The sequence below is a fragment of the Narcine bancroftii genome, chromosome 1 (genome assembly GCF_036971445.1).
Source record: "Narcine bancroftii isolate sNarBan1 chromosome 1, sNarBan1.hap1, whole genome shotgun sequence".
Taxonomy (NCBI): Eukaryota; Metazoa; Chordata; class Chondrichthyes; order Torpediniformes; family Narcinidae; genus Narcine; species Narcine bancroftii.
This window is the reverse complement of record NC_091469.1, coordinates 319,876,123-320,020,301: the sequence shown is the minus strand read 5'-3', so window position 1 is coordinate 320,020,301 and position 144,179 is coordinate 319,876,123. Positions and strand designations below refer to the sequence as shown.

Genomic DNA, 144,179 nt, shown 5'->3' with positions numbered 1-144,179 from the left:
CGCTAATAGTTTAGCTATTATCTTATAATCTGTGTTTAGCAAAGATATTGGTCTATATGACGCTGGTGAGAGTGGATCTTTCCCTTGTTTTAGTATCACTGTAATTATTGCTGTTTTACATGAATCTGGTAAGTTTTGTGTCTCATCAATCTGGTTGATTACATCCAGGAGGGGCGGTATTATTAGGTCTTTAAATGTTTTGTAGAATTCTATTGGGAGTCCATCCTCTCCTGGTGTCTTGTTATTTGGTAAATTTTTTATTATCTCTTGTATTTCTACTGTTCCAAATGGTTCTGTTAATTTATTTTGTTCCTCTATTTGTAGTTTTGGTAGTTCAATTTTAGTCAAAAATTCATCTATTTTCCCTTCTTTCCCTTCGTTTTCGGTTCGGTATAATTGTTCATAGAATTCTCTGAAGTTTTCCTTAATTTCTTTTGGATTATATGTGATTTGTTTGTCTTTTTTCCTTGTTGCCAATACCGTTTTCTTAGTTTGCTCTGTCTTAAGCTGCCATGCTAGGATTTTGTGTGTTTTTTCCCCTAGTTCATAATATTTCTGTTTTGTCTTCATTATATTCTTCTCTACCTTATATGTTTGTAATGTTTCATATTTTATTTTTTTATCCGCCAATTCTCTTCTTTTGGTTGTATCTTCCTTTATTGCTAATTTTTTTTCTATGTTTATTATTTCCCTTTCCAACTGCTCTGTTTCCTGATTATAGTCCTTCTTCATCTTGGTTGCATAACTTATTATTTGCCCTCTAATGAATGCTTTCATTGCGTCCCATAGTATAAACTTATCTTCCACTGATTCCGTATTTACTTCAAAGTACATTTTTAATTGTTTTTCAATAAATTCTCTAAAATCCTGTCTTTTAAGTAGCATGGGGTTTAATCTCCATCTATACATTCTTGGAGGGATGTCTTCTAGCTCTATTGCCAATAACAGGGGTGAGTGGTCCGATAATAGTCTAGCTTTATATTCCGTTTTCCTAACTCTCCCTTGTATGTGGGCTGATAACAGGAATAGGTCTATCCTTGAGTATGTTTTATGTCTAGTCGAGTAGTATGAGTATTCCTTTTCTTTTGGGTTTTGTTTCCTCCATATGTCCACAAGTTTCATTTCTTGCATTGATTTAATTATAAATTTGGTTACTTTGTTCTTCCTGTTAATTTTTTTCCCCGTTTTATCCATATTTGGATCCAAATTCAGATTGAAATCCCCTCCTATTAGTATGTTCCCTTGCGTATTAGCTACCTTCAAAAAGATATCTTGCATAAACTTTTGATCTTCTTCGTTAGGTGAATATATATTAAGTAGATTCCAAAGCTCTGAATATATCTGACATTTTATCATAACATATCTCCCTGCTGGATCTATTATTTCCTCTTCTATTTTAAATGGCACATTTTTGCTAATTAATATAGCCACTCCTCTTGCTTTTGAATTATACGATGCTGCTGTTACATGTCCTACCCAATCTCTCTTTAATTTCTTGTGCTCCAATTCAGTTAAATGTGTTTCTTGGACAAATGCTATATCTATTTTTTCCTTTTTCAGTAAATTTAGTAGTTTCTTCCTTTTAATTTGGTTATGTATTCCATTAATATTTAGAGTCATATAGTTCAGCGTAGCCATTTTATATTTTGTTTATCTTCTCTTTCCGTTTTTCCATCATTACCTTTCCTCCTTTTCCATTTCTGTTTTCTTATTTTCAACTCTTTACCAGACAACATTCCTACAACATCCAACATTTTCCTTATTCTCCTATTTCTATCTTCTTTATCCCCAATCTCCCCTTCCCCTCCTGAGTTGCCCTTTATCCCTTGTCGGACAACCACATCTCCCCTCTCCATTTGGATTTGCGAATCCACTCGCAAGCGTCAACTGATTTTGCAGTGACCGCTCTTTTCCCCCCACCCAGCCCCCCCCAGAAAAGATTTCGTTTTTTATATGTCACAAAGGTCACTCTTTTAGTTCCCTCCTTATTCTCTCTATTCCATTACCTTCCCTTATTAATTCTTGTCTATACTTTCTATGTTTTCCTCTAATTACAGATACTTTCACATATGCCCGTTGTCTCTATTCACTCTTATACCTCTTTACCCGCATACATATCAATCGTGGTCATTTTTACCCTCCTTACCCGTCTTCATCCCTCAGTCTATTTTTGTCTTTACCCACATACATATCAATCGTGATAATTTTTGCTCTCATTACCCGTCTTCATCCCTCAGTCTATTTTTGTAATTGTTCTGCAAATTTTCGTGCTTCTTCTGGGTCCGAGAATAGTCTGTTTTGTTGTCCTGGAATAAATATTTTCAATACCGCAGGATGCTTCAGTGTAAATTTATATCCTTTCTTCCATAGAATCGCTTTTGCTGCATTGAACTCTTTTCTCTTCTTTAGGAGTTCAAAGCTTATATCTGGATAAATGAAGATTTTTTGCCCTTTATACTCCAGTGGTTTGTTGCCCTCTCTTACTTTTTCCATTGTCTTCTCCAGCACCTTTTCTCTTGTAGTATATCTTAGGAATTTTACTACAATAGATCTTGGTTTTTGTTGTGGTTGTGGTTTAGGGGCCAATGCTCTATGTGCCCTTTCTATTTCCATTTCTTGCTGTAGTTCTGGACATCCTAGGGCCTTAGGGATCCACTCTTTTATAAACTCCCTCATATTCTTGCCTTCTACATCTTCCTTAAGGCCCACTATCTTTATGTTATTTCTTCTGTTATAATTTTCCATTATATCTATTTTTTGGGCTAGTAATTCTTGTGTCTCTTTAGTTTTTTTATTAGATTCCTCCAATTTCTTTTTTAAGTCTTCTACCTCCATTTCTGCTGCTATTGCCCGTTCTTCCATCTTGTCCATTTTTTTCCCCATTTCTGTTAAGGTCATATCCATTTTATTTCTTTTCTTTTCTGTGTTGTTTATTCTTCTTCTTAAATCATTGAATTCCTGTGTTTGCCATTCTTTAAATGACTCCATGTATCCTCTAACAAGAGCAAGTACCTCCTTTACCTTGCCTATCTTTTCTTCTTCTATTTCCCTGTACTCTTCCTCTTCCTCTTCTTCTTCCTCTAGGTTGACCATCTGTTGTTTCTTTGCTGCCCTTTCCTCCTCTTCTTTCTTGTTTCCATTGTCTTCTGTGGTGTCTTCTTGCTGCAGGTGTTCTGCAGCTGTCGTTGCCGGCTGTGGAGATCGACTCCCCAGCTGGTCCCCCCTCCCGTCGGTGTGTTTTTTTGTATGCGCATCGCGCATGCGCGAGGAGTCGCGCATGCGCGGTTGCGCACTTTTACTCGGCTCTGTGAGCCATTGTTGTAGTTCTCTTTCTACCGACCTGAGGTAGTGGGGTCTTCTCTCCACAGCGGGCCTCTTCGGACAGGTAAGGCCTTCACCTTTTTCCTCCGTTGTCTTCTCTTCCTCTCTTCTTTCCGTTGATTTTGATTTTTCTCCTTTTGTCTCCATCTTCTTTCCACCTTTATACTCACTTTTCTTTAACTTGTATTTCTGTGCCTTTGTATTTTCTCTCGTTTTTCCCGACTTTTCTGGAGAGGGCTGGAGTTCACCGTCCGGCCACTACTCCATCACGTGACTCCTCCTTCTCTACACTCTTTCAATCTTATTGCTATCCTTTTAGTTAGGTGACCAGAACTGCACACAATATTCCAAATTTGGCCTCTCTAATGTCTGAAATAACTTCAACATAACATCCCAACTCCTATGCTCAGTACTTTGATTTATAAATGATAATATGCCAAAAGCTTTCTTTACAACCCTATCCACCTGCGATGCCACCTTCAGGGAATAATGTACCTGTATTCCCAGATCTCTTTGTTCCTCTGCACTCCTCAGTGCCCTACCATTTACTGTGCATGTCCTATCTTGGTTTGCCTTTCCTCACATTCATTAAACTCCATCTGCCATGTTTTTGCCCCATTTTCCCAGTTGGTCCAAATCTTTCTGCAAGCTTTGAAAAATCTTAATGCAATGTAGAAATTTTAATGATTGCTAATAGGTGGTTCCCACATGAAAATATTTGATTAATCAATTTTTGTCTTCTAACTTTAATGCAACAATGTGCATATATTTTACCATTATGCTTTAAATCGTTAATGATATCAAACATTTCTATCTGGTGTGGAATAAAACAATTTAAAATCTTTTGCCTTCATTGAGACAAAGGGATGCTCTTTTAAATAACTTAAATATTATTTTAAGCAACTAGATTCATTTTACAATTTCTAGGCAGTTTCACTAAGATCATCAATGCATCCATCTCTAAATAACTGACCTTGAAAACCAAGTGAGAGTAAAAATGAGGAAACAATATTTTCCTTGTAATAACTCCAACACTATAATTTTGATGATCAGTTAATCATGTACAATATAAATATTTGCAGAGATACTGAGACCATACTCTTTGATTAGATTTTGTGTACAGATATGATGTTATTATTGATCACATAAAAATAATTTCATATTATAAACAATACATTAACTTGGGTTTGCCACTGATTTTTTTGCTTTGTTACATGCTGCCCATTATATTTAGATAGATGACTCCTAAATCAATGTACAAAGTAAGATCAAAACTGAGATGAGTCAACTGCATTTTTTCTGCCCGTGATAAAGCTTCCATTCACATGTCGAGCGTGCTTATTAATGATGATTAAGTAATATGCCAAGGCTTAAACTTTTTTTGAGTAAATAACATATAAATAAGGCGTCCAGTTGAACTGATCAATGTTTATCAATCCTTCTTTACCTCATCTCATTACCAACTATTCACTTCTCCATATGTGATTAAAGAGCACATTGCAGATTTTATTCAAGGTTATTTGTATACAGTTTGATTTGACCACATTAAAAAATGACAGCAATTTTTATACATAGTTCTGCTATTTCAGGGCACAATAATGTTTGGGACAGAGCAGTGGTATATATATATTAAAGTGGTCATGGTCAGTACTTTGTTGCATATCCCTTGCATGAATTGGCTACTTGAAGCCTGTGATCACAGACATCACCAGATGGTGAATATCTTCTCTGCTGATGCTCTGTTAGGCCTCTGCTGCAGCCATCTTCAGCTCCTGCTTGTTTCGGAAGCTTGTTCCCTTAAGTTTTCTCTTCAGCATATGGAAGGCATGCTCAATTGGGTTTAGATCGGGTGACGTACTTGGCCATTCAAGAATTTTCCAGTTTGAACTCCTCCTTTGTTGTTTTAACAGAATGCTTGGGATCATTCTCTTGCTGTAAGATGAAGCACCGTCCAATGAGTTTGGAGGCATTTGCTCAAACTTGAGCAGATAAGATGTTTCTATAGACCTGAGAATTCATTTTGCTACTGCCATCAGCAGTTACATCATCAGTGAAGATAAGTGTATCCTTTGGCAGCCATTCTTGCCCAGCCCATAACACTTCCACCACCATGTCTCACACATGAGGTGGTATGCTCTGGTTCTTGGACAATTCCTTTACGCCTCAACATTTTGCTCTTGCCATCACTCTGATACGGGTTGATCTTGGTCTCATCTGTCCACAAGACCTTTTTCTAGAGTTCTGCAGGCTCTTTTAACTACTTCTTGGCAAACCATAATCTGGCGATCCTGTTTCTGTGGCTAACTAGTGGTTTGCATCTTGCAGTGTATCCTCTCTATTTCTGTTCATGAAGTCTTCTGTTCATGATGTCATTGATACATCCACACCTACATCTGATCTGTCGGACAGGCATTTGGGGATCAGTATTGATGATAATTCTTCTGTCATGAGCAGTCCCTTTGCCATTACAGGCAGACCCAGGGTTGAAAACGCCCAATTTACGAACAACTCATACTTGCGTACTGAGAAGCTGACTGGAAGTCGAATGCTGTGAACTTCCAGTTTAAGTGTGGTTGTGTTGTAGGATGATGCCGTCACCCAGCAGGGAGAGGGGGAGCAAGAGAGTGGGGGGGAGGGTAGCTAGCGAGCGAGCGAGAGCAGGGGAGGAAGGGGAGAGTGAGTGAAGGAGCCGGGCACAGATTGGAAGGAGTGAAGATGCGGGAGGACTGTAGGGTCGGGGACGCTGCCATCACCCAGGATCACGAAAGAGTAGCCATCTCTCCCATAAGGTAAAATATATAATATATATATTATATACCAAGATAAACATATGACTAACAGACACTAAATAAGAACGGTACGTACCTGTTCCAACTTGCATACAAATCCAAATTAAAGACAGACCTAGGTATCGGAATTCATTTTTTAAAGATGTTTTGATTGAAGCAAGGTAGCCATATCTTTATAAACACATACACATTAAAAAAAATGAAGAAATGAAATGCTTCCCCCCCCCCCCCATGTTCACAATTGAAAAACAGCAAAAATAAAATTTGATCAAGTAAGGTATGAGGTCATAATGTATATTAATAAGATAGATATTATTACATTTAGCAGATAGTAGGAGCACGGGAGGGCAGGTATCTGTACTGATTCAGTAGCCATGGAGGTGTAATGATGGTTAAGGCCAAAAAAGAGCCCCATATTTTTTCATATGTTGCTCGTTTCCTCTTCACATTTTACAAGATCTTTTCAGGTATATTATAGAATATGAACTCATTTTGCCATTGCCCCCATTTGAAGGAGGAAATTCAGATTTCCAGTTTTATAGGTCATTTCTAACCCGGGTCTGCCTGTACTGAGCTCACCAGTATGCTCTTTCTTCTTAGTAATGTTCCAAATAGTTGCTTTTGGGAAACGTCTCTTCCTGTTTTAGTCTTGTTTTTCCGCCTCATAATGGCTTCTTTGACTTTCATTAGAACAACTCTGGTCCTCGTTGAAAAAATGGCAACTACAGACTTGAAAGGTGATAAAAAGTTTAGAAGCAAGCCTAGCTCTCTTACACCTGCACCAATGAAGCAATTAAACATACCTGAATACTCACAAACGTCTGTGAAGCCGTGTCCCAAACATTATGGTGCCCTGAAATGGGGAAGCTATGTATAAAAAGTATTGTAATTTCTATATAGTCAAACTAAAATGCATACAAATAACCTTGAATAAAATCTGGAATGTGCACTTTAATTAAATGTGAATTATTATAAATTTAAAAGTGTGGAGAACAGGGGAAAACAAAGGAAAAACCGTGTCTTTGTCCCAAACATTCTGGAAGGCACTGAATATAAATATTCCTGAGAGAAAAGAATTTTTTAGGGGTTTTCAGTGGAAAGATTATTTACAGAATGATTGATATTGAAAACTTGCTGTCAGAGAGGTGGTGAAATCAGATACAATAATGATGTTTCAGAGAAACTTTGATAAGCATGAATAGCGAAGGTATTAGAAGGATACATATCTTGTGTGGGCAGCAGGGATTATTGTGGATAGGCAAAAAAGTCATCATGGCTGTGGTGGGCTGAGGCCTGTTTTTGTGCGCAACAATAAAACATAGATGAAGAAATAGTTGCAACTGGTACGTGGGATCAAATGTGTAAGACTTGGATTTTCTCAGTGATTTATTTTTCTGCCTGGAATCTGAAAGTACAGCTGCAGCAGTTTTGGTAACCATCTGGGTGTTGTATGGGGATTGATAGTGTTGATCACTCTGCATTTCCATTTAGGAAGAGTTGTTATTGAACTTGCCATGAATGAAAGTTAGAGATTTTGGTCTTAATTGTCAACAAAATTAAGGCGCTGAATGTGGACTTCAGGAAGGGAAAACCAGATGTTCACGATCCACTGATCATTGGGGGATCGGAGGTGGAGAAGGTGAGCAAATTTAAGTTCTTTGGAGGCACTACCCAGAGAATCTTTAATGGACCAACTCACTAATAGCATTGTGGAGAAAGCATCTCATTACCTCAAGCTCAGAAATTTCAGTTTGTTACATTTCTTTCTTTGTGTACACTATGTACAGTGTTTTTGCACTAGCAATAAGTAGTAATTCTGCCTCGCCAGCAGGAAAACGAATCTCAGGATTGTTGGTGATGCCAAATTTATACTGACAATAAATTTGAACTTTGAATTTGTTTGGTAAATACAATTGAGTTTAATTGGATCCTAATTGATAGAGATTATCTTTAAGTTATACAGTAACTCACTATGAAAAGCATGTTGATGATTTCCTCTGTCTTGCAGTTAACCTGGCAAAAATGGGAGTTTAGTCTTAACTTCCCTGTCCAGGTATTGATGTAGTTGTGTTATTAAAACAAATTAATATCACTCAGACTTGTTTAATTTGAAGAGTTTGCTATCCTTGCAGTACAACTCAGTTCTGTTCTCAAAAAGAGAAATTAAAACCATCTAATCTCACTCCCACAGATAACAAATTGTTTCTTGTGTTTATTTTCCTCTTTTTGTGCATGATTTAACTCTAATTCGCCGTATTTTTTTTTCCCATTCCACTCCTCCTTAATTATTATTATTTGATTGGATTTGGTCCTTATCTTTAAGCAAGGTTCCATTACCCTCGTCCTGCCACTGTCACATCTCAGAAATAGGAATTATTATTTGATCCTACCAGTGAGGAAAAAAATTCTAACAAGACACACTGCAAGATGCTGTCTAACCAGCACATTATACTCTCATGTTTGTTGTCATGCTTTGAATTTGTTAGGATAATCAACTCTGTGCTTTTTGAAGTCCTTAGACTAAAGCCAATTTCTTGAAACCAGTTTTAAAATAGCCTATACAAATGCAACAAATAATAAAATATGCAGAACATAGAACAACACAGAAACAGCCCCCTCAATCCACGATATCTATGCTGAATGATGTGACAAATTAAACTAAATCTCTTCTGTCTGTGCACGGTCCATGTCCCATCGAACATGGAACAATGTGTCACAGGAACAGACCCTTTGGCCAATGAAGTGTGCCCCAAATGCAACAGGCTGAAATAATTGACAGTAAAAACAATAGCCCCTTTTACACTTGCATCCCACTAAACCGGCTGGTAATGTCCAGGGATAGGAATAGCATGTTTCCAGTTCACACTTGCAAGGATCCATCCCCAGGGTTAGGACTGCTTTCTACCGGTGACATCATGACATATCGAGCAAAGGTAAACTTGCCCTAAATCCTGATCAATGTATTATGATCCTCTATTTGAACAAAATTAATCATGCTAAATTATAACATAATGAACATTATGTACAGCACAGTATTATAAACAGCATGGGAAAGTGGGTAGCGCTATCGCATACAATTTATAAAGACTGTGGGGGGGGGGGAAGCAATGGCAGACCTTCCCTTCCAGAATTCCGTGCAGCAGAGAAAGGGCTGTATGCAGAGCACTCGGGGAGGGGTTTTTCTTCCGCACGGCATTCTGGGAAGTCGGGTCCGCCATCACTTTTTCCTACGGTCTTTATAAATTGTGCGCAGTGGCACTACCAACTTTCCCACACTGTTTATAAATTATCCTCTATTGTTATTCATTACTAGCACTTTCTCTCTCTCCCCCTCTGTGGCTTTCCCACGGCAAAGTTTATACCTTAATTTTAATCTTATCTCCACATTCCTGCCCTCATGCAAAAATCTGGGTCATTTCTGTCCTAGTATGCAATTGCCCATTCTACACTTGCCTGTTTGCAACACCAGTGTCTGCAGACGCTGGGGGATTGAACTGGGGCTGAGGCAGTATATCCCCCGTTTGAGATTACGTAATTTCGTGCTGGCGTCGAGACGATTTTCATTCCACACTTGACCCTTTTTAGGCTGATTGGCCATTAATTTCTGGGACCACTTGCAATTGTATCTTCCTGGACATTTTTTATCAAGTGTCATTTGATGCCAAATCTTATAAGCTATGAACATGTAACTAAATAATTGGACTGAGAAGTAGGATTTAATGGGTGTTTCGAAAGGGAAATAGTGGCATCACTGTAATGCAATAGTTGAGTTTTTTTTAATGTTGGGAACATGGCTGGTGTTTTATCCCTCATCAGATTCGGACTTTCTGGAATCCCTTAGTTTAAGCTGCAATTTTGTTGGGATGTCTTTTGTTATAAACTGAAATATTAATAGTCCTTCCTACCATTGATACAGAAACATTTCAGTCTCTAAATATTGAAAACTGAAATGGCTGCGTTGCAGCATTTCTGATACAGTACATCAAGCACTGGACATCCAGAGAATTCCTCTGACTGATAATCATCTCCACATGTTGTCCTCCAGGAAAAATAAATTCCAGTTCCATCCATTTGCTTTGCTTGTTTCCAATTTTTCATTTGTTCCTGACTTGTACCTACTGGTTTCTTGCATCTCTGCTGCACAGTCGTTTCTTTATAACATTCTTTGTTTTTATCCATTTACACTGCTCCCCATCCCCTTCCCAATTCTCTCTTATTCCCCAGTAACAAAAATGTTGACAGTGCACAATAGGCAGGATGAACAGCTTAGATGGTTTCTCTTACATAGCTATTAAAAAAAAAATTCCTTTTGATTCCAACATATCCATAATTAGCACCGTAAATGGTTTGGAATCCTTGACTACTTTTCAATGCACAATTCAAGTCCAAGTTAATGTCAACCAACCTTAACTCCATGGGTAATTACAGGGAAATGCATAAAGAGTGGATTAGTCCATATAGGGTATTGAATGTGGGTTGTACTTGGCTCTCAAAACTAATTTAGATTGTTCCAGTTAACAGTTTTGTATTTAATGCAAACGGATTTGCATGTCAAAATATGGAAAAACTTAAAATAAAAATCCCAGCAAAAGAAATGGTAATTAGCCTCTATTTCATTTGCGATCAGCATGCAAAGGCAGACTGAAGTAGACCAGCTATCTTTGCTGAGTCCCTTCAGAGTGTTACTTTCCCAACTTTGTGAATGAAATTTAGATTTCTACTCCCAGTTCTTGCACAGGTGACCTTAATATTGCACAATGAGAACATGATCCACTCTTCATCAAGGGCTCAGTAGTGGAGAGAGTCAAGAACTTCAAATTCCTGCGTGTCAACATTTCCAAGGATCTGTCCTGGAGCCTCCATGTCGATGGAATCACAAAGAAGGCTCGCCAGTGCCTAAACTTTGTGAGGTGTTTGAGGAGATTCAGTATGTCACCGAAGATTCTCAAAAACTTCCACAGGTATACCGTGGAGAGCATTCTGGCTGGTTGCACCACTGTCTGGTACAGAGGAGCCAATGCTCAGGACAAGAATAAACTCCAGAGGGTTGTTAACTCGGCCTGCTGCATCACCGGCATCAGACTTCATTCCTTAGAGGACATCTACAAGAAAGCAGCCTCTATCCTCAAGAACCCCAAACACTCAGGCCATGTCCTCTTCACTCTGCTACCAACAGAAAAAAGGTACAGGAGCACAAGGACAGCTTCTTCCCCGCTGCCATCAGATTCCTGAATGATCAATGAACTAAAGACACTGCCTGGCTTTGACTTTTCATGCACTGTTTTTTTATAATTTTGTCAGGAATGCTTTGCACTGTGATGCTGCTGCCAAACAACACATTTCGTGACTTGTTTGTGATAAATTCTGATGTTACCAGAGTGTTGTGTTTTCAGAAAATAAGCTAAGTTGGGATTTCCCGCACCACAAAGGCGTGTCAACTACTTCAAGATGTGCGAGTGGAGAAAAAAGTACATTTGGTTCTGAATTTTTTTCTTTCACACACATTCCTTGAGAGTGAATTTTTTTCCACGTCTCAATCTTTCAGGTAGTGTTTTGTGAATTCAATTAGGGTGAATTTCCTTAACCCGAATGGCCATCGCCTTTACCAGGAGACGGTTACATTATTGTGGTAATTACCTTTTGGAAGGAACATTAATCTAAGTCCTTGTCATTCTGGTGGCTGGATGATGTGTTCTACTAGTGTTGGTCTCTGGGTAAATAGAAACCATGGAGCACTGGGCATAATTCTCCTGCATTTCTTCAAAATAGCATGACTTGAGAAAACAAACAGATCCTTGGTTTAACATCTGAAAGATGACACCATGTAGTACTTGTGCAGTGTGAACTTGAGTGCCTGTCTAGATTTTGGTGAATTAAATAATCTTGTAAGGAAAATAGCAGCAAATATATTAAAAAATGGTAATTTTATCATCGAGACCCTTTGATCAAAGGGTTGTTGAGAAAACGTAGATATTTAAATGTTTTAATAATGATCTTCATGTGGAGGATGGGTGTTCAAGGGAGATAATTCCAAGAATCAGGATTCACCTGGTTAAAGGCCCGGCTGATGGTTGGCAGTCAGAAGAAGAGATACAGTCAAATATTCTTCCTGGTTACCTTGTCGCATCTGAATCTTACCCAAATTATTCCATTGCACAGTAACTATCTTATCAATGTGGTCTATATTTAACCCTCATTTGTCAGGAGAGTGGTGTGAGGATAGTTCTTAGTAAATAATACCTGGGTATAAAATAAATTATGAAGACACTAAAGGGTAAGTCCTTTATTTTTTCCAGTTTTCAAATAACAATCTTCCTCTTTCATGCTTTACACATTGTCCAGTACTCACTTAATTCTGTTACAAAATTGCTCGGTATCAGCTATTTGTGGAACAAAAGTTAATGGAGTTGTACTCCATGGAGTGTGAAATGCCCAAGCTGTTCTGTTAATAGTTAAAACTAATATTTGGGAATGTAACCATCTGCTATCTACAACCCTAGAGCCAACATTAAATGTTACATTTTTAATTTAGCCTTGAAACTGCACTTTTAAAAATATATAATTCGACGCCACTATATTTTAAATGGTGTTTCACTTCATTACTGTACCAAAAGATAATTAACTGGAGTACTCTGAGATGTTTTCATGTGAGGGGATGTTAGGGTTTTGTGATATTAAAACACAGTTTGCTGTCGATAAGTTACGAAGACTCTGAAATGGTAATTATTTTAAGGCATTTCTGCACGTTAAATTGTATGTACCTGGTTGAGCCTGGTGTCATCAATGCACATGAGTTTTATGTGGTTCTCATTCATATTTTACTCATGTGACTGGTTAATACTTGTGGTTAAGTCCCAGTGTTTTTGATAACTTCTTTGTAGTAACAATTTCATTTATGTAAATTACATTTTAGGCAATATAAAGTCGCATAAACTTTGGAGAAGCAGATGAAATTGATCATGTACAGCTAGAAACTCCATCAAATATCTTTTTTTAAAAATGTTCTATGTGATGGAATTTTACATGCACGTAGATTTGTTTTTCACAATTAGCAATCAATGTGCACACTGCAGTATCAGCTAAATTAAATTGCAGCCACAGAGATCACAGCACGGAAACAGGCTTTCAGTCGACCAAGTTAACTTTAACCATCAATTACCCATTTATCCTAGACCTACATTCATCTTTCAACTCCCCCAGATTTTACCATTCTCCTAAACAAGGGGCAATTTAGCCCCACTTAGCCTACCAGCCCGCATGTCTTTGGGATGAGGTAGGAAACTGAAGCGCTAGCAGGGAACCCCACACAAACTCTGCACCTACAGTACCCAAGGTCAGGAATGAAATAGATTCAGTTTTACATTTTAGTGGCTTGCATTAATACTTTGTGTTTCTACTAAGTGTGTCATTCTGCCATCTGTCACATGCATTTTCAGTACGTGTTATACATTTGTGTACAGAGGCCATTGAATATGCAGGAATACTGTCATTGGGCATCTATCTAACACACAATTGACATTTGTTGCCTATATGTATTTTGAAAGCATCAGTAGAAATGGGCCTTCACTTGAGGGTGAGGGACCTCTAACATTAACTGAAGTTTTTTTGCCATTTTGCTTTTCCTTTATTGTCCCGATGTCATCCTCTATAATGTTTTTCTTCTTTTAAGATCCCTTTATAAGTCCCATTCTATTAACTCAAGAGCTCAGACCATGGACGGTGTTTGCCTTTGTGCTTTGCAATGAAGAGACTTGAAGCCAGTAGTTTAAAAACAACCAAGAACTTTATTAAAGAAATATAAATGCCATATACCGCAGGAGAGTCTGGAAGAACTCTTGCTCCTGGCCAGCATTAGATTCAATTGACACGCATCACTGCTGGTCCCATGCCTGTGCAATGTGCCGGCCCAAGTATAGTGGCCCCAATGCAATTCTAATGTGCACTGTAGGCTTGGGATTAGTGGAGCATCAAACAAGGCATATCAGAGTCATGCATGTTTGAATATCACTGTCTCTGAACACACATCTGGTGTGGCATGCATATTTACAGAATGAAGTATATATGTCTCTGAACTTTTCCTTGGTTCATGACTTGGATTGTTACAGACTTATCACAACTAAGGACTACAATACGCTACCTTGTCTAATGTGGGCATGGCTCAGATGCAGCCGACAACAACAACATTATACAGCAGTCCCGATGCCTATGTTGTGCTCCCCTTACTAGCAACTCCTCCAGTGTTGTCCACAGCAGGGTTTGTCTCAGGGCTGAAGAGCAAAAGAGGAAGAGCTATTGTACATGGTGGACTTTATAGTACAGTAAACTGGAGGGTCTGGCCCAGGTAATCACTAGGTGATTAAAGGGGCCAGTGGTCAGGTGTACATTAATGTGTGGGCAGAATCCAACCTTGCTTGGCAGGTGATACAACTTTTGACCAGGTTCCAGATAGAGAGGTCATGTGGCCTTCCACAATCCACATTCCCACCTGGTTCCAGATTACACAAGGATTATGTGGAGAATGCAAAAAGGAGGACCAGGAATATTAGATCAACCGTGATCCTATTGGGTTGTGTGTACTTGAAGGTTGAATGGCCTACTCCTGTTCCAATCTCTTATGGTCTTATGTGTACCATTAAGAACTATGTGTACAATGTGGCACGACTTCTCATACTTGGGTTCATCAGCCACTGCTGATAGGTGAATATTATTCATCATCAATGAAGGAAGTTTAGTTTGAATCTCCTATTTGCCTTATTAAACAGCAGCAGAGAAGAACCGACAGATACTGTGCAATGTTTGTTCAGATGAACAAACTTCTGAATTTACAAAAAAGCAGTTTAACCTGTTTGACAGTCAGGAAAAAGCGATTTGTATTTATCATGGCATTTATGACAGTAATTATGCCACTGGGTGTGTCTCAATAATGCAAGCCTGCTGGAGATATTCTTAGTGCACCTTCTTGATGGCTGACGTGTCTAAGAATAGAACTGCTAAGGATAGACAATTGTATTAAATCCTCATTATCCATTGCTTTACCAACACAGATCCAGACCCAGCTCAAATATTTTTTCAAACAAATATATCTAAATATATATGTACCTGCAGGAGTAGCAATAAATACGCTAATTGGTTCCTTGACCACTTGCGTCAAGTGTTTCTCTTTTGTGTGCTGTTCTAAGAGAGAGGAGGCTTTGTTTTCATAACCATACTTTGTATTTGAAAATCCATCACTGCTCAAGAGTTTCAGTAGAAGTATGTTATCTAATATCAATTCCTTCTTTCGTGCATTTTAATGTGTTTATTCGATTTGGAATGTTAAGGTCCTTCCATGCAGTGAAAAAGTCTGACTGTAAAGGCGGAGATTCTCTGACCTTGCATTGGGAGACTTACCTCTATGAATGCACTGTGCCCGACGCTCTGCCACCTCATGTGAATGCACAGCCGCTGCAAGTGGCTGGCTAGGGGCAGGCTGATGATGTTGTGATGATGCTGTCAGCCAGCGACCATCTCCCTTCTCCCTCCATGACCCTCAGGGCAGGGGCGACTGGCAAAAGCTGTCAGGTTAGCGGCAGCGGGCGAGAGCCGTCAAGGCAGTGATGGCCAGAGGGGAGGGGAGGAATGGAAGGGCAGGGGGGCAGTGGGTTAGGTGATCAGGTCAGGTGTTTCATCTTGTATTCGTATGTGTGAGTTCTTAGACATCACATGGATGAAAGAAAAGGTTCTTTAAAGTTGTTGTAAACAGCACCATGAGGCTGCAAGTCTTCATTACATATTTTGCATGGTGGTAGCCAAGTCTAATCAAACAGGAACTATAATCAAGGCCTTGCTTGTGACCATGCAAACATGATCACTATCATTACATCAGGGGCAGCGGGAGCTGTCAGGGCAGGGGTGGCCAGCAGGTACCATCGGGGGGGGGGCAGTGGGAATTGTCAGGGGGGGGGGCTGTCAGGGCGTGGCTGCTGCAGGCTGTGACAGATGCTCTGGCCTTCGGGGCCGCTCGTCAGAGGATCAAAACGCGGCAGCAAAATGGCCGTCTTCCCTACCCATAATCCAACACGCAACTGGAACCTTTCTGGGAAACACAGAGGAGTTCCAACTGTGTGGGGGGGATTATGGGTAGGGAAGATGGCCATTGCTATGCTGCATATTTATGAAAGGCGGTGCCACAGCACTTGTTGCCCCAACTCCATCAGCTCCAGAGGATGCTCTGAGGCGCCACTCAACATGAATGCGACGCAAGAGCAGCCTTTTAGGGATGCTCCATGAAGGATAAGTTTATATTTTTCTCTCCACGCTTATAGCGACCTCCGTGCAGAGGCTTGGCATGAAAGGGCCTATAATGATATCTCTGTTTATTTGGTGGTGTATTCAGTATAAATGAAAGTCCTTAGTAGAAATTTTTGAGGGAAGTCTGTGTTCGTTTTCCTGTCCCTGTAGGTAACAAAGACTCAATATATAAAGCTTCTCTAGACAAATGATGAAATATAAAAATACCACTGTCTACATACCTGGAACTGGGAAGTTTGTGGTTAAACAACAGCTGCAGATGCTTGGGTAAAGTGCAAGGCACAAGTGTGCTGGATAAGCTCAGCAGGTCACTCAGCATACATTGAAGCAAAGGGTAACAACCAATGTTTTGGGCCTGGGCCCTTCGTCAGATAAAAACCAAAGCAGCTAGGCGCCTGAATAAAAAAAAGAAGGGGGGGGTGGGGGGGAAGAGAGAAGAAAGGAGAGGAGACAGGAAAGGGCCATTGGGGATGGGGAAGCACAGGCCATCAGGTAAGAGAGTGTGAAGTATGTTTTTTTGGACTTTGATCGAGAGATCTTGCAAGGTAAATGATTAAAGGCCCTCTGAGTTACAGGAAGACTCAGGGTAATGTGTGGAGCTTTCTTCATCTGTAGACCACGAGACTGAGCAAAGAGGAGCATGTAAATGCTGCAGTTACAGTGAGGGGACCATTTCAAGGAGGATGGCACAGACTATTGGAACAGTCCTAAGTCTGCATGATGACAGGTGCTTTTATAAACTGTGGAGGCAGGCTGCCCCCAGGTGGTTATAATTGGCCAATCATCATTTAAATGTTGCATTCAATATAAATAAACTGCATTATCTGAATGTGTGAACAGTTAAAGCATCAGCTCATTTTTATTTTTGTGATCATGAGAGGGAAGATGACCGAAGAAAAAATAAAAATAATCTTCAATCTGATACTGACTTTTTGTTGAAGATCTATGTTGTACAATTCTGAATTTCTCAATAGCCATTTTCTCACTTAATGATTTATAATGTTGTCCATTCCATTTTTGTTTGGTTTGTGTACCATTTCCTCTTGTTTGATCAACATTTGTGCGCTTCACGAAGCATTGTAACGAAAATGCAAATGTGTAGCATAGTTTAACTTGCAATGTGATAGATTTGAAGTGCTAAATTGATCTTGAAATGTTCAAAGATTCCTTTTACTGTCACAGAATAATTCATTAAAATGTAATTATTCAACTTTTATCTGCTGTAAGGCAAACAAAGAGCTGCTATAAGCATTGCCCTGCGCTCCTAACAATAGGAGAAAGAGAAGCAAAAGAATCCCTCAGAGACACTGAGCGTCTGTGTATTTGCCTTCAGTGCTCCTGCAGCCTCTGTGGCTGGGCTGGGCTGTGAGGGAATCTTCCGTGTGCATTATGCACTAACGTTCGGAGGCCACAGTGATGCAGTTAGCGCACAGTACATTTTTGTTATCACTGTTACAATATATAAACAGGCATTTTGTCTGAAGTACTCATTCAGGGAGAAAGCAGCCTTTTAACAGGGGAAGACCTGCCTAAGCATTAATTTATAGGCAAATAACTTTGAGCCACATAATGGAATGCCCAACATTGGTTAAAGAGTATTTAAGGACCATCTAAAAAGGACTAATGAAAAGGGAGATTTAGGAAAATAATTCTGGAGTTTAGGATTTTGCCAGTTAAACGCATGACTGTAATGATAAAAAGGTGAAAATCAAGGGTCTACAAAAGATTAGAGATTGAGGGTGTGACTATTCTAAGGTTAATAGGTGTGTCTGGCTGGGGGAAGGGTGTAGTTAAAAAGGAGTCTGGTAAATTATTTTCTGATGAGCTCTAGAGGGTGTATGTTCTCCAAAAGATAAAGAATCACTTTCTGGCGATGTACATAAATCTGGCCCTGCAGAAATTAAAGTTGTGCTCCTGGCCCTCTAATTAATTAAAATGTAGTTGTAGTGCGATCAATGACCACTCACACACAAAATAAGGCCGAAAGGCTCTATTGATCTAAAGATCCAAGCATGCCTCAGTGTGTTTGTTGCTGGCTCAAGTCCAAGGGAAGATATGAAGGAGGAGACTTGGGCTCTCGGCCTTTATTGGGGGAGGGGATACCGGTTCAGCAGGGAGGCCAGCCTGCCCAGCTCAGTGGGGAACGTGCCCACAATACCATGTTCCATCACATTCACCCCTCCTTTTTAGATAGAGTCCGGCAGGGCGATGTGGGGCATTGTCTTTCTAGTCCATGAGTTGTACAGCAATGTTCACAAGTTTAGTCTCTCCGGTGGTTTTACCTGTTGTTGGGACCTCTGCAGTCCCACTGGCTGTGTTTCTTGCTCCGGCTGCTCGATGGCTTGGTTACTGGGCTGGCTGTTGGAGGGCTGAACCATGTCCGTGTCTCCCATGTCTGTGGGAGTGGGTAACTGAGTCAGTGGGGGGAAACATTCGGGGGGGGGGGGGTTCTGCTGGGGGTAGAATCTCTAAATCCTCAACCTGGGTGGTCCCCGGGGTCGGCTGGTCACTGCCCAAGGGTATCAGATGCACCTCCTGTGCTGGGATTCCTGCTTGCGCCAGGTCCTGGAAGAATACTGTGTCGTCCCATCCGTCTGGGTACCTTACCAATGCATTCTGGGGGTTCATATGCTGGAGGTGCACTTCCTCAACCAGTGGGTCCGCATTGTGGGTTCTAATGTGCTTCGAGAGGAGCACCAGCCCAGGAGCCGTCAGCCAGACTGGCAGCATGGTTCCTGACACAGACCTCTAGGGAAGGAGAACAATCTTTCGTGGGGCATTGCATTCATAGCAGTACAGAATAGAGACCTGGTGGCATGCAGTGCTTCTGGGAGTACCTCTTGCCACTGGGACACAGTCATCCCTTTTGCCTTTAGGACCAAGAGGACTGCCCTCCAAATGTTGTTGTTTTCCCTCTCTACCTGGCCATTCCCTCAGGGGTTGTAGCTGGTGGTTCTACTCAACTCTATGCCCTTGGAGAGGAAGTAACGTGGCAGCTCCTTACTCATGAACACTGAACCCCGATCACTATGCATGTATGCGGGGTACCCGAACAGAGTGAATATAGTGCAGAGTGCTTTAATGGCTGTGGTCATATCTAGGCAGGGAATGGCAAATGGGAAGCATGAGTATATATTCGTCCACAATGTTCAGGAAATAGCTGTTCTGATTCGTAGATGGGAGGACCACCTTGAAGTCTGCTCAAAGGGGCAAGTGGCTAATGAGGAGGGCTCTTTCTGGCCTGTAAAACTGCGGCTTGCATTCTGCACAGAACAGGCAATTGCATGTCAGGTCCCTGATCTCCTCCACCAAGTAGGGAAGGTTACGGGCCTTCATGAAGTGATAGAGTCTTTTGTCCCGGGGTGGCAGAGGCTGTCGTGGAAGGCATGGAGGCGATCTACTTGCACTCTGGTGCAGGTTCCCCTGGACAGAGCGTCGGGCAGCTCATTGAGCTTACCAGGCCAGTATAAGATCTCATAATTATATGTGGACAGCTCAATTCTGCATTGCATGATCTTATAATTCTTAATTTTGCCCCGCTGTTTGTTATTAGACATAAAGGCGACAGCTCTCTGGATTGTCAGCAGGGTGTATGGCCTGCCAGCCAAGTAGTGCCTCCAGTGGCCCACTGCCTCCACTATAGCCTGTGGCTCCTTCTCCATGGCCGAGTGCCTACATTCGGGGCCCTGCAGGGTGTGTGAAAAAATGCCACTGGCCTGCCTGCCTGCCTGTCTGCCTGGTTCAGGGCGAAGTTAGAAGCATCACTCTCCACTTGGAATGGGACTGACTCGTCAATGGCATGCATTCCTGCCTTGGCATCATCCCTGATGCTCTCGAAAGCCTTATTGGCCTCCGCTGACAGGGGAAAGGTCATGGTTTTCACCAGGCGTTGGGCCTTGTCGGCACAGTTGGGGACCCATTGTGTGTAATACAAAAAGAGCCCCAGGCACCTATTAAAGTCTTGGGGGTTCTGTGGCAGAGGTAATTCCCGGAGGGGGCGCATGCGCTCAGGGTCAGAGGCAATCATACAATGCTCCACCACATACCCTAGGATCGCCAGCTGCTCTGTGCTGAACACGCACTTCCTCTGGTTGTATGTTAGGTAGAGGGCTTTTGCAGTGGCCAGGATCCTTCACAGGTTGTCGTCATGTTCTTTCTGGTCATGGCCACATATGGTGATAAGTGGCTTTTAATCCACTGTCGTCCACCTTGCGGTCCATTTCCCTTTGGAACACTAACACCCCATTTGTGAGGCCAAAAGGGACCTGTAAAAAAATTGATACAGTTAACTGTTAGCCTTTGGTCGGACAAGGATCTGATGGTATGTTGACTTGAGATCTCTGGTCGAGAAGACCCTGTATTTTGCAATCTCATTCACCATGTCATCAATTCAGGGCAGGGGTTAGGCGTTCAATAGGATGAAGCAGTTGATGGTTTGACTGTAGTCAATCACCATCCGGTTCTTCTCTGACCCCTTTACCACCAGTACCTGAGCCCTCCACGGACTACTGGGCTCTATTATGCCCTCCCTCAGCAACCATTCCACCTCAGACTTAATTAATCCCCTGTCCTCTGGGCTGTACCATCTACTCTTAATGGCCACCAGTCTACAGTCTGAGGTGAAGTTTTGGAACAGGAGTAAGGGTGGCCAGGCTGCAGTTTGGTAGCACTGCCCTGCCTTCAGGTGCGTGATTGGGCCACTCCAGAGGGCGGGACCTCCCGGAACTGGTCATTCCTGATTGTGAGCAGGGGATGGGGGCCGTCAAATTGCATCAGCACCCCTTTTAACTGGCACTGGAAATCCAGTCCCAAAATGACAGGAGGGCAGAGATGGGGGATCACCAGCAGTCTGAAATTTTTGTATTTCGTTTCCCCCCCTCCCCACACACACACACACACACACACACACACACACACACACACACACACACACACACACACACACACACAGTTAGGTTCATAGAGCACTTCCCGTGGATTTCTGTCGAGAGGGATTTGTAGGCTAGTGCTACTTGACACAATCAGGGAGTAACGTTCGGCGGTGCTCGGGTGTATGAAACTCTTGATGCTCCCCATGACGAAACAGACAACGCGTGGTGTGACCGTTGACCTCTATGTCCATCATGGAATGTCCCAACTGGTGTGGTTGACTCTGGTCCAAGATGATCGAGGCTAATGTCGGTTTGCTGTCTGAGACCATGTCATTGAGTTGGCGGCCGCCAAGATGACTTCCCAGTATCGCAAAGATGGCCACCCCCATGGATCCCACCCAGTGGAGCCCGGAAGTGAAGCTGGCAGTGACGTCCCTCCTTGTCTTGACGTGGGCCAGGATGTTCAGTTCTCCGCCACCGGAAGTGATGACTGGAGCTGCTCGGTCCAAAATGGCGACGCAGATCACGATCCGCACGCAGCGCTGCTTAAGGGGGGGGTTTAAATCAGCATATCTTAGCATAATGCCCTTTTGCCAGCAGTTTGAGCAGGTCACACTACGTGCAGGGCAGCACTCGGGGATGCTTGCTCTAGCCACAGTAGTTGCACCTCGTGTGCTTGGCAGTTGCGGTGGCAGTCAGGGGCAGAGGCCCCAAATCCCAAAAAGGCACTGCCCATTCTGCGTACCTGGGGGCCATATGGCCCATGGCGTTGGCCTCCACAATTTTTTGGGCCGTCTCCATGGCCCAAGCCATCTGTACGACCTCTTGTAGGGACCGATAGCCCTTCTCCAGGAGTTGCTCACGGATGTGTTGTGAGCGGAATCTAGCGACCAACCCATTGTGGATGAGTTCCTCCTGGTATTCTGCTGCCATCATGTCCCAACACCCGCAGTCTCGTCCCAGCTCCTGCATGGCCCACACGAACTCGTCGACTGACTCACCCAGGCCTTAGCGTCAGGGGCCAAGCTGGAAGTATTCCTCAGTGCTCCATACTGTTGCTGGAGCAAGGCCATCGCCTATTCATACCCCATGCAATGGCGTAATGGCCTACCGCTGCGAATAGTAGATCATATTTATCACTGTCTGCTGTGATTTTGTGATGCCTCATGTTGGCCTCCAAGCAGCGTAGCCACATGCTGAATTTCACAGGTCTTTCAGGTTGATCTCCAGCTTCTCCAACTGAATCGTCTTGTCCATGGCGCTTAAAACTTTAGATCAATAAATTGTAGCGCAATCAATGACCACTCACAGACACAAAGAAAGGGCCAAAGGCTTTAGTTATCTAAAGATCCAAGCATGCCTCATGATGCTGCTGGCTCAACTCCAAGGGTAGGTATGAGGGAGCAGACTAGGGCTTTCGGCCTTTACTAGAGGTCTTAACGGCGGGCCAGCCTGCCCAGCTTGGTGGGGAACATGTCCACAATGCCATATTGCACCACAGTAGTTTATTGCCTTTTCTATCTGATTAACCTCACTTCAGTCTTCCTTATATGAACAAACTGGGATATATTTTATTGTGGTCGGTGCGCTGTGCAGCAAACTTAAGAAAAACAACACGAAAGCTGTGAATGAGCTGAACCAACTAACTGAAATTACTGGAACTCTCTGAGAGCTTATCAGCATGACCCCATGATCCTTTGCGGACCCCCAACCGGGATCATTATGACATCAGCCCAGTCGAGCCTGCATCTCTGTGACTCGGTTTGCTTGCAGATCAGTGCAACCTGCTACAGTATCACAAAATGCCATATGGAAGTATTTGACTTTTAATTCAACCCAAATCTAGCTTCAAGATGTTGTTTCAGTGCACGAGAAGTATGCACGAGAATACTCCTTTATTTGTGCTTTTAGCTAAAAGTATGGTTGTAAGTAGGTAAAGACCCTTTGCCAGTCATTAAGATCTTGCAACACATTAAGATTTGTAAGAAGCCTTTAAACTTCATCTGTGGTGCCAATACTTGCATGCATCTTACTGTAATCTGAAAACTGACAAATCATCCCCTCCAAACTTTAGCTCCAGAACACTGATAAACAGTGGTCAATAAAATGGGAAGGGTGTTAGTAGGTTGAAAACCACAAATGGATGGGTAGTATGGTTAACGCAATGCCATTACAGCACCTGTGGCCCAGCTTCGCTGGCTGTAAGGAGTTTGCATGTTCTCCCTATCACCTGCGTAGGTTTTCCTCTGGGTGCACCGGTTTCCTCCCACCCTCCGAAAGCATATGAGATTGATTAATTGGGTGTAATTGGACAGCAGGAATTTTGTGGGCCAGAATGGGTTTGTACCTCGCTGTATTGTTAAAAAAGAAAATGATTCCCACGTTCATAAAAGATAGCAGAGTATCTGCATAAAGTGTGAATGAGCTAATTATTGGTAAATTTGAGGAGCATTATTTTTAGTTCATTCCTTAATTACACTGGGCAATGTTCCTCCCTGAACAGTTGTGGGTGTATTTTAGGGATTTTGGGCTGCTTATCATGAAAATCTCCTTAAAATTTTTGTACCTTGTATCTTTTTTTTTAGATACAACCTATTTTTGTGATTTCCTGTCATATTTTAAGTCCACTAATACATTGCCCACTAAGCAAGCTGTTTTGGTCAGTCCAAGCATGGCCTGGGCATGCACTTAGTGCAGGTGTTATGCAAATATTGTCTTAGGCCTGGGCATGCTTAGTCAGGATAGATCCAGACAGGCTATAAAAGCTGCTCACATATGCAGATGCTGTGCATTACATTGATATAGATTGAATGCATGTTGATGCTCATGTTCTTCAGGGAATATCAAAATGAGTGTACTTAACAATAGCATTTATTGTCTTCATGAAGATTCAATACAGCAGAAATGACTCATCAATCTCATATCAGTTGAGATACACTCTGTTACATTTATGGAGAGTATACACTTAAGGCTCAAAAACACAACATGACTGCACTTATTAAGGAAACCTATGATCTCTACTTTGGTTGTAAAATTGGTGACCAAGACAAACCCTGGGCTCCTCACATTTTTTTGTGCAAAATGTGCAGTCAACCTTAGAGCTTGGCTCAGAAGTACTCAGAAGTTGATTCCATTTGCAGTCCCAATGATATGGTGAGAACAGAAGGATCACGTGACAGACTGTTATTTCTGTCTAACCAATGTATCTGGTGTCTCTGTTAAAAATAAGAAATCTATTGAATACCCAATCTGCCTTCAACCATGAGACCAGTGAAGCATGATGACAGTTTGCCAGTTCCAAAGCCACTAGATACATGGAACCAATATGAGACAAATGAAGATGTCTCAATGCACGAACCAGATGTGAAAAATGACACTGATCCAGATATTGAACTCTTTATGCCTGGTTATCCTTCTCTGATAACAGCCAGAATTAAACGACCTGGTCAGGGGTTGTCAAAAGCAAAAGCAGAACTACTTGGTAGAAGGGCGGCATGGTTGGCATAACGGTTAACACAACACTTTTACAGCACCAGCGATTTGGACCGGGTTTCAAATACCATGCTCTCTGTAAGGAACTTGTACGTTCTCCCCATGTCTGCATGAGCTTCCTTGGAGGCTCCATTTTCCTTCCACCATTCAAAATGTACCGGGGGTGTAGGTTAATTGGGCAGCATGGATTCTTGGGCTAAAATGGGCTATTACCACGCTAATTACCACGCTAGTTAAAAGACAGCAAAGATGGGGTTTGTTGTCACCAGGAACAAAAATTTCTGCCTTTTAGAGCTGTCAAGAACATTTGACAAACTTCTTTGCACAGGTTGTCAACCTCTGTTTCTGCAGACATGGCTTTGAGTTGTGTTCATGACTCATAACAATGGCTTATTTTTATAGATTCATCAAAGTTAAGCCTAAAACCTGTCCTGTTACACAATGGCAATGTTTACCCTTCAGTACCCATTGGTATGCAGTATATATGAAATAAACCTCTGATAACATGGAACTGTTGTTGAAACACATACAGTACAACTGGAACATCTGTGGTGATCTAAAAGTATTGGCACTACTACTAAGAATGCAGCTCAGATATACCAAGTATTGTTGTTTCATTGGTGAATGGGATAGCCGTGCTAAAGAGCCACATTACATTAAAAAGAACTGGCTACTTGATAAGCATTTGGTTCCAGGTCAGAAAAGTGAGGTACATAAATCACTTGTTGACCCAACAAAGATATTTCTGCCTCCTCTTTGTATAAAACCAGGATTAATAAAAATTTTGTGAAAGCAATGACCGAGGAAGGTCCTGGATTATGTTATCTCAGAGAGATGTTTTCAATAACTGATGCCAAGATTAAGGAAGGCATTTTTCTTGGTCCACAAGTCAGACAAATCAATGACAGGTGATTTGAAGATCTGCTGGTGAGGCCAGAGAAAATGGCATGGAAGGCTTTTAAAGATGTTGTTGAGAATTTTCTTTGCAACGACAGAGCACCAAACTACATCCAGCTGAGTGACAACATGCTTCAAGCACACTACAAGGGTCGTACCACCAGGCTCAGGAACAGCTGCTACCCCTCCACCATCAGACTCCTCAATTACAAACTCAATCAGAGACTCATTTAAGGACTTTTTACTTTTGCATTTTAATGATTGTTTTTCTATATATTGCAATTAGTTTGTTTTATATTTCTTTAATTGTTTAGATATGTAAGTTGTTATGGATCGGGTTAAAAAAATTATGATAAAATATGTCTTTAAAAGATATAGATTGTGTGAATTTAGTTTAGGTATTAGTTTAGGGACATTTTATAAATAAACATCTCAGTAACACTTCACAGAGTATAACTCAGATTATCTGAAATGGACGGGACCAGGCCCATTTCAGATAAATGTTTTTTTTTGGAGAACCAGTCATTTTTTAAATCAGCTCAGTAGCAACAGCAAATCACCTGGAACAGTGTTTAAAAATCAACAAACAACAAAGTAAGGCTTTTTAAACATTAAAATAATGTTTAATTCTCGCCAAAAAAAATGCTGGCCACCACCGATCACTGACACTTCCCTGCCGAGGCCCCGCTCCTGCCCGAGAGCTTGAGGTCTGCCGCTGCCAGCACCGAGGGTCGGAGGTCCACTGCTGCCACTGCCGGGAGCTATGGCTAAGGTGGAGCCTACAAGTCTGTAGTGACTGCAGAGACAATGGAACTGCTTTGGGAAAGTACTTCAAAATAGGTGTTAATTGGTATGACGTAATAGAGTAAATGGACTATTGTTTTAAAGGAACAGATGTCCAGACTCTGGAAATGATTCTGGTGCCAGCGATCCAATACTGGTTGAAGTTTGCTGTTCTAAGAGAGGTCATGTGGTTTTCCAAACAGAGAGAGGGAATATATGTGTTTCTTGTGTGTGAAAGAGAGAGAGAAGGCCCTTCCATGCCAGGCCTCCAACTGGAGGTCGGCTATAAGCGCGGAGGGAAAACATAAACTTGCCTTTCATGAAGCAGCCCTGTGTTTCCCAGAACAGTTCCAGCTGCATGGGGGGTTATGGGTAAGGAAGACAGCCATTGCTCTGCTGCATTTTGAGCTGCAGCGAGCGGCCCCAAAGACTGAAGTGACCCAGTGAGGTGCCAGAGCAGCCGACGGGGCTGTCACAGCCCGCACTGGCCACCCACCGCCGGCCGCCCCTGACGTGACGGTCCCCGCCGGCCGCCCCTAACCTGAGGGAGTCATGGAGGGAGAGGAGTGAGTGGGTAGGAGGGAGAGGGGAGAAGGGTCACTGGCTGAAAGTGTCAGCATGACATCATTAACCTGCCCCTAACCAGCTGCTTGCAGAGGCTGTACATTTACATGAGGTGATGGAGCGCAGCACTCCACTCGTGATCCTTCCCCTAGAGGGATTGCAGTCGGCGCCTTGGATCCGGCCGCGGCGCATTCATAGAGGTAAGTCTCCCGACGTAAGGGCGGAGAATCTCCGCTTTTACAGTCAGGCTTTTTCACTGCATGAAAGGGCCTAGAGAGAGACAGACTGTCAGATTTGCAGCAGGAGTTGGTGCTGGAGCAGTGGTTCTCAACCTTTTTTGCCTGAGGCCCCACTTTAATTTTTCAAAAAAATGCACGCCCACCATTAGCAGAAAAGAGTTATATATTCAAATGAGTTTTAATTAAATCATTTACTGTAAGTGTATTTCAATCCAATTAAGGTCAGGAATCCACTGGAACACATTTCATATTCAACTACTACTTCAATATGTCAACCATCCCAAACACACATTTAAAATTGTCACTTCATTGGGTCCTTGCCCTTGACATTGGCTGCAGAATTTTTTTAATTTGAGGGACTAATTTTGTTAGTTTCAACCTTAAATCTCTACATTTTGTAATTTCCAGTCAGTTTCTCCTAGCTTGTATCAAATCACTAACAGCACTGAAGCCACAGTCTTCTAAATAAGACCATGGAAAATGTATCAATAGTTCCCTTGCTAAAGTAGTTGAGTTTGGGTATTTTTTTTATCTCGTTAGACAACCACATCATGGTTCCTTTCACTTTGAACAGAGTTTTCACAGATTCATCATGTTGCAACTCAGATAACTCCCCTTGGTATTGCACTGGAACTTCAGATAAGTCCACCAGCAACGACTGAGTTAACCAAGAGGGAAAATCCATTGCCTTTAAATTACAAAATCTATCATTGAAGTTGGTAACCAACATTTTGAAATGGTCAACAATGATGTTTTTTTAGTAGCATTAGTTACCTCACACTTATTAAACCAATAGAATTCACTGAAATTTATTGCAGAAATACTCCTTTGGCATAATTCTAGAAGTGTCACGAGTCCAAATATCTTTGTTTTTGCATTAACCAGCATCATATTTGCTACTTGGAGTTGAGTGTTCAATGTATTTAGTTTCTCAAAAATGTCCATCAAGTAACTCACATAAGCTTTGCCATCTGTTGTTAGCAAGAGCTTCATTTCAAGTTTGTCCTTCAAAAACTCACTGAGGAGCTCCATAAACCTTATGAAGCAGTTTCCCTTTGACAGCCACCTTACTTCAGTGTGAAGCAATAATTTCACGTTCTGCATTTTTATTGATACAAAACTTTTTAAACAGACATTCACATTTGGCATTAGCTTTGATGGCATTGATATACTTGATCACAGAATGCAGTATCTCGTTTAGAACAGGAAACTTTCTTGGCAACTAAGTTTTCTCAGTGGATAACACAATGCACAAGCAACATGTTTGGATTTTCATCCTTCATCAATTTTAAACATTCTGTTTTTAACCTATCATAGCAGGTGCACCATCTGCAGGACAAGATATTTGGTATTTCATTTTCATCCATTTTTTGAGCTTGCTGTAGTTATCAACTGCAGTACTGGTTGTTTCCATTGATTTACAAAAGAACATCTCTTCTACAAACTCTTCCTGATCAATATATCTCACATATGCCAATAACAGAGCCTCACTGTCCCATACGGTAGATTCATCCATTTGTATTGAGAACTTTCGTGATTTCAACTTCTCAATAAGCTGTTTTTCAACATTTTGATCAATGTCATCTATTCTTTTGCAGACAGTACTATTGCAATTCAGTGGCATTGCTCAGATATCTTTGTCATCCTTTTGCAGAACTGTTTTGAGAAACAGTGATATTGCAGGTTTAACCAGTTCCTCCTCAATCGTATGATTCTTCCCATGCAGAGAAATTTCATAGCTGGCTTCAGGGCTGTAGTTTGCACAGCTAATAATGAAGTGATTTTTGATCTATTTTCAAACTTCTCTTTCAGTGACATGGTTAGGATGTTTTACCCTCAAATGAGCTTCAAGATGGCCTACTTTCATTGATTCATTTGTCAAAGCCTGTTGGCATAAGAGGCAAAAAGATTCACGTTCATCGTGTACAGCAGGTATAAACCTAAACTTCAAAAACTCCACTGAATATTTTCTTGCTTGGTCTGCTCATTTTTAATGTACAACCACGCGAGCTCCCTGAAATAGATTAACACAACAGCACGAGCTCCTTGAAATAGATTAATCAATATTTTATTATGTCTTAGAATTCAAAATGTAATAAAAGTAATGATCGAAGGAAAGGAAGAATACTGACTCTAAAAAACATGAAAAAAAAACACGGGTACTGTTTCTGACCCTTTTTTTTATCTCACAGAGTGCATCAAAACTGCACCAGCCTCTTGCTTTACTTTCTGGGGTCCCTATTTTTTTCTGATTTTTTGTCATCCCCTCAGACTGGCGTTTGGGGCTGACACCCCCCCTCCCCCCACCAAACCTTCCCCATCCATGTATCCAATTTGTTCTTAAACTCAAGATCGAGTCCGCATTCACCACATCAGAAGGCAGCTCATTCCACAGTCCTTTCACTCTCTAAGTGAAGAACTTTCCCCTAATGTTCCCCCTAAACCAGTGGTTTTCAAACTGCCCCCCCAAACTCACATTCCACCTTAAGCAATCCCTATGCCATAGGTACCCTGTAATTGTAAGGGATTGCTTCAGATGGTATTTGAGTGGGGGAGAAAAGGTTGAGAACCAATCCTCTAGACCCAATTGTTACTGAAATATTTTGCTTGAGAAAAATTGTCATTTGACCATTTCCTTTGGAGTTATGAAACTGTGCACATAACGAGTTAATTAGGTACGATGAAAACTGGTTTTCAAACTTTTTCTTTCCACTCACATACCACCTTAAGCAATCCCTTACTAATCACAGAGCACTTACAGCCATAGGGATTGCTTAAGGAGGAACGTGAGTTTAGGGGGGCAGATGAAAACCCCTGCCCTAAACCTTTCCCCTTTCAGCTTAAAACTATGACCTCCTATTTCTCTCCCCCAATCTATGTGGGAAAAAGCCTACTCACATCCATTCTGTCTCTATCCCTCATAATCTTATAAACCTCTATCAAATCTCCCCTCATTCTTCTTCGCTCCAAGGAATAAAGTCCTATCCTGTTTAATCTTTCCCTGTAACTCAACTCCTGAAGATCTGGCAACATCCTAGTAAATCTCTGCACTCTTTCAATCTTATTGATATCCTTCCTGTAGTTAGGTGACCAGAACTGCACACAATATTCCAAATTTGGCCTCATCAATATCTTAAACAACTTCAACATAACATTCCAAACTCCTATATTCAATACTTAGATTAAAAAAGCTAAGATGCCAGCAGCTTTATTTACAACTCTGTCCACCTGCGACGCCACCTTCAAGGAACAATGTATATATATTCCCTATTCTCTCTGCTCCTCTGCACTCCTCAGTGCCCTACCATTTACTGTGTATGACCTACCTTGGTTTGCCCTTCCAAACTGCATTACCTCACACTTGAGGCAATAAACTTTCATCTGCCAATTTTTGGCCCATTGCCCCAGTTGGTCCAGATCCCACTGCAAGCTTTGAAAATCTTCCTTGCTGTCGAGAACGCCTCCTTTCTTTGGGTTAGCAGCAAACTTACTGATCCAATTTACCACATTATCATTCAGATCACTGATATATATACAACAAAGAATGGTCCCAATACAGATCCTTAGGCACACTACTAGTCACAGGTCTCAAGTCTGAGAAACAACCACTCTCTGTTTTCTCCCACACAGCCAATTACAAATCCAGTTTACAGCCTCTCCTTGGTTAACTAGTGTCATAACCTTCTGAACTAACCTCCCATGTGAGACAGTTTACAGCCTCTCCTTGGTTAACTAGTGTCATAACCTTCTGAACTAACCTCCCATGTGAGACCTTGTCAAAGAACCATGTAGATAACATTCACAGCCTTTCCTTCATCTGCCTTCTAGAAGGTAGATAAGCCATTAGTTGATTGTGATCTTTGGCAACTTTTAAAAAAATTAATATTTTGTAAAAATACAGGGAAAGTCCCAGCCCTGTGCTTCTATTATCAAGAATGAATTCAGCTCATATTCATGTGCTTTTAGTTTGATCAATAGTAAAGGCAGCATTTTAACCTCCAAGTAGAGATTGCCCCAATATAAATGCCAGTCAGTCTCCAATCTGCCTATTTCTGTCACCTAACTACTTTTTTCACATTAAATTATGAATTCTTGGCCCTTGAGAAGATCTGCAGGTAAAATGGGAAGATAACTGCATGATTTTTGGTGTAAAGCTTCTGTTGTGATATTAATGGGCCAAGATTAACAGGAATATTCCACTCAAGACCCACTAAGTTGATCAATGATCAATCTCTCGTACATGTACTTTGATTGTCCTCACAGCCAAGCAGTCTGACTGGCAAGTAGGGTCCTAATGAAAAATTCTGAACCTGTTCATTTAGGGAAACCTGAACTTTCAAGGTTCCTGTCCAAATTCCCATTCTCAAGTAAATATCAAGAACTAAGTTAAAGATATCAATGTTTCTACCAGTGTTTTAGTTCTACCAGAATTTTTTTTTGCTGTAATGAGTGGAAAAGCAAATTGTGTAATTTGGCAAAGGGCCACAGAGAGATATCAATAGGTTAGGTAATTGACTGGGCAAGGGTCTGGCAGATGGAGTACAACGGTGGTAAATGTGAGGTCATCCACTTTGGAAGAAAAATAGTAAATTCAACTGTTATTTAAATGGTGAATAATTGCAGCATTCTGTTGTGCATGGAGTGCTTGTAACATGAATCTCAGTTTGAAGGTCCAAGAAATCAAATGGGATGTTGGTTTTCATTGATTGAGGGATTGAATTTATTAAAAATTAAAATAAAATATTTTAAATTTCAGACCAGGGAGATTCTGCTCCAACTGTATGGGGTAGTGGTGAGGCAGCACCTGGAGTATCATGTACAGTTTTGTATTTCCTTATTTGAGAAAGGATATACTGCCTTTGGAGGCAGTGCAGAGGAGGTTCACCAGGTTGATGTTGGGAACAAGAAGGTTGGCTTTTGAGGGGAGATTGAGTTGCCTGGGACTGTACTCAGTGGGGTTTGGAAAGATGGGGGGGGGGGGGGGAATCTTGTAGAGATATGCAATTATGAAAGAATGGATTGTTTCCACTGGCAGGTAAAAGTAAAGGTTCCATCATTGTCACATATAATACGACATTTAGAAATTCTTTGTCTATCATAAGGAGGACAGAGAGTCAACACTTTGTCAAGCTCCCCTCACAGAAATGAGGCCCCAGCGAGGAACAAACTTGCAATACCTGGTTTACGAAACCAGAACTATCAGAGCCTCTATGTGAAACAAGAACAAGGGGATATAGCCTCAAGATTCATGGAAGTAGATTTAAGAGTGAGATGAAAAACTGCTCCTCCCAGACAGAAACTAATCTGTGAAATTCTCTGCCCACTGAAGAAGTAAAGGCTGGAGTTACACCCCTTCTGAATAGAAGAAAGATAAAAATCCATACTAATAGTGGAACGATTGAGATAATTTGAAGTGGGTCATGGCGCAGATGACGTGCTCGTTTCATATCTTTTTCATTTTACTTTGTTACTTTGGGTTTATATTTGGTTCCTTTAAAGGTCTGTGATTGTAGATTTTTGGTTCTTTACGTTTGTTTAGTTTACATAATCTTTTCCTTGTAGTATGAGAGGGAATGGAGAGAGGCGAGTGGTATGAAAAATGGACACTGAATATAATATAATCATTGTTGAGAAAGATTGTATTTTTGTTTTGGATTTGTGTGAATCTTGGAAAATCAAAAATAAAATACTAAAAAAAGTAAAGGCTGCCGTATACATATATTTAAGATGCAAACCGAGGAATAGGGGAATTAAATGTTATGGGGAACAGGCGGAGCTGAGTCAACAACCAAATCAGCTATGATTTTATTTAATGCAGAGCAGGCTCAATTGGGCAGATGGCTACTCCTTCTCCTATTTCTTAGGTTTTTATGCAATCACAGTGATTTATAGGAAGCACGAAAGACAAAGTCCTGATACAAGAAATACTAGTTTGAATGTATTGTATCATTCTTATTGAAAAGGCAACTGGTGCGACGGTGTTATAAGATTTTCAGATTCAGATTTCAGATGGATTGTCAGTGTACTACATGTGTGTCATCACATACAACCCTGAGAATCCTTTTTACTGTGGGAACAGCAAAATTACCATTAATTAATGGTGCAAAAAATAAACTGTACAAAGTGTAAACATGTAAACAAAGAACTTTAAACCGATTATGAATATAAACAAACTAACTGTGCAATATAGAGAGAACAAAAAGAAAATAAAGTGCACAAGTAAGAGCCCTTAAATGAGTCTCTGATTCAGTCTGTTGTTAAGGAGTCTGAGGGTGAACGGGTAGCAGCTGTTCCTAAAGTTGGTGGTGCGAGGCTTGTGGCTCCGATACCTCCGATACCTCTTTCCTGATGGAAAGTGTGTGCTGGGTTGTGAGGGACTTTGATGATTGCTGCTACCCTCCAATGGCAGCGTTCCCTGTAGATATACTCAATAGTGGGGAGGGTTTTTGCATGTGATGTCCTGGGCTGTGTCCACTTCGTTTTGGAGAGCTTTACACACAGGGGATTAATGTCCCCACACCAGACTGTGGTGCAGCCAGTCAGCACACTCCACCACACCTCTGTAGAAATTTGCCAGAGTTTCTGGTGTCAACAAAACTCCGCAAATTCCTGAGGAAGTAGAGGCACCGACGTGCTTTCTTCACAATGTCATTGGTGTGTTGGGTCCAGGAAAGATCTTCCAAGATAGTAACACCCAACAACTTAAATTTGCGTTACATTCTAGAGAAGGTCATTTGTATGGTTGTCACTTAGAGACAATATAATCTATCTGGGGTCTTTCAAGTAACGTCAATTTCATGTTATTTTCAAGAAAGGTATTTGATAGAGTGAACTGATAATTAATTTTATCCTGCTTGTTTCATTTTGTGAGGACATGAGAAATGGGCCATGAGAAAGTTATCAAGCAAGGCTTCAGCAAAAGGATGATTGAACTAAAGGGGATAAAAACAAATTGAAGCAAATCTGGTCATGAATCACAAAGAATGGTTAATGGAAGATATGACAACTAAAGATGCAGTTGCCATGGCTGTCAGTAATGCTTATTATGTTAAACCATGCTTTCCATAAATGTTGATGTTCTTGTGTATTTTAAATATCATTTGGTGTTGAATTTAATGAGTTGGCTTTGTTCATCACCTGAAATAGATGCAGAATAACTGCTGATTAGTGCATTGAAATGTTATTTTTTTCTTTTACAGCCCAAAACCAACTGTCCCGATAATTATCTCTGGTGCTATAGCAAGGGTAAGATGCAATTTACTTCTCTTCATTTTATTCTGTTCTTAAGCAGTTATTTGAAGAGACAGAGTTTGCTAGAATTCCATTCCATCTGTCAGTATAAAGAAAGTGAAAAGGGACAGTAACATTTCAGATGTTGACCTCTTTTTCTACATTACCTGCACCAGCGAAATTCCTTGAGTAAGGGCTCAGGCCCAAAATGTCGGTTAGATATCTTTACCTCCTATGGATGCTGTGAAACCTGCTGAGTTCTCCAGCACCAGAGAAATGGCCGAGGTCAGATGGGCCAATGTTTATACTCCACACAAACCTCCTCTTACTTCATCTTGTGAAGAATATGCTATGATTAATCTTTAGTTTAATGTTAAAACTATATTTTATGTTAGTTTGGGTGGACAAGGCTCATTTGCATTCTACAGACACATGGTTCTTTGCAGCTGTTAGCTGGCTTCAGCACAGTGAAACAGATTAGCATTTTAAACACACCTGGTTAACCATATAACCATTTACAGCACAGAAACAGGCTATTAGTCCATGCCTACTAGTCCATGCCAAAATCTTCTCCCACCTCATCCCACTCACCCCCATTTGGCCCATAACCCTCCACGCCTCTCCCATTCATATACTTATCCAACCTTTTCTTGAATATTAACATTGATCTCGCTGCAACCACAACTGCCAGAAGTTCATTCTATACCCCCACCACCCTTCGTGAAGAAATTCCCCCTTATGTTTCCCTTAAACTTTTCCCCTTTTACTCTCAATCCATGCCCCCTTGTTTGAATCTCCCCCATTCTCAGTGGAAAAGCCTATCCACATTGACTCCGTCTTTCCTCCTTATAATTTTGAATAGCTCTATCAAATCACCCCTCAACCTTCTACGCTCCAGGGAATAAAGTCGCAACCTGTTTAACCTTTCCCAGTAACTCAAACCCTGAAACCCCGGGAACATTCTTGTAAACCTCCTCTGCGCTCTCTCTATACCATTTATATCCTTCCTGTAATTCAGCCACCAAAACTCCGCACAATACTCCAAATTTGGCCTCACCAGTGCCTTATACAATTTCAACATAACATCCCAACTCCTGTATTCTATACTCTGATTTATGAAAGCCAACATACTAAATCCCTTCTTCACCAGCCTATCCATATGTGATTCAACTTTCAGGGAATTATGTACCATGATTCCTAAATCCCTTTGTTCCACTGCACTCCTCACTTGTCTATCATTTAATGTGCATGTCCTATTTTGATTAGTCCTACAAAAATGTAGCATCTCACATTTATCGGCATTAAACTCCATCTGCCATCTTTCAACCCACTCTTCTAACTGTTCTATATCACCCTGTAAGCTTTGATAATCTTCCTCGCTGTCCACAACACCACCAACCTTTGTATCATCTGCAAATTCACTAATCCAATTTACCACCCTATCATCTAGATCAGGGGTGTCAAACTCAAATTCACGGAGGGCCAAAATTAAAAATTTGGACTAAGTCGAGGGCCGAACTAAATATTTATTGAAAATTTTCAACAACATCTGCATGTTTTCTCTTCTTTCAACATATGTAATGTTAAACTTTTTCTTATTAAAATAAATGTTTAATAATAGTTTTGGATAAACTCTTTCCAGAAGCATTAACAAATGAGAAATAAAATATTCAATAAATAATATTTCTCTATAGAGGATTTGTCAAATGTTGCTAGTGTGCTGTCGAATAGTAAAATCTGAGGGCTATTGAGAATGTGGGAGAATAACATGATTCCTGAAACAATCAAATGGGTGACTGATTATGGGCATGAACTCTAGCAGGGTTATTTGCCATGCCCATTTTCCATTGGTACAGATACCCTTTGATTTACACACTTTTCAAGTTTTATGCCTAATGAGCTTGTATCCAGGTGCAGGACCATTTTTAACCAGGAATATATTTATCACTGTGAAATGAAACTATTGGAAGATCGTTTTATCCTGAGATTAAAGTTCATAATACTTACTCAGGCCTGTGTGCGGGAGGGCGGGGTTTGCGGGCGATCGGGTTGGACAACGACAGTGCGGGGGCATCGGCTCTCGCTGCAGGGCGGCATCTCGGCGGATCAGCGGCCCCGTCACCGTGAGTCGCGGATCGGCCTGCGGCAGGGAGGGGGAGTGGGCAACGGTCCTGGCGAGGTCAGGCCCGAGGCCTCCGGTTCTGGGCGCTGGGAAGCGGCCTTGGCTTCCCCTGACACCGGCCAGGCCCCAAAACCAGAGTCCAAGGTGAGACCCTGCAACGTAAACAGAGGAGGTGGGGGCGATTAGCAGGCTGACGCCAATGCATTCTGAGATTTGTTGTATTACTGTGCATGCGCTATACTGGCACGGCGGCCAGCGGGCTACCTCTAATACATTTTTTAAATGATCTTGCGGGCCAAATATAATTCCACATCTGATTAGGTTAATTATTAGGCAAGTGGTCAGAGAAGGACCCCCCCCCAACCCCAAGAAAGGCTTAAATCACAGGAACAAAATAAGCTTCCATCTCACTGCTCCCAATCTTACACACAGTCCTGATGTGGAATGTGGGGTCACAGCTCCACGTTCACCCGAGTTCAGGTGCTGTCTGTGTGGAGTTTGTACGCTCTTCCCTTGTCTTGGACCAACAGGTTGGTCGCCTGACGAAGGCACCCGAACCCCCCGTTGAAACGCCGGCGTCCGGGGCAGTGGAGGAATTGGCTGAGAAGAGCGCGTTGCTCCCACCCCCCTCCCATGGTTGGAGAGGGATTACTGCAAAGCAGTGAGACGGAAGCTTATTTTGTTCCTGTGATTTAAACCTTTCTTGGGGTGGGGGGGGGGGGGTCCTTCTCTGACCACTTGCCTAACAATTAACCTAATCAGATGTGGAGTTACCACAATACAACAGTTCTCAACCTTTTTCTTTCCACTCGCGTCCCTGTGCCATTGGTGCTCTATGATTAGTAAGAGATTGCTTAAGGTGGTCTGTGGGTGGGAAGAAAAAGTTTGAAGACCACTGCTTTAATCATCCCTCATTGACTCGTCATGTGCACGGTTTCAGAACGCTAAAGGAAATGGGCCAATGACAATTTTTCTCAAGCAAAATATTTCAGTAACAATTGGGTCTAGAGCAGTGATTCTCACCCTTTCCTTCCCACTCACATCCCACCTTAAGCAATCCCTTACTAATTACAGAGTTCCGATGGCATAGGGCACACATGTCAAACTCTGGCCCGCGGGCCAAAGGGAGCTAGAGGGATGGGTGCCGGTGGTGAAGCAATTTGGGGTTCATAAGGATGCATGATTGGAAGATTGAAGATTACAGCAGGAGGAGGGTGCAAGACAGAGGAAGAATTTGAAAATAAAGATGAGAAATTTAATATTGAATTGACTCCTAACAGGGAGGCAATGCACACTGGGAATGATGAACAAAACTTGGTGTAAGCCACTTTTTTGAATACAACACACTACAGTGGTATGGTTGGCAAATTTGTAGATGGTGTTACTGTTGCACTGGGCCACACAATTGTAGGCATAAAGCGAACTGAGTGGGGGCTAAGAACACAGCCCTGTGGTGCTCAGGTACTGATGGAGATTGTGGAGGATAAGTTCTTAGTAATCCTCACTGATTGTGGTCTGGAGGTGAGGGAATCCAGGATTCAATTACACAGTCTCTTGATTTCACACAAGAGACTGCAGATGCTGAAATCTGGAGCAAAACACACACGTCTGGAGGTATCAAGTAGGTAGAGCAGCAACAGCTGGTGCTGGGAGGTGTGGACCCTTGATGACTGCTGCTGCTCTCCGATGGCAGCGTTCCCTGTAGATGTTCTCGATGGTGGGGAAGGTTTTGTCAATGATGTCCTGGGCTATGTCCACTGCCCTTTGCAGGGCTTTATGCTCAGGGGTATTGGCGTCCCCATACCAGACCTTAATACAGCTGGTCAGCACACTTTTCACTACACCTCTGTAGAAATTTGCCAGGGTTTTCGATGTCATACCAAACCTCTGTAAACTCCTGAGGAAGTAGGGCTGCTGACATGCTTTCTTTACGATGGAATTAGTGTGTTGGGTCCAGGAAAGATCCTCCGAGATCGTGACAACAGTGAACTTAAATTTGCTCGCCCTCTCCACCTCTGATCCCCCAGTGATCAATTGTACACCTCTGGTTTTCCCTTCCCAGAGTAAACTATCAGCTCCTTGGTTTTGGTGACATTGAGTGAGAGATTGTTGTTGGTGCACCATTCAGCCATTTTCAATCTCCTTCTGAATGCTGGCTCATTGCCTTTTTTGAATACAACACACTACAGTGGTACGGTTGGCAAATTTGTAGATGGTGTTACTGTTGCACTTGGCCACACAATTGTAGACATAAAGTGAACTGAGTGGGGGCTAAGAACACAGCCCTGTGGTGCTCAGGTACTGATGGAGATTGTGGAGGATAAATTCTAAGTAATCCTCACTGATTGTGAAGTGAGGGAATCCAGGATTCAATTACACAGTGGGGTGTTGGATGTCTGGGAGTTTGCTGATCAGTATTGAGGGAATGATGGTGTTAAATGCCAAACTGTAGTCGATAAAGAGTAAAAGTTAATAGTTATCAATTGACATAGGTCGAGGAAAATTGGCCTATATTGAACAATATAACAAGATCAGGAATGAGGGAACAGATGGGTGGATTTAATAAAACAGTAAGATGGAGAGACTGGTTTGAGAAAAGTATGAATTCAGGGCTGGGCCGGTGCCAACCTTGGGAAATGATAAGACCATCGGCCTCCACTGATATACAGTCTTCTGGTTATAGGTTTGAACTTGCTTCATATGAAAAACTCAGCACTAGAGGCAGACACGCAGAAAGGTGGCAGTGCTAGCTTGTCGTTGGTTTAAAATTGTGAGGAATCTAATGTAATCCACTTAAGCTGCTGCGCTTGGTTCTCACCAGTAGATGGGGTCCACAAAATAAAGGCCAATGCTCAACCCCTGATGACATTGTACAAATATCATATGAATTTCCAAATTCAACATAGCTCCAAAAAACATACAATAACCCTTGAACTACTTTCCAGTCTTTCCCCATAAGGATTTTTATGATATCCAGAAGACTGTCAACAGGAAGATTGGAGAAAACCCAAGGAAAACTAAATAAAACACGAATCACTTGTTGGGAATGTTAAACCCTGTTTACTTTTGGAAATTAATTTCTTCATCTTTTCCAATCTTTCTGAGTCTGCAACTTGTGCAGTACTGACTCGCCCAATTTAAAAAGGGGCCATGCTAGTGAAACAGATAAGGCCAGAATTCATTCCGTTTGGAGGCTGAGGACGGTGGTTAGCGTAGCGATTAGTGCAACACTATCACAGAGCCAGCGACCGGGATTCAGATCCAGTGCTGACTGTAAGGAGTTTGTATGTTCTCCCTGTCTGTGGGGAGCTCCGGTTTCTTCCCACCCTTCGAAACGCACAGGGATTGTAGGTTAATTTGGGTATTTGGTCATAGGCTCGTGGGCCAGAAGGGCCTGTTACCATGTTGTACGTCTCAAGGAAAACCACATTGATTAAAGGTGAATTTCAGGGCAATGGTACTCATATTGAACAGGAGCAGAACAATAATGCCTTTCCTTCGAAGGAGGAACACAGTGTCATTCTTACTTATAGAGACTGAAAGCTCAAGCCCTGCTAAAACTTTCAATCCAAAATCCAGACTGATATTCCCAGTGAAGTGCTGGACACACATCTTTTAATAGATTTAGAAATGTTTCTTTCCTCTGGTCGGATACTCCAGAAAATGGATGACCTTAAAATTAGCTGAAACACAAGAATGCTGGAGAAACACAGCAGGTCTCGCAGTGTCCAGAGGAGGTAAAGATATCTTTACCCCTTATGGACACTATAAGACCTGCTGAGATTTTTATTAAAATTAGAGCCAAACTGTTCATGTCAGAAAGAAGTGAATTAGACAGTGAGTAGTGAAAACCTAAAAAATTTGTATCTCCTTGCAAAATAAAAGGCTGCCGAGGATTCTTCAGTTGAGTCTGGGATGATAGCTTTTTATTGAACCATACAATATTGAGTTATTAACCAGCGTAAGTAAATAGAATGAAGGTACAAATAAGTTATAATGTAATTGAGTGGTGGTGGATAGGCTCTGAGCAGAACAGCCAGCTTCTGTTCCTGTAACTGTGGATGAAATCTTAAATGGAGGTTCAGTCTACACCTTAGTTAAAAACTTTTATAAAAAGATGGGTCGGCTTAATTGCCTATCTTACACTAAACAAAGATTAACTGTGGTTTGGTTATTCCTTCCACAGGGTGATAAAGACTTTCCTCCAGCTGCCGCACAAGTTGCCCACCAGAAGCCTTATCCGTCAGTGGAAAAACTGCCTGTTCCACATCACATCAATCATTCCATCCACCAGCCTCGCAAGTGAAGGGCCCAACTTCTTGAAATGAATGTACAGATATTGGTGCAGTTCAGTAATCCTACAGGAGATATCAAACCATTAACCATAATGTGTCTCAGATATTTGGAGTAAATTTCCTTTCTCTTTAGAAACAGATTAACGGTTTTAAATTTTGTAAACCTTGTCAAAAAATGTTTGGAAATTAATTAGCCATTTTTTAAATTAAATTGCTACCTGGATATTGATTGTTTTTGTTTCTTATTGTATACAGCTTGTCTTCGGGAATGGTCAAGAAAAACTGGGCAGAATGTTGGACATTGGTGCATGTGTGAGCGGATATGTGTGTCCTGTCTGAACGTTATATTAGGATAGAACTAATGATTCTCACTTTCACTTGTTTCCATGTTGTGATTCCTGTAAGAATTTAATGTATGTGTGTGCCAGAAGTAAACACAAAGGTAATTTGAAACAGGTTCTGCAAATGGGGAGTATTCTTTTCAGGAATTGGAGTTCCAATTTTGTGTACTTGGCCATTTAATCTCCCTACCCACCAACATTGCTTTACCTCTGTATAATCTTAGGATGTCCCCATGTGCTGGAGAAACTCAGCAGGTCATGCAGCAGCCATAGGAAGTAAAGGGTAGCCAACGTTTTTGGCCCACCTTACAAAGGGCTCAGGCCTGAAACGTTGTTACGGGGTGGGGATCACATGATACAGTGGAGAGGCTAGTCGGCTTCGTCGGAGCTCCAGCACGAACATGGGTAAAAATGTTTAAAAAAACCGGTAAAATAGCACAAAGGTGGGGTAAAAAAATGCTTGGTTGAAGAATGGGCAAGAAGGAAAAAAAAGCGATTTTGAAACAAATAACAACCCAAACGTCTAACAGCTGCCAAGAGAACCGGCCTCATGGTGAAGGAAATGGCAGAGCCGAAAGATGGAAACTAATGACCTACCTGGAGGATCTAAAGGGTTAAAAGGCAGTGGGACCCACTCCACATGTGGATATCCTGAGGATGGAGTCAGTGCCGATGCGACAGATTGAATGCCGGGGTTTGCAACAAGTATGGTTGGAGAGTGGTGGCAAGAAGGAGGCCACACTTGCAACTCCTGCAGTGCGAGGGAGCCGGCGAAGCAGCGATGACAGCAGAGAGGGGAGCTGCGTCAGCAGCGATAGTCCCGATGACAGAAGGGTGGCCAGCGACGAAGAGGGAAGCAGTGCCGAGGATTACTCTCTGCAACGGCCCCGTGGTGGCAAGAGTTCTGCAACCTGCCCGAAGTATCCAGGAGAGGAGAGGAAGACTGTGGGGTTGCGACCTGCTCCGCAGGGGACGGGCCACTAAAACCACCCCCAGGGATCCCCGAGGAAGCAAGTATGAGCAAACAGGCAGGCCGGGAAGAAAGCATGAGTGCTGCGGCAAAAGTCAAGGCACCCGCACCACCAGTTGGATCCTACACAAGGAGGGGAAAGAGAGCCGAGGGCACTACCAACACGGAGGGGGCGAAGGAAAGTTCAGCCCCAAAAGAGCAGCACATAAGAAAAGGTGCAAATGGCACCATAGACCTACCTTCAACTGCAGAGAGGGGAAAACCCTGGGCCCAGTGGCAATCTTCCAGCGATAGCAGAGGTGATTCCAATCCAGCGGTGATGGAGTAGGGCAGCAGCAGTGTGGGAAACAGCGACAATGAAATGAACAACCCAACCATGCAGATAGACAGGAGGAAAAAAATGGAATAGGGAGAAAAAGGACGAGCCTTTTCTGAAAAACATGAAAGAAATGATGGAAGTTGTAATAGAGGCTTCAGAAAAAAAAAGAATTAAAAAATCTTAAGAGACCTGTCATTGGAGCTGGGAGAAGTTAGGAAAGCTATGGGAGAATGATCAGGAAGGGTGACTATTGTAGTGGAAAGGATGGAAGGTAACATGGAGAAATCAGAAAAAGTCTGGGTTAGGGAGAGAGAAAAAATATGGGACAGACTAGACGCCCTTGAGAATTGTGGGGGTGAAAGAAGAGATAGAAGGCAGGGGTCCAATAACATTCTTTAGGGAATGGATCCCAAAAATACTGGGAAGGGAGAGAGTGGGGGGAGGACCTTCAAATCGAAAAGGTTTATCTCTCTCCTCTTCCAAAGCCAGGTCCGGGGCAGAAACCCTGATCTGTCCTGATCATACTGACCACTTTCCAGGAGAGGGAAAAAAATATGGGCAGCAGCCCAGGGGGAAAAATCCTCTTCTATCTGGACATCACCACGAGGCAAGTAGAACTGTTGAGTGAAGCTAACTGTGCCTCCACTGCCAATAAATTTTTGTTATGGTTTACATTAAAAGCTTACCTGAGAGGAAAGATAATTGGGTGTACTAAAAGTATTAAAAGAGAACATACCAGGGAGGTCAATGAATTGGAGCAAGAGATAATTCCATTGGAAAAGGACTATCTGAGGGAATTTATAGAACATTAATAAATAAAGAGCTCAAGTATAACACTTTGCAAACATATAAAATGGAAAAGGCACTATGATCTAGGGGAAAGAGCCCATCAGTTATCGTCCTGGGAGTTGAGGGCAGAGGAATCCACAAGGACAATCAACGCAATTCAAACAGGGCCAGGCAAGATTTCTTATAAGCCGAAAGAATTATATAAATCTGAATTGAAGTGAGATTTGGACAAAATGTAAGAATTCTTGTCCAACCTGAAATTGTCTAACCTAGAATCTATGGAGCGAGAGACAATAGACAATAGGAGCTGGAGTAGGCCATTTGGCCCGTCGGGCCAGCACCGCCATTTTAGATCATGGCTGAAAAGTACCCCTTTCCAGCCTTATCCCCATAACCCTTAACTCCGTTACCCACAAGAGTCTTATCTAACTCTCTTTTGAACATAGTCAGCGAATCCGCCTCTACCACCCTCTGTGACAGAGCATTCCACAGATTCACACTTCTCTGGGTAAAAAAATGCTTTCTCATCTCCGTCCTAAAGGGCCTACCCTGTATTCTTAAACTATGCCCTCTAGTCCTCGTCTCCCCCATCATTGGGAACAAGTAATCCCCCTGATGATTTTGTATACCTCAATCATGTCCCCCCTCATCCTTCTAAACTCCAATGGATACAAGTCCAGTTTTTCTAGCCTTGCTGCATATGACAACCCTGCCATCCCTGGAACTAACCTTGTAAATCTGCGCTGCGCACCCTCTATAGCTAGTATGTCCTTCCTCAAGTTTGGAGACCAGAACTGGACGCAATACTCCAGGTGGGGTCTCACCAGGGCCCTGTATAACTGCAGAAGGGCGTCTCTGTTCCTATACTCCAATCCCCTCTTTATGAAAGCCAACATTCCATTTGCCTTCTTCACAGCTTTCTGAACCTGCATGCTAGCCTTCAGTGACCGGTGAACAAGTACACCCAGATCCATTTGCACTTCCCCACTCCCTAGCTTGTCTCCATTTAAATAATACTCAGCTTTCCTATTACTTCCCCCAAAATGAATAACCTCACATTTGTTCACATTGAAATTCATCTTCCATTTAGCCGCCCACTCCTCCAGCCTGTCCAAGTCCCTCTGCATTTTCCTTACATCCTCCTCACACCCCACACCGCCACCCACTTTAGTGTCATCTGCAAATTTACTCATGTTATTTATAATCCCCTCATCCAAATCATTAACATAAATTACAAACAACTGAGGACCCAACACCGATCCCTGAGGCACTCCACTCATCACATCCTGCCATTCTGAAAAAGACCCATTTACTCCAACCCTTTGTTTCCTATCTCTTAACCAATTTCCTATCCATGTCAGCACCTTACCTCCAATACCATGCTCCCTGATCTTGCCCACTAGACTCCCGTGCGGTACCTTATCAAAGGCCTTCTGGAATTCCAAATACACCACGTCCACTGGCTCTCCCGAGTCCACCCTCTTTGTCACATCCTCAAAAAATTCCAGAAGGTTAGTCAAGCATGACTTACCCTTAAGGAATCCATGCTGACTAGCCCTTATACTATTATTACTGACTAAGTGTTCTGCTATTTCTCCTTTTATGATGGACTCCAATATCTTCCCCACCACTGATGTCAGGCTAACAGGTCTATAATTTCCCGTTTTCTCCCTCCCTCCTTTCTTAAAAAGCGGCACCACATCAGCCACTCTCCAATCCTCAGGGACCTCCCCGGAATCTATGGAACTTTAGAAAATGTCGACCAGTGCCTCCACAATTTCCATAGCCACCTCTTTAAGCACCCTAGGATGCAGCCCATCAGGCCCTGGGGATTTATCAGCCCTCAGTCCCAACAATTTACTCATAACCTCCTGTTTCTGGATCCGGATATCCATTAGATCCCCTACCTCCCCAGTAAAGTTCCCCAAGTCTCTTGATACCGCATGACCACTACCCCCTAACTGACTATAACCTATATCCTCCTTGGTGAAGACAATTGCAAAGTATTTGTTAAATTCCTCAGCCATCTCCTTGTTTCCGGTAATAATTTCACCCTTGCCCATTTACAACGGGCCAATTTTAGACCGGACCAATTTCTTCCTCTTCACATACTTAAAAAAGCTTTTGCTATCCTCCGCAATATTATCTGCTAATTTCCTCTCATACTTCATTTTCCCGTCTCTTATGGCTTTCTTAGTTACCCTCTGATGTTCTTTGAAGGTTTCCCAATCCTCTAATTTCCCACTCTGCTTCGCTATCTTATAATTACTCCCTTTGGACTTGATAATGCACTTGATTTCCTTAGTTAGCCAGGGCTGCCATTTGCATCTCTTAGAGCCTTTCCTCCACTTTGGAATAAATTTGTCCTGAATCCCTTCTCGGAGGGAAAAATACTAAAAGCATTGAGCTCGCTGCAGACCAATGGGAGGATGGGTTCCCTCCTGAGTTTTATTTAGAATTTAAGGACCTGTTAACGCCATTATTTATGGATGTTGTGGAACAAGCGGCTGAGTCCCGTACTCTTCCTGGAGCCTTTTCGATGGCAATAATTACGGTAATTCCTAAAATGGATAGAGACCCATTGAAGCCATCCTCCTATAAACCAATCTCACTTTTGAACACAGACTACAAGATAATAGCTAAAGCTTTGGCAAATAGATTGGCTCAGTATTTACCAAAACTAGTAAATCCAGATCAGGTGGGGTTCGTGCAGGAAAGGTAGGTTACTTAATACACTTGGCACAGTCAAGGGTGGATCCAAGTATAGCCATGTCACTTGACTTTGAGAAAGCCTTTGATAGACTGGAGTGGGATTTTTTTGGTGAAAGTGCTAGAGAAATTTGGATGTGGACATTCATTTATAAATTGGGTTAAAGCATTGTGTAGCAAACCGGGGAGGAGTCACGTGATGGAGTAGTGGCCGGACGGTGAACTCCAGCCCTCTCCAGAAAAGTCGGGAAAAACAAAAGAAAACACAAAGGCACAGAAATAAAAGTTACAGAAAAGTGAGTATAAAGGTGGAAAGAAGATGGCGACAAAAAAAGAAAAATCGAAAGCAACGGTAAGAAGAGAGGAAGAGAAGACAAAGGAGGAAAAAGGTGAAGGCCTTACCTGTCCGAAGAGGCCCGCTGCGGAGAGAGAAACCCGCTCCCTCAGGTCGGTAAATAATGGACTACAAAAATGGCTCGCAGAGCCGAGTAAAAGTGCGCAAACGCGCATGCGCGATAAAAACACACCGACGGGAGGGGGGACCAGCTGTGGAGTCGATCTCCACAGCCGGCAACGACAGCTGCAGAACACCTGCAGCAAGAAGAGACCACAGAAGACAATAGAAACAAGAAAGAAGAGGAGGAAAGGGCACCAAAGAAACAACAGATGGTCAACCCAGAGGAAGAGTACAGGGAAATAGAAGAAGAAAAGAAAGGCAAGGTAAAGGATATACTTGCTCTTATTAAAGGATACATGGAGTCATTTAAAGAATGGCAAACACAGGAATTTAAGGATTTAAGAAAAAGAATAAACAACACAGAAGAGAAAATAAATAAAATGGAGATGACCTTAACAGAAATGGGAAAGAAAATGGACAAGATGGAAGAGCGGGCAGTAGCAGCAGAAATGGAGGTAGAAGACTTAAAAAAGAAATTGGAGAAATCTAATAAAAAAACTAAAGAGACACAAGAACTACTAGCTCAAAAAATAGATACAATGGAAAACCATAACAGAAGAAATAACATAAAGATAGTGGGCCTTAAGGAAGATGAAGAAGGCAAGAATATGAGGGAGTTTATAAAAGAGTGGATCCCTAAGACCCTAGGATGTCCAGAACTACAGCAAGAAATGGAAATAGAAAGGGCACATAGAGTATTGGCCTCTAAACCACAACCACAACAAAAACCAAGATCTATTGTAGTAAAATTCCTAAGATATACTACAAGAAAAAAGGTACTGGAGAAGACAATGGAAAAAGTAAGAGAGGGCAACAAACCACTGGAGTATAAAGGGCAAAAAATCTTCATTTATCCAGATATAAGTTTTGAACTCCTAAAGAAGAGAAAAGAGTTCAATACAGCAAAGGCGATTTTATGGAAGAAAGGGTATAAATTTATACTAAAGCATCCAGCGGTATTGAAAATATTTATTCCAGGACAACAAAACAGACTATTCTCGGATCCAGAAGAAGCACGAAAATTTGCAGAACAATTACAAAAATAGACTGAGGGAGGAAGACGGGTAATGAGAGTTAAAATGATCACGATTGATATGTATGTGGGTAAAGACAAAAATAGACTGAGGGGTGAAGACGGGTAATGAGAGTAAAAATGATCACGATTGATATGTATGCGGGTAAAGAGGTATAAGAGTGAATAGAGACAATGAGCATACATGAATGTATCTGTACTTAGAGGAAAATATAGATAGTATAGACAAGAATTAATAAGGGAAGGTAATGGAATAGAGAGAATAAGGAGGGAATTAAAAGAGTGACCTTTGTGACATATGAAAAGTGAAATCTTTTCTGGGGGAGGCGGGGAGGGGGGAAATAGTGGTCACTGCAAAATCAGTTGACGCTTGCGAGTGGATTCGCAAATCCAAATGGAGAGGGGAGATGTGGTTGTCCGACAAGGGATAAAGGACAACTCAGGAGGTGAAGGGGAGATTGGGGATAAATAAGATAGAAATAGGAGAATAAGGAAAATGTTGGATGTTGTAAGAATGTTGTCTTATAAAGAGTTGAAAATAAGAAAACAGAAATGGAAAAGGAGGAAAGGTAATGATGGAAAAACGGAAAGAGAAGATAAACAAAATATAAAAGGGCTACGCTGAACTATATGTCTTTAAATATTAATGGAATACATAACCAAATTAAAAGGAAGAAACTACTAAATTTAAATGAATAAATGTATTCCATTAGAAAAAATAACATATAGGTTAAAAAATAATATTGAAATATTCGAACAAGTATAGGAGCCTTACATTAAATACAATAGCGAAAACCTACTGGGGACAAATATTACCTAAGTTGATGGAAGGAGAAGGAAAGAAAAGAATGGACTCAGTAGAATTTCTGGTGTAATTTTGTTGAATGACAACATTGTCTGACTGGCTTAATGCAACCTAGATTGTATACCTAAAATGGATGAGAGGGGGGGGTGGGGGGGTGGTTTGGGAGGAAAGGGGGGGGGGGAGAAAAAGTCACTGTATATGTGTGAAAAAGAAATAGTGTATATCATGGCTAATGTGATTTATGGTGTGAAAAATAAAAAATAAAAAAAAAAGCATTGTGTAGCAAACCCAAGGCCAAAGTTATCACTAATGGGCAGACATCTTCAGCTTTCCCACTGACTAGATCCAGTAGACAGGGTTGTCCGCTATCCTTGCTCTAATCGCTTTGGCGATTGAACCCCTGGCAGAAGCCATTCACCGGGATCCAGGCATTAAAGGGTTTAGAGTTGGCCAGGAAGAACACAAAATTAATTTGTTCGCAGATGAAGTTTTGATATATTTGACAGAGCCAGCAGGGTCATTGGCCAGGTTGCGGACTATACAAAATTTCGGGACACAAAATTAATTATGATAAGAGTGAAATAGTGCCACTAATGAATGGGGAGTACGAGAAATACCAACGCGAGATCAAGTGGCTACAAAAGGGGTTGAAATATTTAGAAATATGAATGGATAAGAATTTACAAAATTTATATAAATTGAACTATCTACCCCTGCTTGGAAACATTGAGGAGGACTTACGCAGGTGGATGCATCTGCCTAGCACGTTGATGGGTAGGGTCAACTTCATTAAAATGAATGTAATGCCAAGACTACAATATCTCTTCCAATCTTTGCCCCAGGGTTTTTTTCAAACACTTAATGGATGTATTAGACGATTCCTGTGGAGGAACCAAGTAGCTCGAGTCTCCATGGACAAATTGATCTGGGACTATAGACTGGGCGGAATGAAACTCTCGGATTTTAAAAACTATTATTGGGTGGCCCAGGCAAGGTTTATCACCTCGTTCTTTGAGGGGGACGGTTTACCCTCCTGGGCACAAACTGGTCTACACACGGTTGGGGAGGAGATAGCAGGAGACATTATTTACAAATAGGATATTAAATTAATAATACAATAAACCAGATTATAGAAACATAGAAAATAGGTGCAAGAGTAGGCCATTTGGCTCTTCATGCCTACACCGTCATTCAATATGATCATGGCTGATCAGTCAGTACCCGGTTCCTGCCTAAAAGTAGGGTTGTCCCCTAAAATGCCTCTAACGCAGAATAAATTAATCCCTATGACTTTGGATAACAAGTTCCTGGACACCTGGTGTAAGAAGGGGATCAGGTGTATCGAGGACTGTTATGAGAAGGAGCAGCTCATGTCATTTGAGCAATTAAAAAACAAATTCGACCTATCAAACATGATCTTCTGCTATCTGCAATTAAGAATTTTTGAGGGACAATTGGCCCTGTCGCTGTGTGGAGGCTCTAATTCGAAGGGAGAATCACACATAAATTTACTTATCTCCTGTTCTAAAATAAGAGCCCAAAATTGGGTCTCCATAAAGCGAGACAGAGATGGAAGTCGGATTTGGGAACAATTCCTGAACATGCTGGTCTGACCTCTGTCTGGACAGCATGAAGGCAGTTACTAACGCCAGATATAGACTGATGTAATACAGCTTTTTGCACCAGTTATATCTCACGTGGCAAAAATTACATAGGGTCATGACTTGTGTTTTAGATGCGGCGTTGAGACAGGAACTTTTGTGCATTTGATGTGGTTATGCGCCAAGGTGAGACCCTTTTAGGTAGAATTAAGGGGCATTTTGAAAAAAACTCACAGGGGTGGAATATCTGCAGGGCCCGGCCCTGTTCCTGCTGGGTGACATTTCGGACTTATGTCTAAAATTGTACAAACACCAAATTTAATTTGTGAGGGTTCCCTTGGCGGTGGCCAGGAGGTGCATAATGATTACCTGGAAATCTGACTCTCAGCTAAGCATAGCAAAATGGAGCATAGAGAAGCAGAACTGCGTTCCCCTGGAGAAAATTACATAACTTAAGGGGGAGATATGGAACATTCGTAGAGGTATGGCAGCCATAGCTGCAGCACGTTGAAACACAGGTATGATTGGCATCTCCAGATCGTTTATCAACAGGAATAACAGGACTTCACAAGCCCTGAAACACTGAGAATGAGGAGACAACTTGGAAATCCTGTTGGTGTAGCGGCAGCTACTAACTCTGAAACACACCACAGGAAGCTGAGGGGTTTCAGATGAACTGATTTATTCAAACTTCACCCGCGCCCTTTAAGGGCAATGTGAGCTCTGTCCCACGCTGGTGGTGATGTCATCACATTTGCCTAAGGCACGCGCTGTGGCGTAAGCCATGAGGCACTGAGATACCCCCAGCACCGCCATCTTCCCACGGCTGCCCTGCCGGTGCGGCGATACAAGCAGGGGCCAGTTCACCACAAGAGATGTGCGCCACCACACTGGCTCCCTTTCCTTTATTTCTATCGTCCCTTATATACTTGCATTATTATTTATAATGATTCCGCTCCATCCTCAACATCCATTGGAGCGCTCACACCCCTAACGTCGAGGTACTCGAGATGGCAGAGGTCGACAGCATCGAGTCCACGCTGCTGAAGATCCAGCTGCGCTGGATGGGTCACGTCTCCAGAATGGAGGACCATCGCCTTCCCAAGATCGTATTATATGGCGAGCTCTCCACTGGCCACCGTGACAGAGGTGCACCAAAGAAAAGGTACAAGGACTGCCTAAAGAAATCTCTTGGTGCCTGCCACATTGACCACCGCCAGTGGGCTGATAACGCCTCAAACCGTGCATCTTGGCGCCTCACAGTTTGGCGGGCAGCAGCCTCCTTTGAAGAAGACCGCAGAGTCCACCTCACTGACAAAAGGCAAAGGAGGAAAAACCCAACACCCAACCCCAACCAACCAATTTTCCCTTGCAACCGCTGCAATCGTGTCTGCCTGTCCCGCATCGGACTGGTCAGCCACAAACGAGCCTGCAGCTGACGTGGACTTTTTTACCCCCTCCATAAATCTTCGTCCGCGAAGCCAAGCCAAAGAAAAGAAAGATTATTTATAATAAGTGATATTAAACGGGATGGGGAGGGGGAGAAAATAAGGACTCGGTAAACAATGATCTGTAAAAGGGGAAGATTGTTTTACCACTTTGTTAATACGAGTGTAAAATTAGAAATAAATTTTCATAAAAACATTAGTTACCTTTGCTTCCGATAGATGCTGCATCATCTGCTGTGTTTCTCCAGTAGATTTGTGCATTGCACAGGGCCCCAGCATCTGCAGACTTTCTTGTTTAACTCCATATCGCAAAGCACTTTATGTTCAACTATATATATTTTTTGACATGAGGTCGCAGTTGTAATTTAGGAAATTTGGCAATTATTTAGTCCTCTGTACGAGAAATGTGAACATTCAAACCCTAACTATAGATATCCTTGATGGGCCATTTCAGAAAAAAATTTTAAAATGGTAATGCATTTTTGCCGGCCTGAAGTCACATGTAGATCAGACAGAAAAAATGGTAATTTTCTTTCCTAAAAGGACAAGTGAAGTTGATGAATTTATAATAATGATCCAATAATTCTGGCTTTTTCATTCTCGGGTTTTTTTTTAAACTGAACAGATGTATTCCTGATTATCTCCAGATCATTAAAGGTGAACATAATGGTATTGTACCCCTTTCATGTACACCAAGCTTCCATGAAGCACATTGAGATAATGCCCTGATGATTTGCTTGTCAGTGATGTTGTTTGAGGGATGATTATTGTGTAAGACACAGAGAGAAGATCCCTGTTTCTCTTTGGTATCTTGCCAAATCTTTCTTTCTTTGGCTTGGCTTCGCGGACGAAGATTTATGGAGGGGGTAAAAAGTCCACGTCAGCTGCAGGCTCGTTTGTGGCTGACAAGTCCGATGCGGGACAGGCAGACACGGTTGCAGCGGCTGCAGGGGAAAATTGGTTGGTTGGGGTTGGGTATTGGGTTTTTCCTCCTTTGCCTTTTGTCAGTGAGGTGGACTCTGCGGTCTTCTTCAAAGGAGGCTGCTGCCCGCCAAACTGTGAGGCGCCAAGATGCACGGTTTGAGGCGTTATCAGCCCACTGGCGGTGGTCAATGTGGCAGGCACCAAGAGATTTCTTTAGGCAGTCCTTGTACCTTTTCTTTGGTGCACCTCTGTCTCAGTGCCCAGTGGAGAGCTCGCCATATAACACGATCTTGGGAAGGCGATGGTCCTCCATTCTGGAGACGTGACCCACCCAGCGCAGCTCGATCTTCAGCAGCGTGGACTCGATGCTGTCGACCTCTGCCATCTCGAGTACTTCGACGTTAGGGATGAAAGCGCTCCAATGGATGTTGAGGATGGAGCGGAGACAACGCTTGTGGATCTTTAATGTCCACTGAAATGATAAATGCTCTGTTTAATGTCATGAAACACAAAAGTCTGCAGATGCTGTAATTGTAGTCAAACCACAAAAATCCTGGAGGAACTCAGCCGGTCTCACAGAGGTAAAGATAGAGAACCAACATTTCGAGCCTGTCCCCTCTAAGAGTGAAAAAATATCAAGTGTTTGAATTAAAGGCTTGGGAGAGAATGGAGGAGGGGAAGAATGAGCAGGGATGGAGTACAGACCAGCAGAAAGAAAGGAGTTAATTGGATATGTTAAGAGGAAAGGTGAAAATTGATTTTGGCTCTGTGAAAGGAGACAGAGGGAAAAGGGAAGAGAAAGACCCAGAAGAAAGGAGACATGGATGAAGAAGAGGGGGGGAGGGGTTTAACCGGAGAGGTCGATGTTAATGCCATCTGGTTAGATGGTTCCCAAATGAAATATGATATTGGTCCTCCAATTTGAGGGTGATCTCAGTCTGGGAGTGCATGAGACCACGGACAGACAAGTTAGCAAGGGAATGGGATGTGGAATTGAAATGAGTGGCCATTGGGAGATCCACAACGTTGCAATGGACAGAACTGAGTTGATCAATGAAATGATCTCCCAGTCTGTGTCCAGTCTCTCCAATGTAGAGGAGATCACAATAGGAGCACCCAATGTAGTCATTGATCCCTGCAGATTCACAAGTGTTGCTTCACTTGGGCTGACTGTTTGGGGCCCCGACTGGTGGTGAGGGAGGAGGTGTGGGCGCGTGGAGCCTTCGGTCTCAGGGGTAGGTGCCAAGGAAACAATTGATGGGGAGGGAGGATTGGACAAGGGAGTCACAGGGGGGAGCGGTCCCTGTTGGAAGGCAGAGAGGGGAGGAGCAGGGAATATGTCTCGTGGTGGGATCACGTAGAAGGTGGCGGAAAAGGAGGAGGAGGATACGTTGGATGCGGAGCCTGGTGGGGTGGTTGGTGAGGACAAGGGGAACCCTGACAGAAAGGTGGTGAGAGGGGAAAGAGAGAGGTATAAAACAAAAGAATATTCCCGAAGACCTGTTTAAAAGAAAATACAGTAGAATCAACACCATCCACTAACTTCTTGAGATAATGGAACTATTGTTGAAGGAGAAGCAGTTTGTTCATCTTGTGCTTAAGTTAAGTATCAGTGTAGGAGGATTAGATTAGAAATTGAATTATATCTGTGAAGGTGAGAACTGAACTCAATTAATTGTCATTTGTCTAAGTACAGTAGAATCACAGTGAAACATAACAAAATGAAAAGGATTTTGAACATAATCCACTCAACAGTTTATGGTCCCACAGGGACCAATGTATGGATGTCATAGCAGTTAAGCAGCTGTATATTTACTAGTTTTCAGTTTACATTTTGCAGTCGTATGTACTCTCTATATTTAGCTACGGCTAGCATTCAATGATGGGCATTTTTCCAAATACAAAATATTTTTCCATCTGTACTCTCAACCACCTCCCTCTGCAATTGGATTCTTGACTTCCTGTCGGGGAGATCTCAAGCAATCCGGATTGGTGACTGGACTTCCAAGACTATCATACTGAACACGGCCCCCCCCCTCCCCACCGAAGGCTGGGTGCTTCGTCCACTGCTGTTCACTCTGCTGACCCATGACTGTGCAGCTAAACATAGCTCGAACCACATCATCAAGTTCACTGACGATACGACCGTGGTGGGCCTGATCAGTAAGAATGAAGAGTCACCATACAGAGACGAAGTGCAGTTACTAATGGACTGGTGCAGGGCCAGCAACCTATATCTGAACGTTAAAACAAAAGAGATGGTTGTCAACTTCAGGAGAGCCCAGGACGTGGACAGCCCCCTTCCTAAAATTTTTGTTCTCAAAGCTAAGCCATGATGGAGAGTGGCCTACTGAGAGGATAGATAACAGATTCGCGGATCTTTCTTGGGACCCCTGTGATTTTTATAAATGACTTGGATGAAATAGTGGGGGGGAGGGGAAGGGCCAATATGTTTCCAGGTGACACGAGGTTTGTGGACAGTTTAGAAAATTGTGGATTACAATAGGATATAGGGTGGATACAGACTTGGGTGGAGAAGTGACAGATGGAGTTCAATCTCGATAAGTGAGAAGTGATGCACTTTAGAAGCCAGAGTATGTGGTTAGTGGCTGAATTAATAACAGTAGGTGATACCGGCATCACCTACGGCTCCTAGAACGCTTCCACCAGCGTTGTCTCCGCTCCATCCTCAACATCCATTGGAGCGCTTTCATCCCTAACGTCGAAGTACTCGAGATGGCAGAGGTCGACAGCATCGAGTCCACGCTGCTGAAGATCCAGCTGCGCTGGGTGGGTCACGTCAGCCTGAAGAAAACTGAGGTCCTCCATCAGCCAGCTCCCCACCATGACTACCAGTCCCCCCACATCTCCATCGGGCACACAAAACTCAAAATGGTCAACCAGTTTACCTATCTCGGCTGCACCATTTCATCGGATGCAAGGATCGACAACGAGATAGACAACAGACTCGCCAAGGCAAATAGCGCCTTTGGAAGACTACACAAAAAAGTCTGGAAAAACAACCAACTGAAAAACCTCACAAAGATTAGCGTATACAGAGCCGTTGTCATACCCACACTCCTGTTCGGCTCCGAAACATGGGTCCTCTACCGGCATCACCTACGGCTCCTAGAACGCTTCCACCAGCATTGTCTCCGCTCCATCCTCAACATTCATTGGAGCGACTTCATCCCTAACATCGAAGTACTCGAGATGGCAGAGGCCGACAGCATCAAGTCCACGCTGCTGAAGATCCAACTGCGCTGGGTAGGTCACGTCTCCAGAATGGAGGACCATCGCCTTCCCAAGATCGTGTTATATGGCGAGCTCTCCACTGGCCACCGTGACAGAAGTGCACCAAAGAAGAGGTACAAGGACTGCCTAAAGAAATCTTTTGGTGCATGCCACATTGACCACCGCTAGTGGGCTGATATCGCCTCCAACCGTGCATCTTGGCGCCTCACAGTTCGGCGGGCAGCAACCTCCTTTGAAGAAGACCGCAGAGCCCACCTCACTTACAAAAGACAAAGGAGGAAAAATCCAACATCCAACCCCAACCAACCAATTTTTCCCTGCAACCGCTGCAACCGTGTCTGCCTGTCCCGCATCGGACTTGTCAGCCACAAACGAGCCTGCAGTTGACGTGGACATTTACCCCTCCATAAATCTTCGTCTGCGAAGCCAAGCCAAAGAGAAGATATTAAGACATCCAGCAGTACTCAAAGTATTTATTCCTGGGGAACGGAATGGACTGTTCTCAGACCCAAAGAAAGCCCAAGAATTTGCTGAACATTTGCAGGACAGGGGAAGAGAGGAGGAGGAGGAGTGACAAGAAGAATGACCCTCAAGAAAATATACAAAAATATGTAAAAAAATATAAAGTAAAGATAATGTATATATAAAGATTTAAAGATGGATAAGAGAAGGGGGAACAAAAGAGAGAGCTTTGTTATATGTGTAGGAAAATAGTGTTCTCTGGGGAGGGGAGAATGGTCACTGTGAAATTGGTTGACGCTTGCGAGTAAGTTCGCAAACCAAATGGAAAGGGGAGTTGTGGTTGCCGTCAAGGGACAAGGGGTATTTCATGTCTTTAGTGTGTTGTTATATACTGAGATTAAAAAGGAAAATTTAAAAAACAGTCATGGAAAAAAAGGGGATGGAGGTGGTGAAGAGGTGGAAAAGAAGTGAAAATAAAGATATAAGATGGCCATGTTGAACTATAAACATTAATGGAATATATAACCAAATTTAAGTGCATCCCATTGGAAAAAAAAATCACATATAATTTAAAAGACAAAGTTACAATGTTTGAAAAAACCTGGGAACCATATATGGAACATAACAGAAAGAGCAGGCCTCGGATCACCACCACCTAAGAAGATAAACACGATCAGATTTAATGTGAATAAGTAGATGATTCGTCTTTTTTGTTTGTATTCCTTTTGTACATATTGTTTTATTGTATTTTTATATGTTCAATATTTACTGTTTTTGGAGGGGGATTGGAAGGGGGGGAGGGAGGGATGGGGGAAAAATAGAAAATGTCACTGTGAATATTTAAAGAGATGCATCTGTAAATATATTGGTTGTTATGGTTCATAGTGCGATAAATAATTACAAAAAAAAATATCGACAAGTTGATAGGGTGGTTATGGACCCTTATGATGTGGTGGCCTTCAGTCAGGATATTTAAAAGACCCTTTGATAGATACATGAATGTAAGAAAAATAGAGGGTTATAGGTGTGACAGCCTGTACTGTAACATCATGGTCTATATCTAGCCACATTGCATTATTCATTTTCCATTAGCCAAACTGCAAAATCATCACTTCTTCCTTAAATAGACCCACATCTAACACTTTTCCTTGTACAACTGAACCTGTTCTTGCATTATAAAATGTATCCTTTGATGTTTATTACTTGACAAAATTGGTCTGGATTTTCATGAAACCAGGAACAATTCTTGTTCAATCCTACTCAGTCCCTCTTTCAATTTTCTTTCGATATATGGCTGCTTCCTATCTGGTTCCAAGCAGGAAAATGTTCGTTCATTGGCTGTAGCTATCATTAGGAACTGCCATTATTTATTTCTTGTTCCTGTTTGCCCAGGCGCTGCCACCTGGAACTGTTTGTGCAATGCAGTGATTTTTGAAGGAAGTTCCAGCATTTGATCCAATCACTGAATGTAATTCACAAATTTGGGTGGTGTGAGATTGTTTTTTTTTGTTTTTTTTAAAATTTTTTATTTTTCACACCATAAATCACATTAGCCATGATATACACTATTTCTTTTTCACACATATACAGTGACTTTTTCTCCCCCCCCCCCTCCTCCCAAGCCACCCCCCCACCCCCCTCTCATCCATTTTAGGTATACAATCTAGGTTGCATTAAGCCAGTCAGACAATGTTGTCATTCAACAAAAATACACCAGAAATTCTACTGAGTCCATTCTTTTCTTGGGTGGTGTGAGATTGTTGAGGTGAATTTAGAGGTACTGGTATTTCCATCCAACTGCCTTTGTTAAACTAGGTGGTAGAGGTTGTGTGTTGAGGCAATCAACCATGCATCTTACTGCAGAGGAGACTCCTCACAAATTATAGAGGATGGACTGTGAACCATATCTGCAAATCAGACTGTTGCTAACTTGAGTACATTTTCTTGCATTCCAGTCTCTGTCCATTTGCAGTTCTTTCTTCCTCCCACAATTTATTTTGAGTGTGCACCCGCTTTACCTACAAAAAAGGGCACCCATGCCAGTTCTGATGTCTTCATTAATCTGTAACATTACTGTGCTCCTGACCCCCCCCCATGATGCTGCCTGACTTGCTGAGAATTTATTTTTCAGGTTTTTTTTTGAGAGTTAAAGCATCAGGAAACTAAAATGAATCTTCCACTTTTAAATAAAAAAACAATATTGAGCCAGAAATGAGAAGAAGGTACACTGTTAAGACATGGCACAGGGCTGAGGCAGCAAATCAAGAATCAATCTGACGTTAATTGGAGGCTGCTATGCACCAGGTGTGTTGTGAAGGAAATCTGCTGAGACCCAAAGAAGTGTTGAAATGAAAAAAAGACAAACAGTGGTTTGCATTTTCAACCAGTTTTCTTTAGTGCAAAACAATTTTATTAGAATCATCAGGTTGATTTTAAACTTTTCATTTGACATTCAATGCAATTCTGAAAGTATGCATAATTATGTTTAGTTCAGCAAGAATCATCCTTGATAACATTTAAACTGATAGTTTCCATATCAATTCAGTATCTAGTTTGTTTTTCCAAACAACATTTTAATATCGTGTAATTGTTTTGTAAAAATAGTTTGGTATTCCAGTTTTTTTTAAAAATTGCATATAAACATGTTCTAACACAGTGTAGGACCATTATATTTTAAATAATGATGATGTCTCATCTAATTTCCCTTTAATTAAAATCATCATAAGTAGGGAAAGGTTCTACCATTTAAAAAAAATTATTGCTAGCTGATGAACTCAGTAAAGACATCAGAATGCATTCTGTATGCCAGAGGTGCTGTGGACTGCCTTGACCCTGAGAGACCTGCCTGACTTAGTAAAATATATTCCACCCCAGAGTTGAAATGTGCTACATCACAAATTGAAAGTCATAAAAGATGTGTGCAAAGCATTTTTTTCTGCAGAGAATGTCTACCCAAAGCAAACGATTCACAAAATGTATTTAGTTAGTTGCATATTGCCAGTATCATCCCATTGCACACTCTTTAAACGGGAAAAGGGATCAGGTTGTAATTGTAATGAAAATGACCTGAGGGTACATATCATACATACATAAAGTTCGAGCTGATCAATCTGTAAGAGTAGTGGTTAGGTTGCTAAACTAGCAGCCAGAACTCTGGATCATTTTTCCAGACATGAGTGAGTCCCACAGGGACAACTTGAGGAATTTAAATTCAAGAACTTAAATAATATCTGAACCTAGCTTCATTAGAGGTTACAACAAAACTGCTGGCTTGCACTAAAAATCCAATGGATCAACAAAGGTCCTTCAGGAAGGACATGTGTCATCCTCAACGTGACTGGGCTCTTTCGACTCCCAGCTCATCTCTGTTGCAAGTTGACTGTCTCCTCAGTTCTTGAACAAGAAATGCTGGCATTGCCAACAATGCCCACATCCTGTGAGCACATCAGTAAATACAGCTAAAAACCCTCTTTAGTTTTATTGATTTAAGCCCAAGAGTATAATAAGTTTATAAAAAGTTACCAGATTTCAGCCATAAACTTTTCTAAGCACTTGGCTGTGAGTTTTTGACTGCTTCTTTTCAAACTTTTACACTTGCATCACAATTCTGATTGGAAGCCAGCTACCCAATTCAGACATGTATGTGCGAGCTTTTCACGGCACAAAACTGGTAAAGGGTGACTCATAGTTTGAAGTAGTCAATATTTAAGCATCACATGTTCACATTATTAGTTTACTAACAAATTTGTTTTCTTTAGATCTTGGAGTGGCTATTTTTCCTAAATAACTTACTTGTCTAAATTAACTGGAAGGAAGAACACTTACAGCATCAAGTGAAATGTAGGGAGTGTAATCCCACTGATAGTACTTTGTTCTATGAGTCCTGTTCCATGCTTTACATGTGGGAAAAAGATTGCAGCTGGTGAAAATTTTAAATTAAAAAACAGAACATGCTGGAGATTCATAGCAGGTCATCGACCATCTCTGCGAGAAAAACTAGTTAATGTTTCTGGTCACTAACCTTCAGAACTGGGCAAGTGAGAAAAACTGAAACATTTGACCCTGTTTCTCTCTCTACAGATATAATATGATTTCCACCTTGGCTCCAGCAGTTTCTAGTTTTGATTCCTGTACAATGGTTATTGCATAACATTTCTTGTCTGAATGAACTGACAAGAAAATGATCCCTGGTTTATAGCTTAAAGACTGGCACCTTCTAGAACCAAGGTCTCAAATTATCTGATCTACTTGTTGGTATTGTACAATCCTTGAACCCAATTTTGGTTTCATTTACAAGAAATGCCTTGTACATGGAATAAATGGTAAGATATTTGACGGAACTGATAGTATAGACTCCAAAACATTAAGCACAGTGGGCTAATCTTTTCTAAACAATTTACCTTTAGAAACTGGATAGATCTGATGAAGCGAAACCTTTCATTCTGTCTCCTAAATTAACAGATCTGTTAAACAGGCCCTTTGAATAACTGAAATTTCAAATCTAGTGCACAAAAGAGCAGTAGTTTTTGTTAAATATAAAACTATCAGTTATGAGTATTCAATCAAGGACTACTGTAATAATGGGTTCCTTCAACATAAATTTCACACTTGCCAAATATTCTGAAACTGTATGATCAATATTTAAAGTTCCGCACATGCGGCAAATGTCTGAGAAGCGATAAAACAGTGGCTCAGAGTTCTTCTGACAGACCGACTTCCATCTCGGGCAATCGTAGAACATGGGGTTTTCTCTTTGCATCGAAAAAGGACAAGAAATTACTTCAGAGATCAACAAGAAGATGAGAGGCATAGATAGGGTGGATAGCCAGTACCTTTTTCCAGAGGTGAAACTAGCAAACACCAGAGGACATCTGTACAAGGTGAGGGGAGGAAGGTTTAGGAGATGTCAGGGGCGAATTCCCCCGCCAACAAAGAGTAGTGGATGCCTGGAATCTAATCCAGGAGTGGTTGTGGAGGCTGGCGCAATAGGTTAAAAGACTCTTAGGCAAGAATGCAAGAAAAATAGAGGGCTATGGTATGAGATAGGGAAGGTTTAGTTTGTTGAGCAGGTTTATATTAGGTCAGCTCAACACTGCTGTAATTTAAGGGGAGAGGGGAGAAAAGTCCATACACAATCTCAGTATTGGTGATTGTGAAATATTGTCTCATCCATCAATGCATTTCTTAATGTGATCAAAAGGAGGACAAATGTAATTGTAAAAAAAATTTAGACAGACAGCACGGTAAGAGGACCTCTCATGTCCATGCCACCCAATTTCACCCCATTAACCTACACCCCTGGTACATTTTGAACAGTGGGAGGAAGCCGGAGCCCCCGGGGAAAACCCATGCAGACATGGAGAGAACATACAAACTCCTTACAGACAGCATGGGATTTGAACCCTAGTTCCGGTCAATGGCACTGTAACAGTGATGCGTGAACCACTACGCAAAACATGCTGCCCTGCAGGGGGAAACCTGTGTACCTGCAGGAAGAGCACTGGAGGACAAGGCAACACCTGGCCTGCTGTCATTCAGCCGACCTGAATGGACCAAGCCCCACCCAGTCAGGTGCCAATCACCCGCTGGGATATAAGCTACATCTGGCCCCTCGAGGTCAGTCTCAGAGCCAGCACAGCTACTCTCACAGCCAGCTCTGTGGAAGTAAATTTTTTATTTCCAATTAATTACAGCTCAATGCTGCACCTGGCAGAGCTGCTGCCTTACAGTGCCAGAGATTTGGGTTCAATTCCGACCACCTCGTGTATTGACTATGAGAGTTTGCACATTCTCCTTGTCATGGTGGGTTTCTTCTCACATGCCAAAGCCAGGTGGGTTGGAAGGTTAATTGGCAATGCAAATTGGCAAGTGGGAGAATCTGCTGGTCAGCATGGATTCAGAAAGCAGGATGGCCTATTTCCATGCTGCAGCTCTCCACAACACTAATGCACTTTTCATAAAAGATCAAAAGGTCAGTACACTATCCTCAATGCTTATTATGACTTTACTAACATTCCTACTTTTTAGTAGGGTTATCTCTTTGTTGTTGGCCTAACCTCTGGCCAAGTGCAAAGGTCAAGCACAAACTCCAACTTTTCCTAAACTGCCTCTTTTGTTTTGTGAGCCAAGCACAATGTTTGCAGCAATTGATACCAGCCTCGGCACCAACTTGCAGCGGGATGTGACTGGGACAGCAGATTCAGTCAGAGGTAGATTTCTCTCTATCCATTTATTTTTAAACAGAGATTAATTAGATCCTCTTGCTTGCAGCTACCCAGTCATATTCTGCCAGATTTAAAACCAAAGAACTTGTCAGAGTTGTTCACCAGTTTGCTGCCTGACTCAACATGGCCACCAAACATCTTGTGACCATAGTTTCTCACTCCAGTAATATCACCATCAAAATAAAGTACTGCTCTCAAGAGAAATACCTACAGGTAAATTTCACCAGATTCCAGTATCGTTTGGAGCATTCATTGATCACATCTCTGGTGGCCCTTCCAATGTGACTGGCACAAGTTAATGAACTGAAGTTCCGTTACCAGGCCAGAACCCTGTCCTATTTAAAGCCTTGGTGATCAAATGTGGTCGGAGCGAGGTAAATGTGGTCTTTGCTCTCCATCTGTGCTGGAGAGCCTGCAGAAGAAAAGGGCCTGATGGGTTGGCACCTAGCTCATTAACGAGAAGCTCAATGTCCTCATCATCCATAACAAAGAAACAAATGATTTCAGACTATTTGCAGACTTGGAGGCTAAGTGCAGTTTTAAAACTATTTTCATAAATACGCAACTTACTTTGCCACTGGAAGGCTTTAAATGGGGGTCGGGGGGTGGCTTGCATTAATTGAACATTTCGGACACATGACAAGTGAACAGCAAACTCCCAGCCACATTCTGTATCCCTAAGTGATGCACCTTGTACCATAATGTGCGCTACCTGTGATATTCAATTGCTTGTGCTGGAATTTTGTATGCATTAGTTATAGACCTGTGTCATACAAGACTTAGAGGGCTCTCCTGGTTGATGATTTTTCCTGTTTGGCCGAGGAATTGTTCAAATGTGTGAGAGAGCAGTTTCTTTTTCATTCTTCTTTAATCGTTTTTTTAAAAATCCCCTATGACTTCCTTTTTAGTGCTAGTTTGTGCATTCTCTCTTTCTCTGCCTCCTGAGCTTTCCTGTTTTCTTCTTCCTCTGCCTTCCTTCTCTCCTCTTTCAGTTCCTTATACCTCCATAGGGGTAGTTCCAGGAAGTTGCTGCCCTTGGTGTTGCTCTTTCTCCGCACTTTCTCAGGGTTGTAAGTTGGAGTGGGCGCTTTGACCACACGTACCTTTGGCACCACAATTCCTGGCTGAACACTGCTCCACCTGAGCATGCTCAAGGGCATTAAACTACCCCTCCTTGAGGAAGCAACTGACGCCTGTGAGGAGGGTGACGTCATTGGCTGTAGGCTGGCTCTCCTTTCCTTCTTTCTCGGGACCATGACAAGTTGAGAGTTCTGAAATAGTTTTTGGTACTTAACGTGATGCTTTTTTGGAGTTTTCGTCTTCTGAGATTCTTGCAGCTTCATAATCTCCTGAACGGTGTACCTTTTCTTCCCCACACAAGGGGGGCTGCTTGGGCAGACAGTTCTGCATCCAGTTGCAACAAAAGGGCTGGTGATGGCAGTGGTCATCCTGACCATGTGGTCGAGTGGCCCATCTTCTTCTGGATCACGAGGAAAGTTGATGGTCAAAGCTGACCTGAATGTCTCGCAGATTTTTTCCAAGCAGTTCTTGGGCTCACTGGCTTTGGCTACGAGTTCTTTCAGTTTTGGCCACTCAGGCTTATAGCTATCACTGAATTGGACAGGACAAGGCTTGGCCAGCAACTTGTGCATGAGGAAGACGGTTTCATATCGTCCTGTAAAATGTGCCCATTGTTGTGGAGTCAAACCCCTCCCTGGATCTGTTGCGTTGATATCGGCACCTAGAGAGAAAGCAACACACCATTAGTCTCGTGTCATTAAATAGAATTTGACCAATGAATCCTAAGCAGAAATTAGGTCAACTCGTGGTAACACTCTTGCCTCTGGTTTGAAACTGGGTTAGCGTTTCCTGCGCAAGACTGAAGGAGCACTGCACTGTTGGGTGCTGTCTTGTGAATAAATCGCCCATCTGAGGAGAGTACTGTGGGTCTGTTTCAAAAGAGTAGACCGAGGGAGCATTTGTAGCTTGGTTAATAATTACTTCCCAATTTTAAACAGTATCTGATCAACTTCCTACTACTAAAAAATAAGTGCACTGCTTTGAAGTCTGTGCAAACAAAACCTTAATTTTCCTTAAAATAATTTGGGAAAATTTGAGAATGTTGAAGGGGCTACTGTATAAAAATGTAAACATTTTGTCTTTAGTTTTTTTTCTATGCACACCATGAACAGAACAGTTATGTTGCAGTGCTTTCAGATACAGGGTCAAGACTATTAATCCATTCCATGGGTGGCATTGTTAACATAGAGGGGCGGCACGGTTGGCATTGAAGTTAGCACCATGCCTTTTCAGCGCCAGCGATCGGGACTGGGGTTTGAAACCTGCACTGATAAGAGTTTCTATGTTCTCCTGTCTATGTGGGTTTTCCCCAGGGGGCTATGGTGTCCTCCCACCATGCAAAACGTACCGGGGTTTGTAGGTTAATTGGGTGGCATGGACTCATGGGCCAAAGTGGCCTGTTACCGTGCTGCATGTCTAAACTTAAAATTTAAATTTATTCTCTCTGATTCACTCCATTTGCAGATAAGCATTTGCCAAGAATGTTCAGGTGAAGCCATCTGATCCTAATTAATGACAACCTGCTGTGATAATAGCACCTTATGAATCATAACATTTCACAAAAAGTTTCACTGAATCATGATCACAAAAAAATGTTTGGGATGAGGACAGGGTGAAAATCACACTTGCTTGATAAATGGAAACTCCACTTTTTAGAGAGTTAAGCTCCTGAACAAAATCAGTATAAATTACACAAATACTCTGATTTGACTGGAGCAAGTGAAATAGCTTCTTGATGAGTAACTCAAGCATTGGGATATGTGCCATGCTTGGGATTCTGTGGACTAGTGCCTTGCAAATAACCTATTGCATGTTGTTTCACTTTTCTGGTTTGTGGATTCAACTGCCTGCTGCTTTGCTTTCCTGGCATTCTTTTCAGCAAGACGCCACATTAAAATAAGCATAAACATCAGTTCAAGTCAGTGGTTGACCAGAACGACCTGAGCACCCAAACCTCCATTCCTTTCACTGAATTTTGCAATCTCATTTCACATTGACAAGCTTTGCAGTTAGCTTATAACCCTTAGGCAATCAGCTAAAACAAGCCTACACAGGCAAGGCTCCTCAAATCAACCCATCCTCCGCTACATTGATAACTATATTTGCGGTGCCCCCTGCACCCATGATGAGTTTGTCAACTGGTCCAGAGGACCCCAAAACCAGCAGCAATAGACATGCACCACAACACAGGGTTACTTAAAACAAAAGTAGTTTTTAATTATATTTGAACAAGAAAACAGAATTAAACTTTAACTTATTACTAATAATAATACTCTAATACTAAGCGCAGGTGTGTGTAATGTGTATTTGAGATTAGAAAAGTTCTTGTACTGTGCACATAAGTTAGCATTAATAAAGTTCACCAGGCTTTGGTGCTTAACAGGCAAATGGTTACCACTCATGGTTGGTTTTCTGAGAGAGATTCCTTTTGTTCCAGGACATCCGCACCTGATTCCTTTCCAATCAGTCTTGCTGATGAAACTTGCCCCCTTCAGAGTTCTCCAAATGATCCTCTTTCTTTCAGGTCACCTTTCAGACAGCTACTCTTCTCCTTCGACCAAGCAGTCTTCCAAAATTTGCCAGCTTGTCCTTCTGGAACAGATTTCTCTGTCTCTCCTTCTCTCTCAGCTCCCTCCCTCTCTGAGAGCCAACCTGTTCTGCCTCTGCCTGCAAAGATCACAAGCTCTCCCAGGCACGCTGCTGAATGTTGCTACTTTGTTGCCTTTTGCAAACTAGCACTCTGCAAAAGTCCTGCAAAAATTCTGTGTTTTAAAGTGTTTGTGTGCAACCTGCTCTAACAATTCCTCCCAAACCACCTCGAAATACTCTGTCACAGGACTTTATCCATTTTGCTGAAAACTTCCATCCTGACCACAAATTCACTTGGTCTATCTCTAATTACACTCTCCCCCTGATCTCTCTTTACTGGGAGACAAACTATTGACAAATATTTTCAACATACTTACCGACTCTCACAGTTACCTCGACTACATCTCTTCACACCCCATGTCCTGTAAGGATTCTATTTCTTTCTCACAATTCCTCCATCTCCATTGCATTTGCTCCCACGATGAGGTCTTCCATGTTCATCCAAGATGTCCTCCTCCTTCAAAAAACATGGCTTCCCCTCCACTACCATCAACTCAGTCCTTACCCACATATCCTCCATTTTCCGCACTTCTGCCCTGGCCCCCTTCTCCTCAGGACACAAGAGCAAGATTCCTATGTCCTTACCCACCAGCCACTGCATCCACATACCCACGGCAATTTCTGCCACGGACAACACAATCCCAACACCAGGGCACATCTTCTTCCCCTCTTCGCCTTCTGCAGGGATCACTCTCTTCATGACTCCCTCTTTCACTCATCCCTTCCCACCTCAGCACCTATCTCCCGTGACCATAGGAGGTGCTCCACTTGAGCCCACACCTCCTCTCTCAACACCATTTGGGGCCGCAAACAGTCCTTCCAGGTGGAGAATCTGCAGGCGTCATTTTCTGCGTCCAGTGCTCCCTCTGTGGCCTCCTCTGCATTGGAGAGACTGGGAGATCGCTTCACTGAGCACCTTCTCTTTGGCTGCTGTAATAACGTAGATCTCCTTGATGAAGGGCTAACGCCCAAAACATTGGTTAGCTATTTTTATCTTTGCTCTATATAGTACATTATTTGACCTGCTGCATTTCTCCAACATTGTGTTTTTACTTTAACTCATTTCATTTCCCCTTCCCATGCTGACATGTCTGTCCATGGTCTCATGCACTGCTAGTCTGAAACCACCTGCAAATTGGAAGAACAACACCTCATCTTCTGTTTGGGCCCCCTCCAACCGGATGGCATTAACATCAACTTCTTTGGTTTCTGTTATGCACCCTGCCCGTCTTTCTCATTCTCCTTTCTTCCAGCTCTCCATTCACAAATATATTCTCATCGTTTCTCTCTGCCCGCCTATCCATTGTCCACCTGGCTCACAAGCCACATGCAGCTCTTTGACGTATAATGTGTGGCTGGCAGAAATACGTTGGCTGAGATGGGAATTGTACGATCCGGTGCTCACAATGGTAGTTTTAGTGGGCATGGCTTGCAAAGATCCTCCTTCAGGTACCACCTGGTGTCCAGGAACAAGTGCAGAGGGTTTCCCAGGGAGGAGTCACACAAGTTCCTCCCCCCCCCCCCCATCGATGCAATCTACCGGATCATTGTCTGAAGAGGGCGCGCAAAATCATCGAGGACCCCTTAACATCCATCATCTTTCAGCTTCTCCCGTTGGGAAAGAGTATCAGAGCCAACACCACCAACAGCTTCTTCCCATGGGCAGTGAGACTTCTGAACACCAAAGGAACTGCTCACACTAACCATTTCAAGACTCTCATATGTACAAAATAATATTTATTTATGTCACTAAAATACTTGCCCTGCATATGTATTGTGTATCTGAATGTGTGTTATGTCTGATTGTGTGTCTACATGTTTTGCACTGAGGACCGGATAATGCTGTTTCATCGGGTTGTAGTATAATCAGATGACAATAAACGACTTGAACTCTCAGCTGGTTGGCATCTGCAGAACAGAAGTTTAGCATGCACAGGGCGCTGAGCCTCTTTGGAGCTGGGTGACCCTGCCCGCATCCAGCATCCCGGAGAGGCCAGAGTAGATACCAACGCTACTGAAGCCGCCCTGGGACACTCCAAATCCCTGCAGCCAGACCAAGGGTGGCCACAGCCTGGGCTGTGTGACAAGGAGAGGGAAGAGGGAGTGGGCACTGGAGGAACACCCTCATTCCCCACCCTGCAAGCAGCACACACCGGAGTTGGGTTCTCTTCACTCAGGCTGGACCACACCAATGCGGTTGGAGGAGTCGGCAAAGCTGAGGGTCCTCTGTAGGGAGTGGTCACAGAGTTTGGGAAACTGGAGCTGGGTCAGGAGAACCCTGATGAGGCATGACCTGCTCCAAAGGTGGGATGTCTGTCCAGGCACTCTTGCAGGGGGAAAGCAAAATGACAGAGATGGGGAGGAGAGGCTGGAGGGGGTCCTCAATGAGCACCTCATCCAGGTGTCAAGTCAGAGCTGGAGCTGGCAACAGTGAAGGTCCTGTCAGTGATCATGGTCAAGCCCTGGCCTCACCAAATGAAGAGTCAGCACTAGGTAGTGCAGAATCCATGCCCCAGCCTCCGCACCCAGCAGCCACTCCCCCATCCCATCAGTGGCTGGGAAAAGGGGAGCGGAGGGTGGGATGGGGAGGAGCAGAGCTGAGGACCCCCTGATCTCGCCCTGTCGCAGGAGGCAGCTTTGCATCAGGTCGCTTCCCACATCATGTGCTCGCCTGTGTATTCTGCAATGGTGCAGAGTCTGATGGCACCGGTGTTGCGGAAGAAAACACATCAGAAACAGAAGCAGAAGTTGTCCATCCTGTCTGTTGAACCTGTTCCCACACTCATTGAGATCACAGCTGATCTGGCTCTGGGCCCAGCTCTGCCTTTCCCTCCTAACTTGTAATTCCCCTATGATGCAAAAATTTTTTTCAATTTTTTGAAAAAAAATCAGATACATATGATATAACAGTAAAATAAAATTACAGATAGTAAGCAATGATAAACAAGATATATATTTATATTATTGAATTTTAAAATGTCTATAACTAATCAAATTTCTAACTCCAATATGAGCGATTGCATTTAAAGTCATGTCAACCACTAATTTCAATATTAATAAGTTCAGAAAAAAGAAAATAAAAAAAATTAATAAAGACTAAAAATAATTGGAAAAAACCCCAAAGAGAAAAAAAAATGATTACTCGTAGTAGTTGAGCACGTGATTTTCTCTAGAGAGAGGGACGCTATCAAATCCAATAATGGTGGTGTCTGCGTGGGAAGGACCATATCCTTCCACCAGAGCAGAATGGGCCTTCTTGTGATCAGGGAAGCAAAAGCAATTACATGGGATTGAGATGGAATCAAAATTAAGTCCATTGGTCCTCTCATTCCAAAAATAGCAATAAAAGGGCTTGGAGAGAGATTTACATCAAGAATTAAAGATAGTGCACTAAATACCTCTTTCCAGTTGTTTCAATGGGAGGAAAATAGCCAGAACACACAATATAAAAGAAGTGGGGGCTTGGTATTACCTAATTTGAGGCTTTATTACTGGGCAGCAAACATTAGATATATCATTATTTGAATACATCCTAATGAATATTCAGGTACCTCAAGGTGGATTAACTTGGAGATGAAATCCCATTAAAAGACATTCCTTTCTCTCAAGACTTGGAGCACATTTGCCTTTTTCACTCTCCAAACTAACTGATAATTTGATAGTTCAGCATCCTTTGCATACTTGGTTCCAAATTAGAAAGCACTTTGGTTATCATAGATTTTTATTAATTAGTTCAATTTCACATAAATCCCTTTCTTTTAAATCTTTGGATCAACACACTGAATATCCAACCAGGACCACTGAGTATAACCAATCTTTCTGGACTTGTCTCTAGACCAAAACTTTGCCTCTTTTGAGCAATTATCTGCCAAATTTAAATGACCTTATCAACATTTTTTTTTGCTATTTACAGATTAGGAGCTTCTTAAATATTGAGGCTTCCCCAAGACTTAGATTTTAATCTTATCTGGGAAGTTTATAATCTTAGACCCAATCAGAAAGGACTTCTTTCAGCCCTTTATGAACTACTTTTTAAGATCTAGCAATAGTTCTTTATCTAACATTAAGAAAGTTTGGGAACATGACTTTCAACAATTGTTTATTGAAGATGTATGGGATTATATTTTGAAAAATAGAACACGGAAATGAAACAGAACAGCATTCTCTTTGTGCTAAACATTCTTCATTACAATTTAAAGTGCTCCAAAGTTCAATTAGCTAAATTTTATCCCAATATATCCTCTAAATGTGACAGGTGTACCATGCAAAAATCTATCCTACAGAATCTTGAATATATTTAATGAGGCAGCCTCTACTACTTCCTCTGACAGAGATTTTCACAGAAAATCAGCGAGGATTTTGAAAATATTTGTTATGTATTTGCATACTTATTGATTATTGAAACTAATACAAATTAGCAGTTTAAAAACTACATACATGAACAAATATTATGACATATGTGTATTTCTTAATATTTAACATTTTTGTAATAAAATATGCATATAAGAATAAAAAATGTGTATTTAATATTTTTTGATGTCTTTAGTTAAGCAAATTTGGCCTCCCCTGACCTATGTCCTCTTGGCTGTTGGCCTGCGCTCCTCCCCCTGCTTCTTCTTCCCACCATCTCATTCAGGCACCTGCCTGATTTTTGCTCAGACCTTGGCGAAGGGCTCAGGCCCCAAAATGTTGGTTGCGTTATCTTTGCCTTCCAGGAAGGCTGAAAGACCTGTTGAGCCCCTCCGGCAATTTCCTACAATCTTGTTTCACTCCAGCTAAACAAAGAAACCCTCTGCAGACAGAGACTAACAGCAAAAGAATTCCTTACCTCACATCATTAGTGGAGGTTAGTCACTACATTGACAATTGGTTCTCGAAGACCAGCCATTGTTACCTTCTCCAGGCCAATTAGTTATATGTTGCTCTGGTAAGAGACCAGATCATTTGCCAACTTTTGCCAAAATGTATATTTTGATTTTTGATCAATAATACAGTATGTATTATCTAAACTTAACTTCTATTGATGATGGTATACAATTCAGGATTTTTCTAAATCAATCACAAAACATGATAATGCTTTTGTTCATTGGACTGAAGTAATTTCTGAACCCAGTTAGCCACTAGAAATTTATGTCCTGAAAAAATTCATCAAGGCGAGTACCACAGGTCTCCTTCAAGTACAACTCATGCATCTCCCTCCAAAGATTATGAGTATATTTCAGTGGGCGAAGCACAGATCTGAGATTGGCGAATTTACAATGAAAAAGGAAAGTGAGAATAATGGCATCTGCTTTGACAAACTACCTCAGTGAGTAATGCTAATTACATGTGAAATCAACTGCTGTGGATCCTTGACAAGATGATTCAATTGTTCACTCAATTGGGAGTTTCACGTAGTTACTTTCCGCTCACAATTTACTTGCATCACCCATCGTTCACAGGATCAGCAGTAAAAGTCCAGTCATCACACTTCTACTAGCTCTCCCCAGCTCCTTCCAAAAGCTCTGCAAATCTTCCCTCAAGAACCTATCCATTTCCCATCTGAAATCATTGAATCTATTCAGGCCAGTTATTCCAAACCAAATTCACATACCAATTCTCTGCATGTCTCCACTGACTTAATCTTCAGTTGCCCAATCTTTAACCTCTGGCTGCCAGTCCACCAGCAGAAACATCTAACCCATTTTTAAAAAGAAAAAATAATTTAAATTTTAATTTAGACATCCAGTATTTTGACCCAGGAGACCATGCCACTCAATTTACACCCAATTAACCTACACCTCCGGTACATTTTGAACAGTGGGAGCCCCTGGGAAAATCCCATGCGGACACGGGGAGATTTGAATCCCGATCCTGATCGCTGGAGCTGTAACAGCATTGCACTTACATTGTGCTAACCGTGCCACCCCTTTAAACTTTCTTGCCAAGAATATATCAGTCACATGGAAAATGCAGGCTCACTCTTGTTTTAAGAATAAATTGGATAGATACATGGATGGGAGAGATCTGGAGGGTTATAGAATGAGTGCAGGTCAGGGGGACTAGAGAAGTGATGTTTCAGCACAGACTAGAAGGGTCAAATGGCCTGTTTTATGTGCTGCACTTTTCTATGGTTCAAAGTAAAATAACTTAACTTCATTATTGTTGTTCTGTATTCCTCAATGTATTAAGCCCAGGATTCCGAATGCCTTTTTAAAAATAACCTTGGGGGTGGGGAAATAATATTAATGATAGTAGTTATTAGAGGTACTTACCAGCCAGCATCAAGGCTCTCACACAATCTGATCTTCCTTGCATTCCTGCTTTCATCAGTGCAGTGAACCCATGGACGTTTCTCCTCTCAATGTCAATTCCTGGATAATAGTTCAGCAAGTAATTTGTGATCGTGCTGTGCCCTGCAAGAAAAATAACATTGGTATTTTGAGATCACAAAGCACAGAAACAGATGGCAGCCACGCGTGGGACCGTTTCACCATGAAAAATACCCCTCTTCAAAATTGTGCTTTTTTATGGCCACCAGATTTTTGATGATTACATCTTAATGAGCTCAATCAAAAGTAGAAAACGAAAAATGTTAACGACGTAAAGCAGTTTTTCATCAGCAATAAAACAAATGAAGAAAAATACACTTTTCATTCCCAAGACACAAATCCGAGACATTTATATTATATCACTGGTCTCAATCAGCAAAGCCATGGCAACAGTGGTATGGTGAATTAAAGCAATGTGGGGTTGAGGCTTATTGTTAAAGTTTTTAACTTTCATTGGGAATTCTCCTCAAAGCATCCCAGTTAGATCAGTGGTTTTCAAACTTTAAATTTTTTAAAATGTCGACATTTTTTCTTTGGCTTGGCTTCGCGGACGAAGATTTATGGAGGGGGTAAAAAGTCCACGTCAGCTGCAGGCTCGTTTGTGGCTGACAAGTCCGATGCGGGACAGGCAGACACGGTTGCAGCGGTTGCAGGGGAAAATTGGTTGGTTGGGGTTGGGTGTTGGGTTTTTCCTCCTTTGCCTTTTGTCAGTGAGGTGTCGACATACAGCACAGATAATAGGCCATTTCAGCCCTCGAGCCTGTGCTGTTCAATTTGCACCCCATTAATCTACACTCCCGGTAGGATTTTGAATGGTGAGAGAAAACTGGAGCCTCCGGGGAAAACCCACGCAGACAAAGGGAGAACGTACAAACAGCATGTGATTTGAACCTCGCTTCCGATCACTGGCACTATAAAAGCATTGCGCGCTAACCTTGCTGCCCAAAAAAAAAGTTGAGAACCACTGCTCTAGACCCAACTGTGACTGAAATATCTTGCTTGAGAAAAATTGTCATTGGCCCCATTTTCTTTGGAGGTCTGAAACTGTGCACATAATGAGTCCATGAGGAACAATTAAAACAGTGGTTTTCAACCTTTTCTTTCCACCCACATCCCACCTTAAGCAATCCCTTACTCATCACAGAGCACTGATGGCATAGAGAATACTTAAAGTGGGATATGGGTGGAAAGGAAAAAGTTGAGGACCACTGAGTTAGATTATTGCTTCTGCCAGTCACTTCACCAAGTTCTGCCAAAGCTGCTCATTCTACTTCAGCAGGAGGTAAAGCATACATCGGAAAGAAAGAGGAATATGATTAGGCCATTCAGCCCATCAAGCCTCTCCACACAATACAGGATAATCAAAGCTGTTCTGCCCCATCTCATTTTCCTCTTCTCTCTCAGTTCTCAGCCCTCAATTCCCAGGTCATCAACTTCCTTTATAAATAATCCCAATGAACCAGCCTCCATATTTTCTAGATTCACTATCCTTGGAAAGTACATATATTCTGTTAGTAGCTAATCCCTGCTTTATTCTCGCAACACATCATTGAGGAGAGACTAAGTCCCAACTCTTCCCTTAAGAGTCATGAGGAGAAGAGGTAAAAAGACCATCTCCAAAATATCCTTGTACAATGAGTCTTGTTGGCAGTACCGTCTGAGTGAACTACACAGAAGCCACAAGAATGTTCTTTTCAAGGTGCTTCATACTGTATTAACAAAGGCCACTACCAGCACTGCTGAAATAGTAAGATCAGAGTACCAAATTAGAACCATGCAGCTCAGGGACAGGCCCTTCAGCCCACAATCTCTGTGCTGACCAGGATCCCAATCTAACCAATCCCACCTGCCTGTCCATGTGTCTGGTCCAAAACATTGCTACTGCATCTACTTCCATCACTTTAGGCAGCCACCATTCATTGTGTAAAAGTGAGCATACATTATAAATCTCCTTCAAACTTTTCCCCTCCCTACGCCCTCCAACATTTGACATTTCCGCAGTGATCCAAGACAGACAGATGGGCTAGCTCCTTCTTGGAACAAAAAAAAGCAATCTGCTGGAGGAAATGTTCAGGTCGAGCAGCTTCAATGGAAGGAAAAGAACGGTGAGTATTAATTTTGTTAACTGGAAACAATTTGAGAACGTGCGGGCTACAACCATGGATGTTCGGTCCATCCGAAGAACTGTGGTCTGGTTGTGTTCTGCGGCAGAGGAATCCATTTGAAGTACAACTTCTCAAGCTCAAAGAAGCAACATTTACTGTCACTGCTACCTGCTGATGTTGGCAGACTGTAATAGCATCTCGGATGGCAAAGGGGACGCACTACCTTGAAGCCAGTCAACTCCAGCTTTCTGAAAAAAAAGGCAGCTCATCCCCAATTAGGTGGACTTGAATTAAGGGGATGGGAGATTACCAGAGGCAGTGGCTTTAAATAGCATAGGAAAGCCTTGAGGATAACACCCTCATGTGTCAGGCAGGCTATTTGTCCATGCATTATTCTCATTAAATGAGACATTAAGCCAGTACCTTGCACTTGCTATGCACTACAGTATTCCTCATTAGTCCCAAACCCAAGCATTTTCAAATATTGATAATTTTCCACTTGAAATATTATCAAGGGATCATCTCCAGCACCAAAGTTCCACAGAAATCAAGTTGTTTGTTTTTCAGTATAAAAATGGAAGAAGGAATGTCTGTGTAATTCGTTTTCCCTCAACTCTGGGACCTGAACTTTCCATGCAATGTCCCCCCAGGCATCAGCAGTCTATTGAGAGAAATTAACTAAAACACCATTAAAGATCGTAGGATTTTAATTTATAGTTAAATTTAGACATACAGCACATTAACAGGTCTTTTTGGCCATCCAATTTACACCCCGTTAACCTGTACCCCCGGAATGCTTCAAATGGTGGGGAGAAATTGGAGCCCCCGGAGAAAGCCCACGCAGACATGGGGAGGACACACAAACTCCTTGCAGACAGACCGTGATTCGAACCCCAGTCCGGTCCCGATCGCTGGTGCTGTAAACGCGTTACGCCAACTGCTACGCCAACCCTGCTGCCCTTAGGCAGAGATTAATTTCATCCATGACCATTTGTGGGACGTCAATTCTTACAGAACGCAAATGGAGCTTTTGCTCTACTGAGACTATGTTGACCTCCATTTACACTAGTTCTGCACAAAACTCATCATGGAGTCATAGAGCTGTACAGCTCTCTTCGACAATGCCAAGTTATCCACCTGAGCTATTAACATTTGCCTATGGTTGACCAATATCTCTCTGAACCTTTCCTATCTATGGACCTGTCCAAACTTTTAGATTTTGTAATTGGACTGGCCTTCACCACTTCCTCTGGCTGCTCATTCCATATTCCACCACCCCGCGTAGGAAAAGTTACCATAAAGCATAGGCTATTTAGCCCATCAAGACTGCCACACCATTTGATCATGAGCGGATTCATTTTTCCCATTCAGCCCCACTGCCTAGACTTCTCCCCATAATATCTAATCAAGAACCTATCAATCTTTAACTTAAACACACCCAATGGGCTTGCTTCCTCAACTGCCTGTGGCAACAAATTCCACACATTTACCACTGTCTGACTAAACAAATTCCTTATACCTCTGTTCTAAGCAGATGCTCTTCAATCCTGTTGTGTCCACTACTCTCCCACCACGTGAAACACCCTTTCTACATCTACTTTGTCCATGCCTTTCAACATTCAAAATGTTTCAGTGAGGTTCCCCGCCTCAGTCTCCTAAATTCCAGAGGACAGGTCAAGAGCTGTCACACACTCCTCATAACCCTTTCATTCCCAGAATCATCCTCTTGTCCCCTCCAAATCTGCCCACACTCTCATACCTATGCCCTCTAGATTTACACCTTTACAGTGCCGGTGATCGAGACCGGGGTTTGAATCAGTGTCTGCGTGGGTTTTCTCCGGGGGCTCTGGTTTCCTCCTACTGTTCGAAACATATCAGGGGTGAGGTTAATTGGGTGTAAATTAAGCAGCACAGACTTGTGGGCTGAAATGACTCGTTACCATGCTGTATGCCTAAAAAAAAAGCAATATATAGATGGACAAAACTGTCAGTATAGACATGATGAACCAAAAGGCCCACCTCCATGATGTACAACTCCATGATTCTCCCAATAGATTACCACTCACTCACAAGGGACAATATTCAGTGGCCAACTTGTGCCTTTGAATCTGTCATACAACAGTTATGCCATTCACTCCCTATTCCCATCAACTCCACCACCACTGTCCCCTTAAATTCTATCTATCAGCTACACAAGGGGCAATTTACTTAATCACCTAGCAGAGCAACCACTGCAGCTGGTGTGTTTTTCCATTTACTTTGAATTTGTTTTAAATCATCTAAATTTAGTCAATTGATTGGCCTTTGCAATATCAAAGAACTGATTAGCCATCAGCTGAGGTGTGGCCTATCCTTCTCCAACAATTGATAATCATCAGTGATGAGTAATCAATCTCATTTATAAATCAAGCCCAAATGTATATAAATAACACTGGAGAACAAAGATTTTGCTTCCTGAACACTTTTGGGTGTATTTTATGAATTTTGTGCCTTTGATCACAAAAATCACCTTAAAACTTTTATATCACATACCTTTTTTTTAGATACAATTTATTTTTGTGATTTCCTGTCATATTTTAAGTCCACTTCAAGCAGACAAAACCACGAAGTGCGACATGTCATGGAAAGTTCATTTCCTGCATTTGCACTCGGACTCCTTCCCTGCTGATCCTGGTGCAGCCAGTGACAGACACGGTGAAAGGTTCTACCAGGATATTGCGACAGTGGAAAAGCGGTATCAGAGCAAATGGAATCCATCAGTGCTGGCCGACTATTGCTGGGCACTGACATGAGAGGCATCAGATGCTGAGTACAAACAAAAATCAGTCAGTTGAACTAACACGATGTTTCAGCATCATTATGCGATTTAACATGGTAAATTCTCCAACTTCCTACATGATACAGCAAATCTGAAATTATCTTTGTGTTCAGCTTGAAGTTGTCTATCATAATCCCCAACTATTTTTCAGGAAGCAAAAAAAATGTTGTCCAGCATAATCAGTCTATCAAGGAACAGCTAATCACTTAACAATCCCATTCCTCATTGTATTGCTTGGGAATGTCCTGTTCTAGTCACAAATTGATTACAATCAGGAATATGGTTTGATTCATACAAGCATCATATTTGAGCTTATGCTTAGAAGTGAGCATGAAAAACTGGCACTAACTTCATCCTGACAAAGTTACTGCACCGCTAACTACATTTCACTGATCACGTTCCTAGCAGAAGTTCTGCTTCGGAGAACATTTACCTCGACAACTTTTAATTTTTATTTAAATTTTCATTTATTTTAATTTTTTATTCATTTATTTCCTCAATTTTTTTTCCAGTTGCTTTGGTTACCAGTTGCTTGAATTCTGAATACTGGGGATTTTACTGTACCAGTCAAGTGTTTCACAGATACTGTACATAGAAGGGTTTTTAAATCCTATTTTCATTGCTCCAAAGATTCATTTTCTGCATCCTCATACATTTTTCTCTCAGGTAGACAGATATAAGTAGCTTTTGAAGAAGGAGATTAAAAGGTTTTCAGAAAATATAAAACAGTTATGTTGCACTGCAGTGCAAAGTCCTAAAATCTCTGGATTAGCTGCTGACCAATACAAAATTTCACCATTCAATCATTTTGTAATGCACTACCAACTGGTTCTTGCAGCTGGGAGATGACAGAATTAATACAAGGTGTCCTTTTCTCTGTTTTCACAGGCGGGGTTGGGGGGGGGGGGGGAGGGGGAGGAAACATTGCAGTAACTTGAGAACAGGGAAAGATCAATTTTGGTCTCTCAAAATCTATTCTACTATAGATACCGAGGGGCGGCACAATAGTTTTTGTAGCCGTTAGCGCCATGCCTTTGCAGCACCAACAATCGAGACCAGAGTTCGAATCCCATGCTGTCTTTAAGGGGTTTGTACGTTCTCCCCGTGTCTGCGTGGGTTTTCCCCGGGGGTCTCCGGTTTCCTCCCACCGTTTGAAATGTACCGAGGGTGTAGGTTAATTGAGCGACACAGATTCGTGGGCCGAAAATGGCCTGATACTGTGCTGTATGTGTAGATTTAAATTTAAAATTTATTCAATAAGATCATGACTGAACTTTCATAGAAATTTGAGACATACACCATGAAACACATCTCAAGATTCAATTTATTCTCATTGTAATAAAAACAGTGTCATATAACATGGAATTGCTTTGGCCTGCTGTAAGGCAGATGGATTTGCCATTGGCAGAAATTGCCTGAAGCGCCTCTTGCAGTCAGAGAGAGAGAAGCAAAAGAGAGACCCCCCCCCCACCCCCAGAGTCACAGAATGTCCGTGGATTCACCTCCAGCCCTTCCACATCCACACAGTGTCCAGTCCAAAATCAGAACCTCCGACACGATCAGAACCCTTCAACTTTGGCACACCCTCGCATCCCAGCTGCAGGAGTCTGCAGCCTGGGGCGAGTCCTCCAAAAGCCCACAGCCTTGAGTCGCTAGCAGCCCCAGCCTCGAGTCGCCAACAGCCCGCCACATGTGTGGGTCTTTCAGCCGCAGACCCCTCCCTCACTGGTTCGCTGCCATAATCACCGTACCGTGAGTCGTATACTCTGCTTCGCCTTCTGAGATGGGGTGGGGTTGGTCTCCCTGTTTACTGGTGCCCTGCGCCAGTCCTCTACTCCCCTGGAGTCTGCAACCCTTCGTTGCTGCTACCAGTCATAGGTGCTGCCCTGTGGTCACGAGATTTTAAATAAGACTGCCGTAGGCTCCTTTTAACGGGCCTTTCAAAGCCTGTGATGGTAGTTGACCGAGCGGCAGGACCCAGAGGGAGCACTGTATCTCTGCTCCTCACTCTTTGTGGGTCGGAACCAGTGGCAGCGCCGCCATTTTCCATCTTTTGGCCCAGTTACACTCATTGCACCTGAATCCATTTTTAAAAATTCTCCACAAATTATCATCAGCTCCCCCGGATTCCACCATCTACCTACATGCTAGGGGGAGATTAACAGTGGTCATTTAACCTACCCATCACGACGTGCGGGAGGAAGCCCATGAGGTTACAGGAAAAACGTGCAAACTCCACACAGGCAGCACCCTGGGTCAAGAAATGAACCCAGGTCACTGGTGCAATAAGGCAGTGGCTCTACGAGCTGTACCACTGCAGAATAACTGCTGATAGACTTTACAACAATTGAAGAATTCAAAATCAATTAAGCACTGGGTTAAAGTACTTACAGTGAGGTGGAGATCAGCCTTTGCCACAGAACCTTAAAAAAGTTAAACACTGTGAAAACTTGCATACAAGCAAACATTACTTTTCCAAATTCCAGGAAACACCACAAAGAAATACAGCGAGAGCCCACCTCTGATTCTATTAAATCTAAAGATCTTTCCTGAAGATGTACATTGGATCTGGTCTAAATCTAGTTTGCATTCTGTGCTTATCCATTGGTTCTCCACCTTTTCTTTCCCGTTTACACACCACTTTAAGTAATCCCTATGCCATCAGTGCCCTGTGATTAATAAGGGATTGCTTAAGGTGGAATGTGGGTGGGAAGAATAAGGTTGAAAACCACTGATCTAGGCCAACTTTCCATTAAAAATTTTGACACGTGGCATTATGATGTTGTGGCCATTAGCGAGACGTGGGTTTTTTTTAAACTTTATTTATTTGAAGAATTATTAATAGTAATACAAAGTACATTCCATAAAGAAAATTTTATAAGTATATATTAAAAAAAATAAAATTAAAAAAACAAGACAACTAAAATAAATTAAATCCCCACCCTTTCCCACCCCATCAGCCCACTCTCTTAAGGAGAGCTAAAAATATATAAACAAAAATTAAAAGTATATAATAAATCAAAATATATATATTCCAAATATGGTAACCACTTATTAACAAAAAAAGAGTAATTGTCATGTAAATTATATGTAATTTTTTCCATAACGATACGCTTTCAATTCATTATGCCATCGCATATTAATCACTATATTATCTTTCCATGTACTTGCTACACATTTTAGAGCCATAGACAATGCTAAGTATATAAATGCAATTTGAAATTTATCCAACCCTAATCCCCTTAAAGGAATCATATAATCCATTAATAAAATAGATGGATCTAATGGTAACAAAATTATATAATTTTTCCCAGAATGGTTGTACATGCATACAAGACCAGACAGCATGTAAAAATGTCCAGTACATACACCACATCTCATGGCTTGGTTCAGCATCATGCTGAAGAAGATTGAAAAGAGGGTTGGTGCGAGAACACAGCCTTGCTTCACGCCATTGTTAATGGAGAAGGGTTCAGAGAGCTCATTTCTGTATCTGACCCGACCTTGTTGGTTTTCGTGCAGTTGGATAATCATGTTGAGGAACTTTGGGGGACATCCGATGCGCTCTAGTATTTGCCAAAGCCCTTACCTGCTCACGGTGTCGAAGGCTTTGGTGAGGTCAACAAAGGTGATGTAGAGTCCTTTGTTTTGTTCTCTGCACTTTTCTTGGAGCTGTCTGAGGGCAAAGACCATGTCAGTGGTTCCTCTGTTTGCGCGAAAGCCGCACTGTGATTCTGGGAGAATATTCTCGGCGACACTAGGTATTATTCTATTTAGTAGAATAATGAAGACACTGTTTACATCCGGTACCGCACGGATGGCAGTCTCTTCAATCTGAGGCGCCTGCAAGCTCACACCAAGACACAAGAGAAACTTGTCCGTGAACTACTCTTTGCAGATGATGCCGCTTTAGTTGCCCATTCAGAGCCAGCTCTTCAGCGCTTGACGTCCTGCTTTGCGGAAACTGCCAAAATGTTTGGCCTGGAAGTCAGCCTGAAGAAAACTGAGGTCCTCCATCAGCCAGCTCCCCACCATGACTAGCAGCCCCCCCACATCTCCATCGGGCACACAAAACTCAAAACGGTCAACCAGTTTACCTATCTCGGCTGCACCATTTCATCAGATGCAAGGATCGACAATGAGATAGACAACAGACTCGCCAAGGCAAATAGCGCCTTTGGAAGACTACACAAAAGAGTCTGGAAAAACAACCAACTGAAAAACCTCACAAAGATAAGCGTATACAGAGCCGTTGTCATACCCACACTCCTGTTCGGCTCCGAATCATGGGTCCTCTACCGGCACCACCTACGGCTCCTAGAACGCTTCCACCAGCGTTGTCTCCGCTCCATCCTCAACATCCATTGGAGCGCTTACACCCCTAACGTCGAAGTACTCGAGATGGCAGAGGTCGACAGCATCGAGTCCACGCTGCTGAAGATCCAGCTGCGCTGGATGGGTCACGTCTCCAGAATGGAGGACCATCGCCTTCCCAAGATCGTGTTATATGGCGAGCTCTCCACTGGCCACCGTGACAGAGGTGCACCAAAGAAAAGGTACAAGGACTGCCTAAAGAAATCTCTTGGTGCCTGCCACATTGACCACCGCCAGTGGGCTGATAACGCCTCAAACCGTGCATCTTGGCGCCTCACAGTTTGGCGGGCAGCAACCTCCTTTGAAGAAGACCGCAGAGCCCACCTCACTGACAAAAGGCAAAGGAGGAAAAACCCAACACCCAACCCCAACCAACCAATTTTCCCTTGCAACCGCTGCAATCGTGTCTGCCTGTCCCGCATCGGACTTGTCAGCCACAAACGAGCCTGCAGCTGACGTGGACTTTTTACCCCCTCCATAAATCTTCGTCCGCAAAGCCAAGCCAAAGAAGACACCACATCTAAAACAAGAATCCGAATTACTAAAACCATATTTTTTCAATTTCTCTGGTGTTAAATACAATTGATGTAAATAATTATAACTATTCCATATCATCAATTTAGTAACACTGTCATGACACATATCTGCCCAATAGTCTTCAGGAAAAACAAAAGCTAAATCATTTTCCCATTTAAACTTAGACTTCTCCCATTCCGACATCCATATTGTCTTGTAATATTTGATACATAACAGAATATAACCCATTTTTGGTATAGAAGAAATCAAAGACTCGAATTCCATCAATACAGGTAAAATCATCTCTCTACCATACATATTTTTCACCAAAGATCGAAGTTGATAATAAACAAATAATGAATTTTCAGCAATATCAAAACACTCTTTCAATTGATTGAAAGAAAGAAATTGACTTTCTACAAAACAATCCTTTAATGTTTTTATACCCTTAAAATCCCAACTCTTTAAATGACTATTAAACATTGAAAAAGAAATAAGCTGATTATTACATAATGGAGTTAAAATTGACAATTTACCTTTTGATCCTAAAATCTTATTTTTTAACTCCATAATTGTAATAAATGTTTTAATATCGGCATATTATATTCCCTCAACAAATTTACATTCCATCGAAATATAAATTGATATACCTCAACTTCAGGAATACAGGCCATCTCAACTTTAGCCCAACTTGGAGGGTCCATATCCATCAATCTACTAATAAATTTCAACTGGGCTGCTTCATAATAATTCTGAAAATGAAGCAATTGAAGCCCACCTAACGCATACTTCAAAGTAAATTTATTTAATGCTACCCGTGGTAGTTTACCTTTCCATAAAAATTCTCTCATAACCTTATTTAAATCCTGAAAGAAACTCTTTGGAAGAGAACACGGTATTGATTGAAATAAATATTGAATACATGGAAAACTATTCATCTTAATACAATTAACTTGACCAATTAAAGTTAACAGAAAATCTTTCCACTTAATTAGCTCTGCTTTAATCTTTTTTAATAATGGAACATAATTTAACTTGTGTAAAGATTGATACTCAGTATTTAATTTGATCAGACCATTTCAATTTTATGATATTTTTATACTCTGAATAATTTCCTTCTCCAACTGGTAAAATTTCACTTTTATCCCAATTAACTTTATATCCAGATAATGTTCCATAATGTAATAAACATTCCCGTAAATGTGGCAATGATTATTCTGGGTTTGTTAAATATATCAAAACATCATTTGCAAACAAATTAATCTTATACTCTTCATCCATAACTCTCATCCCTCTTATCTGTTCATTCTGCCTTATTGATTGAGCTAACGATTCAATAGCCAATGCAAACAAGGCTGGCGACAATGGACAACTTTGTCGAGTGAACATGTCAATTTAAACGATGATGAAACTTGACCATTTGTCACCACCCTAGCAGTCAGGTTCGTATATAAAGATTTAACCCAACCAATAAAAAAAAGAGCCAAATTTAAACTTCTCTAGTATTTAAATTAAAAAAAATCCCATTTGACCCTATCAAAGGCTTTTTCCGCATCAAGCGCAACCGTGGTTGGGCTGCTGTCGATATGCATTGACCAAACTAATCAATCGAAGAATATTATCTGAAGCATATCTATTTTTAATAAAACCGGTTTGATCAACATGTATTAATTTAGGTAAATACTTAGCAAGTCAATTTGCTAGCATTTTTGCTATTATTTTATAATCAACATTCAATAAAGAAATAGGTCTATACGAAGACACTTTCAATGGGTCTCTATCCTTTTTCGGGATTACAGTAATTAAAACATTAGAACAAGATTCTGGTAACTCATAATGTTCAGTCATTTCTTGTAATACCTTCCCAAACACCGAAGATAAATCTTCATAAAAAGTTTTATAAAATTCCACCGAAACCCATCATCACCTGGTGACCTTCCATTGGGCATTTCCAACATAGCCATCATATTCTCTAATTCTGTAAACGGAGCCTCCAAATCCGTAACTTCCTCCTCTTCTACTGCTGATAACGTTAACTTAGATAAAAAAGAATCAATAGAACCATTATCCTGTTTCCCCTCAGAAGTATATAATTTTTTATAAAATGAATAGCTGGTCATTAATTTCCTGAGGTTTATAGGTGACTGTTGAATTTTTTTTTACAGCATTAATAACCTGTGAAACCTGTTCCTTCTTTAACTGTCATGCAAGTACTTTATGTGCCCTCTCACCCAACTCATAATATCGCTATTTAGATCGATTAATTAAACATTCAAATTGATAAGTCTGCAACATATTATAACGCAATTTCAATTTAGTCAAAGCCACTTTTTTTTAATCTTCTGTCATTTCCTTCTGAAATTCCTTCTTCAATTCATCAATTTGTTTTTCTAATTCAAAGCTTTCAACCATATACTGTTTCTTAACTTTAGTGGTATAACTAATAATCTGTCCTCTTAAATAAGCTTTTAACGCATCCCATAACACAAAACAACTTTTTACTGAATTTGCATTTTCAGATAAGAAAAAAAGTAATCTATTCTTTAACAAAAATCACAAACTCTGGTTTTTTCAACATTGTATTAAATCTCCATCTATAAGATGAACGTACCACTTCTGAACTTTGATAAGAAAAAAATAATAAAGAATGATCTGATATAATGTTCCTTTTATATTCTGTCTGTAATACCCTTCCTTGTAAATGTGCCGATGCTAAAAAGGAATCTATTCTAGAAAATGAATCATGTCAAGACGAATAAAAAGAAAAATCCTTCTCTGTAGGATTAACCCCTCTCCAAATATCCACTAAATTTAAATCCTTCATCAAGGCTCCAATTTGTATCGCCATCTTTGATTTCTTTATACTTTTTGGGGATCTATCCAACAAAGGATCGAAGACACAATTAAAATCTCCCCCAACTAAAATATTTTCATTAGTTTGATTTAATAACAAAAAAAGCATCTGAAATAAAACACTCATCATCCACATTAGGTGCATAAATATTAAGCAAATTCCAAAATACAGTAAAAATTTTACAATTCACCTTTAAAACCCTTCCAGCATTCCCTTCCATAGTTTGCAACTCAAAAGACAAATTCTTATAAATTAAAATTACTACACCCCTTGGCTTAGAATTAAATGAGGAAAAAAACATGTCCAACCCAATCTCTCTTCAATTTCAAATGTTCTTTTTCAGTCAAATGTGTTTCTTGTAAAAAGGCAATATCAATTTTCATTTTCTTGATACAAGCCAAAACTCACTTTTGCTTAATCGGATTATTCAACCCCTGAACATTAAAAGTTGCAAATTTCAAACTAGACATCCTTATAAACTAACAATATAGTCACTTACTACAAAATATCGCTCCCTGTCTAATAAATGAAAACTACTCTATCTCCCGTAAATATTTTTTTAAAAGAAAATATATAGAGAAACATTTTTAATTATTCCCTCCCCCAAAGAAGAAACACTATCCAAAGGTAGTAACGCCCTAAAAAACTGGGTGTGGTAAACCCCACTAGTGGCAGATGACTATCAAAGATTTCAGTGCTATCCACCCCCCCCCCCCAGCCAGAAATACATCATTCATATTAATACAATTCAATACTGTAAATATATTCAACCCAATGACTCCATTCCCAATGATTGTTCCGGGTCTTCAATGTCAATAAGACTTTGTGTTAAAACCTCTTTCATTGCATTTTTCCCATTCTTCCCATTCTGCCCATTTCCATTTGCCCTCTTTTTAGGCGACGATGGCGAAACTCTTCCATAACCACGTAAATCCAGTAACGAATTAGCAAAAACTAACGCATCATGATCATTCTCAAAAAATTGAGATTGAAAGTTACCATAAAAGACAGCAGGATATCGAAAAGCAAATTTATAACCCTTCCGCCATAGTACTCCTGTCGTCGCCTAATAATTTCTTGACTCAAATCTGCGTAAAAAAATACTCTGTTATTTTGAATCATTATTGGAGATTGACTTTGTCCTGCCTTCTGTCCCGCCAACCGTAATATCATTTCTCTGTCTTGATAGTTCAGGCACCGAACTAAGACCGCTCGTGGTGGTTGTCCCAGTAACGGTTTCTTTCATAACGCTCTATGTGTCCTCTCCATTACTAGATTTCCCGAGAAAAACTCTTTACCCAACACCTCGGGAATCCAACTCTTAAAAATTTTTATTGGATCAGACCCTTCAATGTCTTCTGGAAGACCCACAATTTTCACATTATTTCTCCGACTTTGATTTTCTAATGAGTCAATTTTTTTCAGTAAGTCTTTCTTCTGGATTCCCCAATCCACAAACGAATCTTCCATTTTCTCTATTTTTTCCTTATTACGTACAACTTGAACTTTACATTCAGAAAAAGCTGTTTCAATTTAAAAAAAAATTTCTTGCACTGTATCCACCGATTTAATACATTTATTGACATCCCTCTTAAGTGCAGACATATCTTCAGACATATTAGATATTTTAGTTGTCACTTCCAAAAACCCTCGAGTCATTTGTTTAGATATATTATCCATATGATAACCAATCCCTTCCAAAACTGTACAGACTCCATTCCAGATTCCAGTTCCACATCTTGAGGCCTACCTCCAATTGTTCCTGTGAACTGCTCGTTAAAGGTAAGTCCTCTTCTTCTTCCAACGTTGTTGGGCCCTTCCTGGTGCGGCTGCGGGTTTGTACACCCGATGGCGACATCCTGACCACGTCGGGACGCCGCCGCTCAGGTCCCCACCACAGCCCACACACAGTCCAATAGTTCATGGACCCTGGAGTCACCCCGCATGCCCGGCAAGGCCAGGGACCGCGCAGAGCCAGTTTCCAACGCCATTCTGCGCGTCCCTGGTTCACCCCACGGCAGCCCGGGCTCAAGGGTCTCTCAGCCGGGGTGCCCGCACGTCCGACATCACAAATGTGCTAATCAACACCGGCCAAGCTCGTCAACATGCCGGTGCCATCTTGTGGAGACAAGGTCAGCGCTGGTGTAATACTCAGCCTAGCAGGAGTTCTCTGTGCCTTGGAGGTTCCAAACAACAATTCTGTGGCTTCAACTGGACAGGTAGGCTTAATTCTTCAGCTCTTTTAAAAGGTAGTTTCTTCTGTAATTGAGCTTTCATTTTTTTAACATTATTCGCCCTTGTGAGCCAGTAATGTTCCCAAAAATAAAAACACAACTTTTATTCACTTAGATAAAATTAAGACGGGTGCTTAAAAAACTGGCTGAGGAGTAGGATTGCACGTCTGCCCTCTACGCCATCTTGCCATGCCCCTACCAAGACGTGGTTGAAGGAAGGTTGTGACTGGCAGTTGAATGTTCCAGGATTTTGCTGCTTTAGATGTGACAGAGTTGGTGGATTAAAAGGGGGAGGTGTGGCATTACTTGTCAGAGAGGATATTAGAGCAGTGCTGAGGCAAGGTAGACTGGAGGGCTCGTCAAGGGAGGCAGTGTGGGTAGAGCTGAAAAATAAGAAGGGTGAGGTTACTATTATGGGGGTATATTATAGGCCTCCAAATGGGGAAAGGGAACTAGAAGAGCAAATGTGCAAGAAAATAGGTGAGATGTGCAGGAGAAATAGGGTGGTGTTGATTGGGGATTTCAATTTTCCAAACATAGATTGGGAAACGCAGTCAGTAAAAGGGCAGGATTGATTAGTATTTATGCATTGTGTTCAGGATTGCTTTTTGCAGCAATATGTTGAGACGCCAACTGGAGGGAGAGCAGTGTTAGATCTGTTGTTTGGGAATGCAGTGGGGCAGGTGACGGAGGTAAGCGTTGGAGAGAACTTTGGATCCAGTGATCATGGGTCCATTCGCTTTAACTTAATGATGGAAAGGGATAGGTCGGGTCCAAGGTTGAAGGTCTTCGAGTGGGGGAAGGCCAGATTTGGAGAAATGAGAAGGGATTTGCAGAGAGTTGTGTGGGCTGATCTTTTTGCCGGAAAGGATGTAGAGGAAATTTGGGGGGCATTTAGGGGTGAGATTTTGAGAGTACAGGATCTTTATGTTCCAGTCAGGCCGAAGGGGAAAACTAAAGGTTCGAGGGAGCTGTGATTTTCTGGTGAAATTAAGAATTTGGTTCGGGACAAGAGGGAGGCCTATACCAAATATAAAAAACAAGGGATTGAGGAGATGTATGGTCATTACTTAGATTACAAGATTACATTCCCTTAAGAGGGAAATTAGGCAAAAAGAAGGTATGAGGCGAAGGTGAATCCTAAGGGTTTTTACAGATATGTGAACAGTAAAAGGAGGGTTAAGGATAGAATAGGTCCACTGGATGATGGGACCGGTGAACTATGTCAGGAACCGTATGAGATGGGAGAAATATTGAACAATTATTCACGAGGGAAAGGTACATTGGGCTATACGAGATAAGAGAGGTAAAGAGCTTAGTTATGTAAAGGATAGAGATTAGTAAAGCAACAGTTTTGGAGCTTCTAGGGTCAATTAAGGTGGATAAGTCTCCTGGTCCTGATGGGATTTTTCCCAGGACTTTAAGGGAGGTCAGGGAACAAATAGCAGGGGCAATGACAGTGATTTTTCAAAGATCACTGGAGGAGGGGGTGGTACCACAGGATTGGAGGGTTCCAAATGTTGTTCCATTGTTCAAAAAAGGCAGTAGGTGTAGGCCAAGTAATTATCGGCCAGTAAGTTTGACTTTGGTGGTGGGGAAGGTTATGGAGGGTATTCTTGACATAGTATATACGCATATTTGGATAGGCAGGGATTGATTAGGGCCCCCCAGCATGGGTTTGTAAAAGGAAAGTCATGTTTGACAAACCTTGTTGAGTTTTTTGAGGAAGTGACAAAAAAGATGGATGAAGGTAGAGCGGTAGATGTGAACTATTTGGATTTTAGTAAGGCTTTTGATAAGGTTCCGTATGGAAGATTAATAAGGAAGGTTCAGTCACTAGGAATTAGTAGAGAGATTGTGACATGGGTTCAGAGGTGGCTGGGAGATAGACAGCAGAGAGTCATGGTGGACAACTGTATGTCAGGTTGGAAGCCTGTGACAAGCGGGGTGCCTCAGGGATCAGTCCCTTTTTGTTTATCATTTATATTAATGATTTGGAGGAGGGTGTGGTTAACTGGGTAAGCAAATATGCAGATGATACAAAAATAGGGGGAGTGGTGGATAGTGAGGTAGATTTTCTTGGATTACAGAAGGATTTAGTTTGTTTGGAAGAGTGGGCTGAAAGATGACAGATGGAGTTCAATGTAGACAAGTGTGAGGTGTTGCATTTTGGTAAAAATAACCAGAATAGGACATATACAGTTAAGGGGAGGGCATTGAGGCACGCAGAGGAGCAAAGGGACCTGGGGGTTAGGGTAGAGTTCACTGAAGGTGAATTCCCATGTAGACAGGGTGGTTAAGAAGGCATATGCTGTGCTGGCCTTCATAAATCATAGTAAAGAGTATAGGAGCTGGAAGGTGATGCTGCAGCTGTTTAAGGCATTGGTGAGGCCAGGTTTGGAGTACTGTGCTCAGTTCTGATCTCCAAATTATAGAAAGGATATAGATAAGGTGAAGAGAGTGCAGAGAAGGTTTACAAGGATATTGCCTGGCTTACAGCATCTGGATTACAGGGAGAGATTAAGGAGACTGGAACTTTATTCATTGGAACATAGATGACTGAGAGGGGATTTGGTAGAGGTATTTAAAATTATGAAAGGACATAAACAGACTCTTTCCCCTGAGGGCAGGGGAGGTTGGAACAAGAGGCCATGAGTTAAGGGTAAGGGGGCAACACTTTAGGAGATATATTAGAGGATGCTTTTTCACTCAGCGAGTGGTGGCAGAATGGAATGAACTTCCGAATGAGATAGTTGCGGCAGGGTCCCTTCTGTCATTTAAGTGAAGGTTGGATGTGTACATGGAGGTGAGGGGGTTGGAGAGTTATTGGCAGTGAGCAGGAGGTTTGAGCTAGTGGAGTTGTTCTAGTGAACTGGTGCGGACTCGAAAGGCTGACATGGCCTGTTTCCGCTCTGTAAATGGTTATATGGTTATATTATTTTTCCAATTATAATTTACAATCTAATGTACATGTACTTACTTCCAAGCTTTTTTGAACATTTGCTGCTTTTAGTTTTTGTAGTATTAAAAACATTAATCCAATCAGCTCCCATATTGATGGCTTTACACTTACCTATGGTAATTTGAAATACTTTTGCCTCGGTTTTATCCATTCGTTTAATTTATTAATATTGGTCCTTGCAATTAAGATGCTGTTCCACTGGATTTAACTTTTTAAAATGACTGTTATATTAATCTCCAATTTTACAAATTAATATGAATGCATTACTTTCAGCTCAAATGGACCAGTCTATTCGATTGCATCAGATCTTCCTTCTGCATATTCTTTTTGATAAGCTTTGCCTTCCTTGGCACATGTCCAATCAAGTTGGTTCCTCACAATGCTTTAATGTGCACTTCCGGATCCTGATTTTCAGAATCCGGATTTATTATCATGAACAAATCATGAAATTTGGTGTTTCTCATCAGCTTCACAGAGCAAACTTTCATATTATAACCATCTTACAACATTACTATATAAAATAATAGAGCATGAAAAGTCAGGCTGTGTCATTGGTTCATTGATCATTCAGGAATCTGATGGCAGCGGGAAGAAGCTGTCCTTGTGCCGCTGAGTGCTCGTCTTTAGGCTCCTGTACCCTTTTCCCCCGATGGTAACAGAGTGAAGAGGGCATGGCCTGGGTAGTGGAGGGTCTTTGAGGATAGAAGCTGCTTTTTTATGACACCGCCTCATGTAGATGTCATCGAAGGAGTGAAGTCTGGTGCCTATCATGTCACAGGCCGAGTTAACAATCCTCTGGAGTTTTATTTTTGACCTGAGAGTTGGCGCCTCCATACCAGACAGTGATGCAACCAGCCAGAATGCTCTCCACGGTATCCCTGTAGAAGTTCATGAGTCTTCGGTGACGTACCAAATCTCCTCACACACCTCACAAAATATAGCCACGGGTGAGCCTTCTTTGTGATTTCATCAATGTGGAGGCTCCAGGACAGATCCTCAGTGATGATGACACCCAGGAATTTGAAGTTCCTGACCTTCTCCTCTACCGAGCCCTCAATGAGGACTGGGTCATGTCCCCCTGACTTCCTCCTAAAATCCACAATAATCTCCTTGGTTCTGCTGACGTTGAGTGCAAGGTTGTTGTTGTTACACCATTCAACAACCTGATCTACCTCCCTCCTGTACGCTTCCTCATTGTCATTTGTGATCCTGCCAACAACTGTGGTGTCATTGGAATCAACATGAATGTCATCAACATTCATTATTATCACTGGGGTCCTCACTGGCATGCAAAAGTGGTAGTGGCTGGCACTTGAGTCGTGGAACCTTGTACAGAGCAGATCAGTAACTCCATTATTCATGGGTGAAGAGAAAACCACGTCAACACAAGAGACTAGATGAGAAACCTTTCTGGTGGCATTTATCCATCCAACCAGTAAAGTCTGCAAACAAAAGAAAGTGCGATAATTGGGGAACAAGAGGTGGGGAAAGCAGAAAGAAAAAGTGGGGGAGAAAAATAAGAGAATGTGGGGGGTGGGGGGGACAGGAAAGGGGAAGTTGCAGCAGTGTAACTCCTCCCCTCTCCGTGGGTACAGAGTCTGGAACAGAAACCCAGACTCAACTCCCCAATTGAAGGCTGCAGCTTGGTTTAATTTAGCTGCTGCCGATTTGGAGGTGCACCACTTTCGGGCAATGCCCTGGTCCCACAATCAGTGGATACATTCACCCTGGCATCGAAGCTCCTGGATTTACCTCGAATTCAGTGTTAACACAACATTCTTCGCTTCACCCTGAAACTGACTCCACCACGGTTGGTGTAGCGGTTAGTGCAGCGCTGTTACAGCAACTGGGGTTCGAATCCTGCGTTTTCTGTAAGGTATGTTCTCCCCGTGTCTGCATGATTATTTTCCCAGGAGGGGCTCCAGTTTCCTCCCACTGTTCAAAATGTACCAGAGCTTGTAGGTCAATTGGGCAGCATGGATTCATGGGTCGAAAAGCCCTGTTACGGTGCTGAATATCTAAGTTTTTTCAAAGATTCAAAAGGGCTAGGGCCAGTAGACACTTAATCCCAGAGATCCTGCAATTTTCAGAAAACCGGGCCTGCAATGGACCTGACTGATTGTCTGACCCACTGGTCTTTCCAGAGAGTTCAGCACATTCTCTGGATTGAGATTCCAGTCAGAACTGAGGAAGTTCCAGGATATTTGGGATGAAGTGAAATTAAAACGTTGTTGAACTTTTAGCAAAAAAAAACATAACAGCATAGAACTACAATGTTATTCTCTGGAAGCAGTTCTGTTTTGCTAATTGAAATTTGTAATGCCTTCCCTTGGGACTGGCAGTGAGTTTCACTAGAAAATTGGAAACCACTCCAGATAGATATTTGCAAGACAAGTGCGATACAGGATTTGGAATAAAGGTAGGGAAATGAATCACCCCCAGTTGAAGTGAACGACAGGCCGGTTGAATAGCCAAATCCTCTTCTCATGTTCCATTTCCAAAGCAAAAGCAGAATGCACCAATCTGACATTCTTCAGGTGATCCTATTGTGTATTTATGAAACACCAACAGATACCCAACAGCGAGATCGAGTGTAGAAATCAATCTTTAGGTTCAGCTGACGAGGATAAACCTCCTGAGTTTTGCTTCTGCAATTTCTAATCTCAGCACAACTGCCAGATTGAATTACTGCTTCGAAGCTTGTGGCCTGGCCATTAACTGATTGCTGTGTTTTACAATGTCACGGTAACATTCCTTCAGTATGCACGGACTATCTTTAACTGTTTCCAAATAATGAAAAATGTATACTTCTGAAACTTCACAATGGTAGCTAGTGACGGAAAGAAAATTGTCACAGAATTGGCATTCACCTATCGATTAGAAGGTTGGAACAGTAGGTCAGGGGTGGACAAACTGCGGCTCGCGAGCCACATGTGGTACTTTGACATGAATGTGTGGCTTGCAGAAATATGTTGGCTGAGACAGGAATCATACAAGCCGGGGCTCACAAAGGAAGTGTTAGTGGGTGTGGCTTGCCATCGTGTGATTGTGGCGTGTGTGGCGAGGTTGCTGGCAGTAAAATTAGTGGAGGGTAAGCGTGATCCAGGCCGTTCGCCCTCCGGAGCTCCTGACACTCCAACCGCAGACTCTTGCCTAGACTCCGGCTGCCTGCCCATCCAAGCTCCATATGCCCCATCTGCCATTCGTACGAGCTCCCAATGCCCCAACTGCCATCTCTCGCCTGGGCCCTGGCCGCCCGTCCATCTGATTGCCCAACATCCTGTCTGTTTTCCATCCCACCGTCTCTTGCATAGGCCCTGGCTTCCTGCCCATCCAAGCTTTCAGTGTCCCGTCCGTCCACCCATCTGTCCTCGATACCCCAACTACCATCTCTCACCAAGGCCCTGGCTGCCCACCTATCCGAGCTCCCAATGCCTTGAATGCAGGCCTACCATTCAGCCCTGGCCAGCCAGTTGCTCATCTGATCTCCTGCTCATCTAATCTCCTGACACCCCAGCCGCCCTCCCATCCGAGCTCCCAAAACCCCAAACGATGTAGGTGTTTACAGTGGTCAAAAGTAGTATGCTTGTAATAGTCGACCCCCTAAACTTTACCCTAAAAAAGTGGTCCACAAAATTTGACCATTACACATGTATATATGGTAATTTTGTGACAAGTGACTAAACATTTGGTGAAGGAAGTTGGTGTCATCAAATTGTAAGAAATCCAAGTATAAAAATGATAACAGAAATGTTAAGACAGAGTGGGAGGAAGATTTTCCATTCATCATTAAACCTGTGGGTCACTAAGCCATCACAACGCCAGGAACATGAAACACCATGAGAACCTTTCAGCTGATCATCCACCGAAAATCAGAATTGTGGAAAAACAAGTTAACTGTGTGAAAACCATCACTAAATAGCCAGCAGACACTGTTGACAATGTTCAGTATGGAAGTTGATACAGCGATTGAAGCTAGTTTTGTTATATTGCTTGTGCACAATGTCTATATTATAGACAATAGGAGCTGGAGTAGGCCCTTCAGCCCGTCGAGCCAGCACTGCCATTTTACAGATCATGGCTGATCACTACTATCAGTACCCCTTTCCAGCCTTATCCCCATAATCCTTAACTCCTTTGCCCACTAGAGTCTTATCTAACTCACTTTTGAACATAATCAGCGAATCTGCCTCTACCACCCTCTGTGGCAGAGCATTCCACAAATTCACACTTCTCTGGGTAAAAAAAAGTTTTTTCATCTCCGTCCTAAAGGGCCTACCCTGTATTCTTAAACTATGCCCTCTAGTCCTCGTCTCCCCCATCATTGGGAACAAGTAATCCGACTTCACCCTGTCTATCCCCCTGATAATTTTGTATACCTCAATCATGTCCCCCCTCATCCTTCTAAACTCCATCGGTTAGGAGTCCAGTTTTTCTAGCCTTTCAGCATATGTCAACCCCACCATCCCTGGAACTAACCTTGTAAATCTGCGCTGCACACCCTCTATAGCTAGTATGTCCTTCCTCAAAAATGGAGACCAGAACTGGACGCAATACTCCAGGCGGGGTCTCAGCAGGGCCCTGTACAAATGCAGAAGGGCGTCTCTGTTCCTATACTCCAATCCCCTCTTTATGAAAGCCAACATGCCATTTGCCTTCTTCACAGCTTTCTGAACCTGCATGTTAGCCTTCAGTGACCTGTGAACAAGTACTCCCAGATCCATTTGCTCCTCCCCACTCCCTAGCTTGTCTCCATTTAAATAATACTCAGCTTTCCTATTATTGCCCCCAAAATGGATAACCTCACATTTGCTCACATTGAACGTCATCTTCCATTCAGCAGCCCACTCCCTCAACCTGTCCAAGTCCCTCTGCATTTTCCTGACATCCTCCTCACACCCCACACTGCCACCCAGTTTAGTGTCATCTGCAAATTTGCTCATGTTATTAATAATCCCCTCATCCAAATCATTTACATAAATTACAAACAACTGAGGACCCAATACCGATCCCTGCGGCACTCCACTCGTAACATCCTGCCATCCTGAAAAAGACCCGCTTACTCCAACCCTTTGTTTCCTATTTCCTAACCAATTTCCTATCCATGTCAGCACCTTACCTCCAATACCATGCTCCCTGATCTTGCCCACTAGTCTCCCGTGCGGTACCTTATCAAAGGCCTTCTGGAAGTCCAAATACACCACATCCACTGGCTCTCCCAAGTCCACCCTCTTTGTCACATCCTCGAAAAATTCCAGAAGGTTATTCAAGCATGACTTACCCTTAAGGAATCCATGCTGACTAGCCCTTATACTATTATTTCTGCCTAAGTGTTCTGCTATTACTCCTTTTATGATATATTCCAATATCTTCCCCACCACTGACGTCAGGCTGACCGGTCTATAATTTCCCGTTTTCTCCCTCCCTCCCTTCTTAAAAATCGGCACCACATCAGCCACTCTCCAATCCTCAGGGACCTCCCCCGAATCTATGGAACTTTGGAAAATGTCGACCAGTGCCTCCACAATTTCCATAGCAACTTCTTTAAGCACCCTAGGATGCAGCCCATCAGGCCCTGGGGATTTATCAGCCCTCAGTCCCAACAATTTACTCACAACCTCCTGCTTCTGGATCCGGATATCCATTAGATCCCCAACTTCCCCAGGAAAGTTCCCCAAGTCTCTTGATACCGCATGACCACTACCCCCTAACTGACCATAACCTATATCCTCCTTGGTGAAGACAGTTGCAAAGTATTTGTTAAATTCCTCAGCCATCTCCTTGTTTCCGGTAATAATTCCACCCTTTTCCATTCTTAATGGACCAATTTTAGACCGAACCAATTTCTTCCTCTTCACATATTTAAAAAAGCTTTTGCTATCCTCCATTATATTATTCCTGATGGCGAATTTGTTAAGAATATCGCTGAAGTTGTTGCAGTGACACAAAAACCTCAGCAACTAATAACACAAACACCAGTTTCACACCACACTACAGAGAGGTTTATCTCCCAGATCAGTGCTGATGTTGAAGGCAAAATGCCAACTGATTTAAAGCATTCACTTGTATTCAGCTTGGCTCCTGATGTTATCTACAGACATACAAGGCAGCCCACAACTGGCAGTATTTGTTCGTTATGTTTCTTCTGATCTAACTTGAAAGAAGAGATGTGGACTCAGTTGCACTAAAAGGAAACAACTCGCAGTGTTGACTTTAAAAATGCACTTGGAAGAGCCTTAACAAATGCTGATGTTCCACTGGATAAACTCCTCAGTGCTGCAACAGTTGGGGCACCCGCAATGGTGGGGAGAAAAATGCAGGATTAATGAAAAGTGACCCCAGCATTCTAGAGTTTCTCCCTGTTCATTGCATTATTCATCGTGAGCACCTGGCAGCTGGATACTTCAAGTGTGAAGATGTTATGAAATCCGTCCTTGAAACTGTCAATTTCATACGCTTAAATGGGAAGGCCCACCGTCAGTTCAAAAGGTTTATTGAAGAACTGGAGCTTGAAGTTCATCCCAGTGACGTCTCCTCCTACTGCCGTGTGAGGTGGCTGTCAACCAGCAAATCCTCAAGTAGGTTTGTGGATCTGTTGCAGCCTGTTATTACTTTTCTTGAAGAAAATGAAAGAGTCCTATCCTCAACTGGAAAAGGTGCAAGAGCTAATGTTCTTTCCTGATTTAGTGAATCATTTGCAAACGCTTAACTTGGCTATGTCAACTTAAGGATAGGATTGTTTCCGATCCTTCAGAAACTTTCAGTTTTCAGAATAAGTTTTTCAGAGAGACAAAATTGTCAGGAGACATCGGTCACTTTCCCCAACTCCAAAGGAGAGTAAATATATTCCCTGATATTGAAAAGAAAAGACCACCAACTGGAAGAATACAAACTACTAGGACTGCTTGATCCTAGGTTTGAGGACGTGTAGAAGCTGAAGCCCCATTTCGCCTTTTCTGTAAATCAATGTGATCAGTGATGGTTGTCCAATTCTCAGCGCTCTGGTTACAAATTCATCTGCTATGGTAATGAAACTGCAGGAGGACATGGGTCTAAAGATAATCCATAAATCCTTCAATTCTTTTTTTTTCTTCTGATAAGCACTTTAAAATAGTTCTGGTAATCTTAACTTTGCTTAATGCGTACTTTTTTCCGGAAATCCCTCAGGAGTCTGTAGGTTGCACGGTGATCCTCACTGGTGTCCCGGTCGCTGGCGCTGCAAAGGCATTACGCTAACTGCTACACCAACCATGCCGCCCTCTTACAGAAGAGATGTTACTTGACGATTTTTTCCTTCAATTGCAATCATCCAATAGGTTTTTAAAATAAGGGAAGGGAAGCAATCGTGTTAATAATGTGCAAGTCATTTTAACTGGTCATTCTCAACCCACTCCAATTTGTCTATCACTGCAACAGATTCATAGCAGATACCTTCTCCCTCCACTTAGCCCTTGGATAACAATGACACCTAGGCGAGACTATTTTTGTCTATAGAAATCGGCCTTCAACGTTACCAAACTCATCCCCAGACTTCATGACCTTAGCTTCAGCATTCATCTCTGCAAATAGATACATTTGTCTATCCCATGGGCCACAACCAATGAGGATTGGTGACTGCACCTCCTCTATGATCATCCTCAACACCCGGGCCCTCTGTATATTCAGTCCCCTGCTTTATTCCTTGTACATCCAGGACTGTGCGGCCAAACGCCACCCCAACTCCATCTATAAATGTACAGATGATGCCACAGTCAAAGGTAGGATTTCTAGCAATGACAAGCATAGAAGGGAGATACAAGAATTAACAGCTTGATGGTGAGACACCACCTCTCCTTCAAAGTCACAAAGACCAAGTAGCTCGTCAAAGACTTCCAGAAGAGGGGTGGGGCGCACATCAACAGTGACGAGATGGAGACAGAACCGTAAAAGTCCAAAATTTCAGATGCCAGAATCCTGAGAATCCAGACTCAAACGTTTTAAATTTAGCAGGATTTTGTGCATATGCGTTAGAACCACAGATGCCCAGTGCAACAAGCGACCACGTCATCTTATCACAAAGAAGTTCATTTGCATTCTGCATTTCTCTTTTACAATGTTCATTTTTAAACATAATTTTGTAGTGAAAAAATTTATGTTTACATTTTTGTCAAGTGTTGACTTTATATTTCTTTAAAGCTGTTTGTTTTGATAGCTGAAGCTGGTGTATTTTCTAATGAATACATTATCAAAATTTACCTGTTCATCGCTTCTGACCTCCTCCTTAAATATGAATTTTAAAAGTACTGCCCTAGCATTCGGAAAATCCGGACCAACCCAATCCCTAAGTAGTCTGGATTTTAGGCTTCAAGTTCCTTGGGGTAAACATCTCCCATGATGTGTCCTGGTCCACCCATGTCGCTGCAACAGCAAAGAAAGTGTGGCAGCACCTTCTCTTCCTGAGGGCCTTGAGGAAATTTGGCAAGTCACCTGCGTCCCTCAACAACCTCCACAAATGCACCATTCAGGGATCACTGCGTCAATTATGAGGTGCTCCACCCAAGATCACAAGGAACTGCACGGGCGTTCACAAAAACCACTCCCCTCCACAGTCCCCGCAGCCTTGGAAAAACTGGCAACATCTTCAGAGGCTCAGCCCATGCTGGCCACACTCTCTTGACCACTTCCCATCGCGAGGAAAATTCATGAGCGTGAGATCACGCACTACCAGATTCTTTCCTACTCTTGTCAGCCTCACGAATGATCCTCACAATCAAGGGTGGCATTGGTTACTGTAGCAGTTAGCGTGACATTATTACAGCACCAGAAACCCAGGTCGGAATCCGGCACGTTCTCCCTGTTTGTCTGGGATTTCCCCGGGTGCTCCGGTCTCATCCCACCATTCAAAATGTACAGGGTTGTAGGTTTATTAGGGCATAATTGAGCACCGTGAGTTTAACTGACCAGAGTCTGCTCCCTCCGCATTGTAAATAAACAAATAAAATTTAATAGCAATATTATTTTGCCCAATATACCATCGGAATTCTATCCGTAAACTCTGCACTTTGTACTGTGCATAAATTGCTGTACAATGTATGAAATATCTAACTGGACTGCTCGCTACAAAAATAACTTTATCACTCCATCTTGGTATATGTGATAATAAATTTGAACTGGAGTGAAAAGTGTCACTGGAGTGAAAATTCCCCCTCAGTGTCCTGAAGCAGCCAACTAGAATGTAGCCTTGAGTGGGAAGGTTATGTGGCTGTCTCTGACCTCAAATGCACTACGAAACAGGATAGAATTTAACCTAATAGAGAGAGGCACATAACAGAGTGTACTACCACGAACAAATTCAGTGGACTCGTTGGTTCTTACCTGCCTGGGCTGCGGTAATCAGAGCTGTGTTTCCCTCCGTGTCTTGCCAGTTGACATCAAGGTGAGGGCATTGGGCCAAGATGAAAACAATGTCCATGAACCCTTGATAACAGGCCACCATCAGCCCAGTCTGCAAGCAGAAAACACCCACCTTTGTGAGATTTTAATCTCGCAAAGATCAGAAACTGCAAATAAAACAATGACATGCAAAAATCTAGCAAACTAAGCAACTGATGAAGGAAAGTCAACAAAGCAGAAACATTAAAGAACTGGAAACTACTAAAAAGGTTGATGGGGAAAAGATACAGCCTATTTTGGAAATGAAATATATACCAGTAGGCCCAGGTGACAATTAAAGAGTAATTTGTTTGCATAAAACTTGTGTGGGCTAGTAAAGGTGAAAGGGAAGTTGATTGGAAAAGCCACCAATATCCCAAAGCAGGGACATTCCCAGCAACAAGCAATATGAGGGCATAGTTTAGAGTCCAACGAATGATTAAGTAGTCAATGTCCTTGGTTTTATCATTTCATACACAGTCTTCACTTCCATCACCTGACACCCCCTCTACAAGGTCACCCAATAATACTGCCAACTAGCATTTGCATCTACCACACAGGCTCAGGCAGCCTGAGAGACCAAGACATAAGAAAAATACCCGTATATAACTAAAAGCTGAAGATCGATAATGAAAACAAAATACTGAAAATTCCCGGCAGGGCCATGTGAAAGCCCACAGATAAAAGAAAGTTTAAAAAGGACATAGACAGAGCAGAGAGAAAAAATAGTAGTTGGTAATATAAATTTAAATCTTAAATGACATTTTAATTTGACACACAACATGGTAGCAGGCCATTTCGGCCCACAAGTCCGTGCCACCCAATTAGCCTACACCCCTCCCCGGTACGTTTTTGAACGGTGGGAGGAAACTGGGACACCCCCCCCCCGCCCCCGGGGAGAACCCACGCAGACATGGGGAGAATGTACCAACTCCTTACAGACAGTGCGGGACTCGAACCCGGGTCCCGACCGCTGGTGCAGTGACAGCATTGCCTTATCCTTGACAAAGGAGACAAACTGATCAGCAATTAGAGAAATTAAACACACAAAAGGTCTTCCCAGAAGTGAAACCTTTGGGGTTTTTTTGTGTGTGGTACCACACAATTCAAAACAAGTCTCTGGAGGAGGTAAAAATGATCATCTTATCTTTTTCACTAAGCATTATTTAAACATATGCAATTTCCTTTCTATTTACTACCACTATAGTTTGTCAAAAAGCATCCCATTTAGGCCATTCACATTGGCTTTGTAGCTTTTCCATGGCTATTACCCAAAACAATTGTAAATCAACAGCTATCCCTTGAAGTAGACATAGTTAGCATTAATTGGATTTGTAAAAACACATTTGAAATTGATGACTGATGTTCATAGTGCAGAGGCTTTTTGGCCAAGTGCCCTGTCATGTTTGTGTCGTGGGCTTGGATCTGCAGCTCAGGTTGACAATGGTCTGTGTGGCTGCACAGCAGAGTAAAGGGAATTTTGTGTAATGCTACATCTGTTTTATTACACAATAACAAAAGGATCTTGAATCATGTTGATCAGTTGTGTGCGGCTTCATTGGGAAAGTTTAAAATTGCTTTTGTAAAGTTCCCACATTTTCCAGTACAGCCCAGTCATTTATAAACAATGGGTTATTTTTTTACTGATGACGAGATATTATTGAAAGAAAGCCACAGCAGCAAATGTGTTTAGACAGTATAACAGAACATAAGTTACTGATCTGCATCATGTAAAAATAATTAAAAAATACATCCAACTCAATCTCAGATTAACGTGACTGACATAAATCGGACGGTACTAAGTTGAGTCACACTCAATAAAGAAACACCAAATGGGGTTCTCAACTGTCCTCCCAAGAGAGAGTGCTGCACTGTTGGAATGCTGTCTTTTGGATGAGATGTTTAGCCAAGGTACCATTGCCCTCTTAAAAGCATGGCATGATCTCATGGCACTAATGGCCATTGATCTCATAGTACCACTCCAAACAGCAGAGCTCCCATGGATGGGAGCCAAAATGGGCAGAATCTAGCACAAATCACATGTTGGCTGATTACCCAATATTATCAAGTCTCTGATTCTTTTTTTAAACCACCATCCCATAATCTCTCTGCCGGAATGGATCCCTGCCCAGCACTCAAGGTGCAGAACGTGCTTTTGAAGTTTTAGGCAGTACAGGGTCTCTTCAAGTTCCAAACAAACGGTTCAAGGTCCTGAGTGGATCAGGCAGCGTCAGTGGAGGGGAACAATGTCCTGATGCAGGGTCTCAACCCAACTCGTCAACCATTCCTTTCCCTCCACCGGCACTGCCTGACACCCCTATGTTCCACCTACAATTTTCTTTAAATTTGCTTCAGATTCCAACATCAGCAGTTTTGTGCCTCTCTTCAGATTCCAGTTTGATTTCCAGACACTGTGGTTCACAAAATCATCTATCAGCTGTTTTATTATTTATTCAGCGGATCTAACAACCTTCAAAGGGGAAACTTTTTCCACATTTATTGTGACGTACACCACTGCAAAGAGAGGACTACTCTCAAGGGGACAGAGTACACACAGCAAGCCTCTGGGACAAAGTTTAAAAGGCAAATTTGATTCACCTTTAGAGAGTGATGCTTTCTGTTCATTGTTTCTTTGACGGTATGGCAAAACGATGAGCAGAAATTATATCAAAATTGAGGACATTTGTAAACCCATGGTGTCTGATATGGACAGATACCTTGCAACTTGAATTTTTATTCTTGAAGAGGAGCAACACGTGGGGAGTAGGGCATATTTCCCAGACCCCATTCGTTTATGTTAATATTTGTTCAGGAAATGTAACTTTCAGGAGATGGATGGGAGAATAGACGTGGTCATACGTGCATCCCTGGATAAACTTGGTTATCGTGCCTTAACGTAACACATTTGGCTATACTACACCGATTAATGTTAAAGCAGTCAGCCTAGTCATGACAATTTTTGTAACAGACATTTTTCCGCATACTGTACTGAAATTAGTTCAATGACCACATGATTCCTTATCATGAATATTGCTGTTAAAGTCTATAGTAATTGATCAAGAAGGTTATATTGTAAGACATTGCAAATTAACTATCATGGATCACTCACCATTGATTAACAAAAATGCATATGCAATTAAAAAGGTCACTGAAGGCATAATCTAAAATAAGGCCTTAGGTAGTAGTTATAATCTGTCAGCTAATGACAAAAAAAATGTAACACGAGTTGTAATTTGCCTTTTATCTTTGCTTTCCCTACTTTATTGCCCACAAACTGTAGCACTTGCTCATTCAAGGCCTCCTGGATCATTGCTGACACACTGTTGTAATTTATTGTAATTCCATCCAACTCTGTAATGACAGAGGCAGAAATGACATTTTACTGGGGAATGTCAAACAATTCTGTCCTGAAAATATGATCAGTTTTTACGTTTCCTTCCAATCTCACCAATAGCTTGCAAAATGCCAGTGATTGTGGACTGCAGTTTTGCAGAGAACAAAGAAGCTGTGATTAGGCTCTTTCAAATCAGTGTAAAATGGGATTGAACCAGTTAGCACTCAAGTTACGCTGCAGTTTGAAAGGGTCTGACCCGGTCAACCCCGTTGGAATCCAACAGGGTCCCTGACCTATGTCAGAGGTAGTCAGGGAACCCAATTAAACTTACCCTGGTCACATCCACAGGCAATTTGAACAGGAAAATGGTCGACCCGCTGATTCCGGTGACATCAGTGCTTGCGTGTGTCACTGGGCAGCCAGCATCCAAACATCTGGCAGTACTTCAGGTGAGTGCGTGACGCATCGTTGCGGGGGGCGGGATCCCCCTTAAATAGTCAGGTTGGTGATTTAATGGGTGGATCCCCCCCCCTGCAATTTAAAAGGTGCTTCCAGCACCTTTGCCCCAGTAATGCAACTGGGTCCAAGGAGGGCGACACAGGGGCTGCAGTTTGAAAGAGGTTATTGATTCTGCCTGGGGAAGAAAGAATCCCAGGGTTGTATATGATGTCATGTATATACTCTGACAATAAATCTGAACTTTGTTCTCCTTGGAGGGGATAAAGTGGTTTAACAGAGAAATTCAAGATACAAAGGCTTTGAGAGAGAACAAATCAGGAGAAACTGTTTCCACTGCCAGCGTGAAGCTCATTGTACTATGAAAGGAAGCAGCAGAATCCTGACAGGAAGTGTTCTGAATGTTACGCCTCCGTGTACCTGCTCTGTCATCTTCACTCTCGATTCTGTTGCATACATGTTAACAGAATAACTGGACTTTTTGACAATGGGTTCGTTAACAGCAGGTTGGCAGGAAGCAAAACTCAGTTTCACAACCTGGCACATTTACTTTTATTAGCTGAGGTTGCTGTGTCTTTTTAAAATTAAGTGACAAAAGAATGAGCAGCAGATTCTTTCTTCCTTTAAAGAGCAGAGAATTATGCTTGGAAACACACTGCGGAAGAATGTCATTTCTCTCACAATATTGAGGATGGGATCATTATACCAATTCGGGAACTTGCAAAGATAGAGCAGGAAATGCTTAAATTAGAGTGTTAACCCGTCTCTGTTGCCTGCTCTTGTCACCCCGCCTCCAGATCCCATTGCAAGCATGAAATATGTGAACAATGCAATGGGACTTGTTTCACAACAGGCTAGTTGACAGCAGTCTAGAGTTATCAATTGAAGGGATCCTCTATTTCAGATCCTGACAAATTTACACTGCTATGCCCCTTCTTTTCCATGAGTTTTTATACGAAAATGTTGATCAAAGTCTTCTGATTGTAGTCTTGCCTTAAACAAATCATTTCAAAGAATGAAAAATATTGGTTAACAAATCTATATCAAGACTTAATTTATTGACCAAACATCAATAACGGTTTGCACAAGAAAATACAAACTTTTTTTGCATGGAAAAGTTTCACCTTGAAATTCGCCTATTGCCACGATCGCTCCACAGAAGATGTAATATCACTGGCTCTCCACTCAGCTCTGCATCAATTTGAAAACAGTAACTCATATATACGGCTGCTCTTCATCGACTACAGCTCGGCCTTCAGCACCATTATTCCCTGAGTGCTGGTCAAGAAGCTCCATACCCTGGGACTCTGCACCCCCTTCTGCAAAATGATCCTTGACTTCCTCATCAGAAGACCACAGTCAGTATGAATTGAAAACGTTTCCACCTCACTGATCATCAACACAGGCGCACCCCCAAGGATGCGTGCTTAGCCCACTGCCCTACTCACTATACACCATGACTGTGTGGCCAGGCACAATTCCAATGTCATCTACAAATTTGACGATGATACCATGGTTGTCGGCAGAATCACAAATGGCAATGAGGAAGAGTTCAGGAGGGGGATAGATCATCTCACTGAATGGTTTAACGACAACAACCTCGCGCTCAACATCAGCAGAACCAAGGAGATGATTATGGGCTTCAGGAGGAAGTGAGGGGAACACGGCTCAGTCCTCATCGAGAGCTCAGTAGTGGAGAGGGACAAGAACTTCAAATTCCCGACTATCAACATCTCCAAGAATCTGTCCTGGAGCCTCCATGTTGATGCAATCACAAAGAAGACTCGCCAGCAGCTATACTTTGTGAGGTGTCTGAGACAGTTTGGTATGTCACCGAAGACTCTCGTAAACTTCTACAGATGTACCGTGGAGAGCATTCTGGCTGGTTGCATCACTGTCTGATATGGAGGCGCCAACTCTCAGGGCATGAATGAACTCCAGAGGGTTGTTAACTCGGCCTGTGACACCAAAGGCACCATCAAGGACATCTACATGAGGCAGTGTCTTAAAAAAGCAGCCTCTATCCTCAAAGACCCCCCACCACCCAGGCCATGCCCTACTACCATTGGGGAAAAGGTACAGGAGCCTAAAGACAAACACTGGGTGGTACAAGGACAGCTTCTTCCCCGCTGCCATCAGATTCCTGAATGATCAATGAACCAAAGCCACTGCCTGACTTTCCGTGCACTGTCATTTAAATTTTTTTTATAATAATGTTGTATAATAATCTGAATGTTTGCTCTATGATTCTGCTGTAAAACAACAAGCTTCATGACTTGTTCATGACAATAAATCCTGATTCTGAAAGGCTCTTTTTTTTAATGGAAGTTAAATCATGTTTGACATACAGTATTTGCCAGAGATCAGGATCTAAAATCTGAGGCAATAAAGGAACCTAAATGCACGTTTATAAAATCATTTCACGAGATACCACATAAAAAGCCTGGAGCATAAGATATTGGGGGAACTGTCTGAATGAGTACATAATTTTCGGGTTGGAAGGACACAGTAAATGGAGTACTCAATTCATAGCCCTCAATTGTTTCTTAATGACCTGGAGGAGTGGTCATAGAGTAAAGGGTCCGAGTTGGCCAATGGCCTGTTGCAATGAGGATATTTAGCCTGCTACAGTGTAGATCCGGTTGAGTAAAAGATCAGAAAATGGAGATTAATGTAGGAAAGTGTGAAATTATGCATTTCAGTAAGAAAAATTGAAAGGCAGATTATAATTTTTTTTAGACATAAAGGACAGTAACAGGCTATTTTGGCCCATGAGTCTGTGCCGCCAAATGACACCCCATTAACCTAGGCCCCCAGTACATTTTGTACGGTGGGTGGGGAGAACTGGAGAAAACCCACACAGACACGGGGAAAACTTAGACAGCGTAGGACTCAAACCCCGGTCCAGTCCCGATCGCTGGCACTGTAAAGGCGCTATGCCAACCATGCTGTCCAAATCTAACTGGAGAAGGTTGTAAATAAGTGAAGTATACAGGGGTTCCAGGGGTTCTTTAGTGGAATACAGCAGGTAGGTGCAGCAAATGGTTAGGAAGGTCAATCGGCCTTTATCACAAGAGCATTGGAATTTTGAGACTGAGAAAGACAATATTGTTACAACCATACAGGTCAAAGTGAAGGACAGTGATTGGGGTTATTTTGGCCCACTTGGCTAAGAAGGAATATACTGATATTGGAGCCAGTCCAAAAGAGATGCATTAATTTAATTCTTGAAATGAAAGGGCTATCTATTTTAAGTACCTTAAGAAATTAGATTAATGCTCTCTGGAGTTTAAAAGATCTAATTAAGACATACAAGATCCTTAGGGGCATTGCAAGGTAAATATTGAGAGGTTTTCATTAATAGAAGCATCCTCAACATGGAAGAATACAAGGGAATGGTCATTTAAATGTGGAACTTCTCACATGATAGTGAATTCGTGGAAATATTCTACTATGAAAAATTATGTAGCCTAGAGGATCACTGAAGTTTTGAAATATCAGGGAATTGAGAGTTCCAGATTACTGGGCTGTGACCTACACCTGTTCATATTTTCTTTTTGTGTTCCTTAGACAATTCTAATTCTAAGTGACCCTACCACTGAAAATATTTAATTCTGGTTACCTTACTTGCTTCCCTAATGAAAACATCTGAAGCCAAGAAACAAAGAGACAGGCTAATTGGCCCTTCACGTCTGTTCAATACAATCACGGCGAGTTATCCAAATTCAATACCCCAGTCCTGCTTTCTCTCCCCATCCCTTCATTCCTTTGGCCATTTTTGAACATATTGGTCGTGATTTGGACGACTGCCTCCTGCATTGAGAGAATTCCACAGGTTCACCACTCTTTGGCTGAATAAATTCCTGATGTGGTCTCAGTGACCTTATTGCAAGCCCAGGTTTTCAACTTTCCCACCATTGCAGAGGTCTTTCCCGTATCGAGTCTGTCCAGTCCTGACAATGAGATTGCTGTTTTCATATTCTCATTAAACCATCCAATAGCACGCAATTGAATCAGGTTTCCTCATTATTGCAGAAATCAACCACATCCTTCTGAAGCTACAGTGCCCAGACCTTCTCACAGTTGTACAGGCCTGCTCCAACCAGCACTTTGTACAGCACAATTCTGAAGTACAACTTCAACAAACAACACTGCACTCAAGTCCTCCAAATATAAAGTTTAAAATAGCATCCTCTCAGTTTATTTATTTCCCGTGGCCATTTTAACTTTCTCAATACATTACAGCTTTGTACAAGCCCTTTGGCCCTTGATGTTGTGCCAACCTATATATTCCTTCCTAAAAGAAATTAAACCCTCCCTAACCCGTAACCCTCTATTTTTTTTCCATCCATGTGCTTAAGTGTCTCTTAAATGTTCCTAATGTTTCAGCCTCCACCACCATCTCTGGCAAGGCATTCCAACCCCCCACAACTCTCTGTGTAACAAAAACTTACCCCTGACGTCTCCCCTAAACTTCCCTTCCTTCACTTTGTACACATATCCTCTGGTGTTTGCTGATCCTGCCCTGGGCTAAAGGAACTGCCTGTCCACCCTAATTATGCCTCTCATAATCTTGTAGTCCTCTATCAAGACTCCTCTCATCCTTCTACATGCCAAAGAGAAAAGCCCTAGCTCTGCTAAACTTGTCTGACAAGACATCCTGGTCAATCTCCTCTGCACCCTCTCCATAGCTTCCATGTCCTTCCTATAATGAGGTGACCAGAAATGAACATAATACTCTAAGTGTGGTCTCCCCAGAGATTTGTAGAGTTGCAACATGACCTCTCTACTCCTGAACTCAATCCCCTTATTAATGAAGCCCAGCAACCTACAGGCCTTCTAACAACCTGTGCGGTGTCCTTGAGGGATATATGGACTTACACCCCAAAGTCCCTCTGTTCAACCACACTCTAAGTAAATGACCATTAACCCTGTACTCAGCCTTCTGGTTTGTCCTTCCAAAATACATCATACTTTATCCAGATTGAAATCCATCTGCCACTTTTCTGCCTAACTCTACATCCTGTCTATATCCTCTTGTAACCTTTCACAACCTTCGTGTCATCCACAAATTATTGACCCATCCTTCTGCCTCTTCATCCAGGTCATTTATAAAAATCACAAAGAGCAGGGGTCCCAGAACAGATCCCTGCAGCACTCCACTAGTAATTGACCTCCAGGCAGAATGCTTTCCATTCACTACTACTCTCCGCTTTCTTCCTACAAGCCAATTTTTTATCCACACATCCAAGGTTCTATTCGTGACTTTCTGGATGAGTCTCTCATGGGGGATCTTGACAAATGCCTTGCTAAAATTAATATGGATCACATCTACCACCCTACCCTCATCAATTTTTTTTGTTACCTACTCAACAAACTCAATCAGAATCGCGAGGTACGATTTTCCTTTCACAAAACCATGCTGACTATCCTGACTGTCTGTATGCTTTTTTCCTGTTGGTCAAAAACTCACTTCAGAAATATTTTTTTTTTTTTTTTTTTTAATTTTTTATTTTTCACACCATAAATCACAATAGCCATGATATACACTTTTTCTTTTCCACACATTTACAGTGACTTTTTCTCCCTCCCCCCTCCCTCCTCCCAAGCCACCCCCCCATCCCCCCCCTCTCATCCATTTTAGTTATACAATCTAGGTTGCATTAATTCAGTTAGTCAATGTTGTCATTCAACAAAAATACACCAGAAATTCTACTGAGTCCATTCTTTTCTTTTCTTCTCCTTCCATCAACTTAGGTAATGTTTGTTCCCGGTAGGTTTTCGCTATTGTATTTAATGTAAGGCTCCCATACTTGTTCGAATATTTCAATATTATTTCTTAAACTATATGTTATTTTTTCTAATGGAATACATTTATTCATTTCTATATACCATTGTTGTATTTTCAAATTATCTTCCAATTTCCAGGTTGACATAATACATTTTTTTGCTACGGCTAGGGCTATCTTAACAAATCTTTTTTGTGCATCCTCCAAGTCAATTCCAAATTCTTTATTTTTTATGTTACTTAGGAGAAAGATCTCTGGATTCTTTGGTATATTGTTTTCTGTTATTTTATTTAATATCTGATTGAGATCATCCCAAAATTTTTCTACTCTCTCACATGTCCAGATTGCATGAATTGTTGTTCCCCTTTCTTTTTTACATCGAAAACATCTATCAGATACTGTTGGGTCCCATTTATTTAACTTTTGCGGTGTAATGTATAGTCTGTGTAACCAATTATATTGTATCATACGCAGCCTCGTATTTATTGTATTTCTCATCGTTCCAGAGCATAACTTCTCCCATGTTTCCTTTTTTATCTTTATATTTAAATCTTGTTCCCATTTTTGTTTAGTTTTACCATTTGTTTCCTCATTTTCCTTTTCTTGCAGTTTAATATACATATTTTTTATAAATCTTTTGATTAACATTGTATCTGTAATCACATATTCAAGGTTACTTCCCTCTGGTAAACTCAAGTTGCTTCCTAATTTATCTTTCAAGTAGGATCTCAGTTGGTAATATGCCAGCGCTGTATCTCCCGTTATATTGTACTTATCTCTCATTTGTTCAAAGGATAAGAATCTACTTCCTGAAAAACAATTTTCTATTCTTTTAATCCCTTTTTTTTCCCATTTTCTAAAGGCAAGGTTGTCTATTGTAAAAGGGAGTAGCTTATTTTGCGTCAATATTAGTTTTGGTATTTGGTAATTTATTTTATTTCTTTCTACATGAATCTTCTTCCATATATTGAGGAGATGGTGTAATACTGGAGAAGTTCTATGTTGTACCAATTTTTCGTCCCATTTATATAATATGTGTTCAGGTATCTTTTCCCCTATTTTATCTAATTCTAGTCTCGTCCAGTCTGGTTTTTCCCTTGTTTGATAAAAATCTGATAGGTACCTTAATTGTGCGGCTCTATAATAATTTTTGAAGTTTGGCAATTGTAAGCCTCCTTGTTTATACCATTCTGTTAATTTGTCTAGTGCTATCCTCGGTTTCCCCCCTCTCCATAAAAATCTCCTTATTATTTTCTTTAACTCTTTGAAGAATTTTTCTGTCAGTTGTATTGGCAATGCCTGAAATAAGTATAGTATCCTTGGAAAAATGTTCATTTTAATACAGTTTATCCTTCCTATCAGTGTTAGTGGTAGCTCTTTCCAATGCTCTAAATCGTCCTGTAATTTTTTCATTAGTGGATTGTAATTGAGTTTATATAATTGGCCTAGATTTTTGTTTATTTGCACACCTAGGTATCTTATTGCCTGCGTTTGCCATCTGAATGGGGATTCCTCCTTAAATTTTGAGAAATCCGCGTTATTCATAGGCATTGCTTCACTTTTATTTACGTTTATCTTGTATCCCGACACTTCTCCATATTCCTTCAATTTCTTATATAGTTCTTTTATTGATAGTTCTGGTTCTGTTAAGTACACTATCACATCATCCGCAAACAGACTGATTTTATATTCCCTGTCTTTTATTTTTATTCCTTTTATATTATTATCTCTTCTTATCGATTCTGCTAGTGGTTCTATAGCTAGCGCAAACAATAATGGTGATAGTGGGCATCCCTGCCGCGTTGACCTGCTTAAGTTAAATTGCTTTGATACATGTCCATTTACTGTCACTTTCGCTAACGGTCCCTTATATAATGCTTTAATCCAATTAATATACTTCTCCGGTAAACTGAATTTTTGCAATACTTTGAACAAGTAATTCCATTCTACTCTGTCGAAGGCCTTCTCTGCGTCTAAAGCAACTGCTACTGCCGGTGCTTTATTTCCTTCTACTGCATGAATTAAGTTAATAAATTTACAAATATTGTCTGTTGTGCGTCTTTTTTTGATAAATCCAGTTTGGTCTAAATTTACCATTTTCGGTACCTGTTCTGCTAATCTGTTCGCTAATAGTTTAGCTATTATCTTATAATCTGTGTTTAGCAGCGATATTGGTCTATATGACGCTGGTGAGAGTGGATCTTTCCCTTGTTTTAGTATCACTGTAATTATTGCTGTTTTACATGAATCTGGTAAGTTTTGTGTCTCATCAATCTGGTTGATTACATCCAGGAGGGGCGGTATTATTAGGTCTTTAAATGTTTTGTAGAATTCTATTGGGAGTCCATCCTCTCCTGGTGTCTTATTATTTGGTAAATTTTTTATTATCTCTTGTATTTCTACTGTTCCAAATGGTTCTGTTAATTTATTTTGTTCCTCTATTTGTAGTTTTGGTAGTTCAATTTTAGTCAAAAATTCATCTATTTTCCCTTCTTTCCCTTCGTTTTCGGTTCGGTATAATTGTTCATAGAATTCTCTGAAGTTTTCCTTAATTTCTTTTGGATTATATGTAATTTGTTTGTCTTTTTTCCTTGTTGCCAATACCATTTTCTTAGTTTGCTCTGTCTTAAGCTGCCATGCTAGGATTTTGTGTGTTTTTTCCCCTAGTTCATAATATTTCTGTTTTGTCTTCATTATATTCTTCTCCACCTTATATGTTTGTAATGTTTCATATTTTATTTTTTTATCCGCCAATTCTCTTCTTTTGGTTGTATCTTCCTTTATTGCTAATTTTTTTTCTATGTTTATTATTTCCCTTTCCAACTGCTCTGTTTCCTGATTATAGTCCTTCTTCATCTTGGTTGCATAACTTATTATTTGCCCTCTAATGAATGCTTTCATTGCGTCCCATAGTATAAACTTATCTTCCACTGATTCCGTATTTACTTCAAAGTACATTTTTAATTGTTTTTCAATAAATTCTCTAAAATCCTGTCTTTTAAGTAGCATGGGGTTTAATCTCCATCTATACATTCTTGGAGGGATGTCTTCTAGCTCTATTGCCAATAGGGGTGAGTGGTCCGATAATAGTCTAGCTTTAAATTCCGTTTTCCTAACTCTCCCTTGTATGTGGGCTGATAACAGGAATAGGTCTATCCTTGAGTATGTTTTATGTCTAGTCGAGTAGTATGAGTATTCCTTTTCTTTTGGGTTTTGTTTCCTCCATATGTCCACCAGTTTCATTTCTTGCATTGATTTAATTATAAATTTGGTTACTTTGTTCTTCCTATTAATTTTTTTCCCCGTTTTATCCATATTTGGATCCAAATTCAGATTGAAATCCCCTCCTATTAGTATGTTCCCTTGCGTATTAGCTACCTTCAAAAAGATATCTTGCATAAACTTTTGATCTTCTTCGTTAGGTGAATATATATAAAGTAGATTCCAAAGCTCTGAATATATCTGACATTTTATCATAACATATCTCCCTGCTGGATCTATTATTTCCTCTTCTATTTTAAATGGCACATTTTTGCTAATTAATATAGCCACTCCTCTTGCTTTTGAATTATACGATGCTGCTGTTACATGTCCTACCCAATCTCTCTTTAATTTCTTGTGCTCCAATTCAGTTAAGTGTGTTTCTTGGACAAATGCTATATCTATTTTTTCCTTTTTCAGTAAATTTAGTAGTTTCTTCCTTTTAATTTGGTTATGTATTCCATTAATATTTAGAGTCATATAGTTCAGCGTAGCCATTTTATATTTTGTTTATCTTCTCTTTCCGTTTTTCCATCATTACCTTTCCTCCTTTTCCATTTCTGTTTTCTTATTTTCAACTCTTTACCAGACAACATTCCTACAACATCCAACATTTTCCTTATTCTTCTATTTCTATCTTCTTTATCCCCAATCTCCCCTTCCCCTCCTGAGTTGCCCTTTATCCCTTGTCGGACAACCACATCTCCCCTCTCCATTTGGATTTGCGAATCCACTCGCAAGCGTCAACTGATTTTGCAGTGACCGCTCTTTTCCCCCACCCAGCCCCCCCCAGAAAAGATTTCGTTTTTTATATGTCACAAAGGTCACTCTTTTAGTTCCCTCCTTATTCTCTCTATTCCATTACCTTCCCTTATTAATTCTTGTCTATACTCTCTATGTTTTCCTCTAATTACAGATACTTTCACATATGCCCATTGTCTCTATTCACTCTTATACCTCTTTACCCGCATACATATCAATCGTGGTCATTTTTACCCTCCTTACCCGTCTTCATCCCTCAGTCTATTTTTGTCTTTACCCACATACATATCAATCGTGATAATTTTTGCTCTCATTACCCGTCTTCATCCCTCAGTCTATTTTTGTAATTGTTCTGCAAATTTTCGTGCTTCTTCTGGATCCGAGAATAGTCTGTTTTGTTGTCCTGGAATAAATATTTTCAATACCGCAGGATGCTTCAGTGTAAATTTATATCCTTTCTTCCATAAAATCGCTTTTGCTGCATTGAACTCTTTTCTCTTCTTTAGGAGTTCAAAGCTTATATCTGGATAAATGAAGATTTTTTGCCCTTTATACTCCAGTGGTTTGTTGCCCTCTCTTACTTTTTCCATTGTCTTCTCCAGTACCTTTTCTCTTGTAGTATATCTTAGGAATTTTACTACAATAGATCTTGGTTTTTGTTGTGGTTGTGGTTTAGGGGCCAATGCTCTATGTGCCCTTTCTATTTCCATTTCTTGCTGTAGTTCTGGACATCCTAGGGCCTTAGGGATCCATTCTTTTATAAACTCCCTCATATTCTTGCCTTCTACATCTTCCTTAAGGCCCACTATCTTTATGTTATTTCTTCTGTTATAATTTTCCATTATATCTATTTTTTGGGCTAGTAATTCTTGTGTCTCTTTAGTTTTTTTATTAGATTCCTCCAATTTCTTTTTTAAGTCTTCTACCTCCATTTCTGCTGCTATTGCCCGTTCTTCCATCTTGTCCATTTTTTTCCCCATTTCTTTTAAGGTCATATCCATTTTATTTATTTTCTTTTCTGTGTTGTTTATTCTTCTTCTTAAATCATTGAATTCCTGTGTTTGCCATTCTTTAAATGACTCCATGTATCCTCTAACAAGAGCAAGTACCTCCTTTACCTTGCCTTTCTTTTCTTCTTCTATTTCCCTGTACTCTTCCTCTTCTTCTTCCTCTAGGTTGACCATCTGTTGTTTCTTTGCTGCCCTTTCCTCCTCTTCTTTCTTGTTTCCATTGTCTTCTGTGGTCTCTTCTTGCTGCAGGTGTTCTGCAGCTGTCGTTGCCGGCTGTGGAGATCGACTCCCCAGCTGGTCCCCCCTCCCGTCGGTGTGTTTTTTTTCATGCGCGGTTGCGCACTTTTACTCGGCTCTGTGAGCCATTGTTGTAGTTCTCTTTCTACCGACCTGAGGTAGTGGGGTCTTCTCTCCACAGCGGGCCTCTTCGGACAGGTAAGGCCTTCACCTTTTTCCTCCGTTGTCTTCTCTTCCTCTCTTCTTTCCGTTGATTTTGATTTTTCTCCTTTTGTCTCCATCTTCTTTCCACCTTTATACTCACTTTTCTTTAACTTGTATTTCTGTGCCTTTGTATTTTCTCTTGTTTTTCCCGACTTTTCTGGAGAGGGCTGGAGTTCACCGTCCGGCCACTACTCCATCACGTGACTCCCCTCAGAAATATTTATTATTAAAGATGTTTGCATACTACAAATGTGTCTGGGATATGACAGACTAAGAAATGCGCAGAATAGGCCAGCAAAAGACAGGGTAAAAATCAACAATGGAAAAATAGGTTCTTCCCTCACCAATACCCTGAAAGAAATTCAACCAGGTATTCTTATTAATCAAGCATAAAATAACTAGCAAATCGGTTAGCCTTGCAGTTTGTGCAATGCTGCTAGGGACCAGGTTTGAATCCCACGCTGTCTGTAAGCAGTTTATATATTCTCACCGTGTCTGTGTGCATTTCCACCAGGTGCTCCTCCCACCTTTCAAAATAAAAACATACCGGGGGTATAGGTGAATTGGGTATAATTGGGTGCCACGGACTCTTGAACCAAAAGGGCCTGTTACTCTGTTGTATGTCTGGATTTAAATTGCATTGTCTTATCAGCTTTGACAGAGTGGATTGCCCCAGTCCTGCATCAACAATCTTTCCATCTTAAACCAAAAAAATACTGAATTAGAAAAGCACTCAAGTGAATAATTAGCTAAATTTTATGATACCTTAACCACCACACAAACTAAAGGACTTGAAAGAAATTTATTGCCCTTTGGTAATTTCTGAGATCATCGTCAAGATTGGTCAGTGGCAAAACTTTTGAAGAATCCGTCCCACCAGAGATGCAGTGATCTCCAAGATCCAAAGATCGGAAGACAGTGGTAGATGAACGTTAATCTGAAGGCAGATCTATGACCAGTGGACCAGTGGTGCTCAGCAAGGATCAAAACTTGGATCTCTGCTTTCTGGATGTAAACGTAAGTGAGCTGAGATAGCACATAAAGGTTGTTAAAGGGTTCAACAGGACATGGATCAGGTTGAAATATGTCAAAGAAATGGTAGATGAAATTTAATCCAGACAAATAGGTGTTACATTTTGGGAGATCAAATGCAGGAAGAAAGTAAAAGGCAAGACCCTTTGCAATATTAATGTACAGAGGGATTTTTGGGGTACATTTCCATGACTCCCTGAAAGCAGCATCATATCCAACACAGGTGGTAAAGAATGCATACGGCAAACTTACCTTCTTTGGTTGGGGCATTGAGAATAAAAAAGTCAAGTTATGTTGCAGCTGTACAAAACTTTGGTCAGGGTGCACTTGGAGAATTGTGTACAGTTCCCGTCACCACGTTTCTAGAAAGGACGTGGAGGATTCGGAGAAGATTCCAAAGGGATTTACCAGGATGTTAGAGAGCATTAGCTACAGGATTGATTGGACAAGCCTAAATAGTTTCCTCTGAAAGGTCAGAAGCTGAGGGGCGGACAAAAGAAATATTATAAAAGTTGCAACAGCCAAAGAGAGAGTAGGTAGTCAGAATCTTTTCCCAGGATCTAAATGTGAAATGCCAGGGGGCATACAGTATAGTATTAAGGTGAGAGGGGAATACTCCAGCTCCCCCTCCACCATCAGACTCCTCAACAACCAACTCAGACTTTACTTGTTTGCTATTTTTCTCCTCTCTGTATTGTTTACATTTCTTCATCTGTTTATAGTAGGTATACAGTTTATTTTTACACTACCACTAAGTGGTAATTCTGCCTCGCCCGCAGGAAAAAGAATCTCACATCACGTTATGTATGCACTAACAAAAAATCTGAGATTTGGTGGCAAGTATTTTTTTTAAAGCACAGTGGAAAGTACCCAGAACATGCTGCCATAGGAAAGCAGATGAGGGGGCATTTGGACAGACACCTAAACAAGTAGGAATGGAGGCACATGAGCATTTTGAATTCACTTCATGATTGGCACAGACACTGAGACCTGCAGGGCCCGATCTTGCACTGTTCTATGCTTTGCTGTGTGTCACAGATTTCCCTCCTTCCCAATATCATCTGTTGTCAATTCCCAGGCTTCCAGCAGCTATGGTTGTCTAGGGTAGTTGAGTGATCAATCACGTCAAGGAATTTTCAAATGGAGAAGGAAACTCAGAAGGAAAGTATGTTGTGTAGAATTCTGCATTTGGATTGGCAAATACACATGACTACAGGAGAAGGAACGTGAAAGACAAAATCCATTACATTCATTACACGAACACAAGTTAATTTTTCATGCCAGTATTTATGCCTTAGCATGGTCATTTAGGTTGCATGGAAGACTAACATTTTAAAGAATGTTTCAAAGTGAGACCATTTTGTGAATTACTTTGGGTTTATTCAAATTCAATTTATTTGACTGTGGACGGCGCAAATATCACACTAAATGGAAGAAGGCCAATTCACTGACAGCAACTATGAGGTTGCTATGTTCACTCACATGTGCATGAAAATCCCAGAACTAACATCAGCTTTGTGGTATATTGACAAAGGTAAATCAGAAGGTTAACTGGATTAGCTGTGACCTTCAGCTTTGTTTGACATCTACTAATAGGAGACACCGTGAGAGGGAGATCAGTAAAAGCAGGATCAATAGAAGAGTTTCATCACTAATTTTTGTTCCATCATTCCAAAGATACGCCTAACATTTGAGAAACACACTCTTCCCAGACTACATGCACAGTGAACTAGGCCATTCCCTGACACAACAGATATTTAACACTTCTCATAATGTATCTCACCTTCTAGATGTGCTCTATCAAGAGCGTCCTGGACAACTGCATCACAGTGTAGTAGAGAAATGGATCGGAGGTCAATCCACAGGACCATAAGAGCAGCAGAGAGGATCATTGGGGTTTATCCTCCCTCCCCCACCATTGGGGGGGAAGATATACAGGAGTATCAGAGCCAGCACCACCAGGCTGAGGAACAGCTTCTTCCCACAGGCAGTGAGAATGCTGAATGACCAAAGGAACGGCTCACAGTAACCACCCGAGACCCTCATATTCGCGAAGCAATATTTATTTGTATATATGAATATTTGACCTGCACATGTATTATTGGTCTGCATGTATGTTATGTCTGGTTGTGTGTCTGCGCGTTTGGCACCGAGGACTGGAGAACACTGTTTCGTTGGGTTGTACTTGTACAATCAGATGACAATAAATTTGACTTCACTTGAAAGCTATTGTTTTCACCGGGCTTCCCAATGACAATAGAGTTTTGAAGAATGATGGATAAACTTATCCAAACTTTCCAAGGGGGCTTAACATTGAAATGTTCTCACTGGGCAGAGAGTCAAGGGGACATAGCTATAAAATAATTGAGATGTGTAGAGATTTGTTCTGATCAGTGTGGAGGATTTCTGGAGCTCAGATTGATACATTGATGAAAGATCGAGGACCGGATGTGTATGAGGAACTGGCACAGAAATGGAGCTGAAGCCTGTGTAGCTCAGGCACAATCAGGATGAATGGTAAGGTTGAAGGGGCCAAGTGGTCTGCTCCACTCTGCATGCCCAATTTGTCCCACCCTTTTCTCCATGATCCTTGGCTGCAATCAATCCCCTGCTTCGACCCAACCTTTTATGCCTCTCTTAATTTAAAAAAAAATTTAGACATTAAGCATGGTAACAGGCCATTTTGGCCCACGAGTCCATGCTTGCCAATTACACCAAATTAACCTACACCCCCAGTATGTTTCGAACTGTGGGAGGAAACCAGAACCCCCAAGGAAAACCCACGCAGACACGGGGAGAACATAAAAACTCCTTACAGACGGTGCGGGATTCAAACCCCAGTCCAGATCGCTGGTGCTATAAAGGTGTTGCGCTAACCACTCAGCCAACCCTGCCGGAAAGAGTATGAGCCATTTGAGCGGTGTCCATCAGAATTGATTGTTTTGAACAGAATTGTTTATGTCACACGCGCCATGATACTATCCAGCCCAGTCAACCCAAACTTTAGTGCAGGTTGTGTAATAACAAATGTTCTGAGTTTTGTTACAGTAAGTCCAAAATTACAAACAATAGCGTTACTGGGACAAACTGGATGATACAAATAAAAGTGCATTTAAACATACATGGTTGAGTTCGCATTTTTAAGCTGCAAGACCCCCACAATCGAAATTGTTATTGTCACGCAGTTTAACTATGCATAATAGGTCACAATTAGAGCATTAGAATTTCTCGGCCAACCTTGGGAAAGTCACGTGTTATTAATGTCTTTGCACCAGTAGCCAGCAAAACATGGTATTTGGACTCCAAAGTAATGAGAAGAACTATAGTTTATGCTCTAAATGAGTACAGTAAAACCCCTGGTATCCAGAATTGAAGCAAACGGTAGCCTCAAGCAACCAACAAATAAAAAAATGTGGAAAATACATTAAAAAAATTAAAATAAATAAGAATAAAGTAATAAGTAAATGCTCTGAGATAACATAACCATTTGGAGAAGATGGGAGTAAATATTCAGCCAGCGGGGTAGCCCCTGTTTGAGTAAAGTGTGAAACAGTGTTGGGGCCCAGGATGGTTGATGCCACTTGCTGTTGGGGTGATTCTCTTAAAATGTCTCCTTATTCCTGCATAGCAAGATTCACCTCGGTCAGAGGCTTTATCTATAAACTTGATGGGGGGGGTTAATTACCTATAATGTTGTTGATCATATTTCAGGTGGCTCCGTGGAGGGGGGAGGAAGCTGCAGATGTAGCGATGGTTAAATGGTTTCAAAAAATGTGACTGAAAATGAAGTAAAATATTTAAAGGTTTATATATTCATGCAAACAAAATTTTTGTCATAACCATATAATCATATAACAATTACAGCACAGAAACAGCCTAGTCCATGCTGAACACCTTCTCTCACCTGGTACCATTGACCCGCACCCAGCCCACAACCTGCCATAGCTTTCTCGTCCATATACCTACCCAACTATTCCTTAAATATTAAAATCAAGCCCACATCTATCACTTTGGCCAGAAGCTCATTCCACACTCCCACCACCCTCCGAGGGAACAAATTCCCCCTCATGTTTCCCCCTTCAATCTCAATCCATGCCCTCTTGTTGGAATCTCCCCCACTCTCGGTGGAAAATCCTGTCCACATTGACTCTCATAATTTTAAATACCTCTATCAAATCACTGCTCAATCTTCTACGCTCTGGGGAATAAAGTCCCAGTCTGTTTAACCTCTCCCCATAACTCAAACCCTGAAACCCTGGCAACAATCTTGTAAATCTTCTCTGCTCTCTCTCTCTCTCTCTCTCTCTCTCTCTCTCTCTCTATTTTGTTGATATCGTTCCTATAATTTGGTGACCAAAACTGTACACAATATTCCAAATTTGGCCTCACCAATTAATGCCTTATACAACTTCAACATAACATCCCAACTCCTGTACTCAATACTCTGATTTATGAAGGCCAACATGCCAAATGCTTTCTTCACCACCCTAACTACATGTGACTCCACTTTAAGGGAATTATGTACCAGAATTCCTCAATCCCTTTGTTCTACTGCACTCCTCGATTGTTTACCCTTTAACATGTATGACCTTTGCTGATCATTCCTACCAAAATGTAGCACCTTACATTTCTCAGCAGCAAACTCCATCTGCCATCTTTCAGCCCACTCTTCTAACTGGCTTATATCACCCTACAAGTGTTGATAAACTTCTTCACTGTCCACAACACCACCCTTAGTATCATTTGTATACTTACTAATCCAATTTACTAGCCCATCATCCATTAATATATATGGCACACAGCAGTGGATCCCTGAGGCTCTCCAGTCACCGGCCTCCAAATTGAGACAATTTTTTGGCATCTCCCATTCACCCATTGTTGAATCCATTTCATTAATTCAACATTAATACCTACTGCTTGAACCTTCCTAACTAACCTCTTATACGGAACCTAGTCAAAGGCCTTCCTAAAGTCCATATAGACAACATCCAAAGCCCTCCCCACCATCAACCTTCTTAGTAAGCTCCTCAAAATTCTATTAAGATTTGTTAAACATGATCTACCGCAAACAAAACCATGTTGACTATTCCTAATCAGTCCCTGTCTATCCAAATAATTGTATATTCTATCTCTAAGAACACTCTCCATTAATTTACCCACCACTGATGTCAGAATCACGGGCCTATAATTACCAGGTTTAATTTTACAGCCATTTTTAAAAAACAATGGAGCATCATGAGCTCCCCTCCAATCCTCCGGCACCTCCCCTGTGGCTAATTACTTTTTAAATATTTCTGTCAGAGCCCCCACTATTTCTACACTAACCTCCCTCAAGGTCCTAGGGAATATCTTGTCAGGACCTGGAGATTAATCCATCTTTATTCTCTTTAAAATAACTATTACTACCTCCTCATTAATCTGTACTTTTTCCATGACCTCACTACTTTACCTAACCCAGTATTCCTTTCCTTAGTGATTACTGAAGAAAAAAAAACAATTTAAAATTTCCTCTATCTCTTCTGACTCCTCACAGAGCTGACCTCCCTGATCCTCAAGGGGCCAAATTTTATCCCTCACTACTCTTTTAATGTACCTGTAGAAAATTTACCTTGCCTGCCAAAGCAGCCTCGTATCTCCTTTTAGACTTTCTCATTTATTTCTTTAGATTTTTTTTTGCACTCTTTATATTCCTCAAATACCCCATTTATTCTCTGCTGTCTATACCTGTTGTACACATCCCTCTTCCTCCAAACCAAACTCTCAATACCTCGTAAAAATCAAGGTTCCCTATATTTTCTAACCTTCCCTTTAATCCTCACAGGGACAGACCAACCCTGTACTCTCAAACTTTCCACTTTGAATATCCTCCATTTATCTGTTGCATCCTTCCCAGAAAATAAATGATCTCAATCCACATCTTCTAAATCCTTTCGCATCTCCTCGAAATTAGCCTTGTTCCAATCAAGAATCTTGGCCTTATCCTTCTCCAGAATTAATCTACTGTGGCGGTGCACATCCTCATGAAGAACCGGCCCCGCTTGTATTGCCATGTGGCGGGGCAGCCATGGGGAAATGGTGTCATCAGAGGTTCCTCTCTGACTCCAGCATCCCTTCCAGCCCACACCCTGGGCAGTGATTATGATGTCACAATGCAACAGGTGACTGAGCTCATGCTGCCCTTATAGGGGCGTGCTGAATTTGAATAAAAAGTCATTAATGACCCTCAACATGGTGGCTGTGTTTCCTCCACTCCTAACACTGCCACACTCCAATTAATAGATCACTAGACCCAAAGTGTTCCCCAACACAAACCTGAACTCTGACCCATCTCATTCCCTACAGGAGATCCAATACAGCCCCCTCTCTAGTCAGTTCTTCTATGTATTGATTTAAAAAACTTTCCTGAACAACATTTGGCAAACTCCAACCCATCCATCCCTTTTACAGGATGGGCATCCCAGTCAATGTGTGGAAAGTTAAAAATCTCATACAATCACCACCATATTTATATATATATATATATATATATATGCTATCTCCTTACAAATGTTCTCTTCCAATTCCCTCTGTCCATTAGGGGGTCTATAATACACCCCCATGAGTGTTTTCATTCCTTTCCCATTCCTCACTTCCACCCAATTAGCCTCTCTGGACGAGCCCTCCGATTTACCCTCCCATAGCACCGCTGTAATGTTTTCTCTAAAAAGGAATGCGACTCCTCCACCTTTTATCCCCCCTGTTCTATCACACCTAAAGCAACGGAATCCTGGAACATTCAGCTGCCAATCATGTCCCTCCTGCAACCATGTTTCACTGATGCCTACAATATCATATTTCCATGTGTCGATCCATACTCTAAGCTCATCCACCTTACACACTGTGCTCCTTGCATTGAAAAATATATACACTTGAGAGAATGACCACCACGTTCACTCCTTTGATCACTATCTACTTTTACTCCCACCTTCATTAATTTTAACAACCTGATTCCTCTCTCCCTTCAAATCTAGTTGTCCTTCTCCCCTAAATTGCCGCCCTCTCATTGTGATTCCCACCCCACCCGCCAAACTAATTTAAACCCTCCCTAACAGACCCCAAACCTGCCCGCCAGGAAATTGGTCCCCCTCTACTTCAGATACAGCCTTTCCTTTTTGTAGATCTTCCCCAGAAGAAATCACAATGATCCACAAATCTGAACCCCCTGCCCCAAATCTTGCCCGTGGCACATGACATCTGGCTGCTCACCCTCCCCCTCCAGAATGGTGTGTACTCAATCAGAGACGTCCCTGACTCTGGCACCAGGGAGGCAACATACCAACTGGGAGCCCTGATCTCATCCAGCAAACCTCTTATTCATTTGTCCAATCAACGAGTCCCCAATCATTAATCGCTCTCCTCTTCTCCCCCCTTCCCTTCTGAGCCTTTGCACCGGAGCCATGACCACCTCAACTTGTCACTGATGTATCTTTACCTCCTACAGATGCTGTGAGATCTGATTACTTCTTTCCAGCATTTCTGGGTCTTTCCTTCCTAGGGTTTTTCATCTCCATCTTTAGAGACAGGCAAGCAGCGAATATCTACAGCTACCTTCACAACATTTCTTGCCACCTGATTTTCTATAAGGACTCCATTCACTCTTATTTCATCTACCAATGCCTCAGATTTTTAAAAAATTTTCCAAACGAAGTACACCATTATTAACTGACCCCATCTCTTCTGTAGTGGAGAGGTCAAACATACAAACCACTGCCATTCAATTAACCTCCAACCACCTTTCTCCAATTCTCCATCTTACACATAAGGTCCTTTGCAGCACGTCAGTGAAGGCCAACATCAGCCTGAGGAACTTCTTCTTGATTAGAAGCCTCTCAGCTTGCTTCACTCATCACTTGGGTTCAACTTTTTTTTTAAATTTAATTTTATACATACAGCACGGTAACAGGCCATTTTGACCCACGAGTCAGTGCCACCCAATTTACACCTCATTAACCTACAAACCCCAGTATGTTTTGAACAGTGGGAGGAAACCGGAGTTCCCTGGGGAAACCCCACGCAGACACAGGGAGAACGTACAAACTCCTTACAGACAGTGCGGGATACGAACCCCGGTCCCGATCGCTAGCGCTGGAAAAATGTTGCACTAACCATCAACAGTGCCGCCCCTCTAACTGGTTCAGTTGAAAGATCACAGACATAAAACAACTCTGTCTCTCTCAGAAACTAATAAAGTCTGACACGAGTATTTATATTATTATCTCGTTTTTAAATTTCAGATGTATATTATTTGCAGTATTTTACTTTTGCAGCTGGCTACATTCCTGAAGGTTTTATAACAGTGGCCCTCACAGTTTGGCGCTAGACATTTTGACCTGCCGCTCCACTCACTGTCTGCTGGCCAACTCCATCCCACCAAATGCCCTGTGACAGCCCCATTGGCCACCCTGTGACATCCCCATTGGCCACCCTGTGACAGCCCCATTGGCCACCCTGTGACAGCCCCATTGGCCACCCTGTGACAGCCCCATTGGCCACCCTGTGACAGCCCCATTGGCCACCCTGTGACAGCCCCATTGGCCACCCTGTGACAGCCCCATTGGCCACCCTGTGACAGCCCCATTGGCCACCCTGTGACAGCCCCATTGGCCACCCTGTGACAGCCCCATTGGCCACCCTGTGACAGCCCCATTGGCCACCCTGTGACAGCCCCATTGGCCACCCTGTGACAGCCCCATTGGCCACCCTGTGACAGCCCCATTGGCCACCCTGTGATAGCCCCATTGGCCACCCTGTGACAGCCCTGCCAGCTGACAGGGCCAGCTGCCATCTCAGAAACATTTGGGATTTATTCTTATACTTATTAAATAATCACTTATTACACAAATAACAAATAATCTAACCTCCCCCCGGCAACTGTTTCTGAAATGCTGCAATGCCAGGGGTTGCCAGGCCAGCACCAAACTGTGGGCACAAAATGCCCAAAGGGCTACAAAATCTTTTTTTTCGCCAAAATGGGAAGGGATTGGACAAAGAGACAAAGTCAAGGTACGAGGAGATAAATGTAAGGGGCAAGAGCAGGTGGTCTACCAGGGCAGCTGTGTTTGTGGATATCAAGTAGGTGACTGAAATATGCAAAGGAGGGTTGGGGTACAATCAGGGTTGAAGGCTGTGGAGGGAAGATCTCCTCATGTGGTGAGTTCTGTAATGGTCTTGGGGACAGTGGCCTGGTGTTTGTTCATGGGGTCAGGATCCAGGGAAAGGAACAAGGAAATAACAGAGAGCCGCATTATCAATTGATAAAACAAAACCAAATTTTCCCAATAAAGAACACTTGGAATCCCTTCCAGGTAATTCTGAAAATTATTAAGTGCCAATATCATGAACAAATTATCTCCAGGTACTATGTGGAGCCCAAACTCATAAAGCCTACTGCCAAGAATGATAATGAGACAAAGGACATGTTTCCACATCCTCAGGGTGTTTCAGAGAACTTTGTTGTGCATTAATCATTATTCTTAACTAAGCAATAATGCAAGACATAATTTCAAAATGTAAATGAAAACAATTCCTCTCCTCGAGCCTACTTCCCACAGTAACTAGTTGCACACATTAATAGACTGGGATTTCACCCTATGTTTTCTCCAGCACAGGAATTCCAGACAGTTGTCCACATTGAGTGCCTCAGATAACAAACACAGGAAAATAGCAACAGCCCACAAATAACTGGGGACAAGAGAGATTGTGGATGCTGGAGCCTGGAGTAAACAATTAGTTGTTGGTTGAATTCATTGGGTCAGCCTTAAGATTCCAAATTTATTGTCAAAGTACATGCAGTCCTGTGGATGAGGCAGAATTGCCACTTATTGGTAGTGCAAAAGAAACTGTACACTTGTAAATAAATAAAGAAATGTAAACAAACTCCACAATACAGAGAGAAAAAAATCAATAAAGTGCACAAGTAAGGGTCCTTAAATGAGCTCTGATTGAGTTGTCATTAGGGACTCTGATGGTGGAGGAGCAACAGCTGTTCCTGAACCTGGTGGTGTGAGTCTTGTGGCACCTAGACCTCTTTCCTGATGGCAGCAGCGAAAACAGAGCGTGCACTGGGCAGTGCGGGTGTTTGATGATTGCTGCTGCTCTCCGACGGCAGCTTTCCCTACAGATGTACTCAATAACGAGAAGGGTTTTGCCTGAGATGTCCTGGGCTGTGCCCACTATGCTCAGGGGTATTGGTGTCCCCATACCAGACCGTGATGCAGCCAGTCAGTGCACTTTAGAAATTTGCCAGGGTTTCTGATGTCATATCAAATCAAACAAAGAAAAATAGCGTCAGCACACAAAGAACTGGGAACAAGGTGCTGGAATCTGGAGTAAATAATTCACAGCTGGATGAATTCACTGGTTCAGGTCTCATTATTAAGGGCATCGACTCTATTTCCCACCATGGATGCTGCCTGACCTCCAATAACTAATTGTTTCTCCAGCACAAAGAGATGTGTTTTATTCCAGACAATTGTCAGCGAAAATAACATGTATTATTTTATGAATGGCAGCGGTGCTGTTGATTACCGATAATTTTGCGTTAAAAGAGAAAACAAAAATGGCTCTGCAAAGAGTCTTGCTGAATATCGCAGAAGCACATGACGAAACCAATTGATCGAGAGCTGCTACACAGACGTGTAGATGTTAGTGGAATTGTTCCGTTTTATTAGTCAGCTGTTAAAGAAAACCAGGTTTGTGCTGCTCAGGAGTCCAGATGCCAATCAGTGGGCAAGCGCAATTTGCAGTGGAAACCCACAGATATCTTTCAGCTGGCACTTGTGTAGCCTGATCACACCCCTGGCAGCTTCTGCACAAACCCAAATCTTCAGCTGCCTCTCTTCGGGAATAGTTAATTTACTTAAATATATGGGATGATTGTTTCATATGACAAAAAGTTATACATGTTGTAAATCTTGCTATTGAGATGATTTCCCTTTGACTTCACCATTTTTTATCCCAATGTCATTAAGACCAAAATGATCTATCTATAATTGTCAATACATAATATCAGGTTCCACAAAAGGAGGTGCCTTCTTGCTGTCCCCTTGTCGAAGTCATCAATTTTAGTCTTCATGACCCCCTGATCTCTCCTTCCACCCCTCCCAGCCTCCTAGCAGTTTCTCTTCCAGCATGGTTGGCGCACCGGTTAGCCTTTATGGTGCCAGCGATCGGGACCAGACCTGAGTTTGAATCCCACGCTGTCTGCAAGCAATTGGTACGTTCTCACCATGTTTGCGTGTGTTTCCTCCGGGGGCTCCAGATTCCTCCCACTGTTCGAAACATACTCGGGTTTGTAGGTGAATTAGGTGGCACAGACACGAGGTGAAATGGCCTTCCATTAAATCCATCTACAGGGGATGATGTTGGGACAGGGTGAGGAATATCATTACCAGCAATGCACCCTAAACATGAACTCTACTCTCCTACCATGCGGCTGACATTATCGGAGTCTTCGCTAGAGAACTACCAGACTTAAAGAGAGCTTTTTTCACAAAGCTAAAATAATGTTAAATACCAATTCATGGCATTGAGAGGGGCTGCACTTATATTTCAGAATCTGTCATTTTTTTTAAACAATTTATTTTAGAATATTGCAGTTTTATTGTACATGGTTTATTGTGAGTTTTGTTTATTCTATTCTATTTTATATTCCGGTCAACGCTAATCACGTTTCATTGGCGGGTCACATGTAGTGCTTTTAGTGTGGCCTCCTCTATGTTGCCGAAACCTAGCATAGACTAGGCGATCACTTTGCCGAGCACAACCTGCGCTCGATCTGCAAACACCTGTCATCTTTAACTTTTGGCCACTTCCCACTTCCACACAGACCTGACTGTTCTCAACCTTCGCTGTCGCTACAGAGAGAACAAACCCAAAAGGACAATAATTCATGTTCCACTTGGAGCGCTTCTAACACATTGAACTTTCCAATTTCAAGTAACCCACACCCTTAGTGCTCTCATCCCACACACTTATCTGTCCACCTATTTCTCTTCCCTTTGTTCAACTTTTCCATCCCCTCCTCTAATCTGGTTCCATCTGCCCACCATCCCCTACCTATCTGGTTCAGCCTCTATCCCACCTCCCTCGTAATGGCATTCTTTCCTCTTCCCTCTTCGTCCTGATGACTCAGTTTTGACCTGAAATGATGACTTGCACCTTTTGACTCCCCAAGTCCTACCAGCATTCTGAAAAAATAACAAAAATCTGGAGCCCCAACAACAAGGGGAGCAAAAGTTTTTCAAATTGGCAGAGTTGACTTAGCGGTTAGCACAATGCTGTTACAGCGTCAGCGATCAGAACCGGGGTTCAAATCCCACGCTGTCTGTAAGGGGTTTGTATGTTCTTCCTGTGTCTGTGTGGGTTTTCCCGGGGGTTCTGGTTTCCTTCCACCATTTGAAATGTATGGGGGGGGCGGTTGAAGATTAATTGGATGTGATTGGGCAGCACGGACTCATGGACCAAAATGGCCTGTCTGTATGTCTAAACTTAAATTTACAAAATTAAATTAAAGGTTTCAATCAGGTTACAGCACAGTTCAGTTTCATTTTATAAGGATAATGTTTCATGAAAACACACACTTTACATGATACGGTAGTTAAATATTTAAAAAGATAATCAGTGATTATTTCTAATCTTTATCTGTTGTGGATTGTTATTGCCTTTTGTGCTACCAGAACCAAGGACTAAAGATAATTAGCTCAATAAAACTAGTTTTCAAAACCACAATGGTATTCAATGTCCATTGTTTAATGAAAGCAGATGAGGTTTTATCCATGTAAGAGAGCCCTGGGGAGAAGAGACAGTAAATCACACATTTGTTAAACATTTGTAGTTAAAGCAGCCCAGTAACAATGAGAACAATCAGATTCACAGTGAGGAAATCAAGATCATTAAAGCAGGAAACACCATGGGAATTTTGACTGGCAAATGGTAGGGGTGTATAGACTGCGCTTAGACATTAACATGGATGGGTTGAATATTTATTTGCTGGCTGAAGTATTAAATGTGGCATCTTGCAAGCAAATAACTCTGGAAGCTAATCAATGGGCCAAATTAAATGCAGATCTGTGTAAAAGATGTCACACAGGCAGTGCAGCTGGGCAAAAATCCAACATGGCACAAAATAAGCAGCCAAGAAAGCCAAGAGGAGAGCTACGTTTTCCTGTGTGGAAGTTGTCCTACAGCTAGTAATAGTGAGAAAGGTGATAATGACAGAGTAATTGTATAGTTGGTGCACAGGTTAAAGAATATTTTTATTAGTCTCTAATTACAAGAACTTTCAAACACCAGTGATGCAAAGTGAGGATATGGGTCATCCCGTCACCATGATTTTTTTTCATCTCTTGAATTCACCAGAGAAAAAAAATCATAAGTTGCCCCTATAAAAAAAATCCCCCTGCACCATCTCTTTAAAGTTCCACCCCCCTCCCCACCTTAAATCCATATCCTCTAATGTTAAGACATACATTCTGCCATCTAACGTATCAATACCTCTCAGAATTTGATAAGCCTCAAACCGGTCTCCTCTCAGCCGCTGACTCTCCAGAGAAAACAATGGAAGTTCATCCAACCTCTTCTGATAGCCTCGGATTCAGGCCACGTCCTGGTAAATCTCTTCTGTACTCTTTTCCAAAGCCTTCCCATTCTTCCTGTGACCAGAGTGTGCACTTCATCAATACAATGCTACACCTCATAAGCTTCCCATTGGATTGAAGTTTATTTGCACGACAAATGAGAAGCTGGGCAACCTATCTGGCCATCACTCCAGAACTTTTACAGTCATCCCATCTTTTTAAAATCACCCATCTGCCATGCATGCATATTAAGAGAACAAGTCATCAATGCAGTGAAGCAGGCCAAGAGAAAGTGCCTTGAACTATCATGCACCAAAAAAAGCCTTTTTACTCACTGCTTCGAATGTACAACACCCCTACTTCAAATGCAAAGATCAACTTTCTCCCTTCCCTTCAACACTAAAAAACTCATGCCAGCAGATACCAATAATGACCAAATTTTTAAGAAGTTTGATACAATTTGAGCTACTTTAGAGAAACAACTTAAAAAAAAAACAAAATTCTGAACTGTAAAAGATAATCAAAGTCTTCAAGGACAGTTTATCCTTGAAAGCTGTGCTGACATAGCACTTGCTACTTCCCTAGACGCTACCAGACACCACCAGATCAGCCAAGTTTGGACTTGCCCTGCCTGAGCATGAATGCACACCCCCAACAAAGGTACAGAAGCCTAACAAACCAGCACCTCCATGTGCAAGAACAGTTTCTTTCCAATATTGATCAGACTGTTGAACCTCCCCTAATCATGGACTACTCCAACAGCTCAAAAGGACTGCCTGCACTATTATTTGCACAAGGATTACTGTGAATATTTACCAGCTATCTACTTTTTGTATTTATTGTCTTCTGTGGGTCAAATAAGTATTTTTACAAAAATACTGGTGCTTGAACATGCATGCTCTGCATCTCCAAAATCAAAATCTCCACTGCTTCAGCATGAGAACTAGGTCAGCTGCAACTCAGAGATAAGCGTTCTCATTTGAAGGACATGAAACCAAAAACACAAGAGGCTGCTTACACGAACAAGCAACACTACTACTTCGTTTCGCAGTCCCACCACTCTTTGTGGGAAGTTCTTCACATACTGGGAGTGGTGGGGTGTGGAACGAGCTGCCAGCTGAAATGGTGAATGTGGGCTCAATTTTAACATTTAAGAAGAATTTGGCCTTTCGATTTTAACGGAGGGAGCACGCAGGAAGACGACTCCATTGTTTGAAATGCATCAGGAAGCATTTCAACCTGAAGATATCGATTTCCTCTGTGATTTTGCGAAAAAACAACGAGCTGCGGGGGGGAGACCAGCGGCGACCCCCTGAGGAAGTATGGGTGCTGTCACTGGGAGTCCAGTCTCACAGTAAAACTTTTTAAATGCCTTTCGTTGAGTTGCAGCAGGAGCTGCAGTTACCTGGTTCTGCCACTACGTCAGAGAAAGCAGGGCTGAGCTTTTCTGAGTTACAATGTATGCAGTTAAATGCTGTCATTCAACCTTTAATGAATGAGATGGTTCAAATGAATGCTAGTATAAGTTCAGAATTGAATACAGTTAAAGCACGTGTGGAAGCATCTCATGAAGATTTTTAAAAATTTCAGTCTGCTTTTTTGGAATGTAAACAGCAAGTGGTTACTAACACAGAAGAAGTGTTGAAGGTTGAAAAATCAGTTATAGAATTGGGAGAACGTGAGAAGGAGTTAGAGAGGAGAATCACAGTAGAAGGAATAATGTGAAAATCATTGGTTTGCCAGAAGATATAGAAGGACAAGATCCTCTTCGTTTTTTTTAAAGACTGGATCCCACAAGTATTAGGGCAAGAATTTTTTTCTGGAGGCTTGGTATTGGAAAGAGCTCATAGAGCTTTAAGAAGAACACCTTTACCTGGTCAACCCCAAGACCAATAATAATTCGATGTTTGAATTATCTGGATAGAGAAGCAATACTTCGACTAGCAGTGCAAAATGCGAGTCAATGACAAAATCCATTATTGATTCAGAATAGCAGAGTTTTTTTTCCTGACTTGAGTCAAGAGGTCATTCAATGCTGACGTCAACTTAACCCAGTTAAAGAAGCTTTGTGGCATAAAGGTTATAAGTCTACTTTTCGCTACCCGGCAGTGCTGAAGGTGTTTTATGGAGATCATCAATTTCGGTTTTTTGAGAATGATCGTGAAGCAATGATTTTTGCTGATTCATTGCCAGACATAAGAGGATAAAGACGTAGTCCACCATTGTCTCCTAAAGAAAAATCTGCTTGTTTTGGAAACAAGTTCTTTACTAGTCATCAGCCACTGTTGGGTGACCCACACCCAATTTTTGTTTAGGGATTACTACCTTTTGGTAGTTTTTTTTTGGGGGGGGGGAGTTTTTTTAAATTTTTTAAAAAATTTTCATTTTAGTTAGCTTTTAATTTGTGATTTTTTTTCTCCTACTGGAGGCCCTATATATGTTGATTTGAGTTTTCATATAAAGATATTATTGGTATTTAGTAACAATAGTAGATATGTCAAAGTTGAGGTTTGCTTCTTTTAATGTTCGAGGATTAAACAGTCCGATTAAGCGTAAGCGAGTCTTGGCATATATTAAGAAAATGAAAATCGATGTTGCTTTTTTACAAGAAACACATTTGAATGTGAAGGAAAGCATGAAATTAAAGAGGGACTGGTTTGGGCATGTATATTCTTCTTCATTTAATTCTAGGGCTAAAGGTGTAGCAAATTTGATACATAAAAATTTATCTTTTGAATTACAATCAATGGAGGAAAAGGCAGGATGTATTCTTAAATTGATTGTAAGATTTTTAGTGAATGTTGGACTTTACTTAATATTTATGCCCCAAATATAGATGATTAAATATTTATTTCAGATGCATTTTTATATTTGGGTCAGGCTAATGATAATATTTTAGTTGATGGTGATTTTAATTGTGTTTTGAAACCTTTATTAGATAAATCTCCAAAGAAAGTTAAGAAATGCAAGTTGGCAGTTCAAGTTCAAGCGTTGATGAAAGATCTTAATTTAGTAGATATTTGGAGTCATCTTAATCCGACAGAGAAAGATTTCTCCTTTTATTCATTTAGACATGAATCGTTTCCAAGGATTGACTTTTTTTTTAGTATCAGCACATTTCCAAGGGAAAATACAACAAGCGGAATATAAAAGTGGGGTGATTTCAGATCATTCTTTGTTATATTTTACATATGCAACTTCTGAGAAAATTCAAGTGGCCTATCGTTGGAGGTTTAATACTATGTTGTTAAAAAATACGGAATTTATTGATTTTTTTAAAAAACAATTTTTTTTTTTCTGAAAGAAAATTCTAATTCTGTTCAAAGTAAGTTTGTATTATGGGATGCTATGGGATGCTATGCTTATCTGAGAGGACAAATAATTAGTTATACTTTAAAAATGAAAAAGAATCGATTAAATCAGAGTCTTGACTTAGAGAAACAGCTTGATGAGTTAGAAAAGGAATTCCAGAAAGATGCTACAGAAGATCAGAAAATAGAATTATCTAGGTTGAAATTGGAACATAGTACTTTGCAATCTTATCAATTTGAATGTGTGATTAATAGGACTAAGCAACGATATTATGAATGGGGAGAGAAAGCACATAAGGTATTGGCATGGCAATTAAAGAAAGAACAGGTTTCGAGGACTATTAATGCTGTTAGACGGAATTCTCTTATTACTTATAAACCTCATGAGATTAATGATGAATTTTGTTCATTTTATAAAAAGTTATGTACATCTGAAGAAAAACAAGAAATTAAATTGATTGATCTTTTTCTATTACAGTTGAATTTACCGATATTAGAGGATGCAGATATACAGGAGTTAGAGGAACCATTTACTGATTCGGAAATTAAAATGGCTATGATGGAAATGCCGAACGGTAAATCGCCTGGTGATGATGGATTTTCATTTGAATTTTATAAAATATTTTATGATGATTTCTCTACAGTGTTTGGGGATGTATTACGTCAGGTTGGAGAACGTTATGAATTACCTGAGTCTTGTTCTAGTGCTTTAATTAGAGTAATTCCAAAGAAAGATAGAGATCCTTTGAAAGTATCTTCATATAGACCAATTTCATTGTTAAATGTAGATTATAAAATAATAACTAAAATATTAGCAAATAGATTGGCTAAATTTTTAACTAAGTTGATTCATATGGATCAAACAGGTTTTATAAAGAATAGATATCCTTCAGATAATGTTCTGTGCGTGATTAGTTTGATTAATAGATTTTGACAATCTTCAGACCACCCGATGGTGATATCTTTAGATGCAGAAAAAGCATTTGATAGAGTTGAGTGGAATTTTTTGTTTAAAGTTCTGGAGAAATTTAAGTTTGGTCCTTTTTGTATTGGTTGGATTAAGGCTTTATATAGTAAACCGGTAGCTAGAGTATTGACAAATGGCTTGATTTCGGAACCTTTTAAATTGAATCGATCAACTCGTCAAGGTTGTCCTTTATCACCAGCTTTGTTTGCGTTAGTGATTGAACCTTTAGCACAGCTGATAAGACAAAATACACAGATACAAGGTATGAAAGTTTTAGATGAGGAGTATAAAATTAATTTATTTGCCGATGATGTATTGGTGTATTTAATAAACCCAGCTCAGTCACTTTTGCACTTGAAGGAGTGTTTAATACAATATGGATATCTTTCTGGATATAAAGTCAATTGAGAAAAAAGTGAAATATTACCAGTAAGTGAAGGAGATTATTCAATTTATAAGAATATTATTAATTTGAAATGGACTGATCGAATTAAATATTTGGGTATAATTCTGAATGTTGATTATCAATCTTTGTATAAATTAAATTATGTTCTGTTAATAAAAAAAATTAAAACTGATTTGATTAAATGGAAAGATTTACCTATTAATTTATTGGGTAGGATAAATACAATTACGATGAAAATCTTTCCGCGTATGCAATATTTGTTTCAATCTATTCCGTATTTACTTGATAATATTTTTTTTCGAGATTTGAATTCAACGGTTAGGGAATTTTTATAGAGAGGTAAATTTTCAAGAGTAGCTTTGAATAAATTAACTTGCAAATATGAGTTAGGGGGATTAAGTTTACCACATTTTCAAAATTATTATAAAGCAGCCCAACTTAAATTTATTAGTTCCTTGATGGATTTGGAACGCCCTCCTAGTTGGGCCAAAATTGAGATGGCAAATATTTCTGAATTTGAAATACATCAATTTTTGTTTAGATGGAATATAAATTTGTTACAGCAATATAATGTGCCTATACTAAAATATCTAATGAAGTTATAGATAAAGAAAAATAAAATGATAGGCTCTAGGGCTGAATTATCGGCTTTGACTCCGTTGTATAATAAACAACTTATTTCTTTTTCAATACATAATCGAAGATTATTGCATTGGAGATTTAAAGGTGTGAAGAATTTGGGAGATTGTTTTAAAGAGGGTAAATTTTTATCTTTTAATCAGATGAGGGACAGTTTTGGTGTTGATAAGAATTCTTTGTTTCTCTATTACCAAATTCGATCTTTGGTAAAACGTACGTTTGGTAGAGATCTGATTTTATCTGAAATGACTAAATTTGAGATTTTTCTTATGAAGGTACCAGAGAAGGGTTATATTTCATCTATGTATCAAATATTACAGGATGGTATGGATAAAAAGGGGTTGGGATAGGTCTAAACGTAAATGGGAAGCGGTCATTGGCTTTATTTTTTCCAAGGATGATTGGTTAGATATTTGTTATGATAGTGTAACTAGATTGATAAATGCATGTTATGCAATGATTAACTATAATTTTTTACATCAATTATACTTAACACCTGAAAAATTAATAAAGTATGGTTTTCATGAATCAGATTTGTGTTTTCGATGTAATTTTGTTGGAACTTTTTTTCATGCTGTTTGGTCATGTATACATATACAATCTTTTTGGAAGAAAATTCAATTTTTTTTAGAATACCTGTATAGGATTAAAATACTTTTAGATCCGACAGTGTTTTTATTAGGTAGTTTGCAACCTTTGAAAAGTTTGGGATTAGATAAGTTTCAACTTGCTTTTGTATATTTAGCTTTATCTGTAGCGAAAAAATGTATTGCTAGTACGTGGAAAGATACAAATATGATTGATATTAATAGATGGCATAATGAGATTAAATATTGTTTAATAATGGAAAAAATTACATATGTTTCACGTGATAATTATAGTTTTTTTATTAATAAGTGGTTGTTATATTCAGAATATTTACATTTCAATTTAAATTGATTAGATCTTAATATGTATGCTTAATTTTTTTTAATATTTTTTCTTTTTTTTTTCTTTCTTTATGGTGCTCCTTAGGAGAGTTGGCTGAAGTGGGGGGGGGTCTTTTCTTTTCTTTTTTTCCCTTTTTTTTCACTATAAAAAATAACATCCATGTTTAGGGTTAATTGTTGTATATGTTATGTACTGAATGTATTTTGAATGATATAAATAAAGTTTTAAAAAAGAAGAATTTGGACAGGTACATGGACGGGAGAGACAGGGATGTATCTACGGAAAATAGTCCCTGTGCCCATTTTACATTTTATGCATCAAAATAAATGGTGACATGGCGGTCTCGCGAGGGCTGGCCTTGGTGGCTGCCATGTTGTATTTGACTTCGGCCTTTTAATAAGGGGGGTGGCACTGGCAGGGGGGTTGGCGGTGGCACTAGGAATGGGGAGGGGGACGTGGCGCTGGCCAGGTGGGATTATGGGACTAGGCAAATCGTGCTTCCTTCAGTGCGCCACTTCTAATCATCTGGGGAGGTTCAGAGACCACTGAGAGCTTCGAGCAGTTAAGGAGACTGCCGGGGGTGGAAACTGCTCAATGGGGCCCCCTTCAAGTGGATCCCAGGGGACTTGCCATGCCTGCCATGCCCTAGATATGTCCCTGGGGAGAGGTATGGAGGGCTATGGACTGGGTGCAGGTCAGTGGGATGAGGCAGAAAAAACAGTTCGGCACAAACGCGAAGGGCCAAAGAGGCCTGCTTCTGTGCTGCAACGTTCTATGGTTCTACTATGGAGTAACAGCAAAGAAATGGGTGTTCAGGTCAATAGAAACCCTATGGATGGTAATGAGCAGGACAGAAAAGTTTCCTTGATGTTCAGAAAGCAGAGATAGATTGGCTGCACAAATGCAAAAATTAGATCAGCGGTTCTCAAACTTTTTCTTTCCACTCACATCCCCCTTTAAGTAATCGTTACGCCATCGGTGCTCTGTGATTAGTAAGGGGTTGCTTAAGGTGGGATCTGAGTGGGAAGGGAACGTTGAGAATCACTGCTCTAGACCTAATTGTTACTGAAATACTTTGCTTGAGAAAAATTGTCAGTGGCCTATTTCCTTTGGAGTTCTGAAACTGTGCACATAACAAGTCAATGAGGTACAATTAAAACAGTAGGTTTCAAACTTTTTCTTTCCACTCACATCCCACCTTAAGTAATCCCTTACTAATCACAGAGCACCGATGGCATAGGGATTACTTAAAGTGGGATGTGAGTGGAAAGAAAAAGGTTGAGAACCACTGGACTAGAGTATCTCATTCTAAAAAAAAACGAGTAGATCCAGAATGTAAACATCAATTTCCACATGATCTATCCTCGACAGGCTATCCCAAATAACACAGCTATCAAACTGCTCGAGTGCATCTGGGGCTGTTTCTGAGCCAAAAAAGTGAACAGGCTGACTTATCATGAGTAGCTTGCCTGAATTAATCAATCAGGAACTATCTTGCCAAGAATGATACAAGAGAATTCAACGATAGCTAGCCAGGGAGAGGGATGAGTCATCAACCAGATTTTAAGTTTGTTACAGTGTAGCTGACTTGATGATGAGATTCTACAAATAAACATGGGAGGTGCCACTGACAGTACTTCTTCCCACAAGTAACTAAATAACCTTGGTGAAGAAGGAAATTGAGATGCAGTGCACGACCAAACCAAGGTTCCATGGAAGCAAGAGCAAACAACAAGAAGCTGGTGGCTTCGATAAAGGGTCCCGACCTGATTTCAGTTGATCATTTCTCCCCATAGATGCCGTGTGACCCACCTGCTTCCTCCAGCTTCTCAACTGTTTGCTCAAGATTCTGGCAACTACGACTTTGAGTTTATTCCCACAGAAGCAAAACTAATAGAGATTGGGGAATATACAGAGGGAACAGCAAAAGTCCAGGATATAGCCCAAAGTGCAGAGCTGAAAACCTGGTCTCCAGAACTGGTTTTGCCTATAGAGCTGTTCCAGTAGGTCTATGGACAAGGCATCATCTTGTCAACGTGGAAAATTGTTTTATCCTGTTCACAAACAGTTGGATAAATCCAAACCATCTAATTACCTCCCAATCTGCCTAAATTCCATCAAAGTGATGGAATTTACCTTTGACAGTATCTTCAAGTGTGATTCACACACCCAGCTTGGGATTTCATGAGCAGAAACCCTCAGACTGGTACAGTTACTGCCAATAACATCAAGTGTGAGAGGGGCTCTGGTCAATGTGAGGTCAATAGCAAACTTATTTGAGGTTAAAAAAGAGGAAATGCTGGATCTTCTTAAAAAATATTAGGACTGATAAGTCCCTGGGACTGGATGAGATGTACCGCAGTTTACTACCGGAGGTGAGGGAAGAGATAGCTGGGGTGTGGGCAATGATCCTTGCATCCTCCCTGGGCACAGGGGAAGTAATGGAGGATTGGAGAATGACAAATATGGTCCCCTTGTTTAATTAAGGTAAGAGGTCGAATCCTGATGAGTTCTCACATCAGTGGTGTGCAAGCAATTAGAGAATATTCTTAGGGAGAAGATTTACGAGCATTTAGAGAAGTTGTCCTCTCAGGGATAATCATCATGACTTTGTGAGGGTCAGGCCATGCCTTATGACTCAAACTGAGCTTTTTGAGGAATTAACAAAACAAATTGATGAAGGTAGATGTGGTGTATATGGATTTTATTAAAGCATGCCACAAGGTCTCCCATGGCAAACTCATTCAGAAAGTCATAAAGCATCCATGGAACCTTAGCTGTGTGGATTCAAAATTAGCTTGCCTGCAGAAGGCAGAAGGTAGATGTAGATGGAAAGTATTCTGCCTGGAGGTCAGTGACCAGTGAAGTACTGCAGGGATCTGTTCTTGGCCCCCCCGCTCTTTGTGATTTTTTTTTAAATAAATGATCTGGTTGAAGAAGTCGAGGGAAGGGTCAGCAAGTTTGCAGATGAAATGAAGGATCTTGGCACCCGAATCCATTGATCTCTCAAGGTTGTTGTGCAGGTGGATAGTATAGTTAAGAAGGCTGATATTATTCTGGGCCCCACTAATCAAGGGGATTGAGTTCAAGATCTGCAGGGTCATGTTGCAGCTCTACAAAATGCTGGTTAGACCACACTTGGAATACTGTGTTCAATTCTAGTCACCTCATGAAGGAAAGAAGTGGAGAGGGTACAGAGAAGATTTACCAGGATGTTGCCTGGATTGGAGAACGTGTTTTATGAAGCACGAGGGCTTTTCTCTTTGGAGCGATGACTTATTAGAGATGTCTCCAAGATTATGAGAGGCAATATAAGAGGTAGACAGCCAGCAACTTTATCCTGGGGCAACAGGAGCAAACACTAGAGGACATCTGTACAAGGTGAGTCAGATTTAGGGGAGGCTTCAGGGTTAAGCCAGGGGTAGTGGTGGGGGCTGGTACAATAGGGTCATCTAAGGCATGTGGATGCAAGAAAAATAGATGGTTATGGGCGTGAGATAGGGAAGGTTTAGTTTGTTGATATTTATGTAAGACAGCAAAACATTGTGGGCCGAAGGGCCTGTACTCTACTTGAATGTGACATCAAGGCACCCTAGCAATGCTGAAGGCAATGGTGGGTGTTATACATTACAGAAAGGAACATGGTTGATGTTGTCAAAGATCAAACGTCGCAGACATTACGTCAGAGTCGCACAATGCAGTGTCCTGCGTCTGACCATTTTCAATAATCCTTCCAGCATATGGTCAACTGGGGACGTTCACAAATAATTATAACTCTCAACAAATGAAACAGCCGACATCTGCATGACTCACCTCCTGACAGCCGAGAGAGCCTGTCCAGCAACTACAGGCCAAAGTCAGGAGCAAGAAAATAGTCTCCAGTTGCATGGATCATGGCAGCATCAACAACTCTCAAGAAGCTTAACACTATCCAGGACAAAACAGCTCACCTCATGGCATCAAGTTCCATCTCTGAACATTTGCCTTCTCCACCCTGGTGCACAATGGCCAGGGTGTAGATGTGGACCATATTCAAAATGCATTGTCGTCAAATCCAGATGACACTGAGGTGGACCTGGGACGTGTAGGGTCTCATCTTTCAGCTCGGTAGGGTCACATTGCTCAGCCAGGTCGCCAGATAGCTGGCCATGTAAACAATCTATCAAATGGGCCTGGAAGTGATAGGTTTTTTTTACATCTAAGACTCCCGGGGCAGTGGGGGGGGGGGGGGGAGGAGGGGGGGCGTGGGTAGCGAAGGAGGGGCTGTCCAGGCATCAATACTCGGCAGCCCAGATTACAAGGGCTTCAGGCTCCAGGGGAACAGCAGACCGGCTCAGGGCACGAGTGGGAGAGGCACTACCCGCCTCCAACCACCCCAACTGAGGAGAGCCCTGGGAGGGGACCCGAAAGACAAGAGCAATGGTTGAAAATGGGCCTCAATGCCACCTGGGTTCTGGGAGGCAGGCATCAGGACTCAGATTCGTGAGGGAGCCAACAATGAGCAGGGTGCTGGCGTCTTGGGGGCTGGCATCGGGGGGTGGGGGGGAAGGTCCAGAATAAATAGGCAGAAAGAATTGGATGCCACGAGTTCAGGTTTACAGATGGACAAGACAGGAGGCTGAGCTGCTGTAGAATTTCAGGAGCACAGGAGGGAACTGAATTGAAGGAGATGGCAGGAGATGCAGGCCCGCGAGTCTCTGAGGTGACTCTCTTTTGCTTCACTTTCTCAGCTTGACAGTGCACCTCTTCACAGGGCAGAGGAAAGCTAATGTTGTGTATTTTGGATACATGACAATAAGGAACACAGATCACGATATTCACTTAGTAGCCAACCAAATGCACCCCGGCCAGCAAGGAGGACGACAGAGCAGATGCATGGGAATACCAGCACAAGCACTTTCCTCTCCAAATAGCACATCATCCGAACCTGGAAATATACTACCAATCATTCCTCACTGATTCGAGATCTTCGAACCCAACCCCCGCCCAACATCATTGTGGAAGAACCTTCACTCAAAGGACAAGAGCAGTTGAAGGAGGACAACGCCAACTCGAGTGTTTGCAAATGGAAACGGAATTAGAGATCCCAAAAAATGGATAAGGCAAATGGAGAGGCCGTGAAAATATGTTGCAAGATGCACTCTGGTGAAATCAGTGGCTGGAAATTGAGAATTATGAGATTTAATTTAAGCTCACAGTGCACGTCAATACCAAAGCTGTCAAGGGTGTGAACAGTGGGTCAAAGAAATGAAAATTAAATCAAAATAATGAGCCAACAGGGCAACAAAGGTCCATGTGGCAGCCGGAAAATTAGACTGATCGTGTGCTGCTGCCTGGCACTGGTACATGCCTATGTGTCGGGTTGGAAGGGGGATCACCCATCTTGGTGTCGGCTTGGACAGAGGACGTGCATCTGGGTGTCGGGTTGGAAGGGGGACGTGTATCCAGGTGTAGGGTTGGAAAGGGGTCATGTCTCTGGGTGTTGAGTTGGAAAGGGGTCACGTGTCTGGGTGGCAGGTTGGAAGGGGGAATGTGTACCTGGGTGCCAGGAAGGAAGGGGGAACATGTACCTAGGTGACAGGTAGGAAGGGGGAACGTGTACTTGGCTGTAGGGGGAACCTGTACCTGAGTGTAGGGTTGGAGAGGAACGTGCATTTGAGTGTAGGGTTAGAGAGGGAACCTGTATCTGGGTGTAGGGTTGGAGGGGAATGTGTACCTGGGTGTAGGGTTGGAGGGGGAACATGTACCTGAGTGTAGGGTTGGAGGGGAACGTGTACCTGAGTGTAGGGATAGAGGGGGAACCTGTACCTGGGTGTAGGGTTAGGAGTGAAACCTGTACCTGGGTGTAGGGGGAATCTGTACCTGAGTGTAGGGTTGGGGGGGGGAACGTGTACCTGGGTGCAGGGTTGGAGGGGGAACGTGTACCTGGGTGCAGGGTTGGAGGGGGAACGTGTACCTGGGTGCAGGGTTGAAGGGGGATCCTGTACCAGGGTGTCGGGGGAACCTGTACCTGAGTGTATGGTTGAGGGGAACCTGTCCCAGGGTGTCGGGGAACCTGTCCCAGGGTGTCGGGGAACCTGTCCCAGGGTGTCGGGGAACCTGACCCTGGGTGTCGGGGAACCTGACCCTGGGTGTCGGGTTGTCGGGTTGTACAAGAACCTGGGTGTCGGGTTGTACAAGAACCTGGGTGTCGGGTTGTACAAGAACCTGGGTGTCGGGTTGTACAAGAACCTGGGTGTCGGGTTGTACAAGAACCTGGGTGTCGGGTTGTACAAGAACCTGGGTGTCGGGTTGTACAAGAACCTCGGTGTAGGGGGAGCCTGCCCCTGGGTGTAGGGGGAGCCTGTTCCTGGGTGTAGGGGGAGCCTGTTCCTGGGTGTAGGGTTGGGGAGCATGTCCCTGGGTGTTCGGGAACCTGTCCCTCGGTGTGGGGGAGGGGGGTGGGGGCAGTCCCTGGGTATAGGGGAGCCTGTCCCTCGGTGTAGAGGAGCCTGTCCCTGCCACCACTTGTGCCGGTGGCTGCCCCACTGCCGACCCTCACTCACCCTGCCGTTGCGGTCGCTCTCCATCACCTCCCTCTCGCTCACCCGCCGGCTGAGCAGCTCCTTGAGCCCGACCGCGTGGTTGGTGGCACAAGCCCGGTAGAGAGTGAGCGGATCGTCGCCGACCAGGTCGCTCTCGCTGCCCAGAGAGGGCAGCGCCGGGGGGTAGTAGGAATCATCCGAAAGGACGCTGGCGGCGTCATCCTCGAGGATCTCGGAGCCGGCATCGTCCCGCCGGGGCTCGGGCAGCCGCAGGTGCCGGGGGAAGCCTCTGTCGCCTCGCTCTCCTCCCTCCGCTTCCCTCATCGGCAGCGGCGTGCGGCTCCGAGCCTGGTCCGCCGCCCCGGCTCCAGCGCGCTGACCCCGGCGGGGCGCATGGACGGCGTCGGAGGGGGTGTCCGGCTTTCCCCCCCACCTTATCCCCGGCCGGCAGGGAGATGGGGCTGGCGCGGCTTGCGGGAGCTTCCCGGCGTGGCTAGGCTTTCGATCCCCGGGGCATGGCAGCGGGATCGGGCCGGGGTCCAGAGCGGGGAGACGCGGCAGCGGCCGGGGGTAGGGGGCGGGGTTGCCCCTCTCACCGCTCAGCCCCGGCGCCGTCCCGGTGAAGACTCGTCTCCTCGCTTAAAACTCCTGCCCCCGACACATGGGTGCGACCTGCTTCGCCGTTCGCCTTAATACGGACTGAGCCGATTGCAGGAGCAGATGTTGTGAAGTCTCTCCCACCCCCCGTTCGCCTCTCCTCCCCCTTCACACATGCAGTGACGGGCTCTGGGAAACCCCGGCCTGAAGTATCCACCCTTCCTGACCGCAGCCAGACTTCCCTTTCTAGCCTCACTCCACCCCGCCCCCCGTCATCTTTCATGTCAGTCCCCACCTCCCCGCTCTCGGCGCTTCCCAGCTACCCTGCTCGTCCCAATGCAAGGTTTCGAGGCGAGACGCCGGCTCCAATGACACTGCCTCGCCCAGCTCTTGCTGCGGCCATGCATCCGGAGTCGCTCCCCTCACCGATATCTTCCCCTTCCCCCCCCCCCCCCGCTAATCGTGCTGCCCCCTCCTACACGCCTGTGAACTCTTGTCCCATCCCAAACCTAACACCAGCAACTCCCCCTCACCCCTCCCTTCCCACCAAGTTACCCCACCGAGTTCTCTCCCATTCCAATCTCTCCCATGTTTCAGATTTACTGTCAGAGAACATAGGCGACATCACATACAGCCCTGAGATTCCCTGCGGCCACGGCGGAATTCCCACTCATTGGTGGTGCAAAAAATAAACTGCAAACAGCGTGAACATGGATACAAATAGAAGAAATATAAACAGATAACAAACTGTGCAATACAGAGAGAACAAAAGAAAATCAATAAAGCGCCCAAGTGTAAATTTCTGGCTTTCCTTTCCTTAAGTCAACAATCAGCCCCTTCATTTTGGTGGCATTAAGTTCAAGGTTGTTGATGCACCATTCAACCAATTTTCAATCTCCCTCCTGTACATGATTCATCCCGTTTCTTTATACAACCCACTACTGTGGTGTCCTGGACAAATTTGTAGATGGTGTTCTCTTACCAAGGTACACAGTGATAGGTGTAAAGTGAGTAAAGTAAGAACACAGCCCCGTGGAGCTCTGGTATTGATGGAGATTGAGGAGGAGAAGTTCTTACCAATCTTCACTGATTGTGGTCTGGAGGCGAGGAAATCCAGGATCCAATTACCCAGTGGGGGTGTTGAGTTTCAGGTCTTGGAGTTTGCTGATCAGTTTTTTAAAAAAAAAATTATTTACTAATTCACCGCGAACCATGTCAATAAAAATATATACAAATATTCATCATTAAAATATACACAGTGACATTTTCATTCCCCCTATTCTTCCACCCTCCCCATCTCCTATAACGTAAAGCAAGAAATAAAAAAGAGAAAGAAGGAAAATAAATAACACAAAAAAGAAAAGAAATCATGTCGTCCAAGATTCCATATTTAATTATTTTCGTACTTGTATCTTATTACTTTAAGAGATGGAGGTGGTTTCTAATGAACTCTATGTATGGTTCCCAAATTTGTTCAAATAGAACATATTTGTCTTTTACATTGTAGGTCATTTTTTCCACTTGTTCATTTCTATGTTCCACTGTTGTATTTTTAAGGTT

General features: G+C 41.9%; 3 protein-coding genes across 13 annotated transcripts in view; 1 reads left to right on the top strand and 2 right to left on the bottom strand.

Moving 5' to 3' along the window:
* Positions 1-6,335, bottom strand: part of LOC138747657 (uncharacterized) — a 123,916-nt gene extending 117,581 nt beyond the window's left edge. For all 11 annotated transcript variants that reach the window (XR_011347594.1, XR_011347593.1, XR_011347599.1 and 8 more), the window contains exon 1: positions 6,187-6,335. Coding sequence is in view for 1 of the 11 variants with exons in the window: in XM_069907100.1 (XP_069763201.1) it covers positions 6,187-6,202 (16 nt within the window). In the remaining 10 variants the exon portion in view is untranslated. The remainder of the gene's footprint in view (positions 1-6,186) is intronic.
* Positions 1-41,116, top strand: part of dap (death-associated protein) — a 99,723-nt gene extending 58,607 nt beyond the window's left edge. Inside the window, exons 3-4 of the mRNA XM_069907187.1 lie at positions 34,446-34,491; positions 40,785-41,116. Of these exons, the coding sequence (XP_069763288.1) occupies positions 34,446-34,491; positions 40,785-40,904 (166 nt within the window). The 3' untranslated portion in view covers positions 40,905-41,116. The remainder of the gene's footprint in view (positions 1-34,445; positions 34,492-40,784) is intronic.
* A 16,548-nt stretch (positions 41,117-57,664) lies between these two features.
* LOC138747598 (ankyrin repeat domain-containing protein 33B-like) lies at positions 57,665-142,805 on the bottom strand. Its single transcript, XM_069906974.1, has 4 exons — positions 142,044-142,805; positions 99,488-99,617; positions 72,214-72,354; positions 57,665-63,971 (listed from the first exon to the last, which is right to left on the bottom strand). Exons 1-4 carry the CDS (start codon positions 142,344-142,346, stop codon positions 63,121-63,123), a joined length of 1,425 nt encoding a protein of 474 aa, XP_069763075.1. The 5' UTR covers positions 142,347-142,805; the 3' UTR covers positions 57,665-63,120.
* Positions 142,806-144,179: the final 1,374 nt, after the last annotated feature.

Excerpts from the sequence above, each read along its gene's own strand:
- LOC138747598 (XM_069906974.1), bottom strand. The coding sequence starts at position 142,346 with ATGAGGGAAGCGGAGGGAGGAGAGCGAGGCGACAGAGGCTTCCCCCGG. Across the intron at positions 99,618-142,043 it reads AGAGCGACCGCAACGGCAGG|ACTGGGCTGATGGTGGCCTG; the intron begins GTGAGTGAGGGT and ends TTCTGCTTGCAG. Across the intron at positions 72,355-99,487 it reads GATTACCGCAGCCCAGGCAG|GGCACAGCACGATCACAAAT; the intron begins GTAAGAACCAAC and ends TTTTTCTTGCAG.